This window comes from Triturus cristatus, chromosome 6, assembly GCF_964204655.1.
Source record: "Triturus cristatus chromosome 6, aTriCri1.1, whole genome shotgun sequence".
Taxonomy (NCBI): domain Eukaryota; kingdom Metazoa; phylum Chordata; class Amphibia; order Caudata; family Salamandridae; genus Triturus; species Triturus cristatus.
In genome coordinates, this window is record NC_140589.1 from 1,793,664,787 (window position 1) to 1,793,808,965 (window position 144,179).

The following is a 144,179-nucleotide window of genomic DNA, read 5'->3' on the forward strand; positions in this document are numbered from 1 at the left end:
TGCAGAAATACAGTACAAGGAATTTGTGAATGAAAATGGTAGTGAGTTTTAATATGACAGATGCAGACTATGTTGTAGGAGGGTGAAGAGTGTTGAGGGAAACTTACAGAGTGAAATGTCACCCTAGTGAGGGGTCTAATTAGTTTGCCTACACTTGGACTCACTGCAACCCAGCTACAACACTGCCAACACTTTCCCTACTGTTGCTGACTAGAGTGGTAATTGTAAATGTAACCCCTCCAAATTCCAGCGTTCTCGTTACTGTTGCAATGACTGGAATAGAAATAGTAAATCGAACCTCTTTAAGGTCCAACACTATCTCTACTGTTTCAAAAGCTGGGAATAGTATATTTTATATTCTTAGACTCAAATACTTTTCACAATTTTGGTTAAATCGTTTTGTGAGCATTAATAGTTGTTTTTATATTTTTTAAATGTATTTCATTTTTTAATTAATTTTAATGTTTATAGTATTTTTATTAAATGTGTTATTTCGGGGGTTTAAAATGTTTAATACTGTATTGTATTCTAGATAATCAGCTCCTAGATACCGCACAGTATGGCTTTCGACCAGGGCATAGTACAGAAACCACCCTGGTCAAGGCAACGGTAGAGGTGAGGAAGGCAGTTGATAGTGGGCGTTTAGCAGTTATAATTTTACTGGACATATCTGCTGCCTTTGATACTGTTGATCAATACACTCCTATTGACGGTCTAGAGAAAATAGTGGTGAAGGGGGTCGCACTTGATTTACTCTCCTCTTTTCTGAGTGACAGATCACAAGCAGTAGCATTAGGGAAATTTAATTCTTCACCTTTTTCCCTGCCATGCGGAGTCCCTCAGGGGTCGTCTTTAAGCCCTACTCTTTTTAATGTTTAAGTAGCGAAATTGGCCCCTCTAATTAGAAGCTTCAACTTGGAGGTAACATTCTGTGCTGATGATAATCAGTTGATAATTGCGGCAGCCAATAATGATTTGTCGGGCCCTCTAAGATGACAAAATTGCATCATGGCGGTCAGTGACTGGATGAGTGGGCACTGCCTGAAGCTTAACTCAGGTAACATCGAGATCATTGTGTTCAAAACCCTTCTCCAGCTTGATCCAACAATTGGTGGCCTGATAATTTGCCATAACATACTGAATTGTATTATATTTATTATCTACATAAATTCTTTATAATTTTAATGGTTTTATTGTGCATGCATTTATGGATATATATATCCATATAAATCAACATCCCTTGCCTCCCAAAAACAGGACTCTACACATTCGGGTTCTCTTCAGCGATTTATTACGGCAGCTGGTTACGTGTTTCGACCTTCAAGGCGGTCTTTTTCACAATATATATAGTCAAACTAGTGTGCAATTTTAAGTTGGTGGCCTGCGGTCAGCCACGCACTGCCAAAGCCATGGCCAAAGGCCGTGCTGGCAGGAGGTTGGCTTTAAATATGGAAACAAAATATTACCACACGTTTAAAAAAAAAAAAAAAAATCACTTTAAAAAACTGTTAATGGAACTTTATAGTTAGGTGAAATGTTCAGTAACAATGTAACATTTTAAGTTCTGAAAAAGTTTCAATAAGGGGTGTCAATAAAGTCAATAAACAATATAAACAATTAATCACAAGTCATTACATTACATATATACTCCAAGAGAAATACATAAATTGGGTTATTGAATGGAGCAACTGAAAACAAAGTGATGAAAAGAAAATATAACTAATATTGAAATATATATCAAAGGAACATTTGGGGAATTCATGGTGGTTTAAGTACTTCTTGCAGGGAGGGCTGCAACAAGAAAGATTTTTTAGCACTTGCATCAATATACAGTGTAACAGGCGACCATATTTCTAAACGTTTCGTAGCCAAATGTATAGGATAGACAAAGGAGGTGTCTAATCTATGATTGTGGCAAATAGCGTACCAAATTAATTTAGTATTTGGTACTAACTTTTCCTTTTCCTTCACTCGTGTATTTTTGGGCAGTCTTTCACCTACTTGGACAATTATACATCCAATGTCAAAATTATTGATTTGTTAGTAGCGGTTGCTTTTCAACAGATTACTAAAAATTGGAAAGATTTCACTACCATCTCTTATAAGGCCTGATGGTACGCTATTTGCAACAATGTAACATTTTAAACTTTAAAAAATACTGAAATTCAACAGCTATATTTATAGTTATCTCAAGTAGGGTTCACTGACAGCATATCAACCATAAACAAAAATGATGTGAAAAATATCAAGGGAAAAATATAGGATTAAAAAATATCGACTCCCCATACTTAAAAGAGTAAGTACAAAAATATTTTCAAAACATTTTGTTAATCATAGTATAGTTGTATTAAATATCAATTTTAAAATATATATAATTTACAATATTAAATACATATATTAACTATAATATTAAAATGAACCTATAGTAAATACTAACATTAATTTATAAAAAATAAAATATAATTAAATGTGTATTTTAACAAATACAACAAATAAGCTTCCTTTTAAAAATTTAAACACACACACACATATATATAAACATACATATATAAAACAAAAATAACTAATATCTTAAATAATATTATCATTTAAATATCATGAATAAAATACAATAAAATAATATTATAAAAAACATATGTAAATATATTTAATATATCAAAAACATAAAATATTACAAAATGGAAACCAAATCAAATTTAAATTAAATTTAAACAACACACATTTCTTAGAATTTAATAAAAAATAATTTACATACAAAAAAACACATAATTATAAAAATTCTGTAAAACAACATAAAATAGAATATCAAAACTTAACCCTTTCGCTACTAGGTCTTCCACCCCTCCCCCTCCATGCTAAGCCTTTTTCAGCTATTTGGGGTAGTTTGCGCTTAGGCCCCTATAACGTTTTGTCCACATAAGGTATCTGCACCAAATATGTGTCCTTTTCTTCCAACATCATGGGAATTTTAGAGGTACCCAGGATTTGTGGATTCCCCTGGAAGGGACCCAGATATTTTACCAAATACAGCTAAATTCTTTTTTGGGGGGCAAAAAAGTGCTGCAGAAGAAATCGTCTGGGTAGGAAAATGTTGGGAGATCCAGGCAAGCCACAATGCTCTGGACTCATCTAGGTGTATATTTTTCAGAAATGTCTGGGTTTGGTAGGTCTCCCTAAATGCCTGTCATGTGACCCCCTTGAAAAACAAGGTTGTTTTGTGAGAGATATGTGGGCCCATGTTTTTGGGGCTTGCAGACATCTATGGGGACCTAAGAAACCCAAATATTTCTGCAAACTAGACACCCGTGAGAGTCCAGGAAGGTGTGGCTTTCATTGATCCCTCAACATTTTCCTTCCCAGAATCCACTGCAAACCTCAAATTTCGCTAAAAAGTGAACTTTTCCTCTAATATGTTTGTGGGAAAGTTGTGGCATCACTGCACAGCACAAATTTCCTACCACTCAGCGTTCTCCTCAGTCTCCCGATAAAAATGATTCCTGACTTGTGTGGATGAGCCAAGTGCCTATGACATGGAAGGGCCAAAAAGGTAAAGAGATTGAGGGGGGCCCAAGGCGGGTCCAAAAGGGCAGTTTGTTTATTCGTTTTTAGGCTAACGCTACTTTGGGCACCCACACAAGTGAGGTATCATTTTTCTCAGAAGACCAAGGGGTACGCTGGGTAGTTGGAAAGTAGTTCCTGCGTGGTGATCTTACAACTTACCCACACAGAAAGGTGAGGAAAATGTGACTTTGTAAGTAAATTGGAGGTTTGCGTGGGGATTCAAGGAAAGAAAATGCTGGGGTATCCATGCAAGCCACACCACCAGCCAGGAGTCAGTACACGTACACCACCATCCACGCACAGCACTAGCCAAGTGCCATCCATGCATACCACCAGCCAAGCACCATCAACGCACATCACCAGTCAAGCACCATCCATGCACACCACCAGCCAAGCACCATCTACGCACTCTGCCGGCGGAGCAACATCCATGCACACCATCAGCCAAGCACTGGTCCATGCACACTGCCAGCCAAGTGCTACTCCACACACACCACCAGGCAAGCACAACCAACACACACTGTCATCAAGCGTGAGTCCACACACACCATTAGCCAAGTGCAAGCCAACACACACTGCCAGCAAAATGCCAGCCAAAGGTCAGTACACGCAGATCGTCAGCCAAACTCCAGTTCATACACACACACAAACTCTCCCTGGTTTCTAGTGGTTTTCGGGCCCCGCTTGGGAGTAGATGTGACAAAAAATATCACTGAAACAGCCAAAATGTGTGCCTAAGAAAAGGGGAGAAACCCGTGCCAATGGGGCCTTTCCCTGACATGCCCATAAATATATCTCTGGTTCCTAGTGGGCTTTCTACCCCCCTGGAGGGGTAGATAAGGGGCTATTGCACTGATCTGCCTTCCACTGTAGGCAGAAAGACTGGGGGCATTAGCATGACTATTCTGGGCAGCCCCCACCCCTACGTATGAAAATAAACATATTCCCTGGTGCCTAGTGGACTTTCATATCAGGGGCTATTGACCCGATCTGACTCCCGGAGGGGCAGAAAGACTGTGGAGTTCTGGGGGGGTAGGGGCAATGGCATGCCCATTTTGGGCAGCCCTCACCCCTATATACATAGAAATAAAAAATACCTGCTGCCCAGTGTGCTTTCTGCCCCAGGGGAGAGCAGATCATGGGCTATTGCCCCATATACCTCCCAGGAGGGACGGAAAGACTGTGTAATCTGAGGGGATGGGGCAATGGCATGCCCATTTTGGGCAGCTCCCACTCCTATAGACGGAAAAATAAAAAATCCCTGGTGCTAAGTGTGCTTCACTGAGGGCTAGTACCCTATCTGCCTCCCAAGGGGTGCAGAAAGACCCTGGAATTTGGGGGGGGCAATGGCATGAATATTTTGGGCAGCCCCCCATAGACATAAAAGAAATCCCTGGTGCCTAGTGTGCTTTCTGCCTCTGCCCGGGGGGGCAGAAAGACTGTGGAATTTGGGGAGGGCATTTACATGCCCATTTTGGGCAGCACCCACCCCTACAGGCATAAAAAGCAAAACAAATCTGTGGTGCCTAGTGTGCTTTATGCCACCCCTCGGGGAGCAGATAGGGGCTATTACTGCCATCTGCCTCCTGGGGGGGCAAAAGACTGGAATGTAGGGGATGGGGGCACTGGCATGCCCATTTTGGCAGCCCCCACCCCTACAGGAGTAATAAGAAAACAAATCCCTGGTGCCTAAGGAACTTTCTGTTCCCGGGGCGGAGATTGGGGGCTATTGTCCCATCTGCCTCCCAGAGGGGGCAGTAAGACTGTTGTGCCCAAAATAATGGGGGGACCAAAACTCCTTGCCCAAGGAGCAGCTACCCCCTCCCTGGTGCCTAGTGGGTGAATCCCTGCTTGGGGATTGCCCGTGTGAGGTGATCCCCAAGCAGGGATCCACTAGGGTTATCATTAAAAAGGGGGGATTCTCCCCTTTCCAATGATACCTCACCCGTCTGCCTCGGTGATCAGGGGGCTGAGATAGCCCCCTGAGCACAGACGCAGTGAAACTGAAATTGAGTTTCAGTTTCTCTAAAATTAAGTATGCGCGATATACGCACCAACCGTCATTTTGGAGAAATGATCAGAACACCATCGGGAGCTATGGAAGCTCTTCTCCAGCTCCCGAGGGTGTTTTGACACAAAGTAAATCCCTACGGTGCCTGCACAAAAGGGATTTCCTGTGCCATATGCATGGACGGCACCGGAATGGTTAAAATAAATACATATAAATTTCCCACTACATTAAAAAAACTATTATACTAAATAAATATAAAAATAAGTACTCCCACCTAATGTAACACAACAGTAAAACATTTTTTTACATCATACAAAAATAATATTTACTACTCTAACTACAATAAATATAAAATTACATAAAATATCACAGTGCAAAATGCTACAATTTACTATTGCCACTACAATGAACACAACAATAACATTAATATTTAACAAAAAAAACAAGAAAAAATATTTGAAATAAAGTGAAAGTGCTGGATTGCAGAGTAGTCAAATTCACTATATCAACTCCAATCAGTGCAAAAGTAAGGAAAGTGTTGGATTTCAGAGGAGTAAAATTTACTGGTCAAAGTAGTTAGGGTGTAAAGGGTATAAGAAGCACACATATAGTATTCACGCTAAATATTACTGAGAAACAAAATAATACGGTGCATCCAGAAAAAGGAGAGAAGACATCCTAACCCCTCCAAGTTTCAATCATAGGATTGATTACAACATTCACAGTTTTTCGGAGCACATGTCACCAAAAAGAATCAAGAATATTCATCAGAGAATAATGCAAATAGATAGATTATTTTCTTGTTCTTCTTCTTGTTTAATTTCTAAAATTCTTCCAATTCCTTGTGCCAACGCGTTTTGTCACTAATGGCATTAAGCCCACGACTTTCTCAAGGCTGGAAGTGACACAAAATTCAATATTGTAATACTAAACAGACTAAAATTTTCATAAGACCAAAAAAAAACCAGATATTTGCACCCGGTGCCAAAGGGCTAATCAAGTAAGCTAATTTGTGACAATATAAAATATCAAGAGTAACATTAAAGTAATTATATTCAAGAATAAGTAAAGCAATGATTCATTAAACATATTTTCATCCAATTCAACACTACCATTCACTTTTAAACCATTCATTAAATTTGGTCAGCGATACCAATTATAGAAATATCAGCTTCCTTGAAATGCAATAATGATTACAAGAGTCATATTGTGATAATCTAAATTCAACCCACAGATTCCATATTGTGCATATTATGAGTATAAAACCCTTGTGTCATTAGGTCTAAATATCAAAATTCTGAAAGTACCATTAGGATCCTATTTAAGGCTGACTCTGTGGGGATCAAAGGTGAAATTACTTAATAGACAAGGCTATGGTCTTTCATGGTGTCTGTTTTAATCAGAAATGACCGCACTTTCAAAGTAAGTCTTACCTTGATAAAGGTAATTTATGATAATGTTAGTTATCCACGGAATTAATTCTTATAAAGTATCCAAATTACGAATCCTTGTATTAGGTATGTCCCAAAGTTAATATGTCGATTCTGCAGACTTATAAAATAAATAGATTTGTGGCACCCTATTGCCAAACTCTTTCATCCAACAATTAACTGATATCAAATTATAGTCCAAGGTTAATATCAACATAAACAAGCGCCATTATGAAATACTGTATTCTTTTTTTTTTTTTTTTTTCTTTTTTAATCCTCATTTTGTGATTGAATCGATAAGGAGGTTTCTGGAGTCTGATGATCTTTACTTTCGTTTATCTTTGCCTTACCAGTCCCTTCGTTTTCTGGAGAAACTCATAGAAGAGTATCACTTTCATTCTTTGATCCATCAGTTTTCCTCCAATTACCCTTTATCTTTTCCCATATTACCATTGGTTTGTGGGGAAGAGCTAGTCAAATTGACTACTCGGCAGAAATCATTTCTGCCTGGTATTATGGTTTACGCCTTAATCATTGGATTTCTCATTTATAACCCAAAAAAGCGATCAATTGCTTTGGAAGTAATTTTCCCAGATTTCCCAAAAATCTGTTCTCTTTGTATGACCTCTGCTTCCATCGAGATTATTGATTTTTATAATGTAATTTAACCAATTCGTGTAATTTGGGGCGATTGGTTTAATCCAATTAATACAGATTTCTCTCCGAGCTAATAGCATTAATACGAAAAGTAAATTTTCTTGTTTTTTATTTAGCTTAATGCTATCCGTCTCTATACCACTATAAATCCCAAAGATATTAAGAGAAGTACTTACAGTTATGTTGGTTTTTAAGATCTTATTCACGGTCTTACAAATCTCCTCCCAGTAGTTGTTTATTGCAGGACATTTTTGGAACATATGAATGTCATCGGCTCTTGCTTCTCCGCACTTGGGACAAAGCTTGATACTAGATCCTTTAAATTTTGACAGCTTTTTTGGGGACCAATATGCCCGGTGTACTGTAAACAGATGGTTTCTCCTTAGTGGTGCTGATTTTATGCAAGACCAACATTTCCCCATAGATTCCTGCCACATCCTTTGTAAGTCTATATCTTGATCTGGTATATCACTTCTCCAAACTTTCTCCGGAATTAGGAATTCTTCTTCCCCTGATTCAATTAGTGTCCAGTACCACTTTGATATTTCTTTTCTTATTAATGTGGATCTTATCATTTCACTTTCCATAATCTCATTTCCGATGTTATCTTCTTTTAAAGACTTAGCCCAATTTGATAATTGATAATATTTGAATTTTGATATCTTGCCTTCCGTTTGGTCATATAGTGAATTCCAAGTAATTATCTTGTTGCCTTTTAGTAATTGTCCCCATAATAGTATTCCTGCTGTTTTAAGTGATAATGCTAGAGAGTCTTTTAAGCAATCCGGCGTCCCTGGAGAATCCCATATTGGTGATTTAGTGCTACAGTAGGGTATATTTACTAAACTTCTTAATTGAAACCAAAGTTTGGCCGCATTGAAAAGAATCTTTAATTTTATTTATTTTTAAAATTTTGGGTGACCAAATTTATACAAGAAGTGATCTGTGTTCTCCGTCATACTTTGCAGGAAACTTGGGTAATACTGATGTTTCCTTAGTAGAGATCTAGAATTCTTAAATTGGAAGGACCTATAATATTCAAATAAATCAGGACTAGCTATCCCTCCTTGCTCTCTCTTCCTCCTTAGTTTGTTCCAGGCTATTCTCGTTCCTTTGGAGGCCCAGATAAAACTTGCAATTTCGCTTTGTATCTTCCTCATGGGTTCTTTTTTAAAATCCAATGGTATAGTGTTAAAAAGGTATGTAAACTTTGGGATAATCGACATTTTTATTACATTTGATCTCCCCAAAAAAGTTAATGGTAAGCTTGACCATGTTTTAAGTATTCTTCTCATTTCTTTAGCGATTATCATTAAGTTTAATTGTGGGACTTTATCCAGTTCTTTGACTAAAGTGACTCCTAGGTATTTTAATTTGTCCCTATTATAGGGCGAAGTTGGGTTACAATTCCAGCTCATTGTTTCCGTTTTTTCTTTGTTTGTTAAGTAACCTGAAACTTTACCAAAATCGCTCATCATCTTGTCCACTATTTTATGTGTATTTTCATATTCTGTTGTGAAGATCATTAGATCATCCGCATATAACGCTATTTTTTTGGACCAGTTTTGATATTTGAAAGGGAGAATTTGTGGGTGACCTCTAATCAGAACAGCCAATGGTTCAATATATAGATTAAAAAGTAACGGCGACAGTGGACACCCTTGCCTTGTACCACGTTGTATTTGAATATTATTAGTAAGACTGCCATTAACTATAACTTTAGCTCTTGGGTTCTTATATATTGCTTTTATAGCATGAGCAACACTATCCCCAAGATCATATTTTCCTATGACTGCGTTTAGAAAGGCCCAATTTACCCTATCAAAAGCTTTGGCTGCATCATAGGTAATTATAGTTAAGGGAAGTTTTTTGGAGGTGGCAATATCAATTACCGCAAACAGCTCATGGGTAATTTCATGGATTTGCCGCCCTTTTATAAAGCCCTTCTGATCTGGGTTGATCAATTTAGGCATAACCTTGGCAAGTCGTTTTGCAATAACCAATGTAAAGATTTTATAGTCGCAGTTAAGCAACGATATAGGTCTATACGACTCACAACTCTTTGGATTTTTCCCCGGTTTTAAAATAATGCTAATTATCGCATCATTCCATGAGTCTGGAATTTTTTCATGGTCTATGTATATGCAATTCATTAGATCTGTTAGATGGTTAACTAGATGCTCATTTAGTGTTATATAAAATTCGTTTGGTAGGGCGTCTGGTCCAGCGGCTTTTCCTCTTTTTAAGTTGTTTATTACTTCTTTGACTTCCTCCGATTTAAATCTTTGAGTTAACTCTGCCTTTTCTTCCTTTGTTAGTTTAGGGATAGAAATAGCTTCTAGGTATTTCCCTATTTGTTCTTCTGTTAGATTTGTATCTTCGTCATATATACCCGAATAGTATTTTAAAAACTCCTGTCTTATTTTATCGTCGTCGAAGGTTTCTATTGATTCATCTGGTATCTGAATGCATGGTATATTACTCCTAGATTGTTCACTTTTGATTTTCCATGCCAATAACTTCCCGCAGCCTTCCCCATATTCATAATCCGCTAATTTACTATTTTCCCATTTTTCTCTCACTATATTTTCTAGAAAACTTTCTAGATTTTCTTTTGATCTTTGGAATTTTAACCCCAGTTCTTTTTTTCTTTCCGGAACAGTTTCGTTCTCTAATTCTACTTCCAATTTTTTGATATCCACTTCCATCTTATTTATTTCCAATTTCTTCGTTCTTAATTTATGTGCTCCTAAACTGAGCAATTTTCCCCTTATCACAGCTTTATAAGCATCCCAAGTTATTTGTTTTGAAGTATCCGTTGTATTTTCTTCAAAGTACTGTGATGTGGCCATTTCTAGTTGATTAATGTACTGTTGTTTAAGTAATAAAGAACGATCTACTGTCCATCTACCAGGGGTTGTATGTTTGGGTGCAAGCAGAGTTAATTTTACCGCTGAGTGATCGGAAATATGAGCCGGAATATGTTCAATACTAGTGACTCTATTCTGTAAAGATCTGTTTAGGAGAAAAAAATCGATTCTAGATTTGTGTCCCAATTTCTTGTTGTGATAAGTAAAAGGATATATCTTATCTCCCTTTTGTGGCCACATATCTTCCAGATCTAGGTCTTTTTTATATATACTTAGCCATTCCCTCATCTTGGGTAAATTGAGTTGCTTAGTTGAGGGTGATCTATCCTTTTGTGGATTTATTATTATGTTATAGTCTCCTCCTATTATAATGGGGTCAGATGTCAATAGAAGTTCCGAATAAAGCTTTTGAAGAGGTACCGGGTCATCCAAGTTTGGGCCATAGTAGCCTACAATATTCAATATAAACCCTCCTGTTCCTATTTTTGCTATGGCCCATCTTCCCTTATTGTCCACTTTCTTACTTATCAGTTTTCCTTTCAAAGAATTTTTTACAATAATTGCTACTCCTTTCACATTGCATTCTTGAGTAGTACATATACATGATCCGACCCAGTTAAGTCTTTTTATTATCTGATCCCATTCCTTGCTGACAAGGTGAGTTTCCTGTAATATGATAATCTCACTGTCCGTCTCCTTTATGTATTCTATAATTTTCCTCCTTCTGTTCGGGGTTCTTAGACCATTGACATTCCATGATAGTATATTTATTATTTTTTCTTTCTCCATTTCTTCATTTCTTTTTGATGAGTTCTCCAGTCGGTTCTATGTGAAAACACTCTTGTACATATTTTATTTGCCATCCTTTGACTCCATTCAGTTTATGAGGATATTTTTTCTGGATTTTTTCCCTATTTTGCTCCCCACCCTCGTGCTTTCTATTTACATTGTAGTTTTCTGTGAGATTCGTTTCCCCCCCCCCTGAGGAAGCCTCCCTTCTTCTTTTGGGTGAAATTATCCACCCAGTTTGAGCTCCGACCTACCAGGATTTTTAACTTATATATATTGTAAGAGTTTTCTTTCCTTCTCCTTTCTTTAGCAGGGTTTTTCTTGAGGGATTTCTCTTAATGTTCCAATTAGTTTGAATTCTCCCTTACGGGCTGATCTTTTATCTGTTTTATAAAATTCTCTACATCATGAGGCTCTCTAAAATTATACATTTTATTTTGCCACATTATTCTTAGTGCTGCTGGGAATTTCATCTGAACCGTTGCTCCCAATGTTTTCAGCTCCTGCATATATTGTCCCAACTCCCACTGTCTATCTAGAGTGGCTTTGCATATGTCGGAGCGTATTATGAAAGACCAATTATCTTTGTTCAATGTTCCATTTTTTAAGCCTTCACTCAGTATTTTTTCTTTAAGAGTGTAGGACATGAAATTAACTAGAATTTTCCTGGGTTTTTTCTTTTCTTTATTTTTCCTAAACGGATCTCTATGAACCCTCTGTATATTTTCCATCAGGTTATCATTTTTAGCCCACGGGAAAAATTCTTCGAGAAGTGCAACGATGAACGATTTTATGTCTGCTCCTTCCATGTTCTCTGGGACATTTAGTATCCTTAGATTATTTCTTCTTCCTTGATTCTCCAACGATTCCAGCTTCTCTTTAATTATTTTCTCGCTGTCTTTTATTTTCGAAATTTCTTTTTGATTCATACTAACCTTTCCACTGAGAGATTCCACTACTGCTTCTACTGCAGTAACTCTCTGTCCCAGAGCATTTAATTTTTGGTCTAATCCTTCGCATACTTCACGTTTCTTATTCTGATTCTCTTCAGAGACCAGGAACTTTTCATTCATTGCGGCCACTATTTTCTCGGCAAATCCTTCCATGATTTTTTCGGTTGTCGTTACTTCTTGCCCTGTGGCCGCCATGGGAGAGCCTTGTTCTGAGACTCTCTCTGTGAGACTGACTTGAGATGACATTGCCTCCATTAAATGAGTGATTACTGGAATAGCGTTGGCTTGGGACGTTAATCTCTCCCCTCCGACACTTTTTGAGATCTCCTCCTCGTCCCCACTCAAGTTACTCGAGGTCTTATTTTCTACAAATGTTTTTCCTAGCAGTTCCTCGGGATTAATTGAGATCTCTGAGACCTCTCCCTGTGTAGTAAGGCCACTACTTCTTACTTGTAGTGTCTCTTGAACCTTGAAATAGGATCGTAGTGAAGGAGTAACTCTGACTTTTTGATTTGTGTGAAGTTTCGATCTTTCTGGTCTTATTTTGACATTATCTGCCAGTTCTGCTAAACCAGGTAGCACTCTCCGTTTACGCTTAGTTATTCGCGGAGACACACCTTTCTTCACAAGTGAAAACTGTGATGCTAATTTGTGGTTCCTTAAACAGTATGAGGATTTTCCTCCTCCTTCTAGGTCTTTATTTTTCACTTCCTCCGTTGTTTCACTGGAAGCAGGGATTTTCCCACCTTTTCCCGAGCGTGTATTATACACCTTTGTTTTATGCTGTATAGGTGCGTATTTTTCTCCTGCGTGTTTACCGAGGCCCTCTTTATTAGAGCAGCTTACAATCAGATCCGTTTCTGTTACCATCAGCCTATTTCCGCCAGTACTGAGAGTACTTCTTGAGTTGTTATGCTCATTAATTGTTGCTTTTCTCAAGCTCCCTGGAGGAACCTGAACTCTAATGCCCTGAGTAACTCGTGTAGCTAGGGCAGGCACTCCCTCTTGAAAAAGTGGAAAATCCTTTTCAGTATTCATTAGCCAGGAGCATATTTGCACATTAATATCACTAATATTACCAATATACTCCCTACTCTCATTTCACTTTTTAAAACCCTCGTTGGTTGGTGTGCAATCTCCGCTCTGCCCTGTTGGCTCGTCTCACTACGGCTCTGCCTGCCAGATTCTCCTCCGCTGATGCCGCCACTCCTGCCCCGGAACTGAAAGGTGACTTTCTGGAACGCCCTCCGGCAGTTCCGCGTTGCTCTCTGTGCGCTCACCCAGACTCCTGCTGCCGATGGAGACCGCTGCGGGAGACCCTGCTTCAGAAGTAAGTCCCAGCTCCCATTTACCATTTCTTCTTTTTTCTTTCTCTGAATCCACTCACGGAAAGGTTGCGCCGCTTAATCCCCTTTCCCAGCCTGCTAATATCGCGAAAAGGAAACTCTGTTATTCCGTATGCCTTCTTAGTGCCTGGTTTCTGTCGGAGCTCCCGACCGAGCGTGTTAGCCGGCCGCCATCTTCCTCGAAATACTGTATTCTTGCTCAATGCATCTTACAACATAGCATTCTATTTACCTCATGTCTCGTAATAATAAAATAATATTACTAACAAACTGGTATCTTCATGTACAATGTTATATTATTATATTATAAATTATACAACACGTTATCGTAGCTTGCCCATGTGAGGTATATCGAGAGCGCAAATTAGTCGCTCCATTGTCCATTAGCTAAAGCAGATTAAACCCAACTGTTATGTACGGTTAACAACTGATAACCCCCATTTGCACGAATAGAACAGGAGAAAAAGCTTTATTATCGTTCCTTAAATTTATCTTCACACGTATCGAAACACGGCATCCATTACCGTTGTGTGTCTAAACAATCAAATAAGCTCCCCAAAGTCCAGCACCTAAAGTATAAAATGATATTCTAAATGTGGAAACTATAGCACGGTCAATGAATTCAATACTAAAATATAAACAGTCCTAATAAGTACCTTCACTCCCTTGAGCTCCTCCTGAATACAGGCGGTCAGCGTGGCTTCCTAGATCCTCACTCAAATAACGTCACGCAAACACTAAAAAAGGACTAATGGACATCCTCTTTTAGTCCACTATATCTTAAGATGGGATGCAAGCAATACATTAAAAGACACTCTCTAATATACGTCAACATTACTATTCATGTGCTTGTGGCACCAATTATAGTAATATAATAAATCTCGTAACTCCATCCAGTTCATGTAATGCAAAAACGAACTATCATCATTTTTAAGGGCGCCTTCTTTAGACTAGAACACTTAAAGTCTACAATGGGTGAATTAGGCACTGACAACAAAAAAGGCCCAAACTATCATCATTTTAAAGGGCGCCATCTTTTAACTAGAACACTTAAAGTCTACAATGGGTGAATTAGGCACTGACAACAAAAACGGACCCCAATATTATGACTATTTGCTTTGCGTCTAGTATGAATAAAAGAAAGATTAATCATACACACAATGACTGGTAAATATCGCAAACTCAATAATAACGCGCAAATGGCATAAGGATATTAAACTGACAACACTATCAGTAAGCACCTTGATATGGTGAACAAGTAAAATATTACAAGAAACTTTATTGAAAGGATTATTTGACATGAATAAACACCATCATTAAGATGAAGCTATGTTCACATATATCATTTGAGCAATTCAATGTACATTAAATTTCTCAAATACAATACCTATGTAATGTCCCCTAACAAGGTATAGGGAGCGACATAATATAGAAAAGCAACAACAACTTCATATTATATATCCCATGAGTAGATCATAAGTATATTCAAATTACCACTCTCAAATAAATTAGAGCACAAAAGAATATGACACCAGAATAAGACCCCGCCTTCCACTACTCCTGAGAGTCACAGCCAGAGATTGATGTTTCAGTGTATGAATAACTAAATACATCCATAACACCCATACATTAGTAAACTGATCACAAACCTCAGTCACCTAGAAAGTACTGTAATTCCTGATAAAAATTAAGACCGTCCACCACGGCCCTCAGACACATGATCCATTTTGCCTCTGTCCTTCGCAATCTCGGTTCCCTATTACCACCACGTGGATCCAATTTCACATGTTCTATACCAAAGAACGTAAAAGATTTATTCGGGCCCTGAGCTTTGCAGTTGTGTACGTGTTCAGCAATAGGATAACGTAGATCATTGTACTTAATAGCCCGTAAATGTTCACTGACATGTTCTTTAAGTGCTCTAATAGTACTTCCCACATATATCCTAGTACATTTCCATTCGATAATGTATACAACATGGTTAGTACTGCAAGTAATGTTTGTTAATATGGTAAATGTTTTACTGTTATTAATTTGAAAATAAGGATAAATTTAAGGTACGATAATGACGTTTTTTTCTCTTGTTCTATTCGTGACAACTGGGGGTTATCAGTTGTTATCCGTACATAACAGTTGGGTTTAATCTGCTTTAACTAATGAACAATGGAGCGACGAGTTTGCGCTCTCGCTATACCTCGCATGCGCGAGCTACGATAACGTTTTGTATAATTTATAATATTATAATATTACATTGTACATGAAGATACCAGTTTGTTAGTAATATTATTTTATGATTACGAGACATGAGGTAAATAGAAGCTGCATTGAGCAAGAATACGGTATTTCATAATGGCGCTTTTTTTTATGTTGATATTAACCTTGGACTATAATTTGATATCAGTTAATTGTTGGATGAAAGAGTTTGACAATAGGGTGCCCCAAATCTATTTATTTTATGATTCTGCAGAATCAACATATTAACATTGGGACATACCTAATACAAGGATTCGTAATCTGGATACTTTATAAGAATTCATTCTATGAATAACTAACATTATCATAAATTACCTTTATCAAGGTAAGACTTACTTTGAAAGTGCGGTCATTTCTGATTAAAACAGATACCATGAAAGACCATTGCCTTGTCTATTAAGTAATTTCACCTTTGATCCCTACAGATTCAGCCTTAAATAGGATCCTAAAGGTACTTTCAGAATTTTGATATTTATACCTGATGACACAAGCGTTTTATACACATAATATGCACATAATGGAATCTGTGGGTTTAATTTTCATTATCACAATATCACTCTTGTAATCATTACTGCATTTTAAGGAGGCTGATATTTCTATAATTGGTATCGCTGACAAAATTTAATGAATGGTTTAAAAGTGAATGGTAGTATTGAATTGGATGAAAATATGTTTAATGAATCGGGTGCAAATGTCTGGGGTTTATTTGGTCTTATGAAAATTGTACCCTGTTTAGTATTACAATATTGAATTTTGTGTCACTTTCAGCCTTGAAAAAGTCGTGGGCTTAATGCCATTAGTGACGAAACACGTTGGCACAAGGAATTGGAAGAATTTTGGAAATTAAACAAGAAGAAGAACAAGAAAATGATCTGTCTATTTGTAAAATGTACTATTCCCACTCCAGTTAAAGCAAAAGAAGGGAAAGTGTTGGATTGTTAAGGGGTAAACTTTACTAATTCCACTTCAGTCATAACAACAGTAGGGAAAGTTTTGGATTGTGGAGGGGTAACATTTGCTATTCCCACTCATGTCAGGGCAAAAGTAGGGAAAGTGTTGGATTGCGGAGGGGTAAAATTTACTAATTCCACTTCGGTCATAACAACAGTAGGGAAAGTTTTGGATTGTGGAGGGGTAACATTTGCTACTCCCACTCTAGTCAGTGCAAAAGTAGGGAAAGTGTTGGATTGCGGAGTGGTAAAATTTACTAATGCCACTCTAGTCATCACAACAGTAGGGAAAGTGTTGGATTGTAGAGGGGTAACATTTGCTATTCTCACTCTAGTCAGTGCAAAAGTAGGGAAAGTGTTGGAGTGCAGAGGGGTAAAATTGACTATTACTACTCCAGTCTGTGCAACAGTAGGGAAAGTGTTGGATTTTAACATTAAAAAAACATATAGTATTTCCATTACAGTCAGTAAGTACTACATTACAAACAGAAAGAATGTCCACAAAATCTAATTTTTAAAACAAACTAAAAAATATTAAAAATAAATATTTAAACTGTGATATATTAAATGTAAACAAAAAATTAAAATTTAAATATTTCCGAAATTTAAAAAACATCATAATATTATTACAAACAATATTAAAAATTAAATGCAATATTATTTTACATATAAAAGAATTCCCTTAAAAACTATTTATTAATAAATTACATTCATAAAATACATTTAGTTATAATTCCTTCCCACCCTCTACCCCTACAAAACTTACATCCAAAACACAGCACTAAAAACACACATATTTTACAATACTAACATAAACCCCATCGTGCCAGCCACATTGTGCATAGTTGGGAAGAGGTGTCCCTTGGGTACCCCCACGGGCCTCATTCAGATGCTTCTGGGTGAAGGAGGGCCCATAACAACCCCCCAAAGACAGATTCGGACAGCAGTTGCATGTGGGGTAGACTGAATCGGAATGATTGTCTGTATCGGTTATCGTAATCGCTCATCCAGAACCCGTGTTCATAGAGTTGTACGAATCATCCCTGAAAGACTCAGGCTGAATGAATGGCTTTCAGAAACTATTCGGACTGCTGAACGGTTGCCGGTTGATGGGAAATGTGTACGATTCGTTCGGAAACAAGGTTTCCGAATCGGATTCTGTAATACCGAATCCCATTTGGAGCCTTTCCTAAGGAGATCGTAATCGGCCCCTTAGTCCAAATTTTCATCCACAGCGATATCGACAAAAAGTCAATTCATCAGAGAGAAAGGCCATCCCTAGTTCTTTGTGCACTACAAAGGATGGGATGCTCTGCGGTAACCAGAGTATTTGTCTCAAAAAAGTGTTTTCAAGAAGTTGTAATGCAACCTGCTCAGTATGGGCCCCAGATCTCTCTCCCATTGGTAAACTTCGAGATGCATTTAGCTTTAAAGATTTGCAGGAGTGCCCCAATCAGTCTGCTTCCTAGGGCCCGATTTCGATGTCGTTAGGAAGGCCATCCCAGAGCCTTCCAGAGTGGTATCTTCCAACCGACTCATACACGGATCCAGTTACACCAAATGACGCAGTACAATGCCCAAAACCTTTTACTTACCAAACACCTCAGGTTCCATCTTAATTTTCTGAATGAGAAGCCTCTGGATACGCAGAATGGAGCTGTCCTGTTGCATTTCCCAGTCCGATTCCGAATTCCCAAGTACGATGCGTACTTTCTATGCGCCGAATAGGTTGCCACAACCAACATGACAGAGCGTCAGCGAAGGGGAGTATTTCAGCTCCGAATCGCAACACAACATGATTCCTGCGATAGAGACTGTCTAGAGATGTAGCCCATTGTGCATGTCATCCCTATACTTTACATCTACAATCACTACTACAACCCCAACCGACGTGGTCGTCGCAGACGGTAAGTCAGACACCTACTCCTACACAAGAATACCACTACCCCCCGAAAGGAAACATACGAGATTGCAGGTGCTAAACTACAGTTAAATATGGGGTGGTGGGAATACTAGCAGCAATGTAGAGGCAATTTTTGGGGGGGCAATAGTTCTAGCAATTTAGACACAAAGGAGGGCCTGGGGGGCTAATATTCCCAGCAATGTCCATGTAAAATCGTTAGGTGGAGGTCTAACACTCCCAGCAATGTAGAGCAAAAACTCAATGTGGGGGTGGTGGGGCAAATACCCTCAGCAATGTATAGGAAAAATGTGTGCTTTGGGGCAAATACCCCTATAAATGTTGTTGCAATGTGGGGGTTGTGGGGCAAATACCCACAGCAATGTAGAGCCAATTTGGTGATTGTGGGCAAATACCCCCAGTAATGTAGATGCAAATCTGGGGTTCGGGTGGCAAATACCCCCACTAATGTAAATGCAAATCTGGGGTTTGGGGGGCAAATACCCCCACTAATTTAGATGTAAATCTGGGGGTGGAGGGGCAAATACCCCCACTAATGTAGATGCAAATCTGGTGCTTGGGCGCGAATATCCCCAGTAATGTAGATTCAAATATGACGATCGGGGAGGGAAATACTCCCAGTAATATAGATGCAAATCTGGTTTTTGGAGGCAAATACACCCACTATTGTGTACCTGACCAATGTAACTGGTGCTCATGCAAAGTGCCTCAATACCTACAGGTAGAGTGCATGCTGCAGAAATGTCTAAATAAACATAAACAAAGGTCATGTTTCATGAAATGCATTCCCACACTGTTGCAGCATAAGTAGTTGGCAACCTTGAGGAATGGGCAGAGTGGAGATACAAGTGCTCTAAGGACCGTTGAAAACCAAACAAAGCCTCATCCTCCACTAAATGCTCCCTTAAAAACCTGTGAAATACTGGGGGGCTGATGCACAAACAAGACAGACCAGCCACCTAAAGCAGCTCAAGGACTATTTGTGTGTCTGGGGAAGCTGACACAGCCTATACTGACACACAACGGATGGCCGAAGACCATAGAGCCCTATGGGCGTTGAGTCCAATCAGAAAGTGTTCTGCATACCCTTGGATTGACCCTGCTGGCAACTGGGCATTGGTTGTTGAGCTGGTGCCCCAGGGTCACCTGTGGGCCACGATTTTGGGGCCTTTGTAAATGACACCAAGAGACTGACTCATTTACACAGTCCCCACCAGGACACTGCAATGTCGTGCCAGTATTTTCTCAGCTCACCAACTGTGTTGTAAATTGTGGCTGAGGCACAGCCTTTGGAGCATACTCACCTTGGTGCACTGTCTGACATGCCTAGACAGACGTAATGTTATCTACCCCCGACCATCACTTTCAGGTCATGGCAGGTGCAGGGAGGGTCCTTGCAGGGACTCATTTGGACAGTCCGACCTACACACCACCCCTTGGTCCACAGCAGTGTGCCTTTTTAAACCCCCCCTCTTGAAAGATAAAAGCACAGAGGCCAGAAGAAAAGAGATGATCACAGATTGTGTGGCAATTACTTTCAGAGGGCCTGAGCATCATTGTGATCCCAATCCAACCATGGGTTCATAGTATGTCGTGTATGTACAATGAAGAAATGTCACCGTCAGGTAGGTACACTTAGCACACCAAATACTAGGGCAAACATACATTTGATGGTGGAACAAGAATTGCCATAACCACACATATGTATGTATCACAAAGTGAATGCATGAGTCCACCACAACACACAATGAAACATCGCAGGCCGACAGAACTACAATGTACTCACAATAGTATGACATTGTGATGCGTCTGTGTACAGTAATGCCCAGAGGATATTGGCCAAAACAATACAGTAGGCCACAGACCCAGCCACTCAGTACTGATTTCAGTGTCTCCAACTACAGCAGCGCAGACCGCAGACGTGGTTGTGTGTGTCACATTCTCTAGGGAAATATTTGTAGGTAAAATCCATCTTGAATTTGAAAGACGCATCGGCCAACAACAATGTATGATACAGTCAACATGTGTGGACTGGGGGCGCTGCACACAACTCCCAATCTGTATGTGTCTTCAGCCCTCTTTGGAGAATGTCATTTGTAGCAATTCAGCATCTAGCTCCTCAGGCTGTAGCGTATGCCGCAAATTATTATTCCCATTTTGAATGGGGGCTCAATCTGTGGCTCCCCAACACAATTGACGTAGTCATCCTCAAGCCAGGGGATATGGATACATCTTGTGAGGATGAAAGATATGTGCAGAATTATGTGTTCTTTGTCCACATTTGGCATTGAAACACGGTCCAAAAATCTATGAAAACATCAAGGAAACCTTCAACAAACACATATTACCATCAGGCCCTAGGACAGTATTTAATGGGCACAATGGGAGCCTTCATGGACACACACAAGGGTTACCCTTGATCAAGATCAGAGGTACCAAAATGTTGAGAATGCCAACACTTATGGAACTGGGTGTACTGTTCCAGTGTCACATGTGTATTTGCTTACAGTGCAATGTGCTATCCTCAGCATAATCAGAGATATCATCACAATGACTCCATCTCCCTTGGTGTCACCATACCTCGGACATTCAGAGTCAGAATGCCAGCAATACCCATGTGTGTGTAGTCTACTGGCAAGTGTGGTGATCCATTTTTGAACACCCCGGGTGGCACAACAATACCCCTCAAAGGAATGGACTGCCATCCAATGTTCTAGAATCATGACAATGCAAATTTAGCAATCATACATCCCAGGGCAGTATCCAAGGGCAAGAATGACTAATAACTGAGTACAACTACCTACAAAGTGTAACTCGCCACATATGCCAACACACATCTCAGAAAAGGCAAGGCTAGGTGGAGCCAACTTGTTCTGTGATGCCAATATTTCTTGCATATGACAGTGTACTCAAAGTGGCCGTTTAAACAATCAGTCATGAACATCCATGGCAGACAACAATCTGCAGACAACACATTCCACATCTTCATATTTACTCAAGCAACTGCTTTTGTCTACTTACATACACCTAACCCTTACATATGTACATATCAACATTATCTCATGGCCTGCACAAACTCTACTTGTGCAGGTATGACCCCTCTCACATACACTTCAAGGTACATGCTCATCTCTCAAAACTGTCATACACACAAGCACGTCATAAGCCCCTTCGGCTGCAGCTAGATGGAAAAGGGTGTCTGCCCCTCAAGCTACAGCCTTGTACTCAAAATCTTGAAAGCCAATTCTCACAATCTCACACTGGCGCTGCCCTTCTCACATCCACACCTACATGCACAGCACTACTCTTCATCACTATGAACACATCAACTCTCACACACTTGACATGCACACAATGTACTTTACTCATCACCTCCTCAGCAGACGTCAAACGCAACATGTCAAAAGGACCACGCTCATCACCAGTTGCACCCTCAGTAATGTCTTGGACTACACTCATATCACAATATGCAGCATCACCGTCCACTCTGACATGTACACCTTACACATCACCACATCTCATACGAAGACACTTACTTGCTCAAATGATATGTCCTCAGTCATTCACATATCACCACACACCCACTCTACTCTGCTTAAGTTCTACAGATTTTGATTTCTAAAACAGAGGCCTACATAGGTGAAAAAACAACATACCTCAACAATACGACACCTCACGTTTCACTGTTCAGGACCCTAAATAACATAACTGGTGTATACCCTGTACAAACACTTATCCACTTTGTAAAATATGATAAGATTAACCTTGTCTCACTGTGGCCCTGTCATATCCACATATGACTTCCATGCTCCATACCCCCATTGACTAATGCACATCAACAACTATCCTCAAGCACTGCCCTGTTACAGACATCTATCACAATAGTGCCACAGACTACAGCTCACATCGCCTGCCAGAATCAAACTTTGTCTAGCCTGTCATACCCCTATCACACCGACCTATTCCTCCCATGCTTTGTACAGGATTTAACCACTCTCACAAGTTTGCGTACTCTGAATCACACACCTGCAACAAAAACCACTCACTTTGTGACAATGTGGATACTCCACGTCTCCTACACAAGAACAGCCTATTAACTTATACCTTACACTCTCTGTCAACCTACAAATGTTTCCAGCTCTTATTACAAAGGAGTTTCCACTCCATTTTAAATTTGTGAACACTACTCTCTCTCAACCCTACCCTTGCCTGAGCTACCTTAGCACATGCAACATTAACCTTGCAAAACACACCCACAGCTAGGCCTCACATTCAAAACTCCACATTCTCACCTGTGTTGCAAATAGGAGCATGGATGTGACACTGGCGCCTGTAGCATCTGCACAGCAGACTGACACACAACACTTATGTGCACTCACTGTCCACTCAGCTTCCCACCTGTAGTACAGGGCAATCCATCAGATATAACAGCACTCCTATTTCAGCCCTGTATGATCTATAACTGCATCAAGCATATCTCAAAAGGACACCATGGTCACTCATGCACAAATGATAACCTACACACAAATCAAATGCTAAACTGCGACAGATGTGTGGTTGTAAAAATGAAACTCAAGCTTGGCTAGACAAAACAGATCAACATGTCTCACATATGTATAATGAATTGGTTGTGCAAACATAAAGTATGAATGCATCCCTGCATGGGGCACACCATTGGTTCATCCAACAAACGAATAGTCCTTATAAGTGTTCTTCGAATGTTACTTAGGTTTATTTTTAAGTTCCCCTTGGAAGTGCCGGATAGTTGCAGATACCAAGCGTTGTCATACTCAAAATAACTGTGGTTTTTTTAGAGCTCCTAGAGAAAGGGCTAGCAAGCCCGAAATGCATCGGAGCAGTAAGGAGATTGTATATACATATATGATGATGAATACGGCTAATCGCAATTGAAGCTTTACTCAAATATGATAATAATATCAAGAGACTGTTAAAAATTAACCTAAGTAACATTCAAAGAACACTTATAAGGACTCTTCTTTTGTTGGATGAACTAATGGTGTGCTCCATGCAGGGATGCATTCATACTTTATGTTTGCACAACCAATTCATGATTTGATGACGTGTTTGGACGGACACGCCTCCTGAGGGAGCACCCGAACTATTGAACTTTGTTTTGAAAACTTGAACCCTACAGCTGTGCACCTTCTGACTACCTTTTGTGTCACATATGTATAAGAAAGCACTTGACCATTAAGAGCACAGACACCTTGCAGAACTGGAATATCTGCAGAAAGTGTGGTCCTTGGAGGCAAAAGGGTCAAAAGACTCTGAGAATACTGCTCACCTTACACTCACCATGGGCTCAGGAAATGTACAAGATGAGTACACAGCATTGAAGGGAATTTGACTACAGTGGCATGCCACCTGTGGCAAGGTTGTCATTGCTACTAGTCTACCAGATGTAAAGAAAACACAGACATGGGTCCAAGACTATCAAGTCACATACAAGTATTGTGTCATTACTTTATGTACAGGGGTGTGTCTAAAGTCACCACCATGTTGTCAAAAACCATATGTACCCAGGTGTATCGATGAGACAGGTGTCTTTCTGTAAGTCACAAATATATATGCAGCATGCTCCTCCTAAACTGTTGCATTTTGAAACACTTGCACTATGTTGACATATGAAAGGATTACCTATGTGCAATTCTGTTGTAAAAAAGGAGATGTTTGTGACTTCATGCCATCCTCATTGCCAAAACTGATGTGGACGATGACACCCAGCAAATGTAGACACCAAAATATCAAAATATTGAAAACAGACTATCAAACGGCACATACTCCATGGACCATATGCAGTACATGCCTTACTCACATCATTGTATACTTACACTACTAATTGTACATGATTCACAGTTAACTAAAAAATATTTGCGGGACAACAAGATCAGCAATGAAAAACTTAAAAATAGCCTTTCATCTGCATGACAGGGCAGAAACGTAGGATAACATAAGGCCAATGGCCAGTCCATAAATGTTCATATGCCCAATGGGCCCAAACAACTTGCCCATTGACTCTTGCTGCACTAAAACTGTAGCCTCGCCACCACTGGGTCCCTCCTCCTCCGACTCATCACTGGACCCAAACTGACAAATTGCTCCCACCACATCCATGGCACTGCCTCCTCCACTTGCCGCTGATGATGCTGTGAACAAGAATGAAAAAGATTCACATAAGTGATCCATATGTACTTGACACATAGGTAACATCACAAATCTTCACAGATTGTTTTTAAAAAGTTGCATTATTGCCTCTTGCTACATTAACATACATGTCACTTGTTAGTCTGCCAGTTAACCATTTCTCCCTCACACATGATGTTATCTGCAACATTGGCTGTATGAACATCAAATGACAACCACAAGGTCAACTACTTCCCTATGTAGCAGGGGATGTATCTGCTTTTGCTCCTGATGGTCTTGTGTCCAGACATACCTGTCACCTCTCCCGCAAGGGAGTTTAGCCATCACAATGGGAATTGGATTCACATAATTGAATTGAGACATGGTATCCATTCTACAATCATCAAATGTCATAGCTAAAATTTCTTCCTTGTCAAACATTCACATCGCATAGCAATTACAGTGATTTTGCACATTTGTCCTGTAACTTAGGTTCTCTACTTTCAGTTCACACACCTGACTCTTGTTGCAGAGACAGCAAGGTAGTAGGCATAGCTAGGGTGAGAGGCACACGGCACACTGTTTTGTGTCATCTATGTCACAGTGTCATGTAGATAAATAAGAATGTTGAGCACATTGTAAACAGCTGAACATTGTCCGATGTGAAAAATGATCTACACACTTTCAACTCTGATGACGGCATCTTCAGAATGCCTCAGGTGGAACACCTGCCACTGGCACATCAAGGTGCATTGTCTGTGCAGACAATTAGTACCGCACCTATATTCATCATGAGTCCAGTCAACACTGTGTACCTAACTTCTTTTAGACTTGTTGCACACTTTGTACAGCTTACATTGCTCTTGTTTAGCATCTCTATTTGTTAATTCACTCCAAATTGATGCACATTTCACATTCCTGAATCTGACAGCAATGCATCAAACACATGGTTTACAAAGCCATCACGTATAAACAGTCAAGAGCATTTACATGCATGTCAACAGTTGTGAATGTGTATCTAACATCATACCTTACAATTGCAGCCATGTTTCCACCTGTGACCTCATGTGTTTGCCACTGAATGGCATGTGTTGTCACTGTTACACAGTCAGAAACATTGGCTCACTCTTTTGAATGGAGAGAATGAAATCTCACACCCAATCATGTGAAAGGCTAGTGTGATAGGTGACCTGAGTCAGCAAAACCTGTAATTGGCCCATGGGATACATTTGATTACACTGAGCAGCATGGCTGGGAACAAACATTGGCACAGTGACCAAGCAAAACTCAACAAGGCCTCAACATTGATGCCACCTGCTGCCAGGATGTATAGCATGGGCTTTTCACACTTGAGTGCTCAAATAACAACATACTTCACAGATTTGTTGAAACCTTACTGAGAACAGGTCATACATTGGTCAATGTGCAGAAACGTTGAGCTATCACAGTACTGCTGAAGGTTATTCCCATGCACATGTTTTCTGAATTAGTTCTGATCACATGAGCATGGCACTACTGTCACTACCCTGAAGATAACTTACTCACATGTCCCTGAGGAAAGTGGCATAACCAGGCATCTAATGATCCTGCTGCATATGCATCTTTACAAATTATCAGTGGGTTCAGCTAACTTAAGACTTGTAAAAGGGCCAGCAGGTGAAGATATTACAACATGCATGGGTAATGAAAGATGTGCAAAAAGGCACATACTCACCCCCTCCTTGCTGCTGTTTGGCTTTCAACTGCCCATCCAGGTCAGGGAAGACCACCGCTAGGATGCGAAGCATGTGGGGGTTCAGGGTTCGGCACCCGCCTCTCTTGCCTGACTGTGACAGGCCCAGCTGGACTTCTGCGATCTTCTTGGTCCAGGCTCGAAAGTCCTGCCACCTCTTGCGGCAATGACGGACGTGCTGAGAGTCCAACCCCACGTCGCGTACCTTCCAGGCAATGGTCCTCCACATCACGGCCTTCTCATGGGGGTTGACCTGTAAGGATGACATGGTGACAGACCCTTCTACACATAGGTCATGGTCTGATTGGCAACAATGTCCAAGAGGTAGGCATATGTCATTATGTGCAGTTGTCCTGTGTTCAATGACGACTCCATCCCATGACAACAGTGATAAGATGTTGATCCCAGTACACACACTTCTACAGGAGTGTACCTGCCCAGAACAGTTCCCTACACACTGTTAAACGGACAAAAACACAATGTAGATGCTTGCCAATGAGATTCCTAATGCTAGCAGTGCATGGTAATGTCCAATGATAGGCACTGTAATCATCACTCACCTGCTCCTCTGGTTTGCCATACAGCTGGCTGTACATTGGCAGGAGTGTGTCCAGCAGGGGCTGGTTCTCTTCCACAGTGAATGATGGGCCCTTGACTGTGTCCCTGCCATAGTAGCTTCCAGAGGATGTGGTAACATCAGCAGAGAGATGCAGGAATGCTGAAGGTAGTACAGGCAAGTGAAGTCTGAACAGACAGACTTATATCTAACCAGCAGAGGCGGTCTGATCCATCACCGTTCTTTAGCCCACTCTGCCGCCCCAGTTCAGACATGGCCATACGCAAATCAGTCTGACCCTGTGCCTCATGGGAACAGTCCAGCCCGAACTGCCAAGCCATGCCTTCCCTGGACCGGAAACAAGCTTCCTAGGACCGATTTCTGGCACTTCAGCCGTCTTCAGCCAGGCTTGCTTGAATCCAGTGGCAAAGTGAGCAAGGGACTCACGTCTGAGCATACCCTGCCAACTTATGGCGAACAAAGCGGTACAAAAGGGGGTGGTGATGGACGGAGCATCAGAGCCAATCGAACACTCACACCCAGTCAACAGATCTGGGTTTGATCCATCACCGTTCTTTAGCCCACTCTGCCACCCCAGTTCAGACATGGCCATATGCAAATCAGTCTGACCCTGTGCCTCATGGGTGCAGTCCAGCCCGAACTGCCAAGCCATGCCTTCCCTGGACCGGAAACAAGCTTCCTAGGACCGGTTTCTGGCATTTCAGCCGTCTTCAGCCAGGCTTGCTTGAATCCAGTGGCAAAGTGAGCAAGGGACTCACATCTGAGCATACCCTGCCAACTTATGGCGAACAAAGCGGTACAAAAGAGAGTGGTGATGGATGGAGCATCAGAACCAATCGAACACACACACCCAGTCAACAGATCTGGGTTTGATCCATCACCGTTCTTTAGCCCACTCTGCCACCCCAGTTCAGACATGGCCATATGCAAATCAGTCTGACCCTGTGCCTCATGGGAAAAAGTCCTGCCTGAACTGCCAAGCCATGCCTTCCCTGGACCGGAAACAAGCTTCCTAGGACCGGTTTCTGGCATTTCAGCCGTCTTCAGCCAGGCTTGCTTGAATCCAGTGGCAAAGTGAGCAAGGGACTCACGTCTGAGCATACCCTGCCAACTTATGTACCGCTTGATTCATGGTTAAAGCATTTACATTTGAATGAGTAGACCGTGACAATATGCACCCAAACAAATGATGTGTTTGTTGTGTGATTTACCACTGTATCTTTGTTGTCCCATACTCAAGTGTATGAAGGCATCATATATGCAGCTCCAATATAGTTAATGGTTTGTGTATGTAATTGTATGTGTGATGCTGACCTGACAACATGACAGTGTCCATCCTGGACAGTAGTGTGCATAATTTTCAGAGTGGGACGCTGTTTGTATGTGGTGTTCCACTTATCTGTCAATTCTTTTTTTTTAATAAATATATTTTTATTTTCATTTTGCGTAAAACGAACAATGAGAAAAAGCATGTCACAGTTGTTTACAATCGTGCAAAGGTGTACATACGTAATCCACGACCCATAAACTCCCATCTCTTCCCCAATACGGGCTGTATGAATCTGAGAATCCCGCTAGTCTTTCAGCGGCCTCCCCCACTCTGTCTTTGGCTTGAGTGCCCGGAGGTGGATCAGCCGGCCCTTTTGGCAAAAGTGCAGTGCAGTTCCCTTCACGGGTCGGCTAAAAATCCCCCAATCCACCACCCAGTCCATAATACTTCCTCCATTTACCCCCATACTCTACGGAATTTTTGCGGGATGCCTATTGCTTTGTATGTGACCCTCTCCGCCGCCATGTACATATCTAACCTAAGGGTGGGCTGACAACTCCGTTCCGCCCACGGAATGTGCGGAGATTTGCCCTTCCGCCTTCTGCGATATAGGCACAAGGCAAATCTCCGCACACTCGGGCATAAGGCAAGTCCTCAGCAGGAATGTGCATGCGCGGACTCCCGCGCATGCGCCGTTCCCAGAAGAAGACGTGACAGAGAAGGATGGAAGCCCGGGGACGTCGCCGATAAAGTAAGGTTATTTAAAAATTGCTTTTTTAATGTATTTAATACTGTGGGCGGGAGGCGGGCGGGAGGCAGGCGGGAGGCGGGATGTGCGTAACGGAACTATGTGGAGATATCGGAGAGAGGTTCCATATCCGTGTCTCTCCGAGTAGGTACCTTACGCACATTACGCCCACCCTTAATCTAACCCTGACTTCCAGTCTCGAAGCTGGGGAGGTAGCCCCCCATGTTCTAGCTACGTCCCTTTTTGCTATTACCAGGGCCAACATGGCAAAGATAAGCTGCGGACGGCCCAGATCTACATCTCCGGGTATGCCCAGCAGCATGAACTTGGGGTATAGGGGCAATGTCTCTTCAAGGACCCTACTCAGTTCCCCTACTACCATTTCCCAGTATGACGGGGCATTCCCAAATAGTGTGGTAAAAGTCCCTCTGTGTTCGGCCACACCTCAGGCAATTTGGGTCGCTAGCTCTGCCCATACGATGAAGTTGGGTCCTGTCATAGTATACCCTGTGTAGTATTTTGTATTGGATGAGGCGGAGGCGGGACTTGATGGCCACCTCTCGGTGGTGCATCAGGCCTGCCTCCCAGTCTACGTTTTCTAGAGCACCCAAGTTCTGCTCCGATGTCTCACTCAGTTTCCCCAGTCGGTCCGGCATATTATTGTTTAGGGTCTGGTATGTTAGTGATACTGATTATTGAGTACGTGTTCCTGCAGGAGGCACCCTTCCAGTGGAGCGCATTCTGGCACTGAGGAAGGTAGCGAGGTTTCCGCTAGCCAGGCATGACGCAGTAGCGCATATTTGAAAAACTGGGCAGTGTGCAGACCAAATTCTGTCTGCAGCGCCCGAAAGCTTTTGAGTTTCCCCTGAGCCACAACATCTCCTATGGTGGAAATGCCTACTGAGTCCCATCCTTCAAAGCCCCTGAGTTTGTAGAGTTCCTTTAACCAGGAACAGTGCCAGAGAGGTGTCTGTTTTGTTGTTTTGTGTGCCCAACCCAGTGTCTTCGATGCTCTGTCCCACACCTCTAGTGTGACCCGTGTGGCCGGGAGTAGATGTCCCCTGTCTTGCCCCCATTGAGGTAATACATGCACATGCGGGTCGCCATAGTGTCTCACTCTAACCTATAGGTGGGGTGATCTGCCATGGTGTGAATCCACTCATTCACTGGGGTCAAATGCTCTGCCCAATAGTAGGCCTCGATATCCAGTAGGGAAATCCCCCCATTATATTGGTTGCGGCATAATGTGGAGCGCGATCCTCAGCTGTTTCCCAAGCCATAGAAGGGAGCGTAGTTCCGCATCCATCACTCGGATGGTTTGCCTGGAGAGGGGAAACATAGCTGCCCTGCAGAGCCTTCCACCTCAGTGCATCTGCAACAAAGTTAGCGATAATGCGTTGGATATTTTTCTGATACGGGAGCCTCTTGTCAGTAGTGATGTAGATCCCAAAGTACGTAAACCCGGTCTGTGCTATCTGTAGGGCACTGGGGAGAGTAGGCCAGTTCTCCAAGGTTCGTGGGCTATAGTTTATGGCACATCCTGAGAACGACCCGTAGCGGCCCATAAGATCAAACAGGGCGGGGACCGTGGTGTGCGGGTGGGTGACATACAACAAAATGTCATCCGCATAAAGTGAGATCTTTTCCTCCCTCCCATCGGCTGGTGTTATACAGAACCCCCGGATCTCCCCCTGCTGTCGGATCTCACAAGCCACTATCTGAACAGTGAGGGCAAAAAGTAGTGGGGTCAGCGGACACCCTTGGTGGGTTCCCCTTCTAATGGGGAAATCTCCAGATACCTGGCCATTAACCTTGACCCTTGCACGGGGGTCCGTGTATAGGAGTTCCACCCAGTGCCTAAACTTGGGTCCAAGACCAAACTTAGCCGAGGTGGCTTCTAGTAAGGGCCAGTGCACTGCGTCAAATGCTTTTTCTGCATCTAGGGATAAAAGCAGATGCGGGTCTTCTTGATCTTGTACTTCCATGAGCCAGTTGTGGGTTCATTCTGGTCGCCCGGCAAGGCAATATCGTTGCCAGAATTTTTACCTCCATATTTAGGAGGGAAATGGGGTGATAGGAGGCACAGTCATTAGGGGGTTTCCCCGATTTGTGGATTGGGAGAATTGTGGACATGCGGCGGTCCAAAGGCAGAATCCCTTCTTGGGTGCATCTTGGAACAACACCAAGAGATGTACTGCTCAGAGGTCTGCATATCTCTTGGAAAATTCTGCAGGAAGGCCGTTGGGACCTGAAGTCTTCCCAGGGCGCAATCGGGTTATGGCTCCCTTGGTTTCGTCTGCCGTTATATCTGATTCTAGGCCTTCCCTCTCATCGCCATTTAAGGACGGGGTCTGAATGGCGTCTAAGTAAGCTAGAATGTCTGACGTGCCGCCAGGGTTTCGGGCACCATAGAAATGCTGATCGTATGAAGCAAACGTCTGAACTATTTGTGTGTCCCTCATCTGTTCAAGGCCCAGGGGATCCACTATACTCGTTATCCAGTCGGATTCCATTTCTTTGCGGCTAAGCCATGCCAACATCTTTCCCGACGTATCCCAACATCATACAGCCTATGAAGGGTTGCCTGCGCCTGCGCCTTGGCCTCCTATATTGCTAGAGCCATGTAGTGGTGCTGCACATCCAGCAACTGTCTTAGGACCTGCGGTTCTCTACTCTCGAGCTACTGCTTTTCCAAGGCAATGATTTGGGTCTCCAGGGTGGCCAATTCTTCCTGGGCTTTCCTCTTCTCCGGTTCTGGGCCCCCTCCCACAGCACCGTTTTATATGCTTCCCACAGAATTACACCCGACTGGACCAATCCCAGGTTCTCTGCAAAGAAAACCTAGGTGTCAGCCCGAATGCCCTGGAGCACCTCTTTATTCTGTAGGTTCCATGCCGATAGCCTCCAATTCCCGCACCCAGCGTAGGACCTCGCCCCCACCTTAACATATAAGGGCGAATGGTCAGACAGACCCGAGCTATAGATTTCGCCTCATGTATATGTTCTATGATGCCCCGGGGGAGTAGGACATAGTCTAGTCTCAAGTAGACCCTGTGTGCCCCAGAGTAGTATGAATATGGTCGCTCCCCTGGATGTAGGTGTCTCCATATGTCTATCATTCCTAGGGTGTCGGTCAGTTGAGCTAAGTGCGTAGTGGGAGAGGGGTGAGCATCCTCTCCCGAGCGGTCCATGGGAACTGACATTACGTCATTGAAGTCTCCCCCAATAATATGTGTCATGCCCGGTGTCCCCAGCAAAATATCGGTCAACCCATTTAAGGTCTTAGTCTGCAGCTTTGGTGGGGCATAGACGGACACGATGGTGACCTTCCTCCTGCCCCAGGTCCCTGTCACTTCCACATAAGCACCCTGGGCTCCCGATTTTTTAATCAGGATATCTACCCCCCTAGATTCGGAGGTATATCCCGCATGTGCCTGGACTGTATATGCTCCCCTCGCAAGAAACCCACATTTCGTGATTTGAGATGGTTCTCCTGCAGTAGCACCACGTCCGGACGGGCGCGCTTTATAAATGATGATACCAAACCTCTTTTAATCTTATCCCCTAGACCAATGACGTTCCAGGTGAGCACCGTGAAGGGGCTGGCCTCTGGGTCCATCACAGTCAAATGGTGTGCAGTGGCGGGAATCATAAATAGGGAAAGGTAGACAGTGCCCTGGTCGGGAAGTGTGGGTGATCGTGCACGTGTTCCAGAATTTTGTGAAAACATCCCAATAAAAACATAAGGAACCAAAACAAACCACAACAATAAAACCCCTCAGTCCCATTCCCTTCCTCCCTCTGTTATCGCACCCCCAGACAGACGCTCGAGGATGTGCATCAGGGTGGTAGAGGTCTGTCGCCCACCCCAGACCCATCGTGTGCTACAAGGTCAAACTCCTGCAGTGACCCAATTGTCCTTAGAAGTGACTTCCCCCACAGGCAGAAGAATCCCAAATAAAGACGAAAATACCAACATGTGGGAAAGGAGTAAGAAGGAGTGAAGAGAGAGGGGGAGCAGCTAGAGTAAAAGAAAAAGAGGGAGAAAACGAAAAGAAGAAGAAAGGCTATGTGGATCCCAAGCCTATAGCTACTTCCAGTCTCTCTTATGCGATGCAATGCGGGGTCTTCAGCCGGTTCGCAGATCTATAGAGGTGGAGTGGAGAAAAGAAGAAGGAAAGAGGGGGGTGTCAGAGTCTCCTATGCTGGTTCCACAGTGGATCCTACGAGCCCATGTTCAAGAATGCGAGTCAGGGTGTTCCCACTGTGAAGCCAAGGCGTCAGTAGTTGCATCCTGCTCCATTGCCACTATTTCTGCCACCAAGGGGTGGAGAGAGTGACCATCCTTGCCCTCCTCTCAGGATGTACAGTTTCGGTAGCTGTATCTGGTTCAGGGAGGTCAGATAGGCGGAGGGTGTGCGAGCCTGCCAGGAGGCAAGAATCCAGTGAGCAACAGCTGTGCTGTTGGGTACTCCCAGTGCCCCGCAAAGCATAGGGGGTGGCCCCCTGGAGTCAATCCTTGCGGGTTCCCCTGGGCCTCAGCGATCTTTGGGGGTCAGGAGTCTGCGAGGCGGTCTCCGCCAATGCCTGGTCATGGTGGAGAGGAGCCTTCGGCCTCTCCAATGCACGCCTCTCCTCATGCCAGTGCCATGTTTCCTCCGGTGTTTGGAAGAAGTGGGTTTTCCCCAGGAATATCACTTTCAATTTCGCAGGGAATAGGAGCATGGATTGAATCTTGTGTTCTCGCAACTTTGCCTTCACCGAGTCGAAAGTACGCCTCTGTTTTTGTACCTCCCTGCTGTTATCCGGGAAAATCATTATACGTGCATTTTCATACCGGATATCTCCCAGTTTCCTGGCTTCCCAGAGGATCATGTATCTGTCAAGGAAGTTTAGAAAGTAGGCTATAATCGGATGCGGTTGCGCCCCCAGGGGTGGCCGAGCCATCAGCGCCCTGTGTGATTTTTCTATGACGAAACAGGGGGAGAATTTATCGGCCTCCCCCAGTCTAGACTCTGATTCGGTGTCCCTGGCCACCAGGTTCTGCAAGTCCTGTCGCAGGGGTGATATCTCAGTGCCCACCGCACAGATCTGCCCCTCGAGCTCCGTCCCAGAGAATTGGACCACCTGTAGAATGGTGTCCGTGTTATTGCGTGCGGTCGGCCGCTCCTCAGGAGGGAGGATAATTACTTTGGTGTAGCAGTCCATCCTCCCTTGGCGTGGCGGTTTCGGGTCTTTGTTTTTGCCCATGGTCGGCATCAGTGTAGGAGTGCGCAGGGGAGCCGTGTAGCGCCTGGGGGTAACGTCGCGGTCACAGGGGGGATAGGGTGGGGGCCAGGTTCGTACTTCATGTGACCCCTTAGTGGTGTCAGTGGACAAAGTACTATGGCTGGGTTCTGAGGCGTAGGTAAGTCTCCACAGCGTGCCTCACACACCCTCCTCCAACCCTCTAGAGACTCAACAGTCCCCCCCATGAATAGACCAGCACAGAATTTTGCAGGATCCCACCGGGGCATCTGTTTCTCAGTAGAGTATGGTCGGGGGCATTCTCCTTACCCGGTATCAGTCTCTCAGGGATCACATTCAGCACAACAGGGAGGAGGGCGACCAGGGCACCCTCCCAGTCCTCCGCACAAGCCCCGAGGTCACTGCTGGGCCTCTCAGCGCAGCTGGAGGTCCCGAGGCAGAGGCCCCACCGCAGAGTAGCTCAGGCCCTACTCTCAATGTGGATCGGCTTTCCAGGTATGCCAGAGCCGCAGGTCTCCGTCAGCACAGAGCGGGACACCCAGGTCTCTCCAACGGGCGGCGCATAGCCTCACACTCACCCTGCACGCCTCCGATCTCTGCTCACAGGCATTCCACGCAGCTGGTACCGCTACTGGTCTTCCCCAGAGGTCCGAGGCTCCGCGCCGGTCACAGTGATGCAGCCTGGAAGGGTCACAGGTCTTTCAGGCCGGATTTCCTCTGCGGCACTCCCTCCCCCGAGCCTGGAGGAGACGAAGGTCGATAATCTTCCCGATCCGTGTTTTGGGGTGTCCACAGTTTCGCGACTCGGTGTCGGCTCTCGGAGATTCGCCGTGCCATTTTAGGTCCACGGCAGCGCCATTTTGAGCGCGCGAGTGCGGTCGCAGCCCAGGTCTCAAGACAGCCATTTAGGGGGCCGCTGGGCTCCCAGAGTTTCGTTTGGATGTCGCTGGGGTATGCAGGTACGGCTGGATGGTAAATGCAGGTATTTCCGGGGCCCAAGGATCGCCGGATTGTGTGTCGAGTGGTGCTTTCTGCCGGAGCTCTGCGAAAACGCATCTCACTCGGCCATGCTCTTGGCCACGCCCCCCATATCTGTCAATTCTTAATCCTAAGCGGGTACATTTTTAAGCATGTAATTGTTCTCACAAACCTATATCTCAGCTTATTTTGTGTTGATTTGTTTAGTATGTGATGCTTGATTGACATGAACGGTGATAGACACTAGTGAATTTGTTACTATGGCATCAAATAACTGTGTGACCATACCGTTGTAACAGATATGGCAAGGGTCATAATGCTGTATATGTATCTAAGATCAACGTATTCATTTAAACATGTATTAAAAATGTTCTATACTATATTTTGTGCTCATATTTCATATTTTGTTTGTTATGATGCATGTTATCTTGTATATTTGCATCTAACAACGATTGTGTTTACACTCTACACTTAGGTATCACAGACAACCACCAGTCTACAGGCCCTTCCCAGACCTGCAGACCATGGAGGAACATAACATCATTCGAAAATACCATTTCACCAGCCAAAAATTGAACACTTTGCTGAGCAGTTGACACCAGATTTGATGCCTGGTTGCACATATCCGACTGCACTGACCCCCAAGATGAAGGTTATGGCTGCCTTACATTTCATTGCCACTGGTTCTTTCCAGTATACTGTGGTAACATCTGGTGGAATGTCAAAGATGATGTTCAGCCATGTCCTGCACGATGTGTTGGAGGCATTGCTCCCTCGCCTGGAACAGTACATCAAGTTCCCCTCACCAGGAGACTTATCTGACATCAAGGGCGAATTCTACGCCTTGGGACATTTACCCCACATCATTGGAGCAATTGATGGAACCCATGTTGCTTTGGAACCACCAGAGGCCAATGAGTAGGTCTACTGCAACAGGAAGCACTTCCACTCCATCAATGTCCAGGTGGTTTGTTTGACGAACATGTCGATCTCCCACGTCTGTGCACGTTTCCCTGGCTCAGCACATGATGCGTACAATCTGAGGAACAGCGTCATCCTCCATATGATGTTTCAGCTGCAAGGTGACCGTGCCTAGATTGTTGGTAGGTGATGTTTCATGTGTATGTTGTAATGTGTGTTGACTGCATGTCAGATAGAGCTCTGTTGTCAGACAACTGAACTTTTCTCTGTGTTCTATATAGGTGACTCTGGATACCCCAACCTTCCATGCTTGCTGACACCTCTGCGCAACCCAGTCACCCATGCAGAAGTGCCGTTCCATGAGGAACAGTGACGTACCAGGTGAGTGGTTGAGCGTACATTTGGTCTCCTGAAAACAAGGTTCTGGATCGCACAGGAGGAGCACTACAGTATGGCCCCTTGAAGGTGTGCAAGATTATCACAGCATCTTGCATGCTCAACAACCTTGCAATCCGGCAGGAAGTTCCACTAATACTGGATGACGGGGACCAGCAGCCTCCAGCAAAGGAGGATCCTGGCTTGAGAGACGATGCCAGTGATGATGAGGATGATGTTGGAGATTTTTGACAACAATGTAACCGCAAAATCTTCACCTAAATGTAAGTATTCAATGAGAGGTGTCAACCCCAAAATGTGTTGCTGTTGCTTAATCAAATTTTCCAGGTGACATATACAATGCTACACTCAATACTAGCTTGTATTCACACTGACAATTGCATGTTTTAGCTGAAACAGTTAGCAACATTAAGCAACATCATTCCTGAGTTCCTGACTCCATTCTATGTTTCTCCTTATCAGGGTACTTTGCCATGTTAAACTGCAGAGTTGTGACTTCACCAGACCCATGATACTGTGCCATACCCCAACATTGAACAGTTGTGGAAATCCCTGGAATGCATTTCCTTCTGAACAGATGATCACTTATTTTTACTTGTAGCATTTTGGTACTGTGTGATGTGATTTGACTTTGGGTTAAGGTGCAAGGTTGTATCTGTAGAATACACCTGTGCTCCACGTTGAGGTGTGCCTTTTCTGTTTGCAAACATCCATAGGTTATTCTGAAACAAAAGATATTTCATGATGATCTGGTTTGCTGACAATGATTGTTGCTTGTGCTTACAAATGGTGATATCTTTGCAGACAGTAGACTTAAATTGAATCCATACCATGTACTATGGGTTGTGTGATAACCCAATTGTGTCTATTTATCATGCTGTGACAGGTTACATTTACTCCCAAACCAGTAGTTAATATTTCTGAAGTGATTTCTTATCCAATGTTGTTGACACTTTCTTCTTTGTGTTGTGACATGAGCTTGTATTTTGTACAACGTGATTTATTTTAGTTCATGTCGTAATGATTATAATCCACAGAATGGGGAGTGCTCAACAAAACATAAAAACAAAGTGCAGAGAGGAGTTGGTATGTTTGTAGATGAAGTCTTCAAAAGTAAATTCACATTTATTTGAGTCCAAAGTTCAACTTAGACCCTCCATCCAATGTGGAACAGTTCAATGACAGTCAACGCTTGGTACACAATGGAGGATATCAGGAGCAGGTTGTCACTTCCTGGGAGTAATGCGTAGCCTTCGGTCTCTCAAGGGTACTTCTTCAAGTGACCCTTCCCACGTTGGGGGGGGGGTCCCTCAGGTGCAGGAGGTGGTAGTGCGGGGGGCTCTCTGCCAGAGTCTACATCCCTCCTTGTGGCTGGTGCAGATGTTGATACACCAGATATTGTGGGTACACAGGGAGGTGTGGGCATATTGGTGGCAATCTGGCGAAGGCAGGTGACAATGTCCTTGTGCACCGCAATCATGTCATCCATTTTGGACATGAACATGCCCATTCGTTGGGTCTGAGCTGCCTGCTGATATTCAATGTTCCTGTGGATCCCAACAAACTGGCCAAACTCTCCTTGAGAATCCTCATATCCATTGAGGATCCTGGAGAGGTTTGGGTCCTTCTCATCAGCAGCACCAGCTGCATGATGGTGCCGGTCCCCACAGCCCCTCCCACCACCCCTACCTACCCAAGCAGGACTAGTTGTTGGCACAGTCAACACTGAACTTCCTTCCTCGTTGACAGGGATGTTGTTGTCCACCATCTCCAGAGAGCCCTGTGTTGCTCTGCTGTTGGTTGTGTCCTGGGCTGCTGTGTCTGTTAGGGTAGGGGTCAGCTGGGTGTTGTCAGCTGAGGCGGGTGTGGTCACAGAGGATGCTGATGTAGCCGCTGCTGGTGCTGTGGGGTGACCCAAACCAGATGGGCCAGGGTGTTCCTCTTCGTCCAAAGATGGTTGAGAGACCTCTACATCAGAGAGCTCAGGGTCGAGGGCTGTCCTGGTTGGTTTCAGAGGTGTTCCCAGCTTGCCCTGTAGGTACATAAAAGACACAATGATTGATGTGAATATCCACAGCCCCTCAAATCATACCATTACATAGGCTACTGAACCTAATGATGTGTTAATTTACATAGATTGGCCTCCTTCAGCCATGATGATGGCTTATGTTTTGGGGCAATGTAATTCTGACAAGATGGGGATTAATGAACATGTCCAGCTATGTGCATAAATGGGCATGTTGTGTTTATTTCACAATACATGTCCAATGACATTGACTAGTTTGTGACACCCTATGAATGACACAGGTGTGTTTGTGTTTTCCACATCTGTACTTTCACAGTAACATACATACTCTTTCTCTCCCAATGTAGTTATTTTTTAGGCCTGTGTACTGGGCGTAGTGTATGCCTTTAGAAGTAACATTGGTGTGGCTACCTACACACTCACAGTCTGGTATTATTTCCTGATATTTTTGGGATTGTTGTGAGTGAGGTGCTTCTTGTTCTCATCTCATTATTCACATGGAAATAGCTGTGAGTACCACAATGTGTTACTGCTTAGCTGTGTGCCTACAGAGATCATGTATTTTATACATTGCCTCCATAGACAGAGGAGTTTCCAAACTCTGCTTTCTGCCATTTTGTGGCAAAGAACTTTGATAAGCAGAGATTTGAGTGCTTGTGTTCTAAATGTGAAACTGACACCCCTCCTCCCACCAGGAAGAGTGTTGTCCAGACAGTGCTGGTAAGTGTACTTGTAAGATATTTGTCACTGGTGGCTGGTGTTTGTAGCACAGAGGAAAATAAGTTAGTTGTGATAGTTTCAGACAACAGTCCACAGTGTCTGACATCTTGGTAGTACACATGAACTCACTGTGAGGTAGACATACCCCCGAGGAAGTATTTGTGCTATGTGTGTATAGGAGTGTTTGCTGTTATTCAGACGCTCATCAGGCCCAATCCTCAAACACCTTCACACCCGGCCCAACCATCCAACCTTGAAGTGTGCTTTCCTAACATTGAGTGGCAATGTACTTACAAGATGTCTGACACTGGGGAAAGGTGTCTGCTTTTAGACCACCTCCATCAGTGCCTTGTGCTCCTCATACCAGTCCCCAGTGCCAGCCATCAGGCCAGTACATTTCCAATTACTCTGATTAGAGTGGGTTTCCATGTGGGCTTTTTGGGATGGGTGGGAATTTGTGCATGGTAGTAAGTTATTGGCAACAGGTACTCTTCCTCCCATCCAAAATCACAAACTCCTCTGTGCCTATGTGTATCTCACAGTGAGGGTGAGTGGACTAGCAAGTTAGTTGACACTGCAGCATGGTGTTGAAGTTGAAAGCAAATCACATGAGGGCCTTGTGCTCCAAAAACCATTCACCAGTCCAAGGTATTTTGTTGTAACAGTCACACTCTCTGTCAGGTAAGCATTGTTCATGGTGGGCCTGTAAGGCTGTGTGGGAGGAGGAGTGTTTTCAATTGCCAGATCTCCCATAAGGCCCTTTACTACACACACACACATTCCAATGTGCAAAAACGGCACCACTTTAACTATGCTTTCCATGAGAGTGAGTGGATATGTACTGACAAACAGGGCTGACACTGATCCCTGGTGTTCGGAGCACAAGGCCATGTTGGTAGCTGTGGCAAACACGATGGAAAGTATAATTCCCAGGCAATGTTTAAGATTATCAATTCAGACTGATAGAGTACAGAAATAAGTTAAAACAATCAAGAGATAAAAGTTCACAAATTTAATTTGAAAAACATAATGACAGAATAAAATACATACTCTAATGTGGACAATAGACAAATTAAAATGAATATTCTAATACCATAAATCAGACTAATGCAATACAGAGGGTGGCAGAATTGGATTTTTTCACAAATAAAATGAATTTTCTAATAACATTAATCAGACTAATGCAATACAGGGGGTGGCGAAGTTGGATTTCTTCACGACGCGCATTTCGGCACAGAGGTGCCTTCGTCAGGAGTAGCCACAAAAAATGTGTATTCTAAATGAGATATTGTTCATTGATTTATGTGGATTTAGAAAAGTCATAGAGTTTCTTGATCTATTGTGTTAATTCCATATTTTGTAAAAAGGATCCACTTTTGGTTAAATCAAATTGACTGTTTAATATAAAGCAGAAGGAAGGAAATTCTCTTTCAGAATTATTTTTACAATGATAAAATCTTCGAAATTAGATAGGGACACGTCACAGTGTTGTTAGAGATCGCTTAACGAAACCGCTTTCGAGTGGTTGGCTTTGCGGATCATGTGGTAGTCTTGATTTATCGGATAATGAGATACGTCTCGATTACACGGGATCCTGGGGCTGGCATGTATGGATGTACTGCAGTGGCAAAGTCAGACACAAGTGACCAGTGTAATTCATCCTGCTAGTAAATTAGGAAACACTGTGGGTAAGCTTAGCTCCTGTTGGGCTGTTTGTGCTGGGTGGGAAGATGTATGTTGGACAGGGACTGCTGTGAGTTGTAGCCTTTCCAAATACTCCTCCTTCCACCCCGGCCACCTAGCTACTCTGAGACAATGGCTAACTGTCAGCGAGGGGAAGTGTACTTGCAAGGAGACGAACACTGCTGCATGATGTTAAACTTGATGGGAACTCCCAACAAGGCCTTGTGCACAAAACACCATGCAACAGTGTCAGCCATCTTGCTAGTGCACTTCTATTCACCGTCATCCATATTGTCAGTATGTTTCCACTCAGTGTCAGGTAAGCAGAGTTCCATGTGTGCTGTTTGTGCTGGGTGAGAAGAGTGTGTGTAGGACAGGGCCTACTGGTAGATGTAGTCAGGGCTAACACTACTCCTCCCACCCAGCCCAAATAGGCCACTATGAACCATGCTTACCTACCAGTGATTAGAACTTTACATTCAAGATGTCTGACACTGGTGCCTGTTGTTTGATGTGACTGCAACACCCATCAAGGCCTTCGGCTCCAGACACCATGTAACAGTGTCAGCCATCTTGGCAGCACCTTACCACTCACTGTCAGGAAAGCAGAGTCTCCTGTAAGCTATTTGGGATGTGTAGGAAGGTGTGCGTATGACAGAGCCTGATGGGAGACATAGTCCAGGCAAACACACCTACCCCCACCCAGTAGAACCGGGACATCTGTGCCTATGGCTACCTAACAGTGAATGGAGGTACACTAGCAAGATGGCTGAAACTGTTGCATGGTGTTTTGTGCACAGGAACTTGATGGGAGGTGTCTACAAATTCAACACCATGCAGCTGTGCCAATCACCTTGCCAGTACACTGCCCTTCATTGTGAGGTAAGCATAGGGCCTGAGGACTTCTCTGGCCTGGGTGTGAGGACAAGTATTTGCAAAGACTAAAACTCCCATCAGGTTTTGTCCCACCCAGAACCAAAAGCCTGCCTGTACCTCTGCTTCCCTGACAGTGAGTGTTAATGTACTTGCAAGAGGTCCGACACTGATGACTGGTGCCTATTTGTCCACAACTCCCAGCAGGGCCTTGTGCTCCTCACTCCAGTCCCCAGTGTCAGCCATCTTGCCAGTACATTTCTACTCACCATCAGGGACAGCATGGTCCCAGGTGTGCCGTTTGAGGTGGGTGACAAGGTGTGTATAGGACAGAGCCTGATGGGAGATGTTGTCAGTGCAGACCCTCCTCCCAGGCCATCAGGAAGAGTGAGGTTCTTACAGTGAGTAAAGTGCACATTCAGGATGTCTAACACTGGTGCCTGCTGTTAGATTTGACCACAACTCCCATCAAGACCTTGTACCCCTCACACCCATCCCCAATGTCACCCATCTTGCCAATACTTTTCCACTCACTGTGAGGAAAGCATAGTTCCAGGTGGGCTTGTTGATCTATGTGGGAGGAGGAGTATTTGTACTGACTTAAACTCTCATCATGCCCTGTCCTCCACACACCTTCTCCGCCAGCCCAAACAGCACAGCTGGTACTATGCCGTCCCTGGGAGTGAATGGAAATGTACTCGCAAGATGGCTGACACCGGGGCCTCGTGTTTGTAGCACATGGCCATGATGGTATTTGGCTTCAAGTGCAACACCACGTAGCAGTGCCGACCCTCTTACCAGTACACTTCCACAAAATGTCAGGTAGTCATAGCCCCAGATGATCTATTTGGGATGGGTGTGAGAAGAATTGTTTGTTGTCACTGCAACTCCCATCAGTCCTGGGCCCACACAAACTTTCTCACACAGCTCAAAGATTGTGCCTCTACTTTGACTATTTCATCTACAAGCACTGCCAACTCCTTCTCTGTAAAACATGGCTGCTTCCTCTGGGGCATGGTGAGGGTAAGGGTGAGTGTGAAGGTGAGGGTGAGTGTGAATATGTAAAAGAGTGTGAGTTTGGTAGAGTACTTTTGCAAACAAAAATCCGTGAAAGTTGTGTGGTGAAGGTAAGTGTATGAGGCGAAGAGCAGTGAATCTGTGGCTAATTCTGTGTCATCTCAGCAGTTCGGTTGGTGCAAAGGATCATGGTCATCTGTTTGGCCCTTTATATAGGAGTATTGGTGGGTGTGGCTAATATTTATAAAAGAAAACAAAATTGGCGTTGCCAATGCTGGTTTTGACATTTTTCTTTTACATTTACCAGTTGGTACTAAGTAATTGAGAAGTAACTAAGATTTGCACATAACTGAGTGCAGGTGCCTCAGTTTAAAAGACATGCGGGCAATTGAGAAGCGATATATGAAATAAAGTGATCAATAAAAGCTATAAGAAGGGCTGACAGCAGAAAGACTGACCCTCCCATCCAAAAAACAGCTAACATTACAAACAAAAAAAGAATGTAGAGGGCAACGGAGGAGGTGGAAACAGGGAGTGGGAACAGCATACAATAGAGAGCAACACAAGGGACACAAACCGTCACGGTTCAAAAACCGCATTGGATGCATCATCATCTGTTCGCGGGATAAATCAAGTCTGATTCATGCCCGCAATGCTATTTTTCAACGTTTGCGAATGAGTCGGTTGCATCAGGTTTGTTTCCGTACGAATCGGTCAGATTAAACTTCGAACGGGTCAGTCGGAGTTTAACATGCATTGCATTGCACTCCGTCGTTCGGGCAGCTTGCGGTTGAGTCGTTCGGAAAGCATTCTGGAACCAATTCGGTAGGAATGCTTTCTTAGCAAGATCGTGATCAGTCCCCTAGTCTGGTACCAATGGTAAAAACTGTGGCAATCACCCTGGCCAAAACTCTTTTCTTTCGACTTATCAGAGGGCGCCAATTCAGGGCTTTATCAAACACTACCCCAGGTAGGAAAAAATGTCAGTCTTGAGGATTGGCATAGTGCCCCTACCATTAAGGTATAGGATTTGACTGGTTTGGGACCCATCAGCATTACAAATGATTTGCTGTGATTGACCAACAAATCCAGGTCCTCCATAAATTGTACAAAGGAGTCCAACAGAAGTTGTAAGCCTCTCGCTGACCTTACCATGAGGACAGCATCGTCAGCATACAAGAGAACCAGCAGGCATTGCTTGCCCACCTGAGGACAATCAGTTTTTAAGTTCAGGAGGACCTGTTCCAAATTATTAATGTACAAATTAAAAAGAAAGACGTACACAATGCACCCTTGATGCACCCCCCTCTACTGTCACGACCCACCTCCTTCCTATCGTGGTCACACTGTCTCCCCTCGAAACGGTGCCTGCTGGGGGAGTCGTATCATGCTCCTCAGCTCTTCCATGCGACTTGGGAGCTGTGAAACTACATTTCCCATGATGCCCGGTATGTCGCGCACGTCACAGGGGCGGCATGCACATTGACGGCAGGAAAGCGGAAGAGAATTAAAGAACATCCCCTTCCCCGCTATGCTGCCGCTAATTCTGAAGGCTTGCTGATTAAGCTTGTGAAACTCTTTGGTGCTATTTTTATTCTGGAGTCCGGTAAGGGTGTCGTAACACCTCTATTTATTCGTTGTTTTTTGAGGACCGAGGCAACGCTTGTTTGCGCTCAGTCCGATTTAATCCTGGGAGGTCGAGTCTGCCTCAACCCTGAATTGTGGTGACCCTCCCTGTTGGCCAGACACACGTTTGTCGTCTCTTGCAGGTAGAAGGGATACCGGCAATATTTTCGTATTGTGTGTGTTTCTGTTCAGATCTAACTATTGGACAACGGTGCTTTCCTTTGTATGGCTCATATCGTGCGCACTATATAGAGCCGTGGTGCAAAAAGTTATGTGTTTTGTGTTTGTATGTCAATAATGTGTATTCTGCATACTCAGTATCAAGCCACTGCCTCACTTGTTGACAGCATTGTAAATTAGCAGTGTTTATTCTAGTTCATTTCATACTCATCGCAGTCTGCCGTGGGTGGATTACATTTCGCCTTTTACAATACAGTATTGAGGATTCTGTGTTTCTTCCCAAATTCAGGCCGCCTGTTGTAGCATGGACAAGTGGAAGAGTCTAGTGATCTTTTCTCTGACTACCCTGTGATGCCAGGCTTAGCAATATATAAGTAGGTTACTTTCCTTGGTGTAACTTGCTGCTTATAGGATTACTACTCTCAGTGCAAAAGATTTGTTATATTTATTGTACTCTCTTTTTTATTCCTCACTATCCTTTTACAGAGAGTCCTGATTTGAAGGTGTTTGTTTCTGATCCTATGCAGAATAATAGGAACCATAATAACCTCAAAGGGCTCAACTGAAAAGTCATGTTCTTTTTCTTTACAGGTATTTAGAAATTCTATAGGAGAGCTGGTAAAATATTTAACAAGAGTCCAATTTGTTATTAATAAGATTCTCGTTCCTGTCATTTCAGTTCTTCCTCCCCGCTGTTCCCATCCTTTCCTTCCCTCGCTCGATCACTTCACTGATCTGTGCTATTATAGCATACAGACTTGAAGCTATTGAGAGGTGGACCATTTTTGAGCATCGTGCTGATCCCGAGGAGTTGGAGACGTGACATCTAAATAGGGAACTCACGGGTAGCGAACTATGGCTTTGGTGCCACTATGGAGATCCCTTACAAACAAGACAATTTCTTTGTCAAAAAAATCATTATTATTTAAATTGATTTAGTTCACACCCTATTCCCCCTATAATCCCCACAACCCACAACTAAAATAGAAAAAATTACTTAAAAAATTTAGTTAATTATCAATTCGATAATTCATATTAATTTTTAAAAAACAATTATTTACAGTTAACTGCAAATCCTGTAGAATAAATTCCACAACCCACTCATAAAAAGAAAATAATTAACTAACAATAATACCATAACTAATGACAAATAAATAATTAACATTAACAATTAATTAACAATTAATAAAAATTAAATTAAATTAATGTCCACCCTCTACCCAATAACCCCTACACCCTATATACAAAAATTCATTTAAAAAACATTATTTACAATGTTAACATAATTATTTACCAATTAAATAATACAAATTAATTAACAATTTAAAAACAATTTTCACACAATTAACACAATTAATTATATAAATAATATTTTACAATAAATAAACATTAACTTATTATAATGAAATTAGTTCCCACCCTATACCCCTCTAAACCCACAATCTGCATTTACAAAAAAAGAAATTACTCAATAAACACAATTAATTATCAATTAATTATTTCACATTTATTAACAACTAATTATTAATTAATTTACATTAAATTACTTTCCACCGTTTACCCCATAAACCCAAAGAACAAGCACCTAAAAAAACCCTTAATTACTCAAAAAACACAATTAATTTTTAATTAATTATTCGATATTAGATAGCAACTAATTATTAATTAATTAAAATTAAATTGCTTCCCACCCTTTACCCTTATAAACCCGGTGCCCACACCTAAAAAAAAGATTACTTTCTCAATAAACACAATTATCAATTAATTAATATTAATTAACAACTAATTGTTAATTACTTAAATTACTTCCCACCCTATCCCCTTATAGACCCACAACCAGCTACAGAACTAAAAAACACCAAATATAATTACATTAATTGTAATAACTACTATAAATTAAACACATATATTAAAAAACATAAACAATAATTATACAAATAAATTGCATCATACACATTTAAAGGTGCCAATTCCGATCCGTTAAAAAATGTTTGCGTACGACTCGTATCCGTATTTTTTTACGTACGAATCGTACAAGTACCGTACAAACGTGCAAGTATGATTCGTACGTGAAAAATAACTACGAATAGCGTCGGGAAAAGTCTACAAGAGGGAGTCGGAAATCTTTATGTCCGAATAGCGTCGGGAAAAGTGTACGAGAGGGAGCCGGACATTTTTACGTGCAAATCGTAAAACCGAAGTCCGAGCGCGCAAGTACGATTCGTACCGCCCGTCCGAATACACAACCGCATGTAAAAGGCCCCGTACGGAGCCAACGCAGTAGCAAACATGTACACGGGTAAACTTGTGCCCGTGTACGAGCCGTACAGCCCCCCCACCCCCCAATATGTCAGCACCGTACACCCCCCTGTCCGCACTGTACCCCAGGCCCGCACCTGTAGGCGCCGTACCTCCCCCGAGTATGCGCCGTACCCCCGCATGTACATGCCGTACCCTCCATGTACGTGGGTACCCCAGGCCCGCACCTGTACGCGCCGTACCCCCACCGCATCTACGCGCCATACCCCCCCATGTACGCGGGTACCCCAGGCCTGCACCTGTACACGCCATGCCCCCACCGCATGTACGTGCAGCACCCCCCATGTACGCGGGTACCACAGGCCCGCACCTGTACGCGCCGTACCCCCACCGCGTGTACGCGCAGCACCCCCCCATGTACGCGGGTACCCCAGGCCCGCACCTGTATGCGCCATACCCCCACCGCATGTACGAGCCATACCCCCCAATGTACGTGGGTACCCCAGGCCTGCACCTGTACACGCCATACCCCCACCGCATGTACGTGCCGTACCCCCCATGTACGCGGGTACCCCGGGCCCACACCTGTACGCGCCGTACCCCCACCGCATGTACGCGCAGCACCCCCATGTACGCGGGTACCCCAGACCCGCACCTGTACGCGGCGTACCCCCACCGCATGTACGCGCAGCACCCCCCCATGTACGCGGGTACCCCAGGCCCGCACATGTACGTGCCGTACCCCCACCGCATGTACGCGCAGCACCCCAACAACGTAACCCAGCACCCTCACCCAGCATCGCGTATTTACGGACCGTACCTACGCGAAAAGACTAGTACAGAACCAGGACACTGTAAAACAGCACAAGGAGGTTCAATTCGACTCGCACAACACCACAAAACACGTCTACATGACAAAATACATCTCAATGACTGGCCTGGCACACCCAAAAATGGACCAATAAAAAGGCCCCACACACACAACCCATGAGCCTTTGCAACAGACCCACTGCTGCCAGACCCCACACACAAACAACTGCACCTTACTTACCCATTAACTACACCTTAACTCACACACCTTCACACAACCTCCTTCACAAACACCCCCATTCACATTCACACACACACCGTCACATTCACACCCACACACCCACAACCATCCGCACCCACACCCCACACCATGCCCACAGACAAGAATCCAAAGTTCACAAGGGCGGAGCTGGAGCTCCTTGTCAACGAAGTCATCAGAGTCGAGCCACAGCTGTTTGGAACATTGGTCAGACAGACCAGCATAGCCCAAAAAACCAGCCTGTTGCAGAGGATCGTCGATAAGGTGAATGCTGTTGCGCCCATCCGAAGGACCAGGCATGAATGCCAAGCCAGGTGGTACGATCTGCGCAGGGCAGTCAAGAGGAAAATGAATGAGGAATATGCCCAGAGTAACATCACTGGAGGTGGGCTGCCCCGCAGACCCGTACACTACCATCCCTGGGAGGAGAAGGTGATGGCCCTGCTTCCGCCGGTGGGAGTACACAGAGTTGAAGGAGTCGCAGAGCCTGGTGAGTACACAAACAACTTACGTAACATGGGGGCAATGGGGTCCACACCACAAATACACCAAATGCATGCAACTTCCCCCAAGCACTCACCGCACACAACCACACTCAAAAACTACGCTCATGCCACTAACGTCTCCATGCACCATTCACAAATCAAGGCAATGCCATGTCCCAGGCTACACCAACCAAAAACACAAGACTGGATGTCCGGGAGGCTGGGAGGGTGGGTCTCACATAACACATAGTGAAAATGAGAAGCAGATACCAATGCCCTCAGCCCATATGGCATAGGTACATACCCATGCACAATGCACAGGGACTGGCAAAGTACTGACAAGGTAGCTGACACTTGGCCCTGCTGTATGCAGCACAAGGCCTTCCTGGGACCACTGTACACTCAAACACCAACTCCACAAGCACAGGTATCTAGCACAGGAACTCACACTCACTGTCATGCCAGCATTCACCAGGAGGGGACAGATACATCACCTGGGAGACCCAATGCAAACTCACACTACACCCAACAGCAGGCCCGGTCACACACACCCCTCTTACACAAGCACACACCCCTGGGGCAGGCAACGGATTTATACACTCGCACACTGGACATGTGACACAACAAGACCAATCCATAGCCAAATAAGCATCCTAGCCCAAATTCTACAGGTCAAACACTCAGGAGAACATCTCAATCTGTCCCCCGCAACATAACCCTCCCCAAGTGGACATTGAGAGGAATGCTAGGCACATCCAACTACCTGGAGGAACTGTGACAACTTGAATATGTATGAAACATGGATGTCGCATAAAACAGCATTAACATTGTCTCTCTCTCACACACAGGGCAACGTCGTGGATCTCCCCCCAACACTGGGGGGAACAATCACAGTCCCCGGCTCGGCGTGAAGATGATCCCACCGGCAGTGACGACTCTCACCACTCCGTGGGTGACCCTGACCAACCTGGCCCCTCTGGTGCCCAAGCCCCTGCAGCACCTGCGTCAGGTACATCTGTGCCAACCACCACCCCCATTCCTGCCACATCCCAGGAGACACCCAGGAGCCCTGCTCGCACTGAACAACAGAGCCAGTCTGACCAGGAGGGACAAGGTTCTCCGGGCACCCAGGAGGAGGCAGGCAACCCTGCAAATGCCATCCCTCAGGGGTCCCGTAGACCCGATGTGCCCACAACGGCAGGCCAGGCTCATGTGGGCAGGGGTGGTGGGAGTGGAGGCAGGCGGAGGCGCGAACCTGACCAGCCAGCTGAGGGGACCGGTATGTCCCACATACCCCACATCCTAGACACATACCGGCATGACATCAGGGGCATCAGCCAGGTAGTGTCAAGACTCACAGAGATGCAGGGGACCCTCAACAAGATCAAGAACATGCAGACCGAGCAACATGCCAGTCAACAACAACACCAAGGACGGATGGAGGCAAGACAGGCTGAGCTCCTGGCGGTGCAAAGGGATATGAGCCATTCACTCCGTCGGATTGCCGACGACATGGGCAACCCTCCTTGTGACAGCAGGCGCAGACCAGCACCAGCCACAGGGAGGGAGGAGGAGGAGGAGGATTCATCCGACGGAGCGTCCCAAACATCGTCACGGCCTGCATCTGAGGGTCCCCGGAGGAAGGTGGGTCATCCACGGAAAAGACCGTGAGAGTCAGCGGACAATCAACATCTCCCAGGTCACCTGGCCTGGCACCTGGCCCTCTGGTGCAACAGCAGCACCTCATCCAATGACATTCTCTGCCACATGGACTTGCTGGTCACAGTCTGACCAATGATGACCAACACTGTGCTCTGGACTCTGATGACTTCCAATGCCAAAGATACCATCTCAACCTGTGAACTTTGGATTCTATTCCCCCGGTAGAGCACCTAATTTCACCTACCAAAACACGTACCCCACCGCAAATAAAAATATTATTTGGTTCATGAGACGTTGCTGTCATGTTGCATAATTCCACAACATATATGTGTGTAAATGTCAAACTATGCCTGAGTGTTGAACTAACTCCAGCAATCCATACCCTGGGATCTGAGTCTGGTACAGGACACACATGGGTCACAAGGTATCATTCAATGCAGGCATGAAGCACAACACTCACCTGTGATGGCCACAAGCTGCTGAGGGGGGGCTTGCAGTACCGTGCGGACAGACCTATTTGGAAGATTATCATTAAGGCGTAGAGGTCATGGCTCATGTGGAGGTTCCCGGGTAGGGAGTCCCAGGTATGTGTGTGCAGGTGGGAGAACTATGTCCTGCATGCTGGAGTACGGTGGATGTGAAGAATGGTGGCCAGGGCAAGGTCGGATGCACGGAGATGGCCCAACGGGGTCTCTGATGACAGACGTACAAGGTTGGTTTTGTGTCGGGGTTGTGGACTGCCTCCTGAGTGTGGGTGGGGAGTGTGGAGGTCATCCTGCAGCAGACAGTGATCCATTGCAGCCATCTATGGTGGACGGTGATGTGGCTGGGGCGCCAGATGTTGAAGCTGAGGTGTGCAGATGCACCCTGGATGTGGACAAGTTTCCCGGGAGTTTGGATGTACTTGCTCCGTAGAGGGCAGGGCAGTATTTGACACAGATGTTGTCATGGACATGGGGGATGGTCTGTCTTTCTTTGGAGTAGATCTATCTGGGGATCATGTGCATAATGCAGAGGGCGTTGCAGCATGAGGTACAGATGCTGTGGACTAGCACGGAAAATGTGTGCGAGCAATACATGATGCACACCATCTTGTGTGTGTGGCCACTGGGTGCTTGTGCAGGGCTCTTGCGGGTGGGACACAAGCACTTGACCCAGCTGTAAGGAGACAATCCTCAGATGATCACCTCAGTCCTGTACAAGTCCAGCCTCAGGTGGCTCATATTCAGCCATTCATCAATGGATCTCATGCATTCTTGAATAATGGAACTGGCATTGTCTGCCTCTTTGGTGATGGTGAGGAGCACCTGGCTGTCAATGGCATACGAGCTGATGAGGTGCTGTGCGCATGTGATGGTGGAGAGGGGGGTCCTGAACACATTGTAGAATGACACGCTGAGAGATGATACCTGTGCCATGTGCCAGACGACGACACCATACTACATGCTGAAGCCTTGAGTCCCACTCCCATGGCCTTGCTGGGGTACAGAGCCGGTGGGGAGTAGGAGGGAAATGACCTGGTTGGTGTGACAGAGCCTGGAAGGCATGGCAGCGCTGTGTAGGCAGATGGAGTTGCACACTCAGCATGCAAAGGTGTCGTGTGTGCGCTTAGGGTATGTCTGACAGCAGGCGGTAGATTTGCGGATGGACATTGCTTGGAGTGTGGCTGCTACATCAGACTGTAGTGTGATGTGGGTTATGCACGGACATGAGGGTCGTGCAATGTGCACGTTGCATGTGCTGATGGTCCAGACTTTGCCACCGCGTGGCGGCAACAGTGGCATAGACAAGCTGAGGACAGCCAAGTGAATGGGTGGAGGGAGGAAGTGAGGAGCATCTTTGAGGCGTGTGTGTTGCCAAATCAGGATACTCTGTGGGCCCTTGCTGCAGGGTCCGCAGCAGCAGGCGGCATGTCCTTGAAAATATTCCACAATTTGCACACAAGGGGCCTGATTCACAGAACTAACTTAAGACAAAATCCTAAACTTACTACCATTTTCGTATTCACAGAAGGCACTTACTCATTTTGGTATTCACAGAAGACACTTACTCACTTCGGTATTCACAGAAGTTAGGACTCCTAACTTCAGGACTCCTAAATGCCTTCTGTGAATACCGAAAGACATGCTATGTTGTTTAAAGTGGGTCCCGGGGGGGGAATGGCTCATGTCTCTCATGCAGAACATGATGTGGTTCATGTGGGCACTCCTCACTTGCATTGTGCTTACTGTGACATTCACTGCATGGTGCATGGCACATTCAGCGTGGGTAATCCTCTTGTGCATTCTTGTTCTATAGTCCTGAGGTGAATCAGTGGTCTCCCCGGTGTGACAGGTGACTGTATCCACAGATGTGTGTGAGTTAAGTGGAGCTGTGGTGAGAGTGTCCAAATGATGTGTACGCCCCCTGGACATTGATGTGTGTGAATGTTTCTTGTCATGTGGGTGAGTGTCTATGTGGAGTGTTGCACCACAGCTGCATGGAGGAGGCAACAGCTCTACCCATCTGATGTGAGAAGTAAGCCGTGCTGTGTGTCTGACTTGCTAAGCTAGACCCACGCCTGTGACACCCCCCGGGAAAGTGGCACATGTGCAGAGTGAGGTTTGTATCCGCTGTTGCCAATGGCAGGTGATTGGTCTGTGCCTGTGTGTGTCTGTGTACACTGCTGAGGTTGCGTCAGTGGCCTGGGGCATGTGACTGCTTGGAGGTGCTGTCCATCAGCCTGGTGTTGCATGTGATGCACAGTGTGTGCCATGATCAGGGAGTGTGTCGAACCCCTCATGCCACCTGTGTACTTTCAATGCCATGTAGTGCATTGGGGCTTACACAGAGGCGAATGTCACTATGACAAAGGTGCTATTATTTGGCAGCATACTATGCCCTGTTCACCAAATCTAAGATGTGCAAATGTGTGTCTCTGTGACATGGTGCAGGTGTAGTGATGTAGTCTCACTTTCTCATCCTCACAGGTGACCGCCTCCCACAAGGAGAAGATTTGGAAGAGGGCCGTCAGGGCCGTGAATACGGTTGAGGGTCGCAGTCGGCGCCTGCCACAAGTGAGGAAAAGCTGGCAGGACATCCGGTGCTGGACCAGGAGGATCGCCCGGGTCCTGCTGGACGACTCACCAGCCCGAAAACACGGTGGGCGCCGGCGACTGACCCACCAAATGAAGCGTGTCCTGGCGGTGGTCTTCCCTGAGATGGATAGGCGATTACAGGAGAGAAAGCAGCAGGAAGGGGGTAGGTACAAGTGTGTTTGGTGTGTGTCAGCAGCTTTTGGAAGTGCTCAGTCGCCTGGATACACTGCCAGGGTTTATTTGTGCAGTGCATATCCTGTTCCCCAAAGTCAACTGGTGCTTTTCTTCCTCCCTTCCCCTCCTTGACATGTGTTCCCTGGTCTGTGTGTAATCACTATTGCACATGGTCATCTAGGCTGCAAGTTAATCAAGGTGCACAATGCTTTCAGTTGGCACTGTCCTGAGTCTCAACATAGGAGTGTGAGGTTTCAAATGAACAGACTTGCAGCATGCATGACAGATGTAGTGGCCTCAGACATGATGTGCATGAGTGGGAGATATGCATAGTGCCGGGACGGTTTCTCCGGTTACAGTTAGATCATTCCAGGACCATGGAGCAGTGTGCCCACTACAGTCCCCTGAGACACCTTTTCCTAGGACTCATGTGTGGCATCAAACACTGTGCCCCTTCTCTGTGTGTTCAGCATAGGTTGGCCTCTGTGGCATTGTTCCATGGCCTCATTTTTATTCACATAAAGTGTGCTACATGTGTCCACTGTCCAAGGTGACCCCATTAGGCTTGTGCATCCTCACACTGGGCAGTGCCTGTGTGTCTATGTACAACTATCTGTTGATGGTTGTTTGTCAGAAATATGTGTGGTCAGCCTCACGAGCTGATGCTGAGTACATATAGGTTTTCTTGATCCACATATTGGTGAACCCCGATTAAGAGGCGTAACTACTTGCTCTGGCTCAATCACATTGTCTCAGGTAGGGGGTGTTTGTGCAGGCAAGGCCTACATGTCCAAACCTTATTGTCTCCTTGCCAGGTCTGACCTGTGTGTGATAATTGTCTGGACAGACACTCAATGGGCAGTGACCCAGGCATGTTGTGCAGGGTGTAATGTTTGTGCTTTGCAGCATGTGTCAAAAGTTAAAATACATGTTTCCTGCTGATACCTTTTTGGCACCGGTGTGTGCTCCTGATGCTACGTAGTTTCATCTGTGTGTGCTGACATCTTTGTGGACATTCTTGGTTCCCATGTGGGTGTCTCCTCAGTGCAGGTGCTCCTTATTCCAACACAATTGTAGGGCCATTAGCTAATGCATTGTCCTCTGTCTGGACATGTGTGCCACTCCACATGACGGGTAGTGGGTCAGATGTGTTGCCAACTGTGTCATCATGGTACGGATGGCCATGTGACCGGTGGCATGATTCAAGTTGTTAGTCAAGATGTCTTGTGCCTTGGCACTCACTACACTTGTCAACATGTCCCAATGTTTTAATGTTTGACTTTGATTTTTGGATCTGAAGGACAATAATGTACCTGCATGACTGATGTCTCCAAAGGAAGTGCACAACAAACCGCCATTACACAGTTGGTGGGCACACAGGCACATTTCACACAAAGGCACAGTTCTGTACACGAAATTGATTTGAGATTATACATATACATGTTCCCACAGTGTGGTTGCATTTGGGTTAGTCCTCGGTTGTTGCTGATACCAACTTACGTGTGTCAAGTCATCCAGACCACCGTGGTGCCATGTATATGTACTTCCTGATACCCCCTTTCTTCTTAACAGTGACTTATTTGCATTAGGCTGTCAGCTCATGCAATGACTGTGTAAATATAGTTATTTGTGCACCTCCTTGTGTGACTTCTGTTATCCAGGTACATGTGTGTTCTGTTCCAAAGTGGCACATTCACACATTCCAAACATGTCGATTGTGTAAAGTGTTGTGATTCCCAAGGGATCGCTATGTATTTCTTTAGGGATTCAAAAGTACTCACAGGTCTCTGAGTGTGGGGACACCTTCAGCATTGGCGTCTATTATTTCGCCTTGGGTGCACCAACACTGTTTCTTTCCATTGAAGAAGAGGTGGCATGCCTTCATAGTCTGTCTATGCTCCACTGTTCCCAGACACTAGCTTCTCAGTATAATTGGATATCGAGTTATTTGCTGTTGTGTCATGATGTTCTTTTTTTCAGGTGGCATGGTGGGTGGACAAAATGAGGAGTGTAGGGCTTACATATGTGCGAGTATTCTAGATGTTACTCATGATGCATTTCCTGATATGCACTGTGACCTATTTTGTTGGGACTCATGTGTCAGATGTACACAGGTGACTGATTATTTCATGTCTCTTCACCTTGCACACAGCATCGTCGGGGGACACCGAGGGAGACACCGACACGGACCATGAGGAGGGATCGGGCACTGGTGCCACCACTGCTGAGGAGTCGGCGGAATCAAGTGGCACGAAGGGCGAGGGGAGTCAGGCGGATGACCTGTCCAGTACCAACACTGACTACGACGCTGACGGGTCCGAAGCTGAGCTCCGTGAGTGGGTGGAGGCTGCTCCAACAGCTGGCAGCAGCACTCCAACTGTCAACGCCCCCTCCATTCCCATCACTGCCCTCCCACTTGCTCGGGTCCCTTCTGTCCGTGCTAGGCAACAACGTGTCTCCTTCGTGCCAGGCACCACACCCCCTGCCCCTGTCACCCCTGCTGCCCTCACTGCCGAGTCTGTGGACATTCAGCGGCAGTTACAAGTTGGGCAGAAATCGATCCTGACTGTCCTCCATGGCCACACCAGACTGCTGACACAGATGGTGTCGTACATGGAGGGCATGTCATCAGCGATGTCTGACCAACGCATGTTGCTGAGGTCCATGGACTCGTCACTGACGACAGCAGTGAGTCTCCTGCAGCGCTGCGTCCCCCCCTACCCCAGCACCATCCACACTTCCCACTCCCATGCCTGTCCCAAGCACACGCAGACATTCACAGGCACACACTCCACCAGACACAGGCAGCACACCAACAGGGAAGGGCAAGCGCAAACCTCCTGTCACCCACACTCCAGGGGAAGAAGGCACACCCACTGGGTCTAGGGCACACAGGCAGACACGCAGCCAGAGTCCAAGTCCGCATGCCTCACTCCCCAGTCCCTCCGATGTGACTCCCCTCGGCTCCCCTGCTCCACAGTCCGAGAAGGAGGCCTACTTGGCTGGGCTGAGCCTCAGCCCCACTGCATCACCAGCATGGAAACGGGCGAGGCACTCCACGGGTAGGGGAGTTGAGTCCCCACCCCTGTCCACCACCTCCCCCAGTAGCGCTGCAACCCATCCCTCCGACCCCCCCCCTCCTTGGGGCCTGTGGTTCCTTCGGGTGCAGGGGAGACGCTGGAGGAACTTGCGGACGTGTGCAGCGCCATGCTAACCTCCACCTTTGCCGCTGCCCCACCCCCTGTGGTGGAATTGTCCGTCCCTGCACCCACAACACCTACCCTTCCCCCTCCTGTCCCTGCGGTGCGTGGTCCTTCCCCACATGAAGCCCCCCCCCAGTCACTGAACCAGAGGTTTAGTATGTGCATGCAAGCTCGGGGAGATGCGCCCACATGTGTCCCCCCCCAGGACTACGCCTATGGCCAATGTACATATTGACATTTTCATAATAAAGCATTTTGTTTTTCATTTGACCACTATAGTTTTTCAGGTATTGATGTTGGTGCTGATGCTCCATGAATTGGGGTGGGGATCATGTGTTAGGTGTCTGGGAAATGTTGTAGTCTGCTGCTCATGGGGTGGACCCTGGTATCTGCGTGCCATCACAAGGTCTCTGAAAGTAATCTTTGGTTGTGTATGCTCTTGGTGTTTTGAGACATTGTCCCAAGGAGTGTTCCTTCCTCTGTGCCACCTGACATCTTCCCTGCAGGGAGTTGCACAATTGTTGTGCTGACCTGTGTCTACATTTCCTTTGTTGGTGAGGGATCCCTTCAACTATGGCCATGCCTGCTCATCAATGTCTCCGGCTGCATCATCTGTGCCATCCTTGCTAGTCACTGTACTTGTGTATTGAGTATGTTGCCATGCCTTCAGGGAGAAATTGTCACTTTGCCGCACAATGCATGTGTGTAATCCAAGCCTAGCACACATATGGTACTTGTTCTGCAGGGTATTTGGGCACCTGACTCACAATTGTGGGCATTGTATCTGTGGGAACTCCACACTATTCCTTCCATGAGAGGCAACATATTGGTGGCTGTCCCAGCACCTGTACATCCCTATCAGTCCTTGGATTTGCGTGACAGTGTGTGTTCCCTTTGGCTCTCTTAGTGTATTGGGCATTGTGGCATGATCTGTGTGTGTGTATTGTGCTGCGTCCGCCAGGGGTGGGCATGCATGTGTCATTTGTCCACACACCCACATGTGGTGTGTCATGCAGTGAGGGAAAGACATCCATCCTCATGGGAGTGGGACACTGCTGTCAGTGATGTGTTCTTATGGCACTATCAACATAGTCCAAATTTAGGGATGCGTACATACACCCATGGAGTTGTGGTCATCTGATAATGAGGTACACACCCCCATGTCTCTGTCCACTGCTGGGAGTCCTCTACACCCACCCCTCACATGTCTCTGTCCACTGCTGGGAGTGGTAGGCACCCACACCCATGTCTCTGTACACTGCTGGGAGTGATAGGCACCCACCCCCATATCTCTGTCCATTGCTGGGAGTCCTCTGCACCCACCACTCACATGTCTCTGTCCACTGCTGGGAGTGATAGGCACCCGCCCCCATGTCTCGATCCACTGCTGGGAGTGATAAGCACCCACCCCCATATCTCTGTCCATTGCTGGGAGTCCTCTCCACCCACAACTCACATTTCTCTGTCCACTGCTGGGAGTCCTCTGCACCCACACCTCACATGTCTCTGTCCACTGCTGGGAGTGATAGGCGCCCACCCCTCACATGTCTCTGTCCACTGCTGGGAGTCCTCTGCACCCACCCCTCACATGTCTCTGTCCACTGCTGGGAGTGATAGGCACCCACCCCTCATAGGTCTGGACACTGCTGGGAGTCCTCTGCACCCACACCTCACATGTCTCTGTCCACTGCTGGAAGTCCTCTGCACCCACCCCTCACATGTCTCTGTCCACTGCTGGGAGTGATATGCACCCACCCCTCAGATGTCTGTCCACTGCTGGGAGTGATAGGCACCCACCCCTCATAGGTCTGTCCACTGCTGGGAGTGATAGGCACACACCCCTCATAGGTCTGGACACTGCTGGGAGTCCTCTGCACCCACACCTCACATGTCTCTGTCCACTGCTGGGAGTCCTCTGCACCCACCCCTCATAGGTCTGTCCGCTGCTGGGAGTGAATGGCACCCACCCCTCATATGTTTGGACACTGCTGGGAGTGATATGCACCCACACCTCATATGTCTGGACACTGCTGGGAGTCCTCTGCAGCCACCCACCCACCCCCTTGGTGCAGTACACTGCTGTCCTGGGCATACACCCCCACCCAAATCTATTGCTAATATGCGGGTCCAGGCCTTAGTCAGACATTTGTGGCGTGTGTACGCCTTTTCTCCATTATGTACTGGTGCCATAGGGGTACGCGTGGTACAGCCCGTACCCATGCTCTGGGGGGCGTGGGTACTGTCCGTACACGCGTACCACTACATCACCACTACAATGGTGCTACGGACCGTACCCATGCTCTGGGGGGCGTGGGTACGGTCCGTAGCACCATTGTAGTGGTGATTTAGGGGTACGCGTGTACGAACCGTACCCACGCTCTGGGGGGCGTGGGTACGGTCCGGACACGCATACCCCTACATCACCACTACAATGGTGGTACGGACCGTACCCACGCTCTGGGGGGCGTGGGTATGGTCCGTAGCACCATTGTAGTGGTGATGTAGGGGTACGTGTGTACGGACCGTACCCAGGCTCTGGGGGGCGTGGGTACGGTCCATACACGCGTACCCCTACCTCACCACTACAATGGTGGTACGGACCGTACCCACGCTCTGGGGGGGCGTGGGTACAGTCCGTAGCACCATTGTAGTGGTGATGTAGGGGTACGCGTGTACGGACCGTACCCACGCTCTGGGGGGCATGGGTACGGTCCGTACACGCGTACCCCTACATCACCACTACAATGGTGCTACGGACCGTACCCACGCCCCCCAGAGCGTGGGTACGGTCCGTACACGCGTACTCCTACATCACCACTACAATGGTGGTACGGGCCATCCCACCATTGTGGTGGTGACGGGTACGCGTCCACGTCCACTTCCGTTGTGGCGGGACGTGGGATTGGTGGAAACGCCCCCCGAAGTGACCAGACCATGGAGGTAATTTATGTGGAGGAAATATATGTTTTTTGTTGGGTGGGGGGTATGTTTCCTGCCCCTCGCCCCCCCCCCTTTGCCCCTGCGAGTTGTTCTGACCTTCTGCGGCGTCTGCGGCGGTTTCTGTACACAAGGTCGTAGGCTATGAGGGCCGGGATGACACGTAGGATGGGGTCCATGACTGTCCGTTGCGTACCGGTGCTCCATGTTCGCGTCGTCCTCAATTTCCCGGGAGTTTTTGGCTGCCATAAAATATGAGCCGTGCGGGGTGACGTAGGCAGGGATCGTACTTGCTGGTCCGTAAAACGCTGCCTGACTCCGTCCGGACGTCACGTACGCGATGTCCCGGATCGGAATTGTGGGTATTTTTTTGCCGGTCGGTGTTTTGTACGACTCGTACGGAAATAGTATTTCTCTACGAATCGTACTTGCGGGTTTGTAAGGTGTTTTTCCCGGGTACGAGTCGGACGGAGAATACACTCCGTACGATCATTAGTACCCGGGTTTTACAGGATCGGAATTGACACCAAAATGTGTATACTAAAATACATGACAATAATTAATAAACAATATTTTAAACAACTATATTTTTGCAATTCGGTATTACTGACATTTGATATTCTTGACATTGATATTCTTACTGACGATATTACCCTATCACAATATTTATAACTCGATTTTTTGGTAAGTAAATATTTTTGATTCGATATTTTGTCTGAATACCCTCAAGTAACTATAATTCGTGCCTTAACTATAACTCACACCCTTGCCTTGCACTACTAATTACTCCACATATTACATCACTCAGAACACCTTCTACGACATCATTGATAATATTACTGGAACATTTGCAATGAAATATTGATGAGAAAGCGGGGGGATGAGAGTTATCGTTACCTTAGGGCACAAGTTATCTAAATTTACTTCAATGCAGGACACAAAATGAATGTTGTCGAAGTTGATAATACCCATACTGAATCTATCATTCCATATCCAATAGAAATCGTGGAACTAATCATTATTGGTGGGGCTCAGGTTTATAGTACAGGCCAAGGTTGTTTGAAACTAAGAGGTTAGACCAACCCACGCTCGCCCAGTTGGGAAAGAAATCACTGAGGAGGTGTAGCAAGTATAAACATCACAAAATACCTCACTGAGAGACCATGTTTCCTGAAAGAAGACTACATCATGTAACTTAACATATGCAGCTCAACTTTCAATGCTCAGTTTACTAGAAACCCTGACAATGTTCCAACTCAGTATTTTATTCACATTTGACTGGTTGGAATATGTGACTGACTCAGGATAAGGCACTGCTCCTGGGGCTCAGAGACAGTGTCAACCAAACGAGTCTCACTCTCAGAGCTATTGACTTGATGAATAGTGGAATCCAAGGACCCCACACAACTGAGACTTCCCTCTGCCACCATTTGACTCCTAAGTCAGTAATTCGCGGGCACATTCAGAAGAACTGGGTACCGAATACCATAGGAGTATGTACAGGCAACTTTGCATATCTGGGTCTCCTTTACTGCCTCATACCCTCAGATCCCTAAAAAAGAAGCCAAGGAGCTAAGACTTTAATACTTCCTTTTTTTTTTCCAATGCATACGATCCATACATTTGAGTTATACCAACTCCCACCCCCCCACGCCCCCCTCACTGTCAAATTACAAATTTCAAGGACACAGAGAAAAGGTGTACAGCTTAAGAATAATAAGTACGAAAATTGTTAAGGAAGCTTTAAGTAAAGTGAAAAGAAGAAGCACAAAGAAAAATATGAAAAGGAAAGAGAAGGCAGTCCGATTAAACATATGAACCTGACTGATCTGATTGTACCAACCAGGTGGAAAAGGGTCCCCAGATGTCTAGTCCTTTTTTTTTGCCCTTTGCGTCCTTTTTTAGCGTATATGGCCTTTTCGAGATGGTAAGTCGCAACTAGCCTGGCTAACCATTGGGGGAAAGAAGGTGGGTCAGTCTCAATCCATGCCGATGCCGCACAGATCCTCCATATTGTCATAGCAACGTAGATGAGCGCCCCACCTTTCTCCCTATTAATCTCTTCCTGGGTTCCCAGTAGTATGGTTATAGGGGTCAGAGCTATGGTCTGTGTGATGACCCTTCCCAGAAAATCCTGAATTCTGCGGAGAACTCGAGTAAGTTTGGGGCAGACGGCAAACATATGTACTGCATCGGCACCAAACTCCGAGCATCGGGAGCACATTGTCCTCCTGCCTGTCCCCCATTTTGCAATTTTACTGGGTGTAATATATAGAAAGAAAATAGTCTTGAAATGTTGCGCCTGTAGTTTTGCTGACAATAAGTCGCTTTGAGAGAGCGCCAGTGAGTTGTAGAACATACTGTGCGGGGCCTCTAATTTAATAAGCCACTTGTCTGCTATTTTAAGCAAGTCATCTGGGGTTTGGCTATTTAGAGTAGAGTAAATGAGACCTATTCGAGGGGTCGTTGGGGTTCGCAGTGTATTAATGAGTTCATTCTCCAAGAATCCTGCAGGCCCCCCGACTTTTCGTACGAGAAAGTCGTGAATAGCAAGGTATTTGAAGGTGTCATGATTTTATAGTCCGTATTTGCTTTGTAGCTCTGGAAATGGCTTAACTCCTTTATTGGAGATTAGGTCTCCTAGCTTAGTGATACCAGCCGTATACCAATTCAGTAGGTAAGACCTGTCAAAAATGGCAGGAAGGTTGGGGTTCTCGGTAATAGGAGTATAATAGTTAAATGTTCCTAGCCCATAGGTTTTGCGGATATTGCAAAAGACCTTAAAAGAGTTCATCAATGTCTTAAACCTAACATGCTTATAGTATCCGAAGGATATTTGTCTAAATAAGCAGCCGCGGGTCTCTTCTCCCAATAGAAGCCGAAATGGTGAAGGAAGGCCGGTTGGGAAAGGGATGGAATGTTCCTTCAACAGTTCAGTACTGTATTGTAGAACTGTGGCCCAATAGTATAGTGCTATATTAGGAAGTGCCCAACCACCTCGTTCCCTGGGAAGAGACAATTGTTTTAGTGCTTGTCTAGGTTGTGAGTAATCCCAAATAAATTGCGTAAAAATTTGTTGGAGTTTCTGTAGCTTGGCCTTGCTGAATTCCAATGGGATGGAGCGGAAATAATATAACAATTTCGGGAAATAGGTCATTTTGATTACATTACATCTGCCTACAAGAGTCAGGTGTAAGTTGTCTATTTTTTTCAGCGTTTTTTTGGTTTCGGTAATCAAGGGGGATATATTTTCAGTTACAATTTCATCTATGTTAGCTGTGATTATGACCCCCAAATATTTAGCCTGAGTCACGATCCGGGGATCAATCCAATTGATTTTCCTGTTTATAATGATCTGGGTTTTATTTTTATTCAGCGCATATCCCGAAATTTTCCCGAATTCTCGAGCCTCTAATTCCAATGCCAAAATGGCCCTCTTAGGTTCAGAAGTGGTTTTGGCCAGGTCATCGGCATAAGCCATGATTTTAGTGTCGATTCCCTGCATGCTTATTGCCAGAATTGTTGGGTTCTTTTCAATCCTCTTGATTAGGGGGTCTATGTAAAGGGCAAAGAGTAGGGGGGAGCAGGGGCAGCCTTGCCAGGTTCCCCGAGAGATATTAAATTGCTCGGTCAGTCTCCCATTAACCAGCACACAGGCCGTCGGGCTTTGGTATAGAGCTTGTACAGCCTGCGTGAGTTTTGGCCCGAAGCCCATTCTCTTCATGACACACCACAGGAACCGCCAGGAGACCCGGTCGAATGCTTTCTCAGCATCTAGTAAGATCAAAGACATCGGGTCTCCTGTCACCTGTGCTGCGTCAAACAGAGTAATGGCCCGTCTAATGTATTCAGTGGTGCCTTTCTTGGGTATGAATCCGTGTTGCCATTCTGACACCAGGGATTCAACTACAGTAGAAATTCTTGAAGCAAGTATTTTGGAATATACCTTGGAATCGCAGTTTATAAGTGTAATTGGTCTATAAGAGCCCATTTCTAGAGGTGACTTGTCTTTTTTAAGAAAGATAGAGATTTTGGAATTTGACCAGGAGGCCGGAGGGGAAGCCCCGTTAAATATGGTGGTTATCACAGCAAGAAAGATAGGCTTAATTTGGGATGCGAATATTTTATAGAACTCCACGGGAATGCCATCCATTCCCGTGGCTTTCCCGTCTGGAAGGCTGATTAGGGCTTCCAGGATATCATCCCAGTTCGGGATAATTTCCAGTTGTTCACGATACTCCTGGCTAAGCTGTTTTAACTCTATCTCTTTTAGATAATTGGTAGTCTCAGGATCTTCTAAATCGACTGGTGTGTTTTTCTCCTCTGAATACAGCTTAGAGTAAAAGTCTTGAAAGCTTTTTTGTATTTCACTAGGATCGCTAGTTTCAACTCCTGTTGGTGTTTGAATCGAAAGTATTTGGCTTTCTATGGTCTGTTGTCTAGGTTTGACAGCAAGGTGATGACCAATGCGATCGCTACATTCATAATTTGTTTCTCGCGGTTCTGCCCATTTAGCTGCGGTTTTTTCAGCAAATACTGTCCCTATCTCCGCCTTGATTAATATAACCTCATTTTGTAGGTTCTCGACATCCTGACCAGTGTGAACCATTTGGACTAGTTTAATTTCTGATTCTTTAAGCCTTTCCTGGAGATTGAGTATTTTCAATTTGTCTTTCTTATTTTTCCTAATCGAGAACCTTAAAGTTTCTCCCCGAATACCCGCTTTTAGTGTATCCCAGACTACCATAGTTGAGGCCGTTCCAATGTTTATCTCCAGAAACTCCTGAATCCAGGTTTGCATGTGAGTTCTATAGCCTATATCTTGTAGGAGGGCTTTCTCAAAGCTCCATCTTGGGGGTTCTTTCCAGTTCTCTAGCCCCTTGACTTCCAAAATAAGTGGGTTGTGGTCTGACATAACACTCGGCACTGTGTCTATGGTACATTTGCCCAGTAGGGATGAAGAAATGAAAAAACAGTCTAGTCTAGCAAATGACCGGTGGGGTGCAGAAAAATAGGTATATCCGGCTTGGTTGGAATTAAGTTTAGACCAAACATCGCTCAGCCCATGGGTTTGGGCTAAGCTAATGATTGCTTGATATACTAGCGGTTTTCTGCCTTTATATTTCCACCTAGTATCCGTTTCCCAGTCGCAGGGCAAATTAATGTTGAGGTCACCACAAATAATTATTGGGATGGGCCAGTGAGCTAACTCTCCAGAGATCCAATTGATGACCCCTGGGTCGTCAGAGTTACAACCATAGATAGAGCATAGAGTAAAAGGGGGGTTAGAAAAGAGATGGCATTGAGTGATTACCCATCTGCCTAGTGGATCAGATTTGACATGTGGGTTTTTTAAAGGAAGTCTCCCGTCAACCATAATTCCTACCCCCTTTATTCTAGCTCCTTGTGTAGTAGCCCCTATAATTTTAAGCCCTAGTTAATTCAATAGGTGTTTTTGTGATCCCTCTATATGTGTCTCCTGGAGACAGATGATATCACCCCCTAAAGACCGTATGCCTTGCGTGACTTTTTGCCTTTTTACGGCGTCGCTTAACCCACAGATATTTGCGGAAATAAGCCTGAGAGTATTTATTTTAGCCATTTGGGTATTTAAGATAACCAGAAGTTTTTTGATTGATTAGATGTGTTTCTTTGCTAAGTTCTTTAGTTGTGCTTACTAAATGAGTGATAAAAAAATGGTGTGAAAAACTGTGTCCTTGATTCCATTGTGCTAATCTAAAAGTGACCCTTACCCCGCCCCCCCACTCCCCCCCCCTTCTCTGGAGCGATCAGGAATGACCTGAATGATGGTAGTCATTAGTGAGCTCCGCCGCTGAACACGCCGTACGAGTTTAATTGTGTGCTCGACTAGTCTGCTCTTGAGAATTTAATGTAGGACATTGCTACATTACTACATTAATAGAGTTTTTACTTCATCTGTAGCAAAGCTAACCCTAAAAAATTAGGACATTAAAAAAAATTGTTTAGCCCACCCATCCAACCGTTGCGTTAACGATTTTCAGTGTATGTGTATGTGTCTATACTTGTGCAGGTGGTGCTATCTCTAGCTCTCTATCTTGGACCCTTTTTGGACTTAATTTCCTCTAAGTATTCCCCAGCCTTTATTTCAGACAGAAATATTTTAAATCCCCCATTAAAAATCACTTTAAGTCTAGCAGGGTTCATGAGATAGAATTCTGCTCCTAGCTGCTGAAATGGGGAAATTAGTTGTCTTAAACGCCATCTGCGCTCCACGGTCTGGTGGCAAAAGTCAGGTTTTGCGAAGAAAGTTATTCCATTGGCCCCCTTCTTGGAGTTTGGGCGAGCCTGGTCATAGATCAGTTCCCTCAGCAAGAAGTTCCCAAAGTATACCAGGAATACACTTGGTTGTTCATCTGTAGCCCTGCTACCACCACGCTGTCTTCTAATGTTGAAGGGGTAGCGATGTGCCCTCTGCACCTCATGGTCCCAATCCCAGCCTGGATGTTCGGGGAAGGATTCTTGAAGGAGTTGACAATGAACCGCCTGGGGTCTTCACCTTCTTTTCCTTCCGGAATGCCTAATAAACGTAGGTTGTTTCTGCGTTGGTGATTTTCCTGCTCCTCCATCTTTGCCATGCTATCTATTAGACAGGCGGCATTGCTCTCGCTTTGTTTTTTAGTAGCAGTGGTCTCTGATTCAAGGTACTCAGTGCGCCCCTCGACCATGGAGACGCGGTCGCTTATGTCGGTGCATGTCTTATTCAGTCGCCTCAGACCTCCTTGTAGTTTTTTAGCTGCCCCTTTGGCTTCTCGGTTGTCTTCCCGAACCTCTTCCTGGAATTCTTTAATTGAGGCTAGGATTGACGCTAGTGAGGGCTCTGTAGCGACCATTGGTAAGTTCTTTGTCTTTTCCCAGATTGCAGGCTGGGAGTCGTCTTCGTCCAAAGGATAAGACATCTGTGAGTCAGAGTAATCCCATTTGAGTAGACTGCGTCTCTTTCCTTTGTTTTTAGTTCTTTTGGGTCTTTGGACCGTACCGGTATCTTTGACTGACTCCCCACTGCCATCTTCACTAGAGTCAGTACCTCTCTCATCAGAGGTAGTTTCTGTGCCGTCGGAAACCGAGTAAAAGTTGTGCACCAATCGCGGTTCCAAGGCCCTGAATGTAATTGACGACATCGATATCTGGGGCTATAGAGGGAGTATCAGGACAGCTCAGATGGGTACAGTCTCGATTACCCCAGCAGGGGTTGGGTGGATATCAAGTTCTATTGTCTTCTTATCCGTTTTATCATTATCATCTTTAGGCAAGCAGAGGGAGTTGCTCAATGTTTTGGCTAAATCTGGTGAATCCGTGATAGTTCCTCCACCAGATTGTGGTGCACCTACTGTCTTTAAATCTGCCAGGCTGGTCTCTTGACGTAATTTTAGCGTAGGTGATTGGGGGGTTAGTGAATCTAGTGAGGGGGCCTCCGGGGTATCTAATAGAAGGGTCTTGGCGCTTGCGGCAGGTGGTTGTCCCTTGGAGCACAAAAACATGTTGGCAAGTGGTGGCTGAGCACCAGCTGAGTCTCTAGATACCCCTGCCCCCCCCAGTCGCCCCAGCACTTTTCTGTTGCCACTAACCTCAGTCTGGGCCTGGAAATGTTCTCAGGGGCCATGTCTTTAAGGTCATTGTTGACGGCAGCCTTCGGTTTAGTTCCCTTCTTGGGCCCTCTGTTACTCATTGTCAGGAGGCCTCGATAGAGCTGTCGTTGCCGCCGGTGATTTTCCCCGTGTCCAGAAATGCAGATCGATGCGGTGGGTTCAGGAGGTTTAAATACCAAAAATAATATAAACAACAGGAGCCGAGTTAGCTGAGTTAGCAGGCTCCAGGCGGGTAGCTTCTGGTGATTTATAATGATTGCGATGTTGTAAAAGGAAGTTGAAATGTTTTTACAGGAACGCGAGCCCAGCACTGGCAATCCTCTCCCTGTCAGTCTGCGCGTTGAGCTGAGCATCGTGGCATCGCAGGGCGTCTAGTCGATCGGCTACGCGACCAGCGCGAGCAGCGGATCGCTCGAGTGCTCACACTGACACCATCATCGCTCTCCTCAGCCCACAACCCTCTCTCCAACTTTAATACTTCCTATGCTGACCAAACTGGCATAAAATGAGTGTAACAATTCGCCAACTAATTGTGGCTTTCTGAAATTTTCCATGATGCAATTGCCTTTACCATGGGGGGTACAAACAAAATATCACCAAACACCCGTATCTGACTATTAATGTTTCTGTGCTGCCAATGAATAACTTTATTGATAAGCTATTCCATAGTATCAGCTGTGTTTATAGACAGCCTGGGCATGATATCCAAGACTAAAATATAAGGGCAGGCATCCGGGGTTAAATGACGTACAGGCGCATTAACAAGCCTACAGAACTTAATCATCAAAAACATGGGAGCTTGATGATGGGAGGTTAGCCTGAGCGTTCCTCGCTTCCAACTGTTCTGACCCCTTCACACTTGGTTTGTAATTAATGTGGAGAGTCCCACTCGCCACTGAGGATGTTTGTTTCAAAATAGAAATGCTTGCCTTATGTACAGTAAGTGGATCAATGGTTGCTCCACCAATTGCCAAGGCATGCACTTTGTATTCAATCAACTCTAGTTGTCCGAGTAATGGGTGGAGATACATATCCATCATAATTTTAAATTGATCATATTTTGGGAGAAATATTCTTATTAAGGTTTTCAAGAATAACATCACATGGTCAAATCTCATAAGGAAGCAGACATTCTCATAAGCATCTTGTACAGGACAATCCATTGTATACCCCCCAAGCTCTGCCTGCCCCCTCGTAGTGTGAGGGGTAGACCTCCCCATCTCTGCATTTCACCTCGGCAGGTATTCATGACCCTACCCAAGTTACACTTTAAACATATTTCTCTCTGTTGTGTCAGAAAAATCCCCAGGTAGTTTAAACTCACTGCAGTGTATGTAAGTCGATTGTGGCGAAGGGGGAATGGAAATATTCAACTGTGGAAGATAGAGTATAGATTTCTCCCAGTTGACCTTGCATCTGAAGTAACCTCCTTATTCCTCAAGCAGATTAAAAAGCAAGGGGAGTGACTGGGTGGGATCAGTAATATAAAGGAGAAAGTCATCAGCATGCAGCGATACCTTCTCTTCAAGAGTAGATTCGTCTGAAATAAAGAAGCCCCGAATCTCGGAGTAGTCTAAAGCACTAAAGCGGTTCCCCTACCGGAAGGGCAGAACGATCAAACCTCAGTGAGAGACAATTACAAGGCTAAAAATACAGGTCTTTAAGGACTTACAAAAAGAAAGATGTGCCTCAAGACAAGAGATCGATATGGAGAGAGTATTCCAAAGCTTAGAAGCTGCTACAGTAAAGGCTCTTCCTCCCATCTCACCCTGCTGAACCTGGGAATAACCAGGCGATTTTTATTGGCGGAGCGCTGTTGTCTAGAGGGGACATAGCTTTGGAAGCGATGTCTAATTCTCTCCAGGCCCGAATTGTGAAGCACCTTATGTACAATACATAGGGCCATAAACAGACTTCAATTCTCCGATCGAAGCCAATGCAATTTCTAAATGGCAGCAGAATTTGAGTGAGATTTCGGAACGTCCAAGACAAATCTTGCTACCGCATTCTGAACAAGTTGCAGCTTATTAAAAGAGGACTTATTTATATCCAACTATGTGCAACTATGGTTAATGAAAAGATGGAGGTGGAGGCATGAGCAGACTCAGGCCCTTTTGGAGGGTTCAGCGTTAGGCATTCTTTCACGTTATCTAGAAAAGTAAAACATAAATAGAAAGGGCTTATAGCATATGTTATGCAAACAAAATTCTTAATGAGGCTATAAAGAACTATCTGCTCCCAGTTGCAGCTCATTAACATCCTCTTTTTTAATTAACTTCTGCTGGAAATTGTCTGATTTCTTCCAGCATATAATAGACAAAATTAAACTTAACTTTAGCAGTCACGTACCGGGTAAACACTTTGGGCCAGATGTACCAAGCAATTTATTTACCACAAAGCCTCTGCTTCCACAAATCACAGGATTTGCAACTGCTAAATGGCTTGTACAAATGTACTATACCCATTTAGTCAGTTGGTAACATATTACTGAATTGCTAATAGGGTTTAAGAAATCATAAGGAATCATTAGTGGCATGGTGCCTCGTCATTTGCAGCGTGCCTGGCTGCCCCTGCTGAACCTTATCCTGTGTTTGCCAGCGAGGTGTTGAGACCACTAACTTTGGCGCCCCCTCCCTCCCGCCGCCGCGCCTTCTATCGCGTGGCCGCTGTGTGGAGAAACGGGGGACAGAACTACATTACCCAGCCTCCCTTGCCCCCAACAACCCGGAAGCTGCGCCAGGAGGCGCTTTAAAACTTGAGTCACTCCCGGTGAAGCGGGTGCCTCGTCATTTGCAGCGTGCCTGGCTGCCCCTGCTGAACCTTATCCTGTGTTTGCCAGCGAGGTGTTGAGACCACTAACTTTGGCGCCCCCTCCCTCCCGCCGCCGCGCCTTCTATCACGTGGCCGCTGTGTGGAGAAACGGGGGACAGAACTACATTACCCAGCCTCCCTTGCCCCCAACAACCCAGAAGCAGCACCAGGAGGCGCTTTAAAACTTGAGTCACTCCCGGTGGAGCGGGTGCCTCGTCATTTGCAGCGTGCCTGGCTGCCCCTGCTGAACCTTATCCTGTGTTTGCCAGCGAGGTGTTGAGACCACTAACTTTGGCGCCCCCTCCCTCCCGCCGCCGCGCCTTCTATCGCGTGGCCGCTGTGTGGAGAAACGGGGGACAGAACTACATTACCCAGCCTCCCTTGCCCCCAACAACCCGGAAGCTGCGCCAGGAGGCGCTTTAAAACTTGAGTCACTCCCGGTGGAGCGGGTGCCTCGTCATTTGCAGCGTGCCTGGCTGCCCCTGCTGAACCTTATCCTGTGTTTGCCAGCGAGGTGTTGAGACCACTAACTTTGGCGCCCCCTCCCTCCCGCCGCCGCGCCTTCTATCGCGTGGCCGCTGTGTGGAGAAACGGGGGACAGAACTACATTACCCAGCCTCCCTTGCCCCCAACAACCCGGAAGCTGCGCCAGGAGGCGCTTTAAAACTTGAGTCACTCCCCGCGTCGCGGTCTCGCGCGCGGTCTCCGCCGGGCTAAGCCCGGGCAAAGGGCGGGCCCTCTGTGGCCCTCAGGGGACCAAAGGAGACGGGACGGGCTATCCCCCTAACAACTATTATCAGGCCGGGACAAAGCATTGAGGTGATATTACTGTTATATCTAAAGGTCTATTGGCAGTTTGTGTGTCTTGTATATTTTAATTAGTATCAACTCGGTATTTGTATTACATTGTATCGTTACTGAGTTGGGTAACTAGCATGAAATGACGAAGGCTAGAAAGACCACCATGGCGACTAGATCAACTACTAGAAATAAGCCTGTTCCAGTAACACCACTACCATCCCTCACAGCCATAGACCTAATGTTACAAAAAACCATTGGTGTGGTTGCTGATGCAATCCAAAACACGGAGAGACATCTCTCATTGACCCCAAACCTGTGTTTTCCAAACCTCTCAATGCATACTACAGTGCAGAATAACACCGTGGAGTCTATTATCAGTGCAGAGGATTCACTTTTACTGCAGTCCTTCTCGGGGTTGCCTAATGGTAAAAGCTGTAGAAATAACATGTCCTCAGCCTCACTTATTCCACCAATCAGCATTGAAGGAAGTCCCCTATTTGTTCCTACTGGTGTGGTTAACCCATGTTCATTACACTCAGGAAACATGTCATTGAACTCCCCAGGGGTTGTACTTGCAGAAAGCTCCCCTTTAATCAACACATTAGATGCAGATAAATCTCCCTCTCCAAAAATAGAGAAACGGCGTTTTGGAAAGAAAAAAAAATCAAAATCTATTATGAGGAAGACGTACAAACCCATAGGCAACCATAAAACTTCAGCAAAAGACGTATGGCTAAACTTCAGATTGGCTAAACCAATAACCAGTACTTCTAATATGATTACAACATCCACAGAGCAAGCTGTTTCATTGCTCACCGAAAATTCGCCAAAGAATAGCAAAGTTGTTATAAATGAGACAACACAGACTGAAGAGGTGTGTGTAACAGATAAACTATATCTGACAGATCTGGAACAGTTGATCAGATCCCTTTTTCAGCCTATAAGTGAGAAAATTATTAGTATAGAACAAACCCTAATGAAACTTAACAAATTTCAATATAAGGATTCTACTAGTATGCCCAAATGTACTAATACCTTCATCCAGACAGATGACCTAGAAACCGTGGGCCATAATTCAAAATCCCCCACTCTATCGAATGCTAAAGATCAGATTAACCCAAAACAACATACAAGTATACATAAAAATGTATTAATTTCCTCGACTATGACCACTACTTTGCCAGGCTCCTCAGCTGGTAGTGACGAGAGCGAATGGGCCACGGAAGGTATATCTTCCGCCCCACTTGATGTCCAGGCTGAGCCTGATAGGCCTACACCTATAGTATCACTAACCTCTAACACACGATCAGCGCAAAAATACACGCAGCCCCAACAAAATAAGAAACCCATTCACATTAATCTCCCTCCTGAATCCCAACTTTACACCATAGTGATGATAGGTGTACCGCAATTAGAAATGGGTAAGGCGGAGAGATATGGGGATCTGAAAAACAAAGTAAGTCACTGGTTAACCGCCCACAGACCAATCCCTCGCCACATTAGTGGCAAGATTACAAACGTTAGGAGGGTCGACTGGGTGGGCCATAGATTTAAATCAACTGAGGGTGACTGCATTGTTGTTACCTTTGATGACAACCGTGCAGTAAGGCATATTACCAGTTGGAAGGACGATCTGATTCACAGTTTAATTCGTACTAAGGATCTAAGTTATTTTTACCCCTCAAGAAATTATAGCTATTCACATCCCATCATTGAGGACGAGGCAAATTACGCTATGTGTAATCCAAATTATAATGGTGCAACTTTAAGGAATTACGACCATTATACTATAAAAGATCAAAGTCACCTCAGAAGTGATACATTAGGCGTGTCCAGAAAAGTTAACCACCCAACAACTTATCATGAGAGATGGGAGGACACAAATGGATTATACAATCATCGTAATCAACCTTGATTAACATACCCCAATATTCATTATAACGTACCTACCTCAAACAGGTTCGATGTTTTTATGAGCAAAATGGCTTGGAGGGGGTCGATTGACTGTACGATATATCAGTTACATCTATGTCCACCGACTCTAAGCCAAGTAATTTTGTCTATGTTGATAACTTTCCCCTCCCTTTTACTAAACCAGATAGTAATAACCCTATAGAATTAGTCACAGATCTGTTTTTAGCTAGTCCTGAACTAGTTGGTTCTGAGCACATTAGTACACTGCATTATCAGCCCGAAGCTTTTAACTTTCAACCAACCCATGTAGACTCACAACCTCCTACAGTAGAAACTGTGGGAGTTATAAATATTGAACAACCAAATCGGACATTAGATCCCGCCGTCATCGAGGTTGCAATCGATATAGAGAACGATGATGTTTGTAACGTGAGTCTAGTCTCCTGGAACGTAGCAGACCTGGCTGACAAAATATGTGATTCAGCCTGGCTTGCTTTTGTTAAAAAATATGCAATTATATGCCTCCAAGAGACATGGATGGAAGGAAATAATGCCTTCATCGAAGGATATCAAAGCTTCCTTAGGCCAGCAGCCCCCTCAGCTAGTGGCAGAGCAAAGGGGGGTCTTGCTACTTTTGTTAATTTGGCTCTTTTCTGTGACATAACTAGCCAACAAACTGTAAATTGTAACATTCAAATGCTTGTACTGAAGAGAGGCAAACATGCTCTAACCCTAGTTAACTTTTATAATGCTATAACTAACCAAGGGGAGTGTAACATACTGTCACTGAATGAATTGTTGAAAGAAGGACCAGGCACATTGCCATGTAATGTATTGATTGTAGGAGAGTTTAATGTACATCCCTGCGGTAACCCTCGAGACATCCCCATGGGTATCCTGGGGTGTAACAGCATGGATGGATTCCACTTTCGTCATACTAGGCATGGGTCACATTTAAACGATTTGCTAAACGAAAATAATTTGTTTGTAGCTATGTCACTGGTCCCTGAGACCAAAGTCCATGATGTTCCAACATTTAAAGGCTCAGGTCTTATAGATCATATACTATTATCTGCCGACCTTGTCAATCAGGCTTCTAGTTTTACCATCCAAACAAACATCTACAGCGATCACAACCCCCTTTCTATTAAATTGAACGGGGGTGTATTTGAACAGCGAAAACACTGTGAAGATGCGGTTATTTTAAAATGTATAAATGTATAAATGTATAAATGGTAAACGTCGCCTGAAATGGCATTTGGTAAACCAAGAAAATTTCTACAAAGAAATTAACAAGATATGTGGCAGGGATCTAATGGATTGTGTATCAACATGTACGCCCCCAGAGCAAATTTTAGCTATCTTCGAAGGTATAGTGACAACAGTAGGGTCGATGTTATCAGTCTCAGTGAAGGGGCAAGTTAAAAACAACCCCAAATGGTTTGATCATACATGCTCCTCGGCAAGTAGAAATCTAAGAAAGGCGTTAAAAACTAAACCCAGAGACCCAGGTCATATTAAAAACCTCCGTTTGATATATAAAAAAACTCTTGTTAAGCGGAAAAAGGAAATAAAAGCCTACACCTGGGAGTCCTTGCTTGATCCCTCAGTTCTGGGCAACAGCAGTAAATTTTGGGAAATTGTCAACAAACCCTTGTTTGACAACCCGAGTGATATTGCATTAGGTACAAACATCTCAGAGGAAGATTGGGTTACCCATTTTAGTGCAATTTTTAAAAGTGATGAACAACAGACAGTATATGACTTTTTAACACCAAATGAGAATTCTCTATGTTTTTCAGTCAATGAAATAGAAAAGGCTATCCAAGGGTTAACTGGTAATAAGGCACCAGGCCCGGATGGCTTGCCTCCGTATCTTTTTAAATCTCGCATCTCGTTATGGGCCCCTGTTCTCACAAAGGTGATAAATGCAGCTGTAATTTCCGGATGCCTAAAGTCTTGGGGACAATCAACCATAGTTCCTGTGTTTAAAAAGGGCGACCGTAGTAGTCCGCTATGCTACAGGCCAATATCTCTAATTAATTCTGTAGCAAAAGTGGTAGGTGGCGTAATTTTGAATAGGCTAATAACATGGGCGTCAGAGAACAATGTTATATCCTCAATACAATATGGTTTCAGACCTGGCCATTCAACAATAACTCAATGCCTGAACCTATACTTGATTGTAGGCAAATACACTTTGGCCCGGCAGGGAACCATTCACATGGCTTTTATGGACCTATCGTCCGCTTTTGATTGTGTGGATAGAGGTAAACTATGGGACATCATGCTACAGATGGGCGTCGAGCAGAATCTAATTTATGTATTGGCTGACTTGCATTCAGATACAAGAGCTAATGTCCGTTACACCCAAGACTTGAAAGTGACAGGTGACATTAGAATTAATCGGGGAGTCCGCCAAGGGTGTATCCTAGCACCATTTTTGTTCAACCTGTATATTAATGAGCTGGAGGATTACCTGATAAGAACAGGAGCGGATTACCCCTACGTCGGCCGAAAAGGCGTCCCAGTTCTGCTCTACGCGGATGACGCCGTCCTTATTTCAAGGACAGCAATCGGCCTTCAGTTACTTCTAAACTCATTTTATGATTTTATGAGGTCTCGAGACTTAAGCATTAATAACTCAAAGTCTTATGTCATGAAAATAGGCCATGGGTCGCGAAAACCTAATTCTTTCACCATAAATGGGGAAAAAATCCCAAACTCTAAAACCTTCTCATATCTCGGGGTTCTCCTCGATGATCAATTAACCTGGGGCCCAGCTGTTGTAAAAAAGAAGGGCGAGGTAACACGCACCAATGCAGCCATACTTGGGTTTGCTAGAAAAATGGGCAATAGCCCGGTGGCTGCTTTGCTTAAACTTTATCAAGCCAAGAGCGTTGCCACTGCCTGTTATGGCAGTGAGCTCTGGGGCTATAGCCAGACGCGAGCCCTGGAGATTGCAGAAAATAATTTTTTAAAGAAGGTTTTGAGGCTGCCAAGGGGAACCGGAAACTTTTCGGTCCATGAGGAGCTAGGTGTACCTTTTCTTAGTGACAGATTAGCAGTAAATCCCCTATTATGTTGGCTGAACTACTGGCTAAACAAAGACATACCTCTCACACATGATATATTAAAAGAAGCCTTAACTTGGGATGGCAGGTTCAAGGTCCCATGGTTGAGGTATATTAACGACCATCTCACTGAATTGGGACGGCCAGATTTGTTCTCAGCCCCAAACTCCATAACTAGAGCTGATGTTATTTTTGTGAAAAAATCATTTTCGTCTATTAGGTATTTTGCCCGGGAGGAGGGCGAACTGTTGAAAGACAGTGTTAGGAAACATGCCCTACTTAAAACATGTCTATGTATGGAACCATATCTATCATGGCCTATGTCCGGCTATGAACGCTATTTATTGACACGGTTCCGCTTCGATTTATTTCACCTCCTGTTGGCAATACCGAGAGGGGCCCATCGAGGTCAAGTGCTACCTGCTTGCGGCTGCGACGGGAAGTCTCCGCAAGATTTGGAGCACTTTTTATTTATTTGTCCTTATTATACAGTACCGCGGAAGTTATATTTAAAGCCTTGTCTAAAAGATTTAAATTTTACACAGACTAAACCAGCTCTTTATTACCTTCAACTCCTGAACTGCGACTGCACTTTATTTATATGCAGTTTTTTGAAACTAGCCATTATTTTCAGGAAACGTATGGAGGGTTAATCATGCTGCTTCTATCATTGTACTTTTTAATCATTTTTAACTTTGTACATTTATTTATATTCTTAACTTGTTTATTCTGTCTGCTGCTCTGGTTTCATAATAATTTTGTAATTTATCTTGTCTCATAACTGTGCTGTCTCACAACGGACTTGGATGGTTTGTTTTTTAACTGTATATTTCTAAAACATGTTTATGATTGTATGTTTGAAAATGAACTTTTATGATTGTAAAGAATACAATCGAATAAAGATATTTGAACTTGAACTAGTGGCAAGTTTACGGTGACCCTTCCAAACAGCGATTCCTTATGGTATGTACTAATGTTTTGCAACCAAATTCCAGTCACAAAGCAGTAATCCTGTACCTCCTCCTAAAAGGGGATGGTAAGCCATTCACAAATGGGAAGGAGACATCTTCCCCTTTGAGAATGTTACAAATTTATTGTTAACAGTAGGCAGTGGTCCAATATGGTTGAGGTAGGTGTATTCATGACCCACAAGGAACTGGTAATTCAAAAATAAAAGTTACATGCATTGAGAATAGCGATTACTAAATAGCAATTGAGAAACAAATCGCTATTATAAACATATGTATATCTTGCCCTAAATTAACATTTTGCCCATCAAATAAATGTAATAGGCAATATGAATGTTTTGAGTTGGCCTCAACAGAGCAAATGAAGAAGCAACTACTTTCCATCACATCACTCCTTCACAAAATGTCAGTAAAATGAATATCATTACCCTGGCTAGAGAACGGATCAGCTTGATGCTGACAGGCGTTTGTGAAAATTAAAGAGCATTAATAATGGGCTGCAAATTATTCAAGGAGGCCCTTGCAATAACTTACTGCAAGAAGAGAGGAGAAGGTCCTCTCACATTGGAACTCAGTGATCATGATATTTTAGGATCTTTTGGCTGCATTTAGCACTTTGTCCTATTCTATCTTGACAAAGAGATTGAGTGAAATTGGAGTGTGTGGAAGCATCTGGGTCTGTCTAACTTTCTTCCTAGGAGACAAAACAGTACCAATGGGCCCTTTAGGATTTTTGGAAAAAAGGTGATGTGTGGTGTGCCAGAAGGCTCATGGATGAGTTCCACTCTTTATAATAACTATGTCCGTGCACTGACTAAACTTTTTATCAACAATTGGGTTTCTCTTTTATGAGTGTGCAGTTTACAGTACATGTTGAGAAGGACACACACATAATGAAATGAAAAGGGTATGTATAAAGCGCATGGCTACCAGAAGGATTTCCAGCGCTAGGCATGACTAGTGAACGGGTGGGAGAGCAGAATGATTAGTTTAAGGGAATAGAATGGTTTTGAGTTGTTTCCAGAAGGTGAAATGACTAGACTCTTTTAGGAGGTGGAGGGGAAGGGTGTTCCAGAGTCTGCCTGCATTCAGAGAGAAGAGTCTGCCACCACTTCTGGCTCGTTTGATTCTGGGGGTCTCGATTAGGTGGAGATCATCCGAGCGAAGCTTTCTCCTTTCTTTATATGGATGGATTATGGCCGAAATCAGGAGAGTGCCTACCCCCTGTAGGGATTTGTGGACAATGCATAGTGATTTGAGGCTAATTCGCTCTTTCACTGGAAGCCAATGTAGGAGTCGGAGGGTGGGTTTGACACAAAGAAATGTGGATGTTCCCATCAACAATCTGGCTGCACAGTTCTGGATGATCTGTAATTTATTGATCACTGAGGTAGGCGCTCCCAAATAAAGCGCAATGCCATATTCCAATCTAGAGAGCAGAATAGATTGGACCATGATTTTCTTGGCTTGGGGAGGGAGCAGGGGAAGCACTTTCCTCGCCATTCTGATCAGGCCAAAGCAAATTGCTACTGTCTTACTGGTTTGTGCTTGGAATGTCAGATTATGGTCTAGCCAGATGCCCAAGCTCTTTATTTCAGGCTTAGGGGTTGGAACTGGGCCCATGCATACTGGCCAGAAGGTTCTGAGTGATGTATTGTCAAAATTGCCGAGAGTCATAATCTCGGTCGTTTCTCCATTTAATTTCAGATGGGAAGACTTCCGTAAGACATGCTTTCAGGGTCGTGGAATATTGTGTGGATTGGTTTAAGGCTACAACCAGTTGGGTGTCGTCGGCATAGGTTACCATATGGATCCCAAACGGGGCCACGATTGAAGTCAGAGGGACCATATACACGTTGAAAAGCGTCTGGCTCAATGATGAGCTCTGTGGTACGCCACACTGGAGAGGGCGAGGTTTGGAGCTCATGCTCTCTTCAAAATCCTGGAATGAACATCCTTTCAAAAAGGAGCGCAGCCAACTCAGGGCAGTTCCAACTACTCCCAGATTGCCGAGACAGTGAATCAAGACCTGATGATTCACCATGTCAAATGCTGCGCTCAAAACCAATATGATGATGGCTGCCGCGCCTCCTGCATTTAGGATTTTCCTGCCTTCCTCCACCACCGCTAGCAGGGCAGTTTCCGTACTCTGGTGAGGCCGGAAGCCTGTTTGGGATGGGTGTAGCAGGTTGGAGGTTTCCAGGAAATTCGAAAGGATGTGGTTAACATATTTTTCGGTGATTTTAGAGATCCCAGGCAGAAGAGAGATAGGGCGATAGTTGCCCAGGTCTGCAGGATCAAGGTGCGGCTTCTTGAGAATGGTCTTAACCATTGCTTCCTTCCAAGGTGGGGGAACTACTCCTGTGCAAAGTGAGGCGTTGATTGCATGGGTGATTGTGCGGCCGATAATAGATGCAGCTTTAGTTAGGATGTTAGGATGTTCATTGGAGCTGGGACTCTTGGTGATCCGCTTTTTACTGTGGGCATAAGGGTCAGGAGCATTTCCAGAAGGAGAGGGGGAAAACACTCCAGGCGATGATTGGTGAAGGGGCGGTCGGTGTGGGGAGCTTGATTTGAGGGAGCATTTTAATAATGTTCTGAATTTTGTTATCAAAGAACTCATAGCGAGTTCCATGGGGGTCTGTAGGGATGGGAGGGACTGGGCTTTTAAGGAGCCTTTTTAGGATGGAAAAGGTCTTTCTGGGGGAATTAGCTGCTAGCCGAATTTTTTTCTCGTAGTAGGCTGCCTGAGCTTTCCTCATTTCTGCTCTGTATTTGCATATGCCCGCTCTATAGGTGAGCTTACTATCAGCTGCAAAGTCTTTCCTCCAACTTCTTTCTAATATTTTACAATTCTGTTTCAGGGTGCGCAATTCAGTGGAGTTCCAAGGCGATCTAAGTGAGCCGTTCTTTTTCAGACTTTAGGGAGGACCTGGTTCAACGAGTCGTCTATCCAACTGCAGAAGTTGTAATACATTGTGACTGGGCAGGGAACCGACTGAGGTCTATTATTTTCCAGTTCATGGATCCAGTTCTCCTGGGGGCGTTTGGACCAGGGATGGATAAGTGTCCGAGAAGGATGACTCAAAAGTTTATCCAGAAATGTATGATAGCCATCCCCAGTTGGATGAATGACAATGCATTGCTGTTCCATACAGAAGTCTTAATATTTGGTAACCTAAATAAGATAATTACTGTGACTTGGTGGCCAACCTTCTGGTCCCATTCACTGAAGCTTGGGATCATGGCTTCATTGTTGACAATGAACTTAGGAAATACATAATTGTCCTTGTCTTGCTTTACAGTCTCTGTCAGAAGATCCTATTATTTGGACCATAGTTCAGACTGCATTCACATACAAATTCTGAACTATGGGACTTCAATATATATAGGACTCTTAGATATCTGACCAGGAAATTGCAATTGATACAGTATGACAGTGGACTAATTTTGAGTCTTTAACATAATGACTCTGTATTATCACATTTAGCAAACTTCCACTGGTTATCTGTGGCAGTACGGTTTGGTTTATATGAAATGCTTATTATTTGTCACAAAGCAATATATCAACTTGGACCCACTTTTCTACAATCTCAAATTAGAATGTATACATGTTGAGAACACTTAGGTCTTCTAATGCATATCTTTTAAAGGTTCTAGGCTCAAGAATGCAATGACTGGGGACGGGCTTTCTCAGTTCAAGGAGCTAAGACATGCAATCTTCTACCAGCCTCTCTGACAGCAGAATCATTCTACTACTGCCCTCATTAGCACCTGGAAATGAAGCCACTATTTCAGCCTGGAAGTACAGCCATCTTAGTTCTTGGGAGTACAGGCATCACTAGTGCTAAAACGTTCAGCCATCACAATAGACTGGAAGTACAGTTATCACTAATGTGAGGGAGTACAGCTATCACTCGTGCCTGGGAGCACCACCATCTCTAGTGGCTGAGAGTGATACTGATGCAGCGGTGAATACTAAATCCCTCTCTACGTCACAGACCATAGATCTCTACAACCACATTCATACACTCATTCACTGGTGGGGCCCATAACACCAACATTCATTCCCTACGGACCTATGGTACTTGAGAGGTGATCCTTTACTCCATACGCTGTAATGAGAACAAATACACAAATCCCTAATGAGCAATAGTTTGCCTGTCTTTCCCTACTTCACCAGGATCTAATCATTAATCTAGTAATTCCTCCCATGGATAGGCCATGGATCAGCTGAGTTGCTGGGTAGAGCAATGTTTAATTTTCTAAACAATATACATCAATACACACACAGTTCTTATAATGAATTGAAATTTTTATCTAAAATAAAGCATAAGAAAATCGTAGAGCATTCAATATTTTGGTTAGCATATTTACCTAATCTGGCTGAATGTCGTCCTCTATGTCAGATTCAGATCTTTTGTCTCTATGCCCCATAAAGCGAATAATCAGTTCGTAAAGTAATGGGGCATCTGATCAGTCTGTCAGAGTCTCTGGTAAGCAGCTGTCCAGCAGTGTCACCGTCCTCTCCGTCAGCATAACGTCAGGAAATTTGGAAAAAGCCAATACAACCTCTCTATTCTATGAGTTTATATATTAAAATCACCGACAAAATGTTACAACATATGTCTTTAAAACACATCTGATTGGTTGAACCACGATCATCCTTCTTGATTCCCAAGTGATAGATGTTTCTTTAGGTGTAGTTCATATTTTACTAATAATTTGCAACAGTTACTTGTCCATTCAGGGCATTTTGGTTCTCACACGGGTTTGTGTCCATGGTGTCATCAATTATAACAGTTTTTAATTTACGGATGTCCATTGTCTGAGGATTGGCACCCTTCCCGGTGCGACCTTCGCGGGTACAGTCTGCCTGGGGTCAGGACGAGGTTATTGTTGCTCATCTTTTAGCGCATGCGCACTTCACCCAGAACTTTTGTATATCGTCTGTCCGTCAAATAGGGATGGCAGCCATTTTGTGGCCACTCCGAAAAGGTCAACTTAAGCAAAGAAACACAAAAAACGTAATTAATACATGGAAATGACTATTAAAATTGTATTCCCTCACTAAACCCCTTATGTGTGTGTATTTATCTAGCAAAAGCAACACTCATTGCGGTTTATACTCACATTTAAAAGCACAATTCACAATTTACATTACGAAAGCAACATGTAACATGCAAATTCTAAATATCTATCATTAGTATGCGTACGAAAATTAGTTTACGTATTAATTAGGCCTTGCAAATGCAATTCCCACGTGTATTTTCTTATTAGTAATGTTGATTATTCATTCACAGCAAACAATTAATACTATTATTATTAATCATTATTCTTTTTAATTCAAAACGATAGAATGGAGGGGGTATACACCTTTTTAAGAAAAACCCTCTCCAGCAATACCATCACTAGTGCTTTGCTAGAGCGTTATTCATGAAGATGAACTTTCAGTTATAAGCCAGACCTATTGATTTTGTCAAGGCGTGTTGGCTTAATTACCACAAGCCCATTACATGTTAACCTATGGTTTTAAGATAGTAGCATTCTCTTTTACAACTTCCAAAATATTTACAAAAATTCATATTTTGTTATTAATAATTACCTTGGTGATTCTGCCTCATTGTGCAAGGACAACATCATACTTCTCCTATCAATACTGATATTGAGTGCATCGTTATGTAAACTTGGGAGTGATGTGTTTTGTCTACACATTATTGCCTTTATCTACCAAGCACTGAAGAGAAAAAAGTTACTTCATCACTGTAACAAGATCAGTTATTATAAGAATAATTAGTAAAGTTCTGCCACAGGTTGTCAAATATATTTGCTGCTTAAATAAGTTCTTTGATCTCCTTCCCGTATATACCCTAGCCTTAAAGAATTCTTATCAGGTTTCTGTAATCCATTGCCCCTTATGCTTGTACTTTAGGTACTGAATTTGTACCCTTGGGATGTAAGAATCTCTAAAGGGCTCTTGGCCTTTTGTGCATATCGAGACTATTATAATTTTAAATATTGTTTTAATGTATGAAATTGATAATTAATTAATGCATGGTTTTTATGTAGTTTTAATGTTATATGTACAAAGAGTGCAAGCTCTTTATCTTCACGCCTAGTTATGCAGAACCCATCCGGGTATTTAACTAACAACAAGATAAGTTGGATACACTGTGCTATAACATCACAATTACTTCTAGGTCCACCTCCTTTCATCACCTTCACTTGGGTATTTCTCCCCCTCAGTTAGAGTGCAGAAAACGGCAACCACTTTTTGTGTATTAACAACATTTTGAAACCACTTTAAACATTCATTGTCAATTTGTATGCATTTGACATTTATAAGGTATTAAAAGGGGAAAAAATAGCCAGTTTAAAATGTTCTTATAACTTCCGGCAAGCTAGATTTGATCACCAAATGCATGCATGGTAAGTCAGAGCCTTTCTCTAGGCTACAGACCCACACATGGTGTGCCATTCTATCAGTGGAAAACAAAGCTCCAGAAATGCACTTTACCCTTACACCAGTGGGACCACACTACTCTCCCTGTGTGCCCCTCTGTCTACAAAATGTCCACGTTTCACCTGCAAACAATAAATAAAGGCACAATTGTAACTCCCCCAATAACCTAAACTCTATGTACATGCACCCACACACTTCAAGCAGAGTTACAGGATAACAATTTACGATAGCTGGCAGTTCTAACCAACAAAACTGGTGGTGTGTGGTTGCCAAACAATCAATTTCAATCAGTATTACCGAAAAGCTCTCTGCTTGAAAAATGCCAAGCCTCAAGTTCAGAAACTTAACTTTAGCAGCAATAAAATAGGACATTACGTGGGAACTACCTTATTTATGCTAATTGGTTGATTGTTCCTTATGTTGTAAGTTTTTTTAACAGGGGAAGCAGGATAATGAGTAATATATTACTTTTAAATACAGTATGAAAGAAGACTGCATATTATGAGTCTCCATCCTGTAGTAAAATCTGGATTTGCGTTTGATAGTAGCCCAAAGTAATACAAAGTTACGCAATGCACTGCCTTGAGTTACTTTGCATCAAGGGGTGCCCACTTAACCTACTTGCGCCAGGGCTTATGACACACTGGCCACACTACTGTTACTGGGGTTGCTGGATGTGCCACTGCTTCTACCATCCTGCTATATCTGCACCCCAGTTTGGCCATTTGATCCTTTGTCCATCCTTCTACTGCTTCACCTCCTGTTTTCACGGCAAATCTGCTGTTCTTGGAAGCGGGGGGATTGTGGTTAGGTGTCAGATGCTGAGGTTGCCAGCAATGGTGGGAGCCAGTGCTGGTGTTGCTTACAAAGAGAAAAAGGTAGCCAGTTTTGTGAAGAATGGAACTAAGTACTGGAAAGGTTCTAAAGGGGTCTGCAGAGTGAGAATGGAGGGCTCCTACAGCTGAGGCTTTATTGTATTTTTGTAAGGCTGTCAGCAGTCGTAGCCTTGGCCCCCGGATATACCTCAGTAAAAAAATTATTGCCCAAAGATTTTCATTTTTGATTTGTGTTTTTGTATCACTAGAAAATAAATTTTGCTTGGGTAGACAATGCTAATCCGGGCCGAATTTTTCAGGACAACATTTTTAAAAATGGCAGTGATGATGTAATATTTCAGTAACCATGATACCAATATCCTTAATTTTGGTGTCAAAACATAGGTTGGGGGGCAAGTAGTCTTTTAGAAAATATCTCCGCAGCGAGCGCAGCCCTTCTGCCATTTTCCGAAATGGCAGCCTGATAATAATGTGTTTTAGCCATCATATTGGTAATTTATTCTAATAATATAACAAACAGAAGTAACCTTGGTCAATCAATCAGAGCCTACTGCTGTACAGACATGTTGTAAGAGAGAAAGCACATGTGAGTGATATCTTCAGTGTTGAATCCCATCAGCCACTGTGAATAGCGGTTATCATCATATGGAATTCGTCCACACACAATGTTCTCAGATTGGAGATGAGTGTAGTGTGTGAAACCAGGGACAAACAAACAGGTTCAAAGAGTTATTTTGCCCTGGTGTACTGTGATGTCGCTACTCAAAATTTAACAGTGGTTATAGGTTTAGAAGCAGTGCAAAAACAAAAAAATGTGCCAATGTTAAAAACAACTACTGAGTCAGTCCCACAATTTTATTCTTGACTGACCGAGTGATGTAGTTAAAAACAGTGCAAGGAGCAGTTCGAAAAAATAACTGCTATTGTCCAACAGGTGGTCGACATGTTTCAGCCATAGCGATTGGGTGTCAATCTGGCTTTCGTCAGGACCGATATAATATGCTACTGCTAGATTAATCCATACAGTGAAAAGGAAAAAGGAAAAGATACAACCTACTTGCGTGGTGGTATTATTTTGGTACACTCCCGACTATGCATGGAGTGGATTGCGAATCCTAAAAACAAAAAGGATTGTCAGTTTTCAGAAATTTACTGGGAAAACAACAGTGAGAATCAACAGCGTGGTACACAGGCTTTTGCTCAAACTCAATCTGTGAATGCTGTTTGCAAAGTTCAGGCTCTCATGGTCAGTTAAACTAGCTGTGGTTTAAAAGACATTCAAAACAACTTCATAGTCACAGTGGGAAACACCAATTTAAGTAAGTAATCGGTGTTCCTGCTTACCCCTCAGTGTAGGGGGTCACGCCTCACCCCACCTGGCATCCGCTCAAGTGAACGAGGCCTCGCTCTGTATTGAAACAAACGGTTGCTGTAATTTTTATACCTAGCAAAATTTGCTGGTTTAAAAATAAAAAATTTTATCTCAATGTTTATGTCCAAACAATAGGAACATGGCTAACAACAGAACTGGCTGGTAAAAGACTGCAGTTGTCTGAACTGTAACGATAAACAATTAAACTCAGTAGCGACGGCGTTTATGTTAACATCTAGGCATGTCGAAGTGCCGATGGATGTGTCTCGAGAGAAACCTGAGACGGTTTGTCATAAACGGGTCAGCATGCTGAGACATTGTTAGAGTATCATGTTTAAGATGTTTGCTTTGATAGCTATGCAAACGGGTATAGAACAAGTTTAGAAAGAGAGAAAGACGACGCGTCTATAGAGCGCTTACCTTTCCGTCGGTACCTCCGGCTGAACTGAGCTGGACGGGGAGGCACCGATGTGTGTGTATGGCGCTCGTAAATAGTAGCGCGTCTTGATGACGTGCGCGTCAGTGTCTGCAAAGGCTCCTGGTCTTTGGAGTTTGCGTGTCTGTTATAGGTATTTCGTTAGTCTCTACTCGGATGGTAGTTCATCCTTGATGATAAAGAAGTGCAAGCGCTATCTGCTGTGTCATTTGTAGCTTAGAAACTACAAACCAAGTGGTAATCTCTAAACATACATAATCACATCTCCTTACTGATGTTCTTAAAGAGATGTGAATAGCTTAATTGCCACAGATAAACAGAGTGATTGTATTGGCAGATCATTATAGCCAAAAGTCGTTGTACTTAGTATGGCACCTGTGAATGAGATGAATATTCTCTTCAGGTGTTTGTAGAATGTACGTGTTCCCCTGGGGGGAAAACTAAATCGGGTACATTAAATATTATTCACAACCTCATCCTCAGTGAAAAAAGGGAGGGCTCCCAGATATTAAAGGCTAGTCCACGGTATATCGTCGTTAAGCCCTTGTTCATCACTATGAAGTGAATAGATCCATTTTTGTTCTTTCCTAAAAAGGAAACGGGCAATGTCACTGACATGTGGAGGAATGAACGGCTGCTCTAACACCGTCCACTTGAGTTCTTCTGGTTTGTGTTTGAGAGTGAGACAGTGTTGGGTCAATTTGGTCGCTTGTTTATGACACCTGATGGTACTCTTGTGTTCATTTATGCGAAGTTTGATTTTGCGAGTCGTCATTCCTACATACCTCAAGGAACAGGAGCAAGTGATCATATAAATGACTCGTTCTGAGTTACAGTTAGTATGTTTGGTTAGAACCCAAGGTCTCTGTGTCCCAATATCGATTTCTTTAGTTGGGGCCGTCTGGGGACAGGCAGTGCAATTACCGCAGGGAAAATGTCCTTGTACCTTCGGTAAGTCCCAGAGAGTGTTTGTCCTCACAGGCTGGGTGGTTTTGGGTCGAGTGTGTACGAGAGTGTCTCGTAAAGTTGGTTCCTCTCTTGTAGGAAAAAAGGGGGCTAGGGAGAGTGCCTTTTCCTATGTTGAGAATGGGCCAATGTCTGCGTATAGTTCTTTGTATTTGGTTCGTCTGGGTACTAAAAGTGTGTACGAACGTGAGCCTTTGTAAAGGTGTCTTATTTACAGCAGGCTCTAGTAATGCATCTCGATTATTGTTGAGTGCTCTCTTCATAGCCTTCTTCACAAGGTGTGAGGGATACTGACGTTGTTGTAATTGGATAGATAAATTTTGAGCATGTTTTCGAAAGTTGTCTGTGTCTGAACAGTTTCTGCGTAATCGCAAAAACTGTCCTACAGGTAAATTTTCCCGTAGTGCTCTGGGATGGAAACTCTGAAAGGTGAGCAATGAGTTACGAGCCATAGGTTTCGTATACAATTCGCACTCTAATCCACCTTCTTTGGGGTAGATTTGGATGTCCAAGAAAGATAGTTTTTCTTTGCTGTATTCTATGGTGAACTTGAGATATGGATTTTGGGTGTTCAACCAGTCAAAGAATTCTGAGACCTGTAGGGTGGTGCCTCTAAAGATGACAAAAATGTCATCAATATAGCGTTTCCACACTCTAATTTGGTCTCGGAAGGGATTAGAGGAATTAAGAATGAGATCCTCTTCAAACATGTGCACATAGAGATTGGCCAACGAAGGGGCAAAAATACTCCCCATCGAAGTTCCTGACACTTGGAGGTATATTTTGTCTTCAAACTTGAAATTTTTTTCGGTCATTGCCAGTCTCGCACATTCCATGACAAAGGGTATTGGTGTCTTGGTGTCTGAATCTTGAACACTTGTTTCTAGTAGTGTCCGTATGGCTTCAAGTGTTTCGAGTTGGGGAATTGCCGTGTACAGCGACTCTATGTCAAAAGACACAAGGTAATCTTGGTCTACATCAAATGTTGTTACTGTTAGCAGTCTCAAGACGTCTTTTGTGTCTTGAAGATAGGTAGGCATCTTCTTGACTAATGGTTTGAGGAAAAAGTCTACAAAGGTAGACAGAGGTTCCAACAAAGAGCCTATTCCTGATATTATCGGGCGTCCTGGTGGGGGTCTTTGTGTTTTGTGAATTTTTGGCACGGTGTAGAAGTAGGGGACAACCGGAAATTTAGTTGTTAAAAAATCCGCTTCATTGGCAGTGATCCAGCCTTCGGCTTTCGCCTCTTCAACCATGTGTTGAATTTCGTTGGATAGTCTCATAGTTGGATCTAGAGGCAGCTGTCGGTAGGCCATGATGTTATTAAGTTGTCTAAGACATTCTTCCCGATAAGCTGTTGTGTCTTGGATGACAATAGCGCCTCCTTTGTCGGCAGGTTTTATTGTAATGGTAGTGTCATTCGCCAGAGTAGAAAGAACTTTCTTCTCTCTAAGTGGTAGGTTGTGATAGATTTTAGCGTTACTACTTTGTGGGTTATTTATGTCTGCTAAGACAGCTTTCTCAAATGTAAGTACTTGATTTGGTACTTGATGTAGGGGCGGATTAAAACTGGAAGGTGGTTTCAAACCAGTATTATTTAACTGTGATTCAGTTGGTTCCGCACTCTTATCTTTAAAGAAAAAGTGTAGTCGAACTTTTCTGAAAAAACGTGCCAATTCACATCTGAGGGAAAAAGGACCTCCCACATTAGTTGGGACAAAGCCGAGTCCTCGATTGAGAACTGAGAGTTCCTCTTTATTGAGAGAACGTGCACTCAAATTGACCACTAGGTCGTTTGGTTGGTGCTGGTGCTTGGTTGTGCTAGGCCTGACCTGCTCCTGGTGTTGGGTGGTTGTGGAGGGTCTTGTTCCCAATGGACCTGTGTCCGCCCTTTTCTCCTGTCTCGATTTCTCCCACGACTTTGTCCTAAAAAAGTCTGGTCAAAAATTGGTGGATGGGGTTGAAATGGTGGTATCTGATGTGGATATTGTGTAAAAGGGTAGTGCCATGGGGCTGGTGACCACCAGGGTCCTTGGTATTGTGAAGGTCCAAATCTACCTCTTCTGCGATTTCTTCTGAAGGAGGTAGATGGACCTCTGCCTAGTTGGTTGTCAAGTGAGGATGCCTCAGAGTCACTGGAATATGCATCTGAGCCTGAGGAAGAGTAATTCGAGCCCAAGCGTTTACCCTTTTTGTTGAATTCGGGAGGTTTGTACCCTTCTTTAGTGTAGGGATATGCATATTCATGGGAAAAGCGTGCAAGATCTTTCTTGAATTTATCGATCTTTGTCAAAATGATTGAGTCTTTGTACTCTTTGTTAGACTTGTTCGTTTCTTCCAAGTTCTTTTTGAAGAGAGTATTGGTGATTGTCGTTTTGATTTGTCCTTCTAAAAGTTGTATCTCAATTAAGATAGCGTCTGCTATCCTTTTGGCTGTGTTAATAATCAATATTAACCAGTCTCGCGTGCATCTCCACGCAATCAAGGACCAATCTTTCATGAATGGCTTGTCGGTGAGGAATAAGCGTGGTGCATTCGTCACTAGTAAACCCGTGGGAGCGCAGTTCTCACGTTAATATTCAGTCATGATGGCCCCATGAATGGTCGTACGTGAATGTGTACGTTTAAGGTTGAGTAAAGTGGGCCAATCACTTGGAATGTTGGGTGGTGTTTCAGTAATGGTGTCAAGTATACTTGGATTCTCAGAGAGAATAGTCTGTAAGACACTATCGTCAAATGCAAGTCCAGTTTGTGCAGCCATGTTCAACTGAAGTTAATGGACAAACGGGTATGAGATAAAAATGATCGATCTTTTTTGTAGAGATCAAAAGGAAGACAGCCCGCAGCCGTAGCTGCTCAATATACTGGTAACAATTAAATGTGAAGGGAGGGCTGAAGGGAATTATGTTTAATGACCCTCAGGTTACTAATCCCCAAATCTTGCATAATATAACAAACAGAAGTAACCTTGGTCAATCAATCAGAGCCTACTGCTGTACAGACATGTTGTAAGAGAGAAAGCACATGTGAGTGATATCTTCAGTGTTGAATCCCATCAGCCACTGTGAATAGCGGTTATCATCATATGGAATTCGTCCACACACAATGTTCTCAGATTGGAGATGAGTGTAGTGTGTGAAACCAGGGACAAACAAACAGGTTCAAAGAGTTATTTTGCCCTGGTGTACTGTGATGTCGCTACTCAAAATTTAACAGTGGTTATAGGTTTAGAAGCAGTGCAAAAACAAAAAAATGTGCCAATGTTAAAAACAACTACTGAGTCAGTCCCACAATTTTATTCTTGACTGACCGAGTGATGTAGTTAAAAACAGTGCAAGGAACAGTTAAAAAAAATAACTGCTATTGTCCAACAGGTGGTCGACATGTTTCAGCCGTAGCGATTGGGTGTCAATCTGGCTTTCGTCAGGACCGATATAATATGCTACTGCTAGATTAATCCATACAGTGAAAAGGAAAAAGGAAAAGATACAACCTACTTGCGTGGTGGTATTATTTTGGTACACTCCCGACTATGCATGGAGTGGATTGCGAATCCTAAAAACAAAAAGGATTGTCAGTTTTCAGAAATTTACTGGGAAAACAACAGTGAGAATCAACAGCGTGGTACACAGGCTTTTGCTCAAACTCAATCTGTGAATGCTGTTTGCAAAGTTCAGGCTCTCATGGTCAGTTAAACTAGCTGTGGTTTAAAAGACATTCAAAACAACTTCATAGTCACAGTGGGAAACACCAATTTAAATAAGTAATCGGTGTTCCTGCTTACCCCTCAGTGTAGGGGGTCACGCCTCACCCCACCTGGCATCCGCTCAAGTGAACGAGGCCTCGCTCTGTATTGAAACAAACGGTTGCTGTAATTTTTATACCTAGCAAAAGTTGCTGGTTTAAAAATAAAAAATTTTATCTCAATGTTTATGTCCAAACAATAGGAACATGGCTAACAACAGAACTGGCTGGTAAAAGACTGCAGTTGTCTGAACTGTAACGATAAACAATTAAACTCAGTAGCGACGGCGTTTATGTTAACATCTAGGCATGTCGAAGTGCCGATGGATGTGTCTCGTGAGAAACCTGAGACGGTTTGTCATAAACGGGTCAGCATGCTGAGACATTGTTAGAGTATCATGTTTAAGATGTTTGCTTTGATAGCTATGCAAACGGGTATAGAACAAGTTTAGAAAGAGAGAAAGACGACGCGTCTATAGAGCGCTTACCTTTCCGTAGTTCATCCGTGATGATAAAGAAGTGCAAGCGCTATCTGCTGTGTCATTTGTAGCTTAGAAACTACAAACCAAGTGGTAATCTCTAAACATACATAATCACATCTCCTTACCGATGTTCCTAAAGAGATGTGAATAGCTTAATTAAACTTGATAAACAGAGTGATTGTATTGGCAGATCATTATAGCCAAAAGTCGTTGTACTTAGTATGGCACCTGTGAATGAGATGAATATTCTCTTCAGGTGTTTGTAGAATGTACGTGCACTTCTTTATCATCACGGATGAACTACCATCCGAGTAGAGACTAACGAAATACCTATAACAGACACGCAAACTCCAAAGACCAGGAGCCTTTGCAGACACTGACGCGCACGTCATCAAGACGCGCTACTATTTACGAGCGCCATACACACACATCGGTGCCTCCCCGTCCAGCTCAGTTCAGCCGGAGGTACCGACGGAAAGGTAAGCGCTCTATAGACGCGTCGTCTTTCTCTCTTTCTAAACTTGTTCTATACCCGTTTGCATAGCTATCAAAGCAAACATCTTAAACATGATACTCTAACAATGTCTCAGCATGCTGACCCGTTTATGACAAACCGTCTCAGGTTTCTCTCGAGACACATCCATCGGCACTTCGACATGCCTAGATGTTAACATAAACGCCGTCGCTACTGAGTTTAATTGTTTATCGTTACAGTTCAGACAACTGCAGTCTTTTACCAGCCAGTTCTGTTGTTAGCCATGTTCCTATTGTTTGGACATAAACATTGAGATAAAAAAAATTATTTTTAAACCAGCAACTTTTGCTAGGTATAAAAATTACAGCAACCGTTTGTTTCAATACAGAGCGAGGCCTCGTTCACTTGAGCGGATGCCAGGTGGGGTGAGGCGTGACCCCCTACACTGAGGGGTAAGCAGGAACACCGATTACTTACTTAAATTGGTGTTTCCCACTGTGACTATGAAGTTGTTTTGAATGTCTTTTAAACCACAGCTAGTTTAACTGACCATGAGAGCCTGAACTTTGCAAACAGCATTCACAGATTGATTTTGAGCAAAAGCCTGTGTACCACGCTGTTGATTCTCACTGTTGTTTTCCCAGTAAATTTCTGAAAACTGACAATCCTTTTTGTTTTTAGGATTCGCAATCCACTCCATGCATAGTCGGGAGTGTACCAAAATAATACCACCACGCAAGTAGGTTGTATCTTTTCCTTTTTCCTTTTCACTGTATGGATTAATCTAGCAGTAGCATATTATATCGGTCCTGACGAAAGCCAGATTGACACCCAATCGCTATGGCTGAAACATGTCGACCACCTGTTGGACAATAGCAGTTATTTTTTTGAACTGCTCCTTGCACTGTTTTTAACTACATCACTCGGTCAGTCAAGAATAAAATTGTGGGACTGACTCAGTAGTTGTTTTTAACATTGGCACATTTTTTTGTTTTTGCACTGCTTCTAAACCTATAACCACTGTTAAATTTTGAGTAGCGACATCACAGTACACCAGGGCAAAATAACTCTTTGAACCTGTTTGTTTGTCCCTGGTTTCACACACTACACTCATCTCCAATCTGAGAACATTGTGTGTGGACGAATTCCATATGATGATAACCGCTATTCACAGTGGCTGATGGGATTCAACACTGAAGATATCACTCACATGTGCTTTCTCTCTTACAACATGTCTGTACAGCAGTAGGCTCTGATTGATTGACCAAGGTTACTTCTGTTTGTTATATTATGTAAGATTTGGGGATTAGTAACCTGAGGGTCATTAAACATAATTCCCTTCAGCCCTCCCTTCACATTTAATTGTTACCAGTATATTGAGCAGCTACGGCTGCGGGCTGTCTTCCTTTTGATCTCTACAAAAAAGATCGATCATTTTTATCTCATACCCGTTTGTCCATTAACTTCAGTTGAACATGGCTGCACAAACTGGACTTGCATTTGACGATAGTGTCTTACAGACTATTCTCTCTGAGAATCCAAGTATACTTGACACCATTACTGAAACACCACCCAACATTCCAAGTGATTGGCCCACTTTACTCAACCTTAAACGTACACATTCACGTACGACCATTCATGGGGCCATCATGACTGAATATTTACGTGAGAACTGCGCTCCCACGGGTTTACTAGTGACGAATGCACCACGCTTATTCCTCACCGACAAGCCATTCATGAAAGATTGGTCCTTGATTGCGTGGAGATGCACGCGAGACTGGTTAATATTGATTATTAACACAGCCAAAAGGATAGCAGACGCTATCTTAATTGAGATACAACTTTTAGAAGGACAAATCAAAATGGCAATCACCAATACTCTCTTCAAAAAGAACTTGGAAGAAACGAACAAGTCTAACAAAGAGTACAAAGACTCAATCATTTTGGCAAAGATCGATAAATTCAAGAAAGATCTTGCACGCTTTTCCCATGAATATGCATATCCCTACACTAAAGAAGGGTACAAACCTCCCGAATTCAACAAAAAGGGTAAACGCTTGGGCTCGAATTACTCTTCCTCAGGCTCAGATGCATATTCCAGTGACTCTGAGGCATCCTCACTTGACAACCAACTAGGCAGAGGTCCATCTACCTCCTTCAGAAGAAATCGCAGAAGAGGTAGATTTGGACCTTCACAATACCAAGGACCCTGGTGGTCACCAGCCCCATGGCACTACCCTTTTACACAATATCCACATCAGATACCACCATTTCAACCCCATCCACCAATTTTTGACCAGACTTTTTTAGGACAAAGTCGTGGGAGAAATCGAGACAGGAGAAAAGGGCGGACACAGGTCCATTGGGAACAAGACCCTCCACAACCACCCAACACCAGGAGCAGGTCAGGCCTAGCACAACCAAGCACCAGCACCAACCAAACGACCTAGTGGTCAATTTGAGTGCACGTTCTCTCAATAAAGATGAACTCTCAGTTCTCAATCGAGGACTCAGCTTTGTCCCAACTAATGTGGGAGATCCTTTTTCCCTCAGATGTGAATTGGCACGTTTTTTCAGAAAAGTTCGACTACACTTTTTCTTTAAAGATAAGAGTGCGGAACCAACTGAATCACAGTTAAATAATACTGGTTTGAAACCACCTTCCCGTTTTAATCCGCCCCTACATCAAGTACCAAATCAAGTACTTACATTTGAGAAAGCTGTCTTAGCAGACATAAATAACCCACAAAGTAGTAACGCTAAAATCTATCACAACCTACCACTTAGAGAGTAGAAAGTTCTTTCTACTCTGGCGAATGACACTACCATTACAATAAAACCTGCCGACAAAGGAGGCGCTATTGTCATCCAAGACACAACAGCTTATCGGGAAGAATGTCTTAGACAACTTAATAACATCACGGCCTACCGACAGCTGCCTCTAGATCCAACTATGAGACTATCCAACGAAATTCAACACATGGTTGAAGAGGCGAAAGCCGAAGGCTGGATCACTGCCAATGAAGCGGATTTTTTAACAACTAAATTTCCGGTTGTCCCCTACTTCTACACCGTGCCAAAAATTCACAAAACACAAAGACCCCCACCAGGACGCCCGATAATATCAGGAATAGGCTCTTTGTTGGAACCTCTGTCTACCTTTGTAGACTTTTTCCTCAAACCATTAGTCAAGAAGATGCCTACCTATCTTCAAGACACAAAAGACGTCTTGAGACTGCTAACAGTAACAACATTTGATGTAGACCAAGATTACCTTGTTTCTTTTGACATAGAGTCGCTGTACACGGCAATTCCCCAACTCGAAACACTTGAAGCCATACGGACACTACTAGAAACAAGTGTTCAAGATTCAGACACCAAGACACCAATACCCTTTGTCATGGAATGTGCGAGACTGGCAATGACCGAAAAAAATTTCAAGTTTGAAGACAAAATATACCTCCAAGTGTCAGGAACTTCGATGGGGAGTATTTTTGCCCCTTCGTTGGCCAATCTCTATGTGCACATGTTTGAAGAGGATCACATTCTTAATTCCTCTAATCCCTTCCGAGACCAAATTAGAGTGTGGAAACGCTATATTGATGACATTTTTGTCATCTTTAGAGGCACCACCCTACAGGTCTCAGAATTCTTTGACTGGTTGAACACCCAAAATCCATATCTCAAGTTCACCATAGAATACAGCAAAGAAAAACTATCTTTCTTGGACATCCAAATCTACCCCAAAGAAGGTGGATTAGAGTGCGAATTGTATACGAAACCTATGGCTCGTAACTCATTGCTCACCTTTCAGAGTTTCCATCCCAGAGCACTACGGGAAAATTTACCTGTAGGACAGTTTTTGCGATTACGCAGAAACTGTTCAGACACAGACAACTTTCGAAAACATGCTCAAAATTTATCTATCCAATTACAACAACGTCAGTATCCCTCACACCTTGTGAAGAAGGCTATGAAGAGAGCACTCAACAATAATCGAGATGCATTACTAGAGCCTGCTGTAAATAAGACACCTTTACAAAGGCTCACGTTCGTACACACTTTTAGTACCCAGACGAACCAAATACAAAGAACTATACGCAGACATTGGCCCATTCTCAACATAGGAAAAGGCACTCTCCCTAGCCCCCTTTTTTCCTACAAGAGAGGAACCAACTTACGAGACACTCTCGTACACACTCGACCCAAAACCACCCAGCCTGTGAGGACAAACACTCTCTGGGACTTACCGAAGGTACAAGATTATTTTCCCTGCGGTAATTGCACTGCCTGTCCCCAGACGGCCCCAACTAAAGAAATCGATATTGGGACACAGAGGCCTTGGGTTCTAACCAAACATACTAACTGTAACTCAGAACGAGTCATTTATATGATCACTTGCCCCTGTTCCTTGAGGTATGTAGGAATGACGACTCGCAAAATCAAACTTCGCATAAATGAACACAAGAGTACCATCAGGTGTTATAAACAAGCGACCAAATTGACCCAACACTTTCTCACTCTCAAACACAAACCAGAAGAACTCAAGTGGACGGTGTTAGAGCAGCCGTTCATTCCTCCACATGTCAGTGACATTGCCCGTTTCCTTTTTAGGAAAGAACAAAAATGGATCTATTCACTTCATAGTGATGAACAAGGGCTTAACGACGATATACCGTGGACTAGCCTTTAATATCTGGGAGCCCCCCCTTTTTTCACTGAGGATGAGGTTGTGAATAATATTTAATGTACCCGATTTAGTTTTCCCCCCAGGGGAACACGTACATTCTACAAACACCTGAAGAGAATATTCATCTCATTCACAGGTGCCATACTAAGTACAACGACTTTTGGCTATAATGATCTGCCAATACAATTACTCTGTTTATCTGTGGCAATTAAGCTATTCACATCTCTTTAAGAACATCGGTAAGGAGATGTGATTATGTATGTTTAGAGATTACCACTTGGTTTGTAGTTTCTAAGCTACAAATGACACAGCAGATAGCGCTTGCACTTCTTTATCATCACGGATGAACTACCATCCGAGTAGAGACTAACGAAATACAATATATGCAATATGGCACCAAAATACCAAGAAACTAGGCTGTACAAAAGGGGGTGGTGATGGACGGAGCATCAGAACCAATCAAACACTCACACCCATTCAACAGACGGCTGAAATGCCAGAAACCGGTCCTAGGAAGCTTGTTTCCGGTCCAGGGAAGGCATGGCTTGGCAGTTCGGGCTGGACTGTTCCCATGAGGCACAGGGTCAGTCTGTTTTGCATATGGCCATGTCTGAACTGGGGTGGCAGAGTGGGTTAAAGAACAGTGATGGATCAAACCCAGATCTGTTGACTGGGTGTGAGTGTTTGATTGGTTCTGAAGCTCCGTCCATGACCACCCCCTTTTGTACCAAGAAACTAGGGTGACATAAAAAAATAACACAAGCAATGCCTCTGTGGGAAGTACAACAATTAGGAAGACTAAGTATTTGCCCGGGTTTCAATAAATGGGACACAATCAGCATCTTGACAGTGGGGGATCTCTGGACTCGGGAGGGCGTGGTTCCCTTAGCCAGTCTGCAATCTGAATATAAAATGGCACACACCTAACACTTTCGTTATCTACAAATAGGACATGCCTTGATGTCTGCAATCCCCAATGGAGAGACCCTTCCCGACGGGTCCCCACTAGAGGAAAGACTCCTGATAGAACCAACGAATCACAAGGCCATTTCCATGACCTACCAGAAACTTGTAAATAATCTACCAGACCCACTTCTGTGACTAAGGTGACTCTGGCAGGCAGATGTGGGTACCTTGAAAGATGAGGTGTGGCAGGAGGCCCTGGCCTCCCCATGAGAAGTAGCTATCCCACTGAAATTGAGACTGGTCCAACTCTGAATACTACACAGATCCTATTTGGCCACAGGACAGTTAGTTCAAATGGGCAAAAGGAAGGGTTCTGAGTGCCACCGGTGCTGTACCCAAGAGGGCACGTTCCACCACATAATCTGGGAGTGGCCGGCAATCAGGTCATACTGGGAAATTATCGCAGCAAAATTGCAAAGAGTGTGCACCAAGCAATTAGTCCCAAACCCATAACTGTGCCTACTTAGCATTTGGGAGGCCACAAACTCAACCCACACAGAACCATCTTGGGTCTCCTTGGGGTTGATGTTAGCAAAGCTTGATACATCACCCAGAAATGGGGGGCAGAAAACACACCAATACTGGGAGGGTGGGTGAAAGACAGGGTCAGTCTATGATTGTTGAAACAGAGGGTGCCTGGGAAAATGGGACCGTAAGTGGGCGAAGTAGAATGCACATAGGTGTGGGATTTGCATCTCCCCATTGAAAAACTACAAAGGATGGAGGGAGGGAATGATACACATAGAGCAGGCCATTGACTTAATGTACAGACTAGTAACTGTACGGTTGATCCCAGCAGACTGTGGGAAATGTTTTTTCACAACAATGTATTTGTATACGCCCTGTTAAAATGCTGCAAGACTGACAAACTTTTCAATCAAAAGAAATGTAATAAAAAGAATGCCTGATGTTGTTTTAACATTTTTTATATTATTGTGTAATATCAGGAAAGCAAAACTTTTACAAACTAAAGTTCTTGACTTCGGAACAGAAGCCGACAAAATTGATGATCGCTATGAAGATATAAGCAAAGAAGTGGAAGACAATGCCATAAACTGACAGGCTTATGATATACAAATGTACTGTCTTTTCCAAATCATGTTTTATTTATGACATCACGGCAAAAAGAAAACTCCACTACACATGATGACTGCCCACGCAATCTATGACAAGTGCAAAAGTAGAGAGCTGACAACTTCAATGAATAGGATTCCTGTATCAACAAGTTATAATGACATAGTATGGAGCAGAAACTTGTTAGCAGCTCATGCTGTAACATCTTGTGAATCCAACAGCACACCACTTCGAAGTCACTTTACCAGGACAGGATTTACAATTGCTGCTCTTGATCATTTTGAATTTGAAGACAGCTCTTCTTTGTCTGTAAAATGCAGCACTCATTATGCTGCCATGGTGCCTTTTCAAGATTGTACCAGTTGCTGCTGGAAAACAAGTTGTGTCAGCTGTAGGCATAAACAAATGAAGCTGCAAACTTATAACCCAACTGTCTTGCTAACGTGTGAAAAATCACTACAAGTCACCAACAAGTCATAGTCTAAAGAAAGGTTTCAAAGTAGCTAAGGACATCGATCTTCTTCTACCTGATGCTGTGGTCCGCAAAGCTGATTTAACTGGATTTATCATATTGCTTATTCGGTGCAGACTTAGGATTGAAGAAAAGTTAGTCCTTCGTGGTCTGGAATTCATGCTCTGATCTCCAAGAATACCTTTCCACTGAAGAAGGTTGGGTTTTTACCAGTAATAACATCTCTAGTCACAAACTATGCAACAGTATATACAGCTCTAAAATATTTCCAAAATGTGTGTGCTCAGCTTGAAGACCAGCCTATCCTGCCAATGTTCTGCAATGAAGGTGTTTTCTGTATTGTAGCTGACATTTGTATGAGTACTCCAGTAGAATTTGATGATCTTTATCCAATGATGGGCATTTTCCACGTGGCAAAAGTTGCATTGTGGTGTGCAGGAAGTTATCTCAGTGGATGTAGCATAGATGATGCACTTACTGATGCTGAAATCTTTTAAAGCAAAACTGTCCAGTCAGTATTGATCAGAACCCCTTATCTTTGTTCATTACAAGGTATGCCCATCATATCTGAGGCTAATGAAACAATGCGTTGGAAAGCCTTCCTGATCAAGAATGACAAATTAGGTTTTGCATATCTTATCTCATAAGTGAACAAGGCACAGGGTGCACTTCATTCCAAAGGCATTATGGAAAGCCAAGCAATGTTCAATACACAGTTCAAAATTAGAAAACTGGAAAACCATGTTTGTAGAGTTTGTCATAGAATGTGAAGAAAAATCCAAACTTTGCAAGTCCTGGGGAAATGTTTTACACATGATAGCTCTAATGAAAAACTTGGTACATGCTGATCAGGAAGGAGATTGGGAGCTGCACGTGAAGACTGTGGAGTCACTGATGACTGTGTTTCGTGAATTTGATTGCATAACCTGCCTGAGATATGGCCCCTGGAATTTGGAAAGAGTGAAGAAGCTAGAGGTGGAAAAACCATACCCCTACGGAAAATGCATCCAAAGTCATTTTGTGGTGAAAGACAGAGAGGGAAGGTTCAATGCTGTGGCTCCAGATATGGAACAGAAACAGACAATACAGGGATTACAGGAAAACTCCAAGGTAATTGTTGGTTAGGTAAATAAAAAAGTGAATATGTTGCTCAGTGGCAGCTAGTAAACCATGAAGTCCTTTCTAGTTGCAATATTTTCAAAGAGATGACAAATTCAAAATTAACCACCTTCTTCATTTCATGCATCAGCAAGGAAACCCCTTTGAAATGATTGTGCGACTACACAAGTTCGTGACCAAACAATATGTGAATAACGATGTAAAGACATGCCTACTCGAGGTAATGGAATATGGATCACAACTATACGCAGAACTGTAGCAGGAGAAATTTGTATTGGAAGAGAAAAAGCTGTTTGGCATAATCACTAAAGCTAAATGTCCTCACTTTAATTGCCATAGCGAGAGGTTCGTCCAACTAGCCACTATAAAATAGGTTACAAAACAACAACTTTTGCAAGCACATAGAGAGGTGGATGTAGCAAAAGAAAAGGGTGAATTTATCAAGGACATTCTGTCGCATGATCTTCTTCCAACAAAGGCATTATTTGATAGAAATGCTGCAACCAAACCAGTGAAGCACAAACTCGTACAAGAGTTCTAAATAAAACTTTCACCTGAAGAATTTTAATTCGAAAAGGTGTCCTCATTGAAAACTGCTGTTGTTGTGGACTATATGTCACAATTGCGAATGGTCAAGATTTCATTCATGCAAAACACATCAGAAGTTGTTCAGACAGTTCTACAGATATCAAATTCAGAGTGCACGTTGTCTTTGACAGTTATCTTGACCTATCTGTCAAAGAATGTGAGAGAATCAGATGAATGTTTACAAGTGGAACAACTAACATTGCTTGCATAAAAAATTTGACACCTATACCTGTGCAACTTGATAAATTCTGATCATCAACATCAAAGAAGATGAACTTGGAGATGGTAACTTGCCAAAACATTGCTGATGCTTCAGTGAACACTGAATTTTCAATTATTGCAAGTGGAATGATTGTCAATGAGGAGCTGGTGCCTGCAGAGACTTAACCAAAAGGTACGGGCCCTATTTTTAAGAACTTAACAGCAAATTGGAGGAAGCTAACATTCTTGTTGTGCCACATATTGAGTGGGCTGTTCGAAACGGTTCCAATCGAGTCATTGTACTGTCAAATGACACAGATGTTATTATTGTGCTACTTAGACTTTTTGAATGTTTGTAAGTCAAGGATTATCGGAGTTATGGATACGTTGTGGAACAGGCGAGAAAAGACTCCTCTCCTGCTTCATATTCTGTACAAGAAACTAGACCCCGAGATGCCCAGTGTTCTTATCAAGGCACATATTCTTAAGGGTGATCACACTATGAGCAAAATTGGAACAAAGCTGGGAGCTTTAACTGCTGAACCTGTGAAGTTTCCAAAGGGATTTACTGAGACAGAAGAAGAATGTGACTTTAAAGACACAGAAAAATACCTTGTGCATGTATGGAAAACGAGTTCTGACTGTTACATATTTAATGATCTTCGATACAGTCAGTTCAATACATCAGTCCAGCTAAGTGACCTTCCACCAACGTCATATTCTGTGCACGGACACATAAAACAAGCGTTCTTTTTGATCAGAAGATGTGTTAATGTATTGGATCATGCATATGTAGAGACAGATGCGTGTGAATTTGGTTGGAAATATATTGATGGGGTGCTAACACCTACGAAATTTCTAAAGCCTCTACCAACAGAACTTACACATACATGTACTTGCAAAACCTGTGCTACAGAAAGGTGTTCCTGGCGATATGCTATTCTCAAATGTTCAACATTCTGTAAATGTACCACAAGCAGTTGCTGAAATAAATAAATAAAGTGAACTATAAAAATGTGTCTAAAATAGGATTAATAAACATTATTTTTTTCATATTCAGATCATAAACATTAATTGGTGTACACAAAAAAGGATTAAAAAACATTATTTGTTTCATTTCTATATATGTCTTTTCTTCCTCTATTATAGCCGCCATTTTGGAAAATGGCAGAAGGGTTGCTCTATTTTCTGTCTCTCTATGACTACCTGACCCTCAAACCTATGTTTTGCCATCAAAATGAATTATATAGGTCTCATGGTTCATGAAATATTACATCTTAACTGCAACACATCCGCTTATTTAAAGAAATGTGGTCCAGAAAAATTCGGCCATGATCAGCAATGTCTATACATGCTATATTTCTTCTCTAATGATTCAAAAACACAATCAAGAAAGAAAATCTCCGGACAGCAATTTGTTTACGGAGGTATATCAGTGGGCCAGGATTATCAAGCTCCATTAATTTAATATTTCAACACAGAAACTCATTTTGTTTACACTTCTGAATTCACTACTGAATTTTCTGATTCATCACAAGTGAATCACTCATGAATGTTAAACAGGATATTTGGCTATGTTTTAATTAAACATTCTCAGGCTTCAAAGAGCGTGTTCCAGGAACTATTTAAACAGCTGGATCATATGATATTTGAATGCCTGGGATTACTGCTATCTGGCATCTGGTGTTACTATTGGGTTGAGTGACTCAGACACAACATCAAATTAATTCACTAGTACACCTGTATGAATTATCATACTACCGCTGACATATTCAAGTTTCTTACCCAAGAAGGGCACAACAACAATTAAAAGGTGTTACAGAGACATGTGGAAAATGTGGACATGTGGAAAATGCCAACTGTGTGGACAGTTCTAAGGACAGGGAAACCCCTTGCTGCAGCCATTTAACAAATCCGGATACACTTCAATGTGGGCGAGATACCAAATGACACAGAGACCCAGACAAATGAGACCCCCTAGGGCATGGGTGTTTGTGAGTTAATAAAAAAGAATTTCATTGAATACCATTACTGAGAAACCATTTCACTAAAACTGTTTAATGGAAATTTACAGGGTGACTGTCATTTACCATTTCACAGAAACTAGTTCTTAGAATGTATTTTCCTAAAATTGCCTTTGGCTTGATTATATTCTAAAGTGTACATGAAATGGCTACAGGTTTTACTTTCAGAACGTTAGTTCAGGAGATAATATTTATGATTGATATATTTTACATTGTCAAACAATTACATCTGATGCTTTTTATTCACCAATCCCTCACCACCCCTAACCATTATACATCCCTTACCCCCTCCCAAACCCTAAACACCATCCATCCCTGCCCTCTAAAAAATCCCTCATCATGCTTAAATCGCACCATCCCTGACCCCTAAACTAAGGGTGAGCCGCCATGGAAAGGCTGGTGTGTTGCAGAATCCTAATGTGGCCGACGCTGCCTGCTAGGCACCGCCACCATTTTAGGGATGAGGGCAGGTCCGACAGGAAATCGTAACAATTGCCACTGTCGGATCCGTGGCAGACGGGCTTTCTGTCCGCCAGCACACCGCCCACCATCCTTATCTGGTGGGGGGAATGGCATCACAATGGCGGTGAAGCCGCTACCGACAGCCTGCCGGTGGTGGGTTCACCACCATCGTAATAAGGCCCTTAGTTTTAATTCTTCTATAAATTAACATACATCATTGAGGCACAGCCTCACATGGAGGCTCTAATAGAGAAACGTTATCCTTCTAAGCGTTAGCAACATCAATAATCCAAAGCAACATAACATCTTCCTGTTTAGTGCTGACCAAATACTGAAGACCTATACCCAAGGTTACTGAGTGGACACTGGCAATATTATACCAGAAGAGGTGGCATCGGAGATTGTCCAAGAGAGAGGGAGGGATGTTTTTCATCCTGAAACTAGGAATACATAAGCATTTTCAAAGTAAATAGGTCTTATGTATGTTCTCCCTTCCTGCCCTGGCTCCAGACTACGGGGGGGGGGGGTATGCAGCCTTTTGTATGTGGACAGGATACATTCAGCCTATTCAGGTTTACGTAAGGCTGTATCAAGCTCCTCCCTCCCATCCTGTTAGAGATGGCCCATTGAGACACACCTAGGCTCCCATTGTGTGTGGCTGTCTAGGAGGAATACACAAAGCTCCACTGCCAACTACACCCATTATCAGAGACAGGCTACAGGCAGCAAATGGCTAAAGCAAGCAAAGGCCAACTTTGAAAGTGGCATTTTCAGAATTGCAATTTAAAATCCGACTTCACCATGTGTTTAGTTTTAAGTTGTGATTCTAGAGACACCAGACTTGAAGGATTTATCTCTTGCCAATTGGAAATTACACGAATAAAATATAAGAAGTTTATCCCAAATGTATCCTATGGGAGAGATAGGCCTTACAGTGGTGAAAAACAAATTTGAGTTGTTCACTGCCAGGCCCGTAGGGGTGACTTGTATGAATCAAGGATTGGTCCTTGCAAAAGATGTATTTTGTGAGGTCGACTTGGCAGTGTAAACTGCACACAGAGGCTCTGCAATGGCAGGCCTGAGACATGGTTAAAGGGCTACTTAAGTGGGCGGCACAATCAGTACTGCAGGCCCATAATTAGCATTTAAATTACAGGCCCTGGGTACATGTATTACCACTTTACTAGGGATGTATAAGTAAATTACATATGTTAAATTGTGGATGAACCAATATTACCATGTTTTAAGCAGAGAGCACAAAGCAAGTTAGCACTGGTTAGCAGTGGTAAAGTACACAGAGGCCTAAGGCCAACAGAAATTAGGTCAGAAAACGTGGAGGTGGAAGACAAAAAGTTTAGGGTTGACCCTGCAGAACGGAACATATTTTCAACATTTACTTATGTTCAAGGCCGTAAGCTAGAATACCTGCAGAGTGGCCTTGAAACAACATGGTTACCTGCAATTTTTGTACCAGTCCTTATCCAATCAAATTAATGAATGACTGCCAAGCAGGAGATAATCTATAAAGCATTGCCAGGATCCTCCATCAAGGCGGTACCTGTCAATTCATTGTGATGTTGGTTTCAGGGCTCCTTCAAGATGACGGAGCCCTGCAACAAACAATTGTTTTTTTGATTTTAAATAAGAAAATCTCAAAACAAAGTATTTAGCAGTTTTCACTGCCCCTTCCCACCAAGGTTTTACTGGTGGTGACGGGCAGTGAAAGCCGACCCCTAATTCCACCTATCTTATTCAGGTGGGAAGAATTAGAGGTCTGCCTCCTATGGCCATACTCTGCAGTAACGTTGGAGGAGTTTGAGCATGACAGAGATGGAGTTGTCACTACCGTTATTAAACCTATGGTTCACCAACCACTAAATAGGGCGTGCAGCCTATTATCTTTGTGATACCTATACTTCATCGCAACAGAGTATCTATACGCCTATCTATAAATCAGTTAAAAATAATTGTATATTTCATGCCACTGAAGATCTGCTGATTGGCAGCCTCCACATCAACAAACATGCCAGCAGCCATTTTAGGACTCAGGGACTTAGTCCCCTGTCCTACAAAAATATGTATAAAAAACTTATAGGGCAGATACACTATAAAAATATTGCCATGGTTATTGTATTTCTTTCAGGCTATTCCCATGATTTTAAAACAAGTCTTCTTTGCAAGATAAATAGTTGGTTGCATAAGTGGATCTGGGTGGGACAAAAGAAAAGACTGGTTGAGAAAAGATGATACTTCCATTGGGTGAGGGGGAATTAGGGTGCCAAACTTTAAAACATATTACCTTGCAGAACAGCTGAATTGTCCAATGCACTGGATAATGGAACCTATTGATTGTGACGTGGCAGACGTTTTAGCACTGGTTCTGGACTCTTCAGCAGCTACATGGCTGGTAGGAGGAGATAAACTGTCAAAGAATCAACTGAGGGCTCTATAAGTAGTGACGGTGTGTAGGAAAATGGTCCAATGGAGGCCAAAAGAGGTCCTCAGGTAGCCTGGGCTATGACTAATTAAAACTGGGTTTAGTCAAAGAAATAATATAAGAAGGTCCCATGAGGACTTATATACTTAATATACGTTCGGACACAAGGTTTTAGATGACAACTCACTTATTATCTTATTATCTTATTATTATCTTCATAAATAGTTTCATAAATAGAATACAATTACATCTGATGCTTTTTATTCACCAATCCCTCACCACCCCTAACCATTATACATCCCTTACCCCCTCCCAAACCCTAAACACCATCCATCCCTGCCCTCTAAAAAATCCCTCATCATGCTTAAATCGCACCATCCCTGACCCCTAAACTAAGGGTGAGCCGCCATGGAAAGGCTGGTGTGTTGCAGAATCCTAATGTGGCCGACGCTGCCTGCTAGGCACTGCCACCATTTTAGGGATGAGGGCAGGTCCGACAGGAAATCGTAACAATTGCCACTGTCGGATCCGTGGCAGACGGGCTTTCTGTCCGCCAGCACACCGCCCACCATCCTTATCTGGTGGGGGGAATGGCATCACAATGGCGGTGAAGCCGCTACCGACAGCCTGCCGGTGGTGGGTTCACCACCATCGTAATAAGGCCCTTAGTTTTAATTCTTCTATAAATTAACATGGAAGCTCTAATAGAGAAACGTTATCCTTCTAAGCGTTAGCAACATCAATAATCCAAAGCAACATAACATCTTCCTGTTTAGTGCTGACCAAATACTGAAGACCTATACCCAAGGTTACTGAGTTGACACTGGCAATATTATACCAGAAGAGGTGGCATCGGAGATTGTCCAAGAGAGAGGGAGGGATGTTTTTCATCCTGAAACTAGGAATACATAAGCATTTTCAAAGTAAATAGGTCTTATGTATGTTCTCCCTTCCTGTCCTGGCTCCAGACTACGGGGGGGGGGGGGTATGCAGCCTTTTGTATGTGGACAGGATACATTCAGCCTATTCAGGTTTACGTAAGGCTGTATCAAGCTCCTCCCTCCCATCCTGTCAGAGATGGCCCATTGAGACACACCTAGGCTCCCATTGTGTGTGGCTGTCTAGGAGGAATACACAAAGCTCCACTGCCAACTACACCCATTATCAGAGACAGGCTACAGGCAGCAAATGGCTAAAGCAAGCAAAGGCCAACTTTGAAAGTGGCATTTTCAGAATTGCAATTTAAAATCCGACTTCACCATGTGTTTAGTTTTAAGTTGTGATTCTAGAGACACCAGACTTGAAGGATTTATCTCTTGCCAATTGGAAATTACACGTATAAAATATAAGAAGTTTATCCCAAATGTATCCTATGGGAGAGATAGGCCTTACAGTGGTGAAAAACAAATTTGAGTTGTTCACTGCCAGGCCCGTAGGGGTGACTTGTATGAATCAAGGATTGGTCCTTGCAAAAGATGTATTTTGTGAGGTCGACTTGGCAGTGTAAACTGCACACAGAGGCTCTGCAATGGCAGGCCTGAGACATGGTTAAAGGGCTACTTAAGTGGGCGGCACAATCAGTACTGCAGGCCCATAATTAGCATTTAAATTACAGGCCCTGGGTACATGTATTACCACTTTACTAGGGATGTATAAGTAAATTACATATGTTAAATTGTGGATGAACCAATATTACCATGTTTTAAGCAGAGAGCACAAAGCAAGTTAGCACTGGTTAGCAGTGGTAAAGTACACAGAGGCCTGAGGCCAACAGAAATTAGGTCAGAAAACGTGGAGGTGGAAGACAAAAAGTTTAGGGTTGACCCTGCAGAACGGAACATATTTTCAACATTTACTTATGTTCAAGGCCGTAAGCTAGAATACCTGCAGAGTGGCCTTGAAACAACATGGTTACCTGCAATTTTTGTACCAGTCCTTATCCAATCAAATTAATGAATGACTGCCAAGCAGGAGATAATCTATAAAGCATTGCCAGGATCCTCCATCAAGGCGGTACCTGTCAATTCATTGTGATGTTGGTTTCAGGGCTCCTTCAAGATGACGGAGCCCTGCAACAAACAATTGTTTTTTTGATTTTAAATAAGAAAATCTCAAAACAAAGTATTTAGCAGTTTTCACTGCCCCTTCCCACCAAGGTTTTACTGGTGGTGACGGGCAGTGAAAGCCGACTCCTAATTCCACCCATCTTATTCAGGTGGGAAGAATTAGAGGTCTGCCTCCTATGGCCCATACTCTGCAGTAACGTTGGAGGAGTTTGAGCATGACAGAGATGGAGTTGTCACTACCGTTATTAAACCTATGGTTCACCAACCACTAAATAGGGCGGGCAGCCTATTATCTTTGTGATACTTATACTTCATCGCAACAGAGTATCTATACGCCTATCTATAAATCAGTTAAAAATAATTGTATATTTCATGCTACTGAAGATCTGCTGATTGGCAGCCTCCACATCAACAAACATGCCAGCAGCCATTTTAGGACTCAGGGACTTAGTCCCCTGTCCTACAAAAATATGTATAAAAAACTTATAGGGCAGATACACTATAAAAATATTGCCATGGTTATTGTATTTCTTTCAGGCTATTCCCATGATTTTAAAACAAGTCTTCTTTGCAAGATAAATAGTTGGTTGCATAAGTGGATCTGGGTGGGACAAAAGAAAAGACTGGTTGAGAAAAGATGATACTTCCATTGGGTGAGGGGGAATTAGGGTGCCAAACTTTAAAACATATTACCTTGCAGAACAGCTGAATTGTCCAATGCACTGGATTATGGAACCTATTGATTGTGACGTGGCAGACGTTTTAGCACTGGTTCTGGACTCTTCAGCAGCTACATGGCTGGTAGGAGGAGATAAACTGTCAAAGAATCAACTGAGGGCTCTATAAGTAGTGACGGTGTGTAGGAAAATGGTCCAATGGAGGCCAAAAGAGGTCCTCAGGTAGCCTGGGCTATGACTAATTAAAACTGGGTTTAGTCAAAGAAATAATATAAGAAGGTCCCATGAGGACTTATATACTTAATATACGTTTGGACACAAGGTTTTAGATGACAACTCACTTATTATCTTCATAAATAGTTTCATAAATAGAATTACATATATTTCAGTAATAGTTCCAGTGCTCACATATAACGTGGACGTGCATGAAGTGGGTGAAGTGGAAGTGACATTAATAAATACATCGCATTGAAAAACAACAACAGTAATACTCTGAAACACTCCTAAATTAATTTAAAGTAGTAATGGAGTTTTTGTTGGCGAGGTCGATGGCGTTTCGATCTCTTAAACTTGAGATCGTCATCAGGGCAATAGAATGTGAGCAGAAAGAATTTCAAGGGTAGAAATTTGTCGGTCCCGTCAAGGAGTGGGATCCGGTAGTGGTAAATCTAAATGGCAGCCTGGTCGAAATTGCCGTAAAGGGCAAGGACGTGTCAAGTGTGGGGCGGCTTTTTGAATGAAGCAGAAGCTGTGCACAGGCAATTTAAGGAGCCGCGTATAACTTTAGGATACAGGTGTCCTGAACTGATTAAGGCAGAGTCGATACAGGCTGACGTTTCCAGTCGGTTACTTGAGTTACGTTGTTGTGCACCAGTGTGGTCCGGTGTCAGAAGCGGAAAGAATCACCTTGTCTTCTTAAACATAATCTATAAGTAGTGAGGCACTGCTGGCAGAAATATATGCTCACCCTGGGGGTCTCCTCTGGGTATGCCCATGAAATACCAAAGTGGTGCCTCCCAAGGTTCTGGACTTTGGCCAGCTTTTTAAAGAAACAGATGAGGAGGGAAGCTGGCCTGCATGTGATAAGTACTTTAGACTCCTGTGGGGTCTGGAAATACTTTGAGAACTCGGTGGGACAATTTAGAAGACATGCAACTCTGTTAGCTGTGACAAAGGTAAATTAGACTGCAGTGACAGTGAATCAGAGTTGTCTAGGCTCCTATCACATATACTCATAATGAGTTATTGCAGACATGGTGTTAGGTCCATTTAGGATGCTATGTTGTTGACTTTCAGAGTTTGTAAACAGCAGTTCTAGATTACATGGAACAACACATTAGGTGTCGAACAGCACGTGGGATAGTGTCCTGACATACGTGCACTTGTTCTTTAGGAATGCAAGTATTCACTACAAGCAATTGAACTATGTGCCTTATCTCTCCCCACATAGTATAGCTAGGTTGTATGGGTGTGCCCCAGATGCAAACATCCACAGGCTCATTTTTTCCACATGGCGTGGGAGTGGTCTAAAATACAAAGGGACAGAATGAATATAATATTTGGTGCAAAGTAGCAGGACAGCTTGCGACACTACACTGCGTCAGATGGAGAGGACAGGAATGCACCATATCTTCTAAGATATTACACATTCCTGCTCTACCTCTGCGCTAATGGCTGCCAAGCAACAAAGCATGCACCCTTGCGCCATGGTGAAAGGGTGCTGGCATTACAGCCAGGATTGTTTCTGTGAAGGAAGGGATACCTTCCTGTACAGAAACAATCCCCAGAGGCATATCCCTCTTTCTATATGTGCTGCAGCACACATAGCACGTGGTGGAAAAATTGAAAAATAAAACCTTTTCCTCCTTGTTACGCTATCCAGGTAAGGAGTACCATTTTGACACTTTCTGAGGTTCACTAGTTTTAGTACATCTGGGAATGTGACAGAAACCGTGGCTGGATGCAAAGGAACACCTATGTTGCAGCCATATAACGCCTTCCCTAAGCTGAGTAACACAAGGCAGCTATTTGTGCTTCCTTGTGTTACTTCACATTTACTGTGCCACGAAGAGCCAAACTAGGCAGCTTTGGTGGCATAGTAAATCTCACTTAAGGGTTAAGGGCTTGCGTTGTCCTTGCATCACATTATGTGACTCAAGGGAGGGGAGGCAGAGGAGTTAGCCTAAAGGCTTGGGCGGTCGACCTCGAGTCTGGGGAACTGGGTTCGAGTCTTAGCAGTGACACTGAATATCCTGTGATTCTGGGCAAATCACTTAATCTCCCCGTGCCTAACAAAAATGAATGTGTCCTCATGTAACGCAACTGGTGCTCATGTAAACCACTATGATGCCTGATACCTTCGGGTCAAGTTTGGCCTATATAGAAGGCCTTAAAAAAAAACGCAAGTCTTTAATATATATGGCCCAAAGTTTCTGAGGAGAGGAAAGCAGCAAAGTTACCTCTGCAGTGTTTGCTGGGAAGGTTTTGTAGGCCTACACCGATCAAACAGCAGAGCAATTTAATTGATTTAGCATTATTAATAAGAAAGAGAAACCCAGCAATGAACTTGGAGGCAATGGATGCATGATCTCACTAAATGAACACGTGCAGAGATATTGACAATAATGGCCTTAAGTAGATAGCGTGCTGCTCTGTCTCCACTGACATCTAGGACATTTTAACAGCAATGGAAGCTAATTCTGAAACATCCTCTCCTTGAAGTAACAGATGGCACTGGGTATATTTATGTTCGCTATAAATGTAGTAGGTGACACACCTTAATAAATGTACATGGAGATTAGTTGCTTTATCTTGGGCTGGGGGAGGGATGCGGCGGTGATCGGCAATCTAGAGTGTTAGTGGGGGGTTGGTATTTTTCTAAATTGTTTAATTTTTGTATTTGTTAAGAAATATGGCAAACTTGGATATCCCTCTTTGAATTGTGTACAACTGCAGGACAGAATGACTGCCATGTAATATGCTTATGTGCATGCGGATATCTGTGTTGCAAAAACTAATATAGAACAGTTTGAAAAAACATATAGATACCCTGTCCCCCATGCCTGGTGTCAAAAACAGTAAAAAAAATTATATCGCCGTTGATGTTCTGTGGAAGCTTTATTTCCTCCCGGGTGGTCCAGGGTAGGGAATGGTTCAGTTTAATATAATTTAATGGGAAGGTGCATGTGGCTCCCCTGTTCGAGCCATTAAGAGGCCCCAAGTGGTTCATCCCTTTTGGAAATTACACATTTTATATGGGAGGGGTGTGCCATAAATCACCTGGGGCCAGATCTCATTAAAATTTTATGGGTGTTCAGGTGCCAGCCCAGGACACCCAGAGGAATAGAAGGCTAGGGACCAAGGGGTGAACCTCAGGATCCCTGCGGCCACTGCCAGACCCCAGCCTGAATCCATGGGGGTTCAGCGGGAGCAGGCTCCATATGTTTGCTCTCACTGGGTAGAGCAGCTTTCCTCTCCTACAGCTGGGCAGGAGACAACCTGTGTTCCCTGTCTGTATGAGCACAGGCAGGAAGTTTAAGTTCTCCCCGTCCATGGTTTTGCAGGCAGGGAACTGCAGTGTCCAGTGGGATAGGGTGTTGGAGACACAGACTCCATTGATCCCCAGGGGATGGGGTCTTCAGGGACACTGGATGGCCCAGTGAGGAGAGCTTAACACCCCCTACCCAAATTAAAAGCATTGGCTGAGGAATGTGGCCCTTGGTGACCATCCCTGGCCAAGAGAGGGGGGCCCCATGCCCTCACCCCCAAAAAAAAATCAGCCCTGGGGATGGGGCCCCAAAGCTCTTACCTGGCTCAGGGAGGGGTACTCCATGTCACCCTCCCCAAAAACAAAAATCAGGCCGGGGGATGGGGCTCAAGCTGTCTTTAAATGCGCCAGTATAGGGGCCACACACCTCGTCAACAATAAAACAAAAATCAGCCCGGGGATGGGGTCCCTGGGGTCCTTAAGTGGATTAGGGAGAAGGGCTGCACACCACCCTCCCTGAAGAAAAAATAAATACTTTAAAAAAACTCTGTGAATGTGAAATGAGCAGAGTAGCCGCTCATTTCACTGCTCTAACTAAAGAGCGCACCATAAGGTCCTGCAAGGGCTTTTTATAATATTTTTGGGATCCTCGTTGTGCCCCTTGAAGGGGCAAGTGCACCACCAAGCACTGTTTTACTGCTGCGGGAGGGGAGCTGCAGAGAGTGTAACAGCCCCCCAGCAACATTAAAAAAACAATTTAAATCTCCTGGGTCATTAAATTCATGACACCAGGAGAGCTTACCATATTTTTTAAAGCACTCTGAGCTGACGCTCCCTGGTCTTCAGCTGGAGCGCGGTGACCACTTGTGGTGGGTTCTATTAATGCATTTTGGGGCCTGAAAAATTTCTTTTAAAAAGGTTTGAATTTTTTTTGATTATCACTATTATCAAAAATTGCACATTGTGAAATCATAAAATATGAATCTGTTACAGTTATAGGATAATTTGGGGAAAACACCAATAGGTCTGATTTATATATGTTCATGTGCTAAACCCTTGATAAAGCCAATAAGCCCACTTTTTATATTTTGGTGATCTAACCCTTTGACAAAGTCAGTAGATCTGCCTTACTTAAAATGACACTGGGCCACACGGTTCGCCTCCCCTTTTTTATTGGTTTTGCCCTGGGGTATTGTGTCCCCGGGGCCTAATAACGCTCAGGGTAGGAAGCTGTATGCCCACCTCCCCTTGTTGAGGGGCGGCCACATTGCCCCCTCCCATTTTCTATTGTAGTTGACCCTGGGAATGTGGCCTAATACTCTGCGATGTATTTCTCATGAGAGTTTCATTGCCTGCTAACAGTGTGATACAGAGTGAACTCTCTCTACTGAGTAAACACTGTTTTCAGTACCCATTTTCCTACTCCTATCAAATTAATTTCTCAATGTAGGTTTGGTGACTGTGAGGGGTATGATACAGATAAAAGCTGTCCTTAGTAGGGCATTAATTTTGCAACTTACAGGCTTCAAATGATAGCTTATAGAGTAATGTGTAATAAAAGAAGATTGGGTGATGTCATCAGTGATTTCATCAATTACGTAATTTAAAAAATAAAAAAACAACCCATGGGATGGGGTCTCTGGGCCCTGAAAAGGCTTGTGGGCCCTCGATTTGGACCTATCTCTTCCAACTAGAGACCCCCATTTCTAACTTGAACCAATGACTGGAGCAAAGAAAATATCAGCTGTATGGAAGAGCATGACCCAATTCTGAGCTAGGCCCAAAGCTTGAGAGTGCACAGCTTACTGTTGCCCAGATTGATGGGGTTATGCGCCAACTAAGGGAGACACAAGAGGACACTTACCGGCAGTCTAGGTAAAAGAGTACAATATGGAGAAGTGTGGCTCAATGATTAGAGCGGCAGACCCTGATGCAGAGGTCTAGCCGGGACCAGGGTTCAATTCCCCGCCTTGGCGGGGCTTGGGCTCAAAAAAATTCCACGGACCTGATAATTCTCGCCTCGGTGCCTATTCCAATCATGGAGTCCCACTCTGCAACTCTGGGCAATAGCTTGCTTAATCTCCACAACGGCCCCCACAACGCTAAGGATGCCTGGCCTCCACTTTCGGGGTGCCCAGAAGTGGACGCCTCACAGGGAAAGCCAGGATGGGTTCCACAGCGGTATTCGTACAAGCGCCTTGAGACCCTTGCGGGTGAGTAGTGCGCTATACAAGTATCAAATTTACAATTTATTTATTTATTTACAATATGCTCCCTGGATAACACTAGAACAGCGAAGGCCCACTGCAGAACAGATACCCAGCAAAGGTGCAGCATTGGGTACATTTGAACAAGCCTAGAAAAACCTACCAATTGTACTGAAGATTTAATTTACAGGTTTTTATGAATTTGAATCTTGGACATACTAGGACACCCCTCAATGAGTTAGCATTATAGTCAAGCTGTGTCTATGTGTTGAACTTGCATCAAGCCAGTGCTGTAGGAAGTATCTGTGCCCAGTAAAAGATTGCCATCCAGCATCACCTGGAGCGCCACGTCTTGAACTCAGTCACTCTTTGCTTGGTGTCAAATGTATCATCTTTTAATATATTATTTTCATCTTAACTAACTTAGTTTGGATTTTTAAAGCATTTATACCTTAACAGTATTGTTGTGTGTCTACCTATTGTAGACAAACAAAACGCACTTGCTCTGAGGATATCTTGCTGCTTAGGTCAAGCTATCAAGACCGAGCCAACATAATTTATACAGAATAAATCTAACTGTGGGCCAGATTATTTGGACCTAGTGGTAGCTCATCAACACTCTCTCTCTCTCTCTCTTTCTCTCTCTCTCTCTCGCTCCCTCGCTCTCTCCCTCTCTCTCTCCCATGAAACATTTAGAAATCAATGTATTAATTGAAGGATACAATTATATGACATAGACTTCAATTTAGCAATCGTATTGACTCCAGTTCAGAACTGTCCACCCTTCATTAAGCTTTATTTCTTTTTTGCCACTTCAAATCAAGGTTTCATAAAAATTCTCTGTGAGCCATCTAGTCCTTCTGGAGTCACTCAATATCCCAGAGTGTCTGACACTTTTTAGTGGACATGGTTAAGAAATTAAGAATAGTCCCAAATGAACAACTAGATGTTGCATTGTCTCCATAAACAAAAATCATAAGGATCAATACCTTTATTTCTTATGTTGTATTTTGGATAAAGGATACATTTAAATCAATCATTACAAACATACTCATACGTAAAGATTCTTTTTCTTTAAATACATTGGGATAAAATCAATATCCACAAATACCACATAGATTAGTGAAAAGATGAATTCTATTGAAGTCTAAGAGTTATGGGCAGAGAAAATGAAACAGATGTACTTTAAATTCTTTAATATTACAAGATAATACGAGATTCTACTGCTTATATCATTGCAATTGTGTTTTTTTTACATGGACATATTATGGAATTCATTTAAAGTTAGACTCTTTCATGTAAATAAAAATACTTTTCATATACTTAATGCAGAGTCCATTTTCACAGTTGTTAGGGTATATACCACATGATGTGCCTTTTGTATATGGTGTATAGAGTATACCAGCAGTATTTCCCCTAAAACATTGGACAAAATATAAAAGGTGAGAGGGATTTCCAGGTTTCACATCAGCATTACCGATCCAATGTCTAATACTCTATTGTTTTTCTGATAGCAGGTCTGACTTACTTGAGACCGCTTTGTTACGTTCTTCTGATTCTTTAAATGTATGTAAAGCCCACTTTATCTACCTGTGTCAGTGTGCTTGTGCCTCTTTTTGTGGTGCTCTGGCTGATGGTGTAGTGGCTGGAGAGTTCTGATCTACAAGTGGTCTGTGTGTATAGCTAGTGATGATGTGCAAGCCTATAAGCCTTGCTTTAAGAGGTGTGAGAATGGAGATTTTATGCTCCACCACAGGATGATGTACAGGATGGGTGGTTGTATTAATGATACGAGGTGGACCTAGTGGGGACATTTCATGGGCTTATGCATGGTGGAGGGAATAGCTGGGATATCTGAGAGGGAGAAGAGATAAGGATATACAGGACGGTAAATGTAATGGGTAAGAGTGGTGATAGAGTGATGGTGCATCTGTGGGGTTATTGAGGTAGGACTCTGCATGTGTGAGGATATGGAAGTAACCTGGAAATGGGGATGATCCTTGCATGGCCAGTATCTTGAGGCACTTGTACTAATCCTGCCTGATTGCCATTAATGGTAATCATGGTTGCCAATTAGTGCGACCCGAAGATGGTTATGGTCAATCTTGCATCATAGATAATTTGCTAAACACATTTTTATTGTTTGCATACATGACAAACGCCACTCATCACGATTCACTATAAGAGCATAAGTGTAATTATCGGCTAAACTGTCCCAGTATGAGATCTTGGCAGAGTACAAAAGTGAAACAAGCAGGCAATTCCTAGAGAGCTAGACCAACCCTCCCAGTCACTTCCCCCACACCCTACGGTATTTCTTGGGATAGCCACGTGCCTCATATAGAGTTTTCTCCTGTGTGGCGCACCAGTCAACCCCGCTTCGCCAGTGTCTAACGCTCGGAGGGTCAGAGTGTTTCCAGGAGGCAGCAATGTCCCTTTTAGCCACAACCATTGCAGTAGTGAGAAACAACTTTTCATTCCTGGACCCATCTAGCCAGTGTGTAATACCCAGGAGTGCATGACGAAGGTTGTGGGGAACCTCCCATCCCAACACCTCAGAGAGTTCCTCTTCATTATCTCCCCAGAACCGAACCAGCCGGGGTCAAGCCCATACCATGTGGAAGAAGTCGGCGGGTTCCTGGCCGCATCTGGTGCAAGTGGGGGTGGGGCAAAAACCAGCCGGGTGAAGGCGGGATGGGGTCAGGTAGGCTGCGTGCAAGTAATAAAGTTGGACCATGTGGAGTCTGGCGGAGGCGGTGACAGTCCTAGGGCCATAATATAATTTAGTAACATATATTTTGTTCCTATTACTGTCTCTGTTTTTACCAGGAGAATGACTTTGCTATTTCCTTTGTTGAAGGATTAGCCCATAGTAATAACAAAGAGTGTAATTTTCCTCCCTCCTTGAATCATATTTACATTAACAGAGGGAAAGATGCTCTAGCTACAGCCAAAAAATGAGGACTTGGTCAGACTCATTAGGCATATCTCTCTGGGATGTTTTACAAGGGCCATTAACATACTCCAATCCGTCAGTTGACATGGCCACCTTAAAGAAGAGAGCTTATGCAGACACAAAGCATTGAATAGATTTTCACCAGATAAACTAACTAGAAAACAAGACCAATAGTGAAAGACGGAATCAAAAAAGGCCCTTGACCCAAACCAACTCAATTATCAAACATCTTTCAAAACCAAAGACCGAGCAAATGAGGCACTTCAATTCTCAATTAGTGACAGTACATATGTGATATTGGCTATTTTAGTCACAGTCTTAGAACTCAAGACCAAGAGCAAATGAATCCCCACAAGTGCAATATCTGATGGGAGTAAAAGCAGCAGATACCCTGACTTCTTATAAAAAATAGCCAACTATCTGATTTAGATGAATAAGTTATAATTGTAGTTATTTGGGAGTTTTATAGAGCACTGTGTCTCTCTCTTCATTTACTTTAGAGCATTGAGACCGTGATGTCTATATGGTTCATTACAGTGTGATCATCATTAAAAATGCTCCTTGTTTGATGTTCTTCAGTTGTGACACCTTTGCTTAGTTGTAATAAGTAATAAATGTTATTTAATCAAATGTTGTCTGAAGCGCATGTATTTTGCTTTGGTACTTAAATTTCGGTTTGCAGCACTACAGTGTCTAGAGTCTTGTGCTCTGAACAATGTGCTTTTATGTTCTTCACCATTTGACGGATTGTTCGATGAGGAGGTTTGCAGTTTTGACAAAAATTCCAGGTTCTTGTGTAGCAGAGGTTAAAGACTGCAAACAGTTTTCTCCTTTCTGTCAGTAAACTTAGTTGAAAATTCAGAGGAACTTCAACTCGTTTCTGTCACACAAGCCAATCAATTGCTTTCAGAGTGGGTTTCACATGGCTTGCAATGGTTCAGGACATTTGGTCTAGATAGTTCCTAAGGAGCCGAGGGGTCTAACAGCTTCAAATCCAAGTTTAGTTGCTGCCCTATGAATGCTAAAACAAACCAAGTAGCCCAGAAGCATCAACAAATGCTGAATGCTAGCTTACTATGTAACAAGTAACAGTGGTTCCTGTGGACAATGTATATCATATATAGTAATCAAATGCACAAGAGATATCAGGGAGAGACACAACAACCACATACAACAAGACACTGCTGAATGTAAACAGATTGTACAAATGCACTTTCAAATTGATTAACCCCTTCGCTGCCGCGGACATTCCGCTGCAGCGCTGGGGGGGGCAGGGGGGCAGCGCGGTGGGCCTGTGCTCATGACGGAGCCGCTCCGTCATGAGCCACAGTTGAGCTGTGCTCATGACGGAACGGTTCCGTCATGACTCCGCCCATTTGCGTTGTCGCCCCGCACAGGCGGGGAAACAGCGCCGCGCAGGCGGAGCGGCCGCCAACAGGATTGTCATGACGGAACCGTTCCGTCATGAGCACACGGCAACCGTGGCTCATGACGGAACGGTTCCGTCATGAGCGGGGAAGGGGTTAAAGCAAGTGCATAGTGTCACAAGTGAACATAGAACCTACAAATTCAATGGTGACATATTGTGACATACAAATAGGTGTAAAGAAATGAAAAAAATGACCATAACAGTGATATTCAATGATTAATAACAGCCTTCTAGTACAATGGTAGGTGCTGAGAAGTGGTTCGCTGTTGGATTTTGTCGACAGCGTTTCGACCCCAGCATCAATAGGAGGTCTCCTCAGGACCTAACATAAAGGGACACCTGAAATTTAGAATCCACTGTCAGAGTGTACGGTGAGCACCACAGGGAAGTGAAAGTGAAAGGAGAGGTACTCACATGGGGCCAAGCGGGACACCCTGTGAGGGGAAGGCCTGACAGTATTTAGGGGTGCTGATGGTTAAATTGCTGTATCCAAGATGTAAAACATGACAAACCGTGTTAGATGATATATCTCCGATCCACGAGAGTAATTAATTTCTGTGTTTAATCCTCTGCGTGAGGCCACAGAAGTCGGCCTTGCATTCTCAAAGGAAAGAAAGATATCCCTCACAAACATTTGACCCCAAAGAAATGCAGCCTTTTCCCAGCTCTACTAAAAGCTTTCATGGACACAAAGAGGTAAATTAGGTGTATATCCTAAATATGTATGTTGATTAAACGAGGTAGCATCCACTATTAGTTTTTTGAGAGAACTCCATATGATATGGAAAACCTTTAGGGTCTTGAACCGGGTTATTTTGAAATAAACTGTGTTGACTATGCCAACACCGGGAACTATCGATTCTGCTAATGGCAGATAGTCACCAAACATACAACCCTCCTCCCACTCTCCCCAGCCCTGAGCCAGACAGAGTCAGGAAAAGAATGAAGTGAGATAATAAAGCCATAAGAGAGGGAGAGAAACCCTGCCATGTTCCTTAAGCAGCTGAAGGAAGTGTTTCTTGCAGCGAGGCTTCCTATAACTCCAGATAAACTTCTGCCAATAAGACTTTATCTTATTAAGAAAGGCCATAGAATGAAAAAGAGCAAGATGACAGAAGAGGCACATATACCTAGGGAGGATGATTACTTTGATAAGATTACACCTGCCAATTAGATCCAGATGCAGGTGATTCCACTTACTAAAGACATTAACTGTGTGTTGATATAGTTTCCCATAGTTGTATCTGACGATCTCCTTCATTTGAACTGATAATTCCACCCCCAGATAGACAGCCGGGAATTAATTTGAATATGAGGGGGCTACATTTATCATGGGCTCTTACACTTGATTGGTCAGTCCGGGCAGCAAGCATACTAAAGTCTATTTTTGTTTGTATGTCTTTAAGCTTCTGTCCCTGTTAAATGTGTTATATGAAAATAATGTGATTTCTATTGTGTATGAAATCTAAATGTAAATCAAATAACAAAAGACGTTTTGAATTATGGAGCTCTGTGTACTGTTTTGCTTTATAAGAAAAAAAATCTCTCTCTGAGGATGAGTTCTTCTATTTTTATAGTCAAACAATCAATCAGAATTTATAAAGTGCTGTAAATCACCCGTGAGGGTCTCAAGGAATTAGAGTTGAACTGTTCATTCAGTCGCAATGAGGGTAAAACAAGAAGAAAGCTGTGAAAACGAGGGAAGAGAAAGGAGAAGGCACTCAAAAAAACAGGGAAAGGCAAGGAAAAAGCAAGGAAAAACAAGGGAAAAACAGACAGAAGACAAAAAAACTAGGAGACAAGTAGGTGAAAGCAGTGAAACACGAGGGAAAAGCAAGGAGAAGGCACTCAACAAATAGGGGGAGCCCATTTTCCTTGGGGAGTAGGGACTAAAACTCCCAGCCCGCCAACCGGCGCATTCACCACCCGTTACTCTTCATGCCAGGAGGCACATAAACACTGGCTAGGGCTCCCGCAGCACGGTAGCCCATTTTCCTTGTTGCCTATTGCTGCCTGCACACCCAGTTGCCTTCCTGTTATGTCCGCGGGGGAGTAGGGCGCATAAACACCAGCCAGGGCACCCGCAGCGCAGGATGCGTACGGGAGTGCCTGGGTCACGCCTGTCAGAGCCCCAAGTAGGCCGGGCTGGGCCCTCTTTCTTGGTTGCATCATCCGGGAGTTCGATAATACAGGAATTACATGAAGGACATGTCAACTCCCACTTCCATTTTTAAGTTTGATCTAGCTGGGGGCTCACCAACCCTTTGGAGTAGCAAGGTAAGGCCCTGGGGACCCATTACATTCCCTTCGATCTGGACTTTTCTGTTAATCTGTCATTGTTACCCATTAATTCACCTCTGAGGGGAAAGCCTTGAGAAGGTCCGTGAACTGTAGCTACGTAACTGTGTATTGACATTTACGAAACACTGTAGTGTAAGATCTGGGAGCTATGGGTAGGCGCAAAACTGCTGTAGTGATTCATGCTACCCCAACCACTAACACCATGAATTGCTTCCTACAAAGAGCAGCGGGGGGCCTTGAAAAATAAATTGAATTGGTAACCCGTCGACTCTACCGATCTCTGGCAAATCATTTGCACCCTCAAGCCTGCACTCCTCCAGGTGGGAGCTGAGCCAGCAGCTATCTCCGTACATCCCATCGCTATTGAGTCACAGTCCGGGAGTGATCAGTTAATCAGGGGGCCTTCACCAGGTAGTAGGTCACCGGCTCAAATGTATGTCTCTCGTGCAGTTGCACAGGAGGGGCGGTCCCATGGTGGGGTTGGACCTAGGGCTAAGTGTAAATATTCTGTGATGTGTTCCTACGCCCCCTAGTGATGAAAACTCCGACATATCTGAGAGACACCACAGAGGTACTCAACCTCATTGAACGATTTGAGACACCTGAATCTATCACTCTTTTAGTCACGCTAGACGTGGAATCATTATATACCAACATTCCCCAAGATGCCACTCTGACGGTCCTTGACAAGGCCCTGCGCAACATCGACCCATGGCCATCGACTACCCCTATCACTTTCATTTGTGACTGTGCGACGATAGCCTTAAAAGAAAACTACTTTGCCTTTGAGAACAATCTGTATCACCAAATACAGGGCACGAGCATGGGGAGCACCTTTGCGCCGAGTCTGGCATGCCTATACATGGCCAACTTTGAAGAAGAGCACATCCTAACAGAGACCAACCCATATACTAACAACATCTTGTTATGGCGTAGGTAAATTGATGACATTATCATCTTCTGGAAAGGGGATGAAGAAACATGCTGGACATTCTTCATGTGGATCAATACTCTAAATCCATACCTACAATTTGTGGGCACACTGTCATCTGAATCAATTCCATTCCTTGACCTTTTGATATCTTTAAAAGAAGGGTGCCTGATGACCACCAACTACAAGAAGCCCACGGATAGGAACAGCCTCCTCCTATTCCAAAGTCACCATCCGAAATCTCTAAGAAACAATTTACCGGTTGGCCAATTCCTCTGCCTACGCCGCAATTGCAATACCATCAAAGAATTTGAAATGGAGGCGGACTCCTTAACAGAAAATCTGATAAGGAGAGAATATCCAAAAAGAATTGTGAAGCAGGCTCGCAAAAGAGCAAGAAATAATCACAGAGGAGCTCTACTAGAAATCAAAGAAAAAAGCACCTCAGACATATTAACATGTGTAACATCCTTCACCCCAAACTCGAACAAAGTCCAAAGGATATTCAAGAAACACTGGAAGATCCTTGAGATGGGGGATTTCCAACCAGGACCTTCGCCTTTAAGAGAACACAAAATCTGAGGGACATGTTAGTGCACACACGTCCCAAGAACATCACAAAAACGCAACCAACACTATGGAACCTTCCCCCGGTAATGGGTCATTACCCATGCGGGTCATGTACAGCATGCCCACTGACAAGCAGTACCAAGGAACTTGATCTAGGGTTATCTAGACCATGGAAACAGTTACGTCACACTAACTGCAACACAAAAAATTGTGTGTACATGATCACCTGCCCCTGCGGATCACGATACATTGGGATGACCACAAGAACAGTCAAAACTTGAATTGGGGAACATAAAAGTACGATCCGGTGCAAGCGCACAGCGACAAGACTACAAAGCCATTTCTTGGAAATGAATCACTCCCCCGATAGCTTACGATGGACCATAATTGAATCCAATCCACATTGGTCACCATCCACACTGTTTAGACAGGAACAACGATGGGTGTTCAAATTGCAAAGCAATAAAAGGGGACTTAATGAAGATATTCCCTGGGTTGAACTATCCAGATAACTACATACCATGAGATTGCTTGATAGTAATATTCCCTATCGTAAGCAGAGACTTTTGTATCTAGGACACGAGTTACATCAACTACTCATACCCCCACATGTGTGTCAGAGATACTAGTCACCGGAAACATCTCCAATCCTGAGTAACAAAGTTTATAATCTGTTAGATGAGGTCAAGGTTGCTAAGTATCCCCAGTTATACTAACTATGAATTTCTTACAGCCTCTGCACAATCGTCTTTATGTTCTACTTCACCCTTATCCCCGCCTGTGTCATTTAAATCGAGTTTACCACATAACCATCTCTTCCACCCTAGGGCAGGAGACATCATTAAATTTCTGTTTATCTTGTTTACAATACTGTGATCTGAGCTCTGATTAGACGGCAATAAAAAGAAGGGCAGTATTTACCACATTGACACTGTGACATCACGTCACTTGTGATGCATACCCGGTGACATAGTAGACAGATCCCCTGTGAGGATTTCCCTGTATTTTTAGATATTGGTACTGTGTCCGTGCCTCCACCCCGGACCCACCCTCATGTACCATGTTGATCCTTGTGTTCAAGACGGTGTACTTTTGCAAAAGAGAGTACACACTGACCATGACCACTATCGATGGTGTCTATATATATTTTCGTAACGTCCTTATTTTATTCATTTATCACCCAATTTTTATTGACAACTAACATAGTCCTCTGCCCGTGATTTCAATAGGTCACGGGCTCACTGCCCATATTACTCCCGTAGACCTTCATCTTATTCCCGTTCCCTTCACTCCACTCTAAGATGGCCGCGACAGCCACACACCCATCCGGCTGCATCCCGCCCCACACCTCCGGTCGCATCGATGCCACGTCATTCCACAGGGCCCGCTAAATCACCGTTGACACTACTTAACGAGTCTGCAGTCGCATCAACCATGTAACCGGCAGTGCAACCGCACGGGTAGGTTTCCCGCGACGTAAGGCGTACAGTGATGTAAGTACTTTCCCCCCTTTGACTCAGGACCCTTGAGCACCGTCCCCGTTACCATTATCTTTTATTGTAGCCCTATCTCTCATTTGTTTTCTAGCCTTACTCCGCGGCATTGCTGACGGAGCCCATCATCTAGGAGGAGAGGGTAGGCTTGCGATCTATTAATGTAGTTTTGTATTCTATATTGATGTTCAAGCGTCAGACTACCCCTGTCTGCCTGCTCTTTGACACCAAGATATGCATACCGTATTATCTACGCCTCGCCGAATCACTCTGGTTTTCACGAGGCATGATCACAATAACACGCCGTGCCACCTATGTTTTATCTAGTCATTCACCCCTGTATTTCCATGTCGACACGAGGCATGACCACCACAGCATCCTCACGTTGATACCGCACATGGACACTCATTCACGCCTCCTCCCTTAGCGGGCACCATCGAGGTAACGTCGGCTAATCTCACACCCTGCACTCTACCTACACCTGGACTCTGGACAGTTTGGTTCCCAGTGAGCTCACGACAATTATTATGTTAACCCAGCCTCGCTGGGCATCATCCCAGCACCTAGGTTGACCAACCTAGCATGATCACTTTAGACACAACTCCGGTTGATGTCCTTTTCATGCATGAGGCACCATAGCACATGCCGTGCACTAGTGTCTCCCCATAAATGAGATATATAGACCATATATCTTTAATAAGTTATTACCTCCCTTTCCCACCCCCCCTTCTTTCTTTTTTGTCTCTCCCTTTTGTCTCCTTTTTAGGCTGTGAACAGGATTGACGTATAAAAACGGATTCTGGACACTAACTGTCAAGCATACCAGACCTAGGTAACGAATGGGATTACGGGCAGTCTTTACCCGAAACCCATCTTCTAGCACACTTTTTCCGGTCCTGACGAAGCGCTCCGGGATCCATTAGGGACCATCTTACAGCGCGAAACATGTTGACCTCTCTTTAAATCACCTTTGTTAATACACCAATCGGGTCGAGAGAAGTGGGACTTTTATTTGGTCTTGATTCCCCTCTCTAAACAGCACTACTGTGCATCTCCATCCCCGAGTATTTTTTAGCTTGGACCAGGGAACTCATGATTAAAATATTTTAGGTCCCTGTTACATTTTTAATCCTGCACTCACTAGCACATATCTACCCACAGACCCTCACTGACAAATGCGGCAACTCCTTAAAAGAACTCCACCAGAGAGCCCCTAACCAAGGGCCCGTGAGGGACTGCAGCGCCACCCCCACGAGGAGCAACCGTGCCCAATGATGATGCTATACATCCGCGAGGGTGTGTGAGGGCACACAGTACCACCACAAGGAGTACTCTCTCCTCACTCTGCACACTCACCCTACCTTTGGAGACATTCCCTTCTATCTACAGCTTACCTGCAGGCTGTCACTTCTCTCTTGCAACCATCCATTGGAACAATGTATGTCTTTTAGGAGCAATGGTTCAGGACCTTTTTCTAACTGCTCCTAGTCCCTCCTCCTATTTGATATTGTATACTAAGTGTAAATATGTCAAAGAAAAAAGCTCCCTTTGGGAAACCACAATAGCACACTAGATCAATCAATCCTCACTCAAACCCTATTCACACATAAAAAGTGTAACAGTAGCCAAGGAATCAAATATATGGATGCTTTATGCACAAAATGTTGTTTTTTTTAAATTCCAAGAATATATTCTATGAGTGAAAGAAGAATTAATCAACTTTAAAAATTGCAAATAATATCATAGTTAAAAACAATTTTGGACAATATACATAACAACAATTTCTAGATAAAATACATAGCAATTTTGTAAAACGGAGTCAATAATTCATTTGCATTTGGAAACTGTAATTGACAAAAATTCTATATATGCAGAAAAATATCAATAAATGGACACCAATCTAATATAAACGAAGACCAAGAAGCAACGCGTTTCGTTGGCAATAACAGGTCCAAACCACCTTCTTCAGGCTTTTTATTAAAACGTATCCCGGAACTTTAAAATCTATGTAATAATAAAGACTGGGAGTTGTATATACATATATATGTAATTAATACATTTTAAAACATTGTACTTCACGGTAGTGAAAACATCATCTGTGTCAACCAAAGCACCACCATGAAAAAAACATACATACACAAGACCATTGGCTCTGTTATATTGAATATCATCCATACCAAGTTGTTAAAAAGCATATACCATTTGATCCAACTCATGTATCCTACAATCAATATCTCCCATTCGTAACAAGCTATAAACATAGCTAGTTATCAATAGGTTGTAGAAAGGCACTCACAATGTATGCATAATGACGCCCCCATTCTTTTAAAATATATAAGGGGGATAGGTGCTTGTAGACTTACACTCTATCCTTTATTGCCACATATATTCACAACACAAATGAGATGTAAAGCCCCACCGTAGTATATACGTGTGGACATCAAAGGGGTGAATTCATCCCAGTCTATAGTGGTAAATATCCCACCCCTGGGACAAAATGCAAAATGACCCAAAGTGGATGTGCCAATGTCTGGTAGCCAGGATGCAGTTCCAGTATCGAATGATGATCTGGCGGCCATGCTTGAAGTCGGACTGTCTTCCCTTCTTGATCGTTTAGATTCCAAACTGGAACCTATAAAGCAAAGACTGTCCCTTATTGAGAGAGGCGTTTCAAACTTGTCACAACTCCTCACCAACTACAACTTTACTTCAACGCAGCTGATATATCTGCTGTCACAGCTCCTGTTTCATCAGTCACAAGTAAGGTGCAAAAAGCTCAATCCTTGCACTCAAGAATTGCTCTTCCTTGCCTGGCCCTCTTGTAAGTACCAGTCAACATTTACTGTCCACAGGCTGATTACAGGTGAGGATGTGTCATCCAGCCGTACCTAGGTCAATGGGCAATCACCCTAAGGAGTTGGTTACTGACACGAGGGTGGCTGACGTTGAAGCATCTACCGTTGCACCCGGTGCCCAGGACATATTCCCACAGGGTCCTATTTCTATCCACCTTGCCCCGGAAGAAAACCCATATGTAGTGATCTTAGGAAACGTGCCAGTTCTAAAGCCTGGTGTTACCGAGGACTTTCACCAATTGAAGAACAAGGTCCTTCATTGGCTTAACAACAACGCTCCTTTAGGCCTTAGAGTGGAAAGGCACATTATCATGGTCCGGAGGGCCTTGTAGGGGGCGAAACACGTGTTGGCTGTGTCTTTCTCCGCCTGCTTTTTCGAACCCACTCTTATAAATAGAGTGCAAATAAATAACTACAATACCTTGGATAAACTCGTACTAAATTGGAATTTTTTCCGGAAAAAATCAGATGAAACAAATCTTGCCCAGACAAACCTACAGAATCTTGTTTAAACTAGGGGGTCAGGGGCACTCCCCCTGTCACGGGCAAGAACCGGTACAAGAAGAATCATGCTTAATATCTGGCGAGTAAGGGATTGGGACCTTTTTTCCCCTCACTCTTAGAAATGGTCCGGAGGGTAGCCTGGATAGGGGACTTGAGAAAAGCAGTGGTGGGGATTGTGTAAATATTAACTTGGCAGAAAGGATTCTCCATGTAGCTAACCAGCGAAATAGTATGGGCCCTTTTTACTCCATTAGGTTTCTGCCATTGGGCTACTTCTACCAACCTCCATTTGTGGCTTTGTAGTTTAGTAAACCAGTGCCCTTGACCCCATTTGCCTGGCCTGAAGTATCTTCATCGGTCCCTGTATTTAATTCTTTTGAGCAATTGGGTGAACTTGACAACTGCAAATGACTGGCTAGGCCAGCCCCTGGGAACTCTAAGGTGCCTTCACAGACGTCTCTAAGGTGCAACTGGCACAGGGGGCTACTTGTAGTCAGTTGCTTGATAAAAACTTTGGAAATATCATCTCTTGGAACATAGCTGGTCTGGCCAGCAATTTCAAGGATCCGGAGTTGCTGAAGTCTTTTACAAATTAGGACATTATTTGTTTGCAGGCGACATGGACCATTGATAATAATTACTTTTTGGAGGGTTTTAAGCTTGTCAAAAGACCTGCAACCCCTTCACTGGCAGATCAACCAAAAGGAGGTCTCGCTGTTTATTTATCACTTAGTTTAAGAGGTGGCATAGTGGAACTGAACATGGCTAACCCTTGTCTTCAGGCTTTATCATTTTCATCAGGGGCACACAGCTTACTGTTATAATTTTTATAATGCCATTTCGTCTCTCCCCGAGATTTGTAATGTTACACGTTTATGTTCATTTTTAAAGAACGGAGTAGCCTTGCCACACAAGTCTGGAAGCGTTGTCCTGTTTGGGGACTTTATTTAATACGCATGCTATTGGGGACCTAAAGCGATTGGGTACGGGGGCTAGTGAGGAGATATTAAATACATTGCTCTGTGACATGGATTTGCAACCCTCCATTTGAAAGATGACTCCCCCAATAGGTATTTAATCCCGACCTTCAAGGGGTTAGGTCCGGAACCCTCCATCATTAATTTTATTTTAATTTCAGCTCCTTTACTATCTAATCCCTGATTCCTTGATACTGGCCAGTAACTATAGTGAACATAACCCCCTGTATATTCAAGCTCACTGGCATTTATTTGATTTAAAAAAATAGAGTTCTGGAGGAGGGGCCCTATGCGTAATATATGGTGGGAGACGGCTTAGAAGGGGTCAGATTTCTTCACATAACATGTGTGAGACCCCTTAGGAGTTGAACCAGAGCGCGATCCAGGTTTGTCAGAATGCGCAGGATGAGTCGGATGACTCCATCATCCGCACCTTTGAATCTATCTCTAGCTCGATCGCAAACTATTAGCAGCTCCCTCTAAGGGAGTGCAAAAGGAAAGGGCGCCCAGATGGTTTAACTCAGAATGCTCACTTGCTGCTAGGAGGTTGAAACTAGCTCTGCCCGCTAACCCGAAGTGTGAAGTTATTGTTTACTGTTGGGTCTAAAAAACTGTACCAAAGTAAGGTGTATAAATTGTGCTCTTGAATTTAGTAGAATTTATTTTAGTACATATGTTATTTGTATGTTGGCAACAGGCGCATTTATGACAGGATCATAAATTGCTTTTGTTTTGCTTATTTTTAATTGGATTTTAATAAAATATGAAGTTTTTATTAAATTGTATAGTGGTATGACTTATATTAATTAGACATATCCTAACACATGGGCTTATGATTGTGTATCTGAACATAACAATTCAGCTTTTTAACACGATTAATTCTTACATTATATTACACCACGGGAAATTTCTTTTTACTAGAAAATAGTACCCTATTCCCCTGGTCGGCTTAAGGGGTCTCTCTCATTTTTTCTAGGCATTTAGTATTCGTCAGACTACAATAAGGGAAGAGCGGGAGTGCACGAAGCCCAGCATACGGCGCTTTGTGATATCAAGGACTACATTGAAGGCAGAGCCGTACTTACTGGGCCTCGTGAACTCCTATGTTCGCTTCCTTCTGACGGCTTGACCTTTTTTTATTTACTTCTCACATATCCAAGGGGGTCAAATAGAGGACAATCCTTTTTGCCCTGCGGCTGAGATGGTTCATCTCCACAGGATATTGTTCATTTTACAATGTTTTGCCCATTTTATGAGACCCCTAGAATTTTTTTTTTAATTCCTGGTCTGAAACAGGCCAATTTTAACTAAGTTCGGCCTGCTTATATATTCCTCCAGATGCTGACAGGCAATGTCGTAATCCATGTATTACATTTTCTAAAATCCGCCATTAGGCTCAGGGCGACTCTCGACTAATAGGCTGGTTTTTCATAATCATCTCTGATTTCATGTATTTAGTTAGCTAATAGCTTGTAGATTCATTTAATGGTTTTATTGCACTATTTATAAGGTTTTTATCCAGTACTCTTAACAGTTGTGATTTGTAGTGGTATGAATTTTGGAGCAGTGTTGTCCATGAACACCTAAGAATGAACTGCCAATTTGCCACATTTGGTTTGCTCTGCGACTGCATATATTGTACTATACAAATTTTTTATGACGTATTACATATTGTGCTTTTATGGTTTCATCAACATGAAACCGAATAAAGATATTTTAATTTAAATTGGTTTGAGTAGAGAGCAGTGTAAAGACAGAAAAGGAGAGGAAGACACTCGAAAACAGCAGAAAAAGCAAGAAGACAGTGAATAAGAGGGAAATGAAAGGAGAAGGCTCTCAAAAAATGGGGGGGGAAGCAAGGAAAAGACAGTAATAAATGAGGGAAAAGCAAGAGAAGGCTCTCAAAAAAAGAGGGAAAACAGTGAAAAACAGAAAAAGCAAGGAGAAGGCACTCAAAAAACGAGGGAAAAAGCGAGGAGAAAGCAATGTAAATGAGGGAAAAGGAGGAGAAGGCACTCAAAAAACAGGGGAAGAAGCAGGGGAATGCAATGAAAAATGAGAAAAAAGAAAGAAGAAAGCATTGAATACAAGGCAAAAGCAAGGAGAAGGCCCTTAAAAAATGGGAAAGGTAGGAGAAAGCAGGGGAAATGGAGGGGAAAAGCAAGGAGATGGCACTCAAAAAATGGGAAAATTCGAGGAGAAAGCAGTGAAAATGAGGGAAAGGGATGTTAGCTAATAGCTTGTAGATTCATTTAATGGTTTTATTGCACTATTTATAAGGTTTTTATCCAGTACTCTTAACAGTTGTGATTTGTAGTGGTATGAATTTTGGACCAGTGTTGTCCATGAACACCTAAGAATGAACTGCCAATTTGTCCACATTTGGTTTGCTCTGCGACTGCATATATTGTACTATACAAATTTTTTATGACGTATTACATATTGTGCTTTTATGGTTTCATCAACATGAAACCGAATAAAAATATTTTAATTTAAATTGGTTTGAGTATAGAGCAGTGTAAAGACAGAAAAGGAGAGGAAGACACTCGAAAACAGCAGAAAAAGCAAGAAGAAGACAGTGAATACGAGGGAAAAGAAGGGAGAAGGCTCTCAAAAAATGGGGGGGAAGCAAGGAAAAGACAGTAATACATGAGGGAAAAGCAAGAGAAGGCTCTCAAAAAAAGGGGGAAAACAGTGAAAAACAGAAAAAGCAAGGAGAAGGCACTCAAAAAAACGAGGGAAAAAGCGAGGAGAAAGCAATGTAAATGAGGGAAAAGGAGGAGAAGGCACTCAAAAAACAGGGGAAGAAGCAGGGGAACGCAATGAAAAATGAGAGAAAAGAAAGAAGAAAGCATTGAATACAAGGCAAAAGCAAGGAGAAGGCCCTTAAAAATGGGAAAGGCAGGAGAAAGCAGGGGAAATGGAGGGGAAAAGCAAGGAGATGGCACTCAAAAAATGGGAAAATTCGAGGAGAAAGCAGTGAACATGAGGGAAAGGGATGTGAAGGCACTTAAAAAGCAGGGAAAAAACAAGGAGAAAGGAGTGACTACGAGGAAACAGCAGGGAGAAGACTCTCAACAAACAGTGAAAAAGCAGGAGAAAGCAGTGAAAAACAAGGGAAAAGCAAGGAGAAGGCAATCAAAAAACAGGGGGGAAAGCAAGGAGATAGCAGTGAAAACAAGGTAAAAGCAAGGAGAAGGCACTAAAAAAATGGGGTTAAAGCAAGGGTGAAGACAGAGAGCAAGAGAGCAAGAGCGATGCAGCAGCACGGGGGAGGTGGGTCTGGAGATAGTGCTTCAATCAAACGGAACTCATTGTACTAAATGTTTCTTCTGTGACTACTAGTGTAAATATAATACAAGTTAGACATCCTTCATACTGCACTGGTTTCTGAGGTCCTGCTGCTGCCCTACATGCGCCACATGACTCATGGTAAACCCATTCAGGTTAACAGGAGTGCAGAAGCGCCGGTGGCCAGGATGCCGAGCACTGAGCCCGGATTCTCATAAAGCATTAATAAAAAGCCCATGGAATGCTCCCTCTGCCTATGAGCTGAAGCAGTGTCTGGTCAACACTACCTACTGCCATCAGCACAGATTGTGGTACTGATGTAACATGCTGATACTGTGGCACTAAAGGTAGCTATTTGAAAGAAGAGTAGAAATATGAGATGATATTAAGGTATTCCACCATTTAGTGATCCACTTCCTAATAACTATTCACAAAATACTTTGCCTTAATACTTAAGATGCCTCTTTATATATGAAATTATTTGGTTTGCAATTCACACAGCAATAGTTATATTCACTGAAAAAACCATAGGTTTCAGGGGCGTTATAGTTAGTTGGACATTTCACTCATACAAAACCATTGAAATTCCCCCGTTATAGTTAGTTCAGCTAACTATAACTCGCTCGCCCGCAATGCACTGCTGATGACGTCATATATTACATCACTCATGACATGGTCAGTGACATCACTCATTACATCACTGATGACATCTCAAATGACATCACTGATGACATCATCCAGTGAATGTGTGTTTTTCCGAAAATTAAATATGTTTTATATATGAATATCTCAAGGTCAATGCAAGAATAAATGGGTATATAAGTATCTCAATGGATGATTTTTGTTTTGAAAAATTGATTGTATAACTGACTGATTAAATGTATCTTAGTGAATACATGGGTTAATGATTAATGTTTAAATATATAAATATCTGTATCAGTCTCTCACTTTCTGTATAAGTGGCTGCATGGGTTGGTGAGTAGCTACATGAGTGTCTATATAGGTTATTAGTTGGTTTTAAGTTTCAGGGATTAACTCCCCTTGAATCCTGAAGGTCCCTGGGGTGCAAGTAGCCCACCAGGTACCTCCATTAAGCGCCACAGAGCTGCGTTGCTGAGAGGTGTAAAAAGGGGCATGGCCTCAGAATACCTCTCTGCAGCGCAGCCCCCTGGCGCATACTGGAGGTTCCTGGTGGGCTAGTTGGCCTCCAGGGACCTCCAGTATTCAAGGGAAATTAGTTTCCCATCTGGAAACATGCCAGGGGGCGCGTTTGCAGAGTGCTGCAGGGAGGGGGCAGGCCCTCGTCGCGATGCTGGTCTTTTTAAACTTTATTTTTATGAAGGGGGGCTGCGTGGCCCCCCTTCTTTACCTAATATTTTGGCCCTGGGGACCCCATCCCCCAGGGCCTGACCCCTTTTTTATTTTTTCTTAAAAAATGTTTGGGAAGGGGGCCTTGTGGCCCCCCTCCCAAGGCTATAATTGGCCCTGGGGACCCCATCCCCCAGGGAATGGCCATTTACATTTTTTTATTATTAATTGAAGGGGGCTGTGTGGCCCCCCTCCTCAGGCCAATTATGGCCCCGGGGATCCCTTCCACCGGGGCTGGCCTTTCCTTTATTTTTATTTTTTTATAATTGTGGAGGGGGCCGCGTGGCCTCCCTCCAGGGCAACTAATAGCTCTGGGGATCCCATCCCCCGGGGCTGGCCCTCTCCGTTGTGGACTGTGGGGGTCCCCAATCCCCCCATAGTCCCGCTGGCTCCCAGCATCCTGCGGGAGCCGGCATTGCTTTTCCACATGGGGAGCTGCTAAGATGCAGCTCCCCGTGTGGAAAAGCAATCAGCTTTGATTTTTGGAAGAGAGAGCAGGTTTCCCGCAAACAGGAGTTTGGTGGGCACCCCGGGACACTGCAGGAGCCGGTCCTGGGGGGTGGTGGTCCCAAGGGCCATGACAGGGCTCCAGATAGGGGGCCGCGCAGCCCCCCTCCCAACATTCCTAAAGTGCCGGGGAGGTGGTGGTCCCCGGGGATGGGAGGTCCGTCACTATTTTAATATTTAGAGCCCCGGGGAGGTGGCGGTCCCCGGGACGTGTGGGGGGCTCGAGCGCCCCCGCAAATACATTCTTAAAGACCCGGGGGTGGCGGTCCCCAGGGCTGTGGGGGCTGTGAGCCCCCCCACAATTAATTTCATAAAGCCCCAGGGGGTGGCGGTCCCCTGGGCTTGCCCACCACCAATTTATTTTTGAAGCCCTGGGTGGTGGTAATGCGGGGGGGGTTGTGAGCCCCCCGCACATATTTTAGAAAAGCCCCGGGGGTGGCGGTACCCAGGGCTGGGGGGCCCCTCTGGGCCCCCCATTACAATTACCATATTGCCCCCGGGACTTGGCCCACCCTTCATTTTTTTGTTTTTTTCGTGGCCGGATCCGCAGATCCGTCGTGCATTTTGCCAATTTATAAAAATAATAAAAGCAGGCCTAGGGGGTCAGGGTGTTCCTACCCTGCCCCCTTTTTGCGTTTTGTTCACTTGTTTCACTGATTTCTTGTGCCTCGGTTCCGAGGCACAAGATGGCTGCCAAGATTGACAGCCAATTAGCATAAAGCTCTTGATCGGGAGGGTGCGCGGATCCTGCGCAGCCATAGATATCAAAACTTTTTTCATTTTGAATTTCTCAGGAACTACTGATGGATTTACACCATTTAATAAAAAGGGTTCTTTCTGAACCAAGATCTACCTTTTTTACAAATTTGGTGTAATTCCGTTCAGCAGTTCGGGCTGTAGCCATGTCTAAAGTTTCCGACGGGAAATTGCATGGGGAAAACACGTTTTGGGACCCCCGTTTTTCTCCGCTTCCGCTTGACAAATCACCCCGAATCTTTCAAGATAGAAGCGGACCAGTGCGGGCCTTAAGTTTTGAAAATTTTGCGAAGATTCGTCAATCGGCACCAAAGTTATTGGGAATAGAATGTTGCGGATTTCCTAAGGAAAATAGTTCCTAACTATAACTACCTACTGGCGACCTCCAGTAGGTAATAAACTCCAAATGGAAAGATGGTATGCTACATCTGTATATATGATCAATGAATATGAGTTTGTTTTAACTAATCAGCTGCTATGTGTTTCACTTAAAAGAAAGTGGCATTTACCTCTAAGACCTTTAGATCTCTTGTTGAAAAAAGTTTCTCCCCTGCAGTTTGAGGAATTTATAGACTACAACCCATTTCACAAATGTTCCCTGGGGAAAACTGAACATTTAATGACATAGGCACATGCCTATGGCTATAAGTACTTTGCTGACTTTTCAAGATATCACCAAGGATTCGAGGAGTTCTCTTTGGCAAACTGCTGCGTTAACACAATGTCCAGCGCATTCAGGAAAACTCACATGTAATTCCTGAACGTGAAGCCAAAGTGCATTTGTACTTTGTCCTACGTGGGAAAACACATCTATCTCCATTGCTAGCAATCTGGATGTGGTTTATCCCCACGAATACACTCAAAACAGATAGTCCTGCCTCTGACAGGAGAAAATCAGAGACCATTTTCAGGTGGGAGACTATATACAAAATATTTTGAATACCCTTATGGTGTTCACCAACTTACTTCTAAGGGGAACTCACCTGGAACATGCACACACATGTCCTTATGAGCAGATTTTCTCAAGCAAAAATTCCACATGCTAGCAGAATTTCCTTATGAGTATTACAGTTTAAAAAGGCCCTCGTAAATATGGGTGTTTGTACATCTGGGTTTCATACTGGTGTGACACTATCTTTGTGATTTTTCCCCATATGTTGAGTTTTACATTTTAAATAATCATGTATGACATGAAAGTTTGACGTTCATCCATATACAACTCATTGCTTGGCATTGGGAGAAGCATTACTAACTACTTATCTGAATATATGTCTCTCTTGTAGAAAAGAAATGCAAAACACATACATATAATTAAATTACTTTATTTCTTTCATACCTGTAGTAGCGTCTTTAAACATGAATAATTGTAGTGAAAAAATTAATATTTTTTATGATTAGGTTTAATAGAGATACTAAAATAATATGATTGTGGCTGAAACAAATTCAACTCGACATGTAGAAGTGTGTTTAATAATGTAGCTTAGTTGTCCGACATTTTTATAAATTCACCATATTCGATAATATGGATGCTGTTTGATGCTGCTCATTCCACTCCTGCTCTTCCTCCTACCATCCCATTCCCCTGCGATGTCTTCTTTCCCTTCAGGCTCCTCAAACCAAGAGATAAGCTGGTATCAAAGTTTATTTTTCCAATGAGCATGTATTGTGAATAAACTTTCTAACGTTTATTGACAATCTGTAACAAGTCATGGTCTCATCTATTCTTCTGCTTAGCACTCTTTGGCTGGTGTGTGGGTTATTGTATTAAAAATATTACATTTAGTTGAACTTCCTATGACGATGTGTTTCTGAAGCTGTTCGATGCTTTCTTAGAAAATTGGATAGTGCTAACATGTTATGTTATTACATGAGTACATGATACATGGGTTCACGCCACGCTGGAGCTGTGGCTTTGCTAATTTGATGTGCAGAAATTTGTACATAAGAACCTTTTGATTTTGGGGTGAGAAGGAAATTAGTTTACCTACCAAAATAGCTAAGGATACTGTCCGTTCCACTTATGATACTGTTTTTGAGACTTAGAATATGTCTGACTATGTATTTTTCAATTGAGCCTTCATGGCATATATTGTGCATTTCTCTCTACAGCTTGAATTGAGATTTTGGAATGAAACCCTTTAACTTTTCACCTGATCTAAAACTCAGTTATTTAGTGGCCCCAGTTATTTATTTGTACCTCTGCTAAATTAATGTTGGGCCTGATGTTGAGGAGGGTGTTCGTTTTCACAAGACCTAGGGTGATGGAGCAAAACTTCTAAGGTACATTTGAGTGATCTAAATTTTGGGGTGCATTAAACTTGGAGGTGGGGTTCTACTCCCACTAATTGATAGCAGAGGATTGCTACATAAGAACACTTCCTCTTTAGTAGGGTTCCCCTAAAAATTCCCCAAGGTTTCCCAGTCCTTAATTGCCAGTCCGTTGTTCACTGGTGTTTTTGGAAATCTGCTAGTGCAGGAGACTCCAGAGAAGGGATTTGGATTGTTTTCCTAAGCAATTTGAAGTGTAAGTATGAATAGGGAGAATTGATTTGTGGCTGGGGCACACATTTATGAAGAGTGCCTGTGCCTGTGTTTGAGGAATGGATTTCTGTTTCTGTTGTGAATTGTTCAGGAATGTGATGGTAATTACCATAGTTCAGTTCAGTTGGTGTATTGATCACAATTGTGTTGATGTATTATTCGCATTTGTAAACTTAATTTGCTTTCTATTGGTTTTGTTTGGTTATCGGATTCATCAAACTGCAAGATCTTGTCATACATCGGTTTTCATTGTCTCTATAAGGTGGTGGTAGTATGAGACGCAGCATATACATGGCCAAGGATTCTAAACTAAAGAGTTTTCCCTTAGGTTGTGCGCTTAATTCGGGTTGGTGTAACCTGCTCGTGAGTGCACTGGAGCAGGCACATGGACTAGGGTGAATTGCCACTGGACAGAAGTCTACCTAATGTGAATTGTGGTTTAAAAGGGTCTTTCTGTGCTTGGTTTTGAGTTTTATTCTTGTTTCTAAAGTTTCATGGTTTGAAGTATAATTGTCTTACTTGATTCACTGACCTTTCTTTTCTATCTAGAGTAAAAAAACAAGGGTTTATTTAGTTTATTGTTTTAAAAAAGGTTTTGAAATTGTTTTCTATTCATGCAGAAGTCATGCTGTGATTGGTTAGTTAGCCAGGGTGCCATGCTGGGATTGGTGAGACATCGCCACAAATCTGTGCTATGATTGTTTGGCTGCTGACATAGCTATGCTTTGATAAACGGACCTTTGACAGAGTTGCGCTGTGATTGGTAGTTGTTTGTTAGATTGTTTGTTGTGAATTTGAGTTTTTTAAAGTGAAAATAATGGAAGAACAAGCTGAGAAAGCCGAAAGTTTCTTTTATAACTGCTTTTGATGGCCTGAAAATACCTGCAGAAGGGATATCTGAATTTGAAATGATGATGGACATTGGGTTTCACACATGAATCTGTATCTCTGAATGGCTTGAATATACAACTTCTGACAAGGATTTACTGTTTCCGCTAAAGGGTAATTTTATTACAAGAAAGTTCGATTTCCTTAGACAAACTTTATATGATATGAAGCCGGTGATCAGACCAACACAATTTGAATATCTAAATAGGTGGGATCGAAGGCGACAGAGAGAGAGAGAAAAAAAATTACTTAACAGGTAAAGGGTTTATTCAGACAGTGACTGGAGAACAAGTGGGACAAATAGGAGAAATGCTGGAGGAAGGATATGATTGAGTGTCTAAGGATGTTTGCTGCTATAGTTAAGGAAACAAATGATAAAGACAAGACCAATAAAAAAGAGAAGCAGAATAATTAAGCTAATGAGTAGGATACTTTTTTAAATGAGCTTTCCAATTGTAGGCCTCCTCCATACATAGCAAGTCAGCTGGGATAAGTGACACTAGAACTCCCTCATGGCCGATCGAACCCCTGCTTGAAAAGAGGATGGTTATGCATGGAGCTAGCTACCCCAGCATGTTAAAAAAAACATAGCTACAGAAATGTCAGACAAAAGACGTTCCTTCTACGAGGTCGGGTCACCCCTCCTGCTGCCAAACGCCTTCCTGTCTGCCTGCCTGCCAGAGCGACCCAGCCGCCGCTGAGCCGCCCGTCATCGCCGATTCCCGCCGCTGCCTCCCTGCGGCCCCGGCCACCTCCAGCCCATTGGCCGCCCCGCTCCCGCCTCCCAGCTGACCCGCCCTCCCGGCTCCAGATTTATGACGCCCCCAGAGCGACCGCGCAGCGGACGCGCGCAGCGGGAGCGCCGATTGAGCGCCGAAGGTGCGCCAAAGGTAAGCCCGTCTGCGCCTGTCCGCGCCTGGACCGTGCCCAGTGCCAGGACCCCTGGCCCCCGTGGACCCCAGCCTGCCCGCCGGACGTACGACACCGCCACCCTCAACGCCCTCAACGCCGGCCGAGTTCCGGGCTGCTACCGTGCCACCCCGAGACGCACCCACGGACCCTTCTGCTGCAACTCCTGCAAGTTCACCTGCTTCCGGACCTGCACTACACCTGCACCAACCAAGCCCAAGACGAGCAACAGCAGCAGCCACCTGAAATGCATCCTGCTCAACACCCGCTCCGTCCACAGGCACGCCATCGAGATCTGGAACCTACTCGACACCACAGCCCCAGACGTCGCCTTCTTCACGGAAACCTGGATGAACGCCTCCTCAGCGCCTGACATCGCCATCGCCATCCTAGACGGCTACAAGATCATCCGAAGGGACCGCATCAACCACACCGGAGGAGGCATCGCCATCGTCCACAGGAACACCATCCGCATCACGACCAACACCGACGACACCCTCGCAACCGCCGAGCACCTGCACTTCCAAGTCCACATCAACCCCAAGACCACCCTCAGAGGCACCCTCATCTACAGACCCCCGGGACAACGCACACAATTCAGCGAAGACATCGCCGACTTCATCAGCCCACACGTCCTCTGCTCCGCTGACTACATCCTCCTAGGGGACCTCAACTTCCACCTGGAGAACAACAACGACCGCAACACCACCACCCTGCTGGACAACCTCGCCAACCTGGGACTCAAGCAGCTGGTCACCACCCCCACCCACTACGCTGGACACACACTCGACCCCGTCTTCTCATCCAGCAAGGACATCGCCTTCAGCCCCGCCACCGGACTCCACTGGACCGACCACAGCTGCGTCCACTTCAGCTTCGGCAGGACCACGATCCACCACCACCAGCAACAGGTTGCACGCAGGAGCTGGAACAAGATCATAGCCGACCAGCTCGCGACCTCCCTGAGCATGAACCCGCCCACCAGCACAATGAACCCCAGCCAGGCGGCCACCAACCTCACGAAGTGGATCAGCGACTGCGCAGACGAGCTCGCCCCCCTGAGGAACCCGCCTAGCAGACCCGGTAGCAAGAGAGCCCCATGGTTCACCGACAAACTCAAAAGCTCCAAGAAGAACTGCCGAGCCCTCGAGAAAACCTGGCGCAGAGACCCAACACCGGACAACATAACTGCCCTCAAGCTCGCCACCCGAAAACACCACCAACTCATCCACGCCACCAAGAAAACCGCATTCAAGGAACGACTGGACAACAACGCACACAACAGCAAGGAACTCTTCAACATCGTCAAAGAGCTCTCCAACCCCAACGCCGGAAACAACGACATCACCCCTTCGCAAGACCTCTGCAACTCCCTCGCCTCCTACTTCCACAACAAGATCGCGGACATACACAACAGCTTCAGCACTCAACCGACGAACGCCACGACCGAACCACCGCCCCCCACCAACCCCCTCCGCGCCTGGACCCCGATCAGCACCGAAGACACCGTCCGCACGATGAACTCCTTCCACTCCGGATCTCCGACCGATCCCTGCCCTCACCACGTTTTCAACAAGGCCGACGCTGTCATCGCACCCCACCTGCGGAACATCATCAACACCTCCTTCGACACCGCTACCTTCCCGGAGAGCTGGAAGCACGCCGAACTCAGCGCCCTACTCAAGAAGCCATCGGCCGACCCCACCGACCTCAAGAACTACCGCCCCATCTCGCTGCTCCCATTTCCCGCAAAAGTCATCGAGAAGACCGTCAACAAGCAGCTGGCCGCCTTCCTCGAGACTAACGGATCCCTCGACCCCTCGCAGTCTGGCTTCCGGGCCAACCACAGCACCGAGACCGCCCTGATCGCAGCCACCGATGACATCCGAGCGCTACTCGACAACGGAGAAACAGCGGCTCTCATCCTCCTCGACCTCTCCGCGGCCTTCGACACTGTCTGCCACCGTACCCTAGTACAACGCCTCAGCAACGTCGGAGTCCAAGAAAAGGCACTGGAGTGGATCATCTCCTTCCTCGCCGGAAGGACACAGAGAGTCCGCCTCCCCCCGTTCAGATCTGAAGCCACCGAAGTCATCTGCGGCGTTCCTCAAGGCTCCTCGCTCAGTCCTACTCTCTTCAACGTCTACATGAGCCCCCTCGCAGACATCGCACGCCAGCACAACCTCAACATCATCTCCTACGCCGACGACACCCAGTTGATCCTCTCCCTCACCAACGACCCCGCGACCGCCAGAGCCAACCTTCACGAAGGGATGAAAGAGGTAGCCGAATGGATGAAGAACAGCCGCCTGAAACTGAACTCGGACAAAACGGAAGTCCTCATCCTGGGATCCTCACCCGCCGCTTGGGACGACTCCTGGTGGCCCCCCGCCCTAGGCAGCGCACCCAAACCAACAGACCACGCACGCAACCTGGGCTTCATCCTGGACTCCTCCCTCTCCATGACCAGACAAGTCAACGCTGTCTCCTCGTCGTGCTTTAACATCCTGCGCATGCTACGCAAGATCTTCCGGTGGATCCCCACTGAGACCAAGAAGACGGTCACCCAGGCCCTCGTCACCAGCCGTCTGGACTACGGCAACTCCCTCTACGCTGGAACCACCGCCAAACTCCAGAAGAGACTCCAGCGGATCCAGAATGCCTCAGCACGACTCATCCTGGACATCCCCCGTCGCAGCCTCATCTCCAGACACTTGAGAGACCTGCATTGGCTCCCGGTCAACAAGAGAATCACCTTCCGTCTCCTCACCCACGCACACAAAGCCCTACACAACCAAGGCCCAGGATACCTCAACAGCCGCCTCAACTTCTACGCTCCCAAACGCCAGCTTCGATCGACCAGCCACGCCCTCGCCGCCGTCCCCCGCATCCGAAGAGCCACCTCAGGGGGACGATACTTCTCCTACCTCGCCGCCAAGACATGGAACTCCCTCCCCACCCACCTCCGCCAGACCCAGGACCACTTCGCCTTCAGGAAGCAACTCAAGACTTGGCCGTTCGAGCAGTAGCGGACCCCCCAGCGCCTTGAGACCCTCTGGGTGAGTAGTGCGCTATATAAATGCGAAGATTGATTGTTTGATTCCTGCACAAGAGTAATGATGCCTTGAGGTGAAAGCCAGAGATCCCTGGAACCCTCAAAACTGATACACCTGCTTTTGACAAAGACCATCATTACTCAGACATGGAACATTAGGACCAGGCAAACATGGCCAGCACAAATGCAGGTGCTCTTTCAGGCAATGCACTGGAAGAGGTTGAGGCCTTCATCTACCTGGGCAGTGTCATAGACAAGCAGGGCACCAAAGACGCAGGCGTCAAGGTAAGAATCAGCAAAGCAAGGGCTGCCATCATTCAGCTAAAGAAGATGAGGAGCTCCAAGGACCGAACTCTGCAAACCAATATCAGGCACCAACGTAAAATTAGTCCTTCTGTATGGAGCAGAAACTTGGTGGACAACAGTGACGGCCACCAACAAAGTTCAGACCTTCACCAACACCTGTCTGAGGAAAACCCTCCAAATCCGCTGGCCAAACACCATAAGCTACAATGACCTTTGGCAGCAGACTATCCAATGCTGCGGTATTGGTCACACCCTCCGCAAGCCTGCACCACAAATCAAGCCTTCACATGGAACCCTCAAGGGAAAAGTAAAAGAGGAAGGCCAAAAAACACCTGGTGATGAGGCCTCAAGGCTGACTGCAAGGAGATGGGTTTTACCTCGAATCAGATTGAAAGAAAAGCCCAGGATGGAAATGGCTGGAGGGTCCTGGTTGATGGCCTATACCAGAGGATGGGTAGTAGGCATAAGTAAGTAAGTAAGTGACACTAGCTCAGGACCTGATCCTAGTGCTAGGGTAGATGGTGTCACGGTTGTGCAGAGTTCTGCTACTATTGCAGTGGTACTGAGTGCACCGACAGAGAGTGTGAGGTCAGCCATGCCTAGCATAAGTGGAAATACACCTTTGGGTGTATAGGTTCAGGTTTCACAGCTGTAAGGACAGTGGTAGTTGAAGAAGCTCACAAAGAAATTAATATGAGCATTTAAAAAAAATAATTCTGTGAAATGTTGCGGAGAAATGTTGATTTGAACAGACTGTTGACTTATAATGCAGATGTAATGAGATATTTGATCAAAGAAGCAGCCTGAAAAAGCTTTGGCCAGCTATTTAGAGAAAAAAATATTTTGCACCCCTCCCTAAACTAGCATCAGAGCAGGAAACTGTCCGGAAACAGCACTTCTTGCTGCCTCTGAAGACCTAAGAGTCTTCATAGATAATGGAGGATCTGTGGCATTAATTCTCCTGGATCTGAGTGCCGCTTTTAATATGTTTTCTCATCTTACACTTCTTAACAGAATGGCACAAGCAGGAATCTTTGGAAAAGTGCTACATTTATTAGCAGTCTTTCTTCAAAAAAGACCCTTTCAAGTTCAAACAGCCAGTCACTTTTAAACATTGACGTAATTCCTTTGGCTGAGATTATCAAAAAATATGGCTTTACTGCTATTTCTTATGCAGACAACACCCAAATCATTATAAGTCTTTTGCATCAAATGGACACTGCCTTTACTCTCCTGGAAAAATGTATGAATCATGTAGTGAACTGGATGGCTGCCAGCAGCCTCAAATTATATGGAGGTAAAACAGAGGTGCTGGTAGCAGAAAAAACTCCAGACCAGTAGTTAGACCTAAACTGGCAAATATGTATGGGCAGCAAACCCACCCCTAAGGAAGAGGTGAAAAGACTTGGGGTCTGGATCGAAGAGGGACTCACTAGGGCAACCCAAGTGAAGAAATTAACAGCCACTTGTTTTGGCCTTCTTCGCACTCTTGGGAGATTACTGAGTTTGCTGCCCGATTCCAAATGTAGAATCGTAGGGGAGTCCTTGCCGCAAACTCTGCTATGACCTGGAATAGGGAGCACTCACTGCTGCTGGGCCACCAGAACAGCTACCGCCTTCACCGCCATAGCCGCCATTGAGACGCGCCTCCATCTCCTGTAATGAGGGGGCTCCGCGTGTGCTGGACCGTGCTGGACTTCACTTCTCAGAATTCTTTGGGGGCAAGCGCCCCGGAACCGGAAGCCGCAGTGCCAAGGAGGCGCAGAAAACCCTGACAGCGCTCCCGCAGCACGAGACGCACACGGACGCACCCGGGCAAAGCCAGGGCCAAGGGCGGGCCTATCCGTGCCCGTCAGAGACCGTCAGAGGCCGGGCAGGGCCACCTAATTAACATCTTGTGTTTTAGAATATAATTACTGATAGTCTGTATCGAAGGGTTAGTGTTTGCGGGACAAGGGCCCTTACCGGCACAGCTGATTAACTGGTCTGACTAGTAGACTACCCTCTGCCACAGGCTTTCACATCTTCTCATTTTGCACAGCCACACCAACAAGATGAGCAAAGGAAAATTCCTTACAGGACAAGGAGTGGTGGGGACTCTTGATGCCTTCTTGCTTCGAGCCGAGTCAGCTCTCATCCACGAAATCGCCCTAACAGAGCGTAGACTGTCCCTGGAACCTAAATCATTCCAGAGCCAGCCTGACCCGATGGATGCCTCTAGCAATACCAATCACCAAGAATGTCCTCCCTCGACGAGGACAGAGAGAAGCCTTACCATAGAAGCAAATGATAGAATCACACCGAGGGTTGATAATGCTAAATCCAGAATAAACACCAGGGGCCAGAAAAGCAAGACC